Source organism: Macaca fascicularis, chromosome 9 (genome assembly GCF_037993035.2).
Source record: "Macaca fascicularis isolate 582-1 chromosome 9, T2T-MFA8v1.1".
NCBI classification, from domain to species: Eukaryota; Metazoa; Chordata; class Mammalia; order Primates; family Cercopithecidae; genus Macaca; species Macaca fascicularis.
In genome coordinates, this window is record NC_088383.1 from 119,588,702 (window position 1) to 119,710,597 (window position 121,896).

Genomic DNA, 121,896 nt, shown 5'->3' on the forward strand with positions numbered 1-121,896 from the left:
TAGGTTAAAGAAGCTGTCCAAGATCACATCAGGTAGTAAGCATGGAGCTCTGGAACTTAACCCAAGAGCTCTGCTGTCTGACGCCCAAGCCCAGGTTCTTAACCGTTGCACCACTTTGCCACCAGGAAGGCTGCTCTGTATGCATGGAAGTTTGGAGAGGTTTTGAAGAGGGGATGCAGATGGACATTTTATCTCTAGAGGAAGAGAGGAAAGCAGGGAATTTTTTCCTTCCTGTCTTTACCTGAAATACTTTCTCATATTGATCACTATTGAAATGGAGTCAGACAAGGCCTTGCATCTCATGCTACACCATCAGTTTTGGGTTTCAGCCCAGCTCTATCACTGACTAGCTCTGACTTGGACAAGTTATTAAATGCATCTGAGCCTCAAGTTGCCCATCTGTAAAATGGGAATAATGTTACCTACCTCACAGATTTTGTGAAATTGGTATGATGTAGGCACATCTAAAGGATTAAGCCCCCAGAAGCCAGCCACAGTAGATGCTGATAAAAATACCAGTTGTTATTATTACCTTATGTAAAATCCTCTGTAATTTTCTTCCAAGTGACTGAACTGGCCTTTGCTTAAACACTTGAGTTCTTAGGAAACAAAAAGCTAACGCCGGGTGCGGGGTAAATTGAGAATTGCCTGTGGCTGGCCCCTGTCCCACGCACCCTTCCCTGTTATGGATCTGGCTGAGAGTTTCCATTCCGCTCTTATTCCAGGACAGGAAATGGAAACACAGGAAGCAGATGGTTGGCATGGGAAAGGCTCCCAAAGACATAGCCACTGTCACCCAGCCCCGTGTTTCCCTCTCAGCCTCTAAGGGCTCCCATTTTTCCAATCATCACTGACTTTTCTGCAACCTTTAGAGCCCTGTAAATGCTGAGACTGCCAGAGTCTTAACCGGTGGTTCATTTTAGTTTTGCCTCAAGGTGGATGGTCTCTGGTTCCCCCTTGACTAGAAACCTGGGGTGTGGGTAGCCTCCCAAAAGGATGGCTCTGTAAGCAGGTCTCACCAGCACCCCCAACAAACCTCCGTGTGAAGAAGGTCAGAGGCGAGGAAGCCCCTCTGCTTGTGGCCTGACAGCATTTTTTATCTAAAGATTCTGAGTAGGTAGTGGTTATTTTCATTTCTAAAAAGCATACTTTTTTGTTGGGGGTGGAGGTGCATTTTAACATCTCTAAAACCTGGATGCATCTTAGGATCAACAGTGTCTTAGGTTTGATGAAATACACTATATAGGCTAGGCTTGGTAGCTCATGCCTATAATCCCAGCATTTTGGGAGGCTGAGGTAGGAAGATCGCTTGAGGCCAGGAGTTTAAGACCATTCTGGGCAACATAGCAAGAACTCAGCTCTACAAAAAACAATTATAAAATTAGCCATACGTGGTGGTGCATGCCTATAGGCCAGCTACTTGGGAGGCTGAGACGGTGGGATCTCTTGAGCCTAGGAATTCAAGATTACAGTGAGCTATGATTGTGCCACTGCACTCTAGCCTGGGTGACAGAGCAAGACTCCGTCTTTCCAAAAAGGGGGAAAAAAAAAATACGCTATATAAAATGCCAAGGCTGTAAAGGAGGACACACACCATGTTGAGTCCTGGTCCATTTTAGCTGTAAAGAAAGTGAGACTGTCCCAAGGCAAAGAGGCTTGCCCTGGTACTCTCAGGGCAGCTGTAACTTCAACACAGCCCCATAGATATTTCCCATGATACCACATGGCTTCTCATCCTTGTCAGCACAGGAAGAATGCCATCATATCCTACCTCCTTGATGTGTGCAAAAATGTGAACTCTTTGCTGTGTGGATTTTGCTGTCATTGAGTCACAAGGCAGCCACGTAAGGTAGAGTTGGCCAGGAGATACCACCCACGCTCAGTTGAACTGCCCTGGCTCTGAACTCTACTGGGAAACCAGAAAGGGAACCACCCATCTTAAGCAGCAAATAGGTCAGAGTTGTTTTTTCCTCTCTCAAATGAACAAGCTAATCCAATATTTCCTGATTGTCCTTTGTCCCTGCTTCCAGGGTGGCCCAGTTGAAATCCTTCCCTTCCTCTACCTTGGAAGTGCCTACCATGCATCCAAGTGCGAGTTCCTCGCCAACCTGCACATCACAGCCCTGCTGAATGTCTCCCGACGGACCTCCGAGGCCTGCACAACCCACCTACACTACAAATGGATCCCTGTGGAAGACAGCCACACGGCTGACATTAGCTCCCACTTTCAAGAAGCAATAGACTTCATTGGTGGGTTTAGCCATTCCCCCTCAGTTATTTTGGGAGCCCGTTTGGGGCATGTGTTCTTGACTTTTGATGCCCTGATAGAAGCTACCTTCACTGAAAGAAAAGTGTCTTGTATATGCTACTGCTAAGATTTGGAGCCAACATGGGATGCAGCTACCAAAAAGGTGGAAGGGAGGATTTAAGTTGCCATTAATAGGAGCTTTAATTTGCAAGATAAATGAATTAATATAATTTTATGGCAGTACTCACTGCCGATTTTGTTATTGTTTCTAGCTGGGCAGAAGCTGAGCGTATCCCTGCGTAATGCTCCACACAAGGAAAGCAGGGGAAAGAACCTCCCTAACTGTGCTTCTACGTAGATTGGGTTTATTTTTAAAAGCAAACAGAAGGATTCAGAGAGCACTACTTACGCACTGAGCCCCAAGGGCCCCCAGCAGCTTTCCATACTTTTGGCGAATGGCTTGGGGCAATTTGTTTTGCATTTTCAGCTAATTTTGGATTAAAGATAGCACTTGACTCAAGCTCTGTGCTGTATGCACAGAAAAGTTGGCATCTTTTGCCTTCTTTCTGCATTCTTGTTAGGCAGTTATTTATTCCATTGCATAGACCTAAAAACCAAGGCCTTGGCCTCTGGTCCTTCCGCCAGGAAAGGGCTATGGCCTTAGGGTTTCCAGGTGCTCTGTGTTGCGTGGGTTGTTCTCCCATATGGCATCTTCTCCCCCATCCATCTTGCTAGGAGGCTGCCCTGACTTTTTTCTGTTTCAGATTTGCAAGTACCACTCTCTAACCTTGTGGTCATGCCCCGCTTTCCAGCGCCCATCTTCCTCTTTAACATACGTAGTTGTTGAAACTGACGCATGAATTTTCTATATCTTGTTCCAAGGGATGTTGGAGGAGGAAAGGCAGGTGTTAGCACAGCAATAATTACTTAGCGCAGGTAGCAATTAAAGGCCCCCCTTGAGCCACATGGTGGCTCTCTGTTCACCACACAATTTCTGCTCCCCAGGAAACCTGACGAGAAACTCATCAGAGGCAAAAGGCCGAGCCTGTCCTGCTTGTCCCCTGAGCCTCCGGGCTAAGATCATTCCTTTGGAGTCTGAAAGGCAGCCAAAATGATGCGTTCAGGGTGGGAAACCCTTGACTTGTTCTCCCTGTCCCTGGGAATGCCTTGCCCTTCTCAGCCTGTTGTTTAATTACCTGGGTAGCTACTTCATGAGGTCATGAAACACGCCTCCATCCAGTTCTCAGAACCTTCCTTCCCCATCCTGTGTGTGTATTGTGTCTGTGTACACACAATCCACAAACCCACAGCGTTTCGAAAGCACAGGATGCTTTTTCTTTTGGCCCTTCCATTGCCCTGCTAATGGAAGGAGAGACTGGGCCTCCCCAGTGAGCCATGTGCTGAATATACACTGACCCCTTCCAAGGGAAGAGGGCCATGTGGAAGGCAGGCCCCGAGGTGTCGAGCGGGCTCCAGAGGCAATGCACTCTGGACCCTTTGCATTCTTGGATGTGGCACTAGGCCAGTTAAAAGCTAAACTTCGAAGGAGGCCAACAGAGGAGTGAAGGGAAATAGGAGTCCGACCCTATAATTCCAGGGACTTGGGGGTCAGACCCCTTTGAACTAATTTGAAGAGACTGTTTTGTTTGTTTTGAGTCAGACTGAATTGGAGGACACCCCTATTGAACTGCTTTGGGGTATCCTGTGGGGTTTTTGTTCAGATGGGGAAACTCTAGGATTCCTCCCTGATGCCTCAGAAATTTTACCTTTTAGATTTTGCAGATTGATTTGCATCCTTTGACCTTGGGGCAGGGAAGTGGAGGGTGGTAAGGGGAATGACTTTTTTTTTCTTTTGGCCCTTCAAAATCTTAAATGTGTTTGCTTACTGTAGCCTGCGTAGTGCCAGCTACATCTAACTTCCTGTGATGTAATTGTTTCCTCGCTAGCAAGAGAGGGAATTGGAAAGACTGTATTTTTTGTGGATTTGATGTGTATGTATCTTTAACCTTTCATCCCTTCCCATTTTTAATAGTTGTAGCTGGTTTTCTGGGGGCGGGGGCTGGGGGGTAGAGCAGGAAGGGAGGCATCCTCCCCTTTTTGTCATATTGAGCTAAAGAATGCTAACTGATGGTGGTAGCTTTATAGCAGCAACTCCCATTGTTGAGCAAGATGGAATTTGTGAAAGCCATTTATATCCTCCGTCTAGTAGGCGTCACTTAGCCAGGGCTATAATTAGTGGCCATGTGCTATTTATTGTGTGTTTGGTGGTGAGAACCCTGGGAGCTGAGCCAAGCATCCTGCCCTTGCACAGCAGGACAGGGTGCCTGGAGAGGCCGGAAGACCTCTACCAGGATTGGGGTTAGGTTATTACCCTTAGAATCAGACCTGGAGAGGCAAGAGTTGCTTCTCCAAGTCAGTCTTTGAGCCTGGGATGCTCTCCTTAGAAAAATGTGCGTGCCCAATAAAAATGTGCACAATTTCAAGGATGTTCCAGTGCCCTCTTGGAACCATCAGTGGAACCTAGGTTAAGATGGCATCCCCAGGAAGGGACTTCTCCAGGGCCATCGCCTCCAGAGGCAGAATCTGCAAGTATCCTGGGGAACTGTAAAGCCACTGTAAGGAACATAAAGATCCTACTTGGGGATAGTCTTTGCTGGGATCCCAAAAGCTCTGTCCTCACCAGTGGGGATTAAAGACTGGCAGAAGTGTAGTGTAGGGCCACGGCTCTTAACGCAGGCACAACAGTTTCATATCTAGGTTACTCCAGTGTTTGATTCTTACGTTTTGCCATTGCCCTTAGATTCTAATCCCAACTGACTCCCACCATCTTTTCTTCCTTCCAGACTGTGTCAGGGAAAAGGGAGGCAAGGTCCTGGTCCACTGTGAGGCTGGGATCTCCCGTTCACCCACCATCTGCATGGCTTACCTCATGAAGACCAAGCAGTTCCGCCTGAAGGAGGCCTTCGATTACATCAAGCAGAGGAGGAGTATGGTCTCGCCCAACTTTGGCTTCATGGGCCAGCTCCTGCAGTACGAATCTGAGATCCTGCCCTCCACGCCCAACCCCCAGCCTCCCTCCTGCCAAGGGGAGGCAGCAGGCTCTTCACTGATAGGCCATTTGCAGACACTGAGCCCTGACATGCAGGGTGCCTACTGCACATTCCCTGCCTCGGTGCTGGCACCGGTGCCTACCCACTCAACAGTCTCAGAGCTCAGCAGAAGCCCTGTGGCAACGGCCACATCCTGCTAAAACTGGGATAGAGGAATCGGCCCGGCCCCAAGAGCAACTGTGATTTTTGGTTTTAAGACTCATGGACATTTCATACCTGTGCAATACTGAAGACCTCACTCTGTCATGCTGCTCCAGTGAGATAGTGAGTGGTCACCAGGCTTGCAAATGAACTTCAGACGGACCTCGGGGTAGGTTCTCGGGACTGAAGGAAGGCCAAGCCATTACGGGAGCACAGCATGTGCTGACTACTGTACTTCCAGACCCCTGCCCTTTCGGGACTGCCCAGTCCTTGCACCTCAAAGTTCGCCTTTTCATTTCAAGCATAAGGCAATAAATACCTGCAGCAACGTGGGAGAAAGAAGTTGCTGGACCAGGAGAAAAGGCAGTTATAAAGCCAATTCATTTTGAAGGAAGCACAATTTCCACCTTATTTTTTGAACTTTGGCAGTTTCAGTGTCTGTCTCTGTTGCTTCAGGGCATAAGCTGATCACCGTCTAGTTGGGAAAGTAGCCCCTAGCCCCACAGGGTTTGTAGGGACATGATCAGCATCCTGATTTGAACCCTGAAATGTTTTGTAGATACCCTCTTGGGTCCAGTGAGGCAGTTGGTTGAAGTAGCAAGATGTTGGCTTTTCTGGATTTTTTTTTTTTTTTTTTTTTTTTTTTTGCCGTGGGTTCTTCACTGACCTTGGACTTTGGCGTGATTCTTATTCATACTTGAACTTGTCTCATTCCACCTCTTCTCAGAGCAACTATTCATTTGTGAAAAGAGTTTTTTAGATCATAGACCAAAAAAAGTCATACCTTCGAGGTGGTGGCAGTAAATTCCAGGAGGAAAAGGGTACTTGCTGGGTATCCTGGGTCAGTGGTGTTGAAAACTGGTTTCCTCAGCTTCCTGTCCTTCTGTGTGCTTATGTCTCTTGTGACAATTGTGTTCCTCCCTGCCCCTGGAGTTGTCTTCAAGCTGTGGACTTCTGGGATTTGCAGATTTTGCAATGTGGTACTACTATTTTTTCTTTTTGTCTGTTGGTTATTTCTCCAGGGGAAAAGGCAATAATTTTCTAAGACCCATGTGAATGTGAAGAAAAACAGTATGTTACTGGTTGTTGTTGTTGTTGTTTTTTATAGTGTAAAATAAAAATAGGAAAAGGAAAAAAGCACTTCTTCTTGGTGAATTGGGATAAGGTAGAAATACCCTTGGGTGGGGACCCAGCTTGCTTCACTGGGATTTATTTCTAAATGAACAACAGGGTGATGGTGGTGGAGGTGCAACTATAGGTATGATGATACAGAATGTTGCTTTCCAAGTGAGGGGTTTCCCTAAGTTAACTTGCAAGAGAATTCCTTAGTGTAGGCCTCATAGGGAGGTGGTGAGAGTATCTGCCCACTGAGGGCCCTTCACTCCTATCACACTAGGCAAAAAGCTCTACTTGAACCTCAGATTTCTCACCTGTGAAGAGTGAGCTGAGTTAGATGATCCGAAGAGTCCCTTAAAGCATAAGGCCCTTGATTCCAGTAAGCCTGAGTGCCAAGCTTGTGGCCAGCCTCCCCAGTGCTTGGCATGTGGCAGACTCAGAAAAGGCTGGGTAAGTGGCCAAGGGATGGAGAAGTGAATGAGGTGAAAATTTGCCCTGCCTGCCTACCTGACCCCTCTTTCCACTCTTGGAACTAATTCTTCTAGATAATTCCCCGGGAGTTCCAAGGTAAATCCCTCAATGAGTAGGTTTAATCGACTTGCTTTGTAACTTCCTCTACGTAGGTGGAGGAAGGAAGGGGCAGTTGTCAGCTTCTCCCCATGATTGGCTCTGCCTAGGCTCCAGCCTAACTCCTGGGGCCTGTTCCTAATCTGAGGGAACAGGGAGCTGGTTGGGGTTTATGCCATCCCAGTCACCTGATAAACACGGGGATTCCAGCCATACTTCTCAATGCTGGAGGGTTCAAAGGGCGTCTAGTTCTCCCGACATGCACTGTGTCAACAAATAGCAAGATGGTGGTGGAGCACAGGCAGCCCAGCTCTCTAAATTCCTCACCTCAAAGGCTTTGCGTGAGGTCTCCACCTGCCTTTCCTTTCCCCACCTCTCCATTCAGAGGTTCCTTGGAAAGTCCACAGATGAGAAGGTCACCCAGAGTTAGGATGCTGAATTTTTTTTTTTTTTTTTTTGAGATGGAGTCTCACTCTGTCACCCAGGCCGGAGTGCAATGGCGCCATCTCGGCTCACTGCAAGCTCCGCCTCCTGGGTTCACGCCATTCCCCTGCCTCAGCCTCCCTAGTAGCTGGGACTACAGATGCCCGCCACCACCCCCAGCTAATTTTTTTTTTTTTGTATTTTTAGTAGAGAGGGGTTTTCACCGTGTTAACCAGGATGGTCTCGATATCCTGATGTTGTGGTCCGCCTGCCTCGGCCTCCCAAAGTGCTGGGATTACAGGTGAGAGCCACCGTGCCCAGCCAGGATGCTGAATTTCTTTCAGCCCACTCCCCTCATCTGTGTAACCAACGGCTTCCACAGTGAAGAGCACTAGACCAGAGAGGGAGAAGTTCTGGGTTCTAGCCCTTGCCCTGCGCCCAGCTCTCCAGTGCTTTAGAGCTAATCTCCAACCTCTACGGACTAGATTTCTCCAGGGTTCTAGCTGGTGCCTAATGCCTCTTGGTGTCCCATCTCTGAGCCTCTGACCAGCCTTGGAGTGTGTCCCTGAAACCTGCCCATTGTGTGGGCCTGTGCAGGTGTGGAGTGGCTGAAGGAACCTTGGGTAGGGAGAGCCAGGGAGTAGGAAGCTGGATGCAGGCTGGGGTGATGTGCTAAGCTCAGCCCACTTGCTGACATTTGCTTTATTGCATTAAAGTATTTCTCTGAAGGGTGAGTAAGTCCTCTAAATCAGGCATATGAGGATTGCTCATCAGCGGGTGAGTCACTGGAGGGTAAGCCAAGTGAAGCCCCACAGCTGGGGATGGCTCTAGAACCCTCACTCCACTTAATAGTCTCTTCATTAATTACATCTCCATTCTTGCCAAGACCAACTCTACACTGGCTTCCAGTGCCAGATGGGGAATTCAAGCTGATGGCGTTATAGATCCTTCATCCCTAAGTTTTGAGAAACACCTCTGTCGGTCTCCAAGCATCATCGCACATAGAGATGTGTTCAGGAAAAGAAAGATGTTAGTTCTGTCTTTCCCAGCTGTACCTGTAGGCAAACCCCCTCAGATCCACCCTAGCTTATGAGCTAGGCCCGATGGGGCAGGAGTTGTGTGAGCAGTCTCTACTCAGGATCCAGTGTGCTGGCAGAAGCACTGTGTACTGTGGATCTTCACTGTGTGAGGCCCTCAGGAAAATGCCTCCCCGATTTCAATACTCTGAACAGCTCTATCTCTTTGAGTTACTGGTAGTTCTTCTGAACACCATACAGGTCATGACTGCCCCTGTTTCCCTTCCTTGCTAAGGCCACCAGGCAGCTCAGAACTAAACTCTTAGCCCACTTCTGGCAGTTTTGTAGGAACTTAACATGAATTTTGGGTGTTGATTCCACCGTTTCCTTTAAAATTTCCCATCTTTATTTTTCTTTTACTTCCATTTCCTCATCATCCTTAAAAAAGAACAGCAAAACTTTTACACTCTCTTTAAATAGACTCCAGTGCGTTTATGGAATGAAATAGGGTATAAATATATAGAGAGTAGCCTGTGCATCCTCAGTGTTACTATTCTCCAGCTCACTTTGAAGGGTTCATCCATAAGACTGGGTTCCTTTACCTTTTCAGTGAGTCTGCCGAGTTCTGTATTATTTCTGAAATAGATTCTGTCCAGAGCCCAAACCTCATAGCTGGGGCCCTGGATCCTTGCCTCAGAATCACTGGCACTGCCATCTACTTTCAGCCTTGTATTCTGCTGCCAGTACGATTCTATGGGGAGTGCTGGCACTGATGGACAGATGCTCAAAGCTCCAGCACTGGCCCTCCTGACCGTTAACCACTGGATGGGATGGAGGGGACTCCCATGCTTAGATAACCATCACCTATCCATTTGACAATCAACCCCTGCTAGAACCTGGGATTCGGGGGAAAACAGCCATACAGCCATATGGCCCCACCCTCATGGGTTCCATGAGTACTGATGACTGTTCACTGGCTTCCTGTCCCAGCCTGGAGCCAGACTCCTTAGTTGGACCAATGTCCTTAGCCCCACACAGTGCCCTTCTCCAGTTCCCCTCTTCTAGGCTCCAGCTTCATCTTCTGTCAGTGGTTCAGCACAACCTCATACCCAAGCTCCTCAGATTTGCCAGCCTGTGGTTATGGCTGTGTTACCTGTGCTAACAATCCACACCCTACTCAGCCCATCCATTAGTCTCTCTTGCATTCTTCATTAACTTTATTTATTTATTTATTTATTTATTTATTTATTTATTTATTTTTATTTATTTTGAGAGGCAGTCTTGCCCTGTCGCCCAGGCTAGAGTGCAGTGGCCCGATCTTGGCTCACTGCAATCTCCGCCTCCTGGGTTCAAGCAATTCTCCTGCTTCAGCCTCCCAAGTAGCTGGGATTACAGGCTTGTGCCATCACGCCTGGTTAATTTTTGTATTTTTAGTAGAGACAGGGTTTCTCCATGTTGAGCAGGCTGGTTTTTAACTCCGGACCTCAGGTAATACACCTGCCTTGGCCTCCCAAAGTGCTGGGATTACAGGTTGCCACTACCGACTGGCCGTTCATTAACTTTTTTATGAACACCCCACCTCCACCTCCCACCTCAGAGTTCAAAAAGAAATGAGCTCTTATTGAGCCCTAGCCTTTTCTGGGCTATTTGGTTAGCATCAGAAATGTTTATAAAGCACCTACTGTGTGCCACAAACCAACCTAGACACACAGGCATCATGTCTAATTCTCATCACAGCCTTGTATAATTTTTTTTTTCGTCTCACTCTGACACACAGGCTGAAGTGCAGTGGTGCGATCTCAGCTCGCTGCAACCTCTGCCTCTTGGGTCCAAGCAATTATCTGCCTCGGCCTCCTGAGTAGCTGAGATTATAGGCGTCCACCACCATGCCTGGCTAATTTCTGTAATTTTAGTAGAGACGAGGTTTTACTATGTTGGCCAGGCTGGTCTTGAACTCCTGACCTCGTGATCCACCCACCTCAACCTCCCAAAGTGCTGGGATTACAGGCATGAGCCACTGTGCCCACCCATAAATGATTTTATATCTCATTTTAACAGATGCACAAACTGAACCTCAGAAATATTAAATAACTTGCTCAAAGTCATGCAGCTAGCAAATGGTAGAGCTAGAATGAAGCTATTTCATTGATCTTGTACCCCTCTGAACACCTGGGGTATATAATAGGTACTTCTGTCCATTGGGCTTTCATTTGCAAGGAAGTCTCCTCAGTCTACATTAAGGAAAAGGGTTTGTGGATAAATGCAAATAGCACTGAATGCCCAGTTACACTCCATTCCAGCCTCATTGACTTTCTGACAATCCCTTAAACATGCCAACCTCCCTCCCGCCTCAGGACCTTTGCACATGCTGGTCCCTTTAACTGGAACCTTTCTCCTATAAATTCACCCTCCAACCGATTAACTCATACTGGTTTTTTGCCTCTCAGTTCAAAATTCATCTTCCCAGGGAAGCCCTCCCAGATGAGGTCAGGTGTCCCTGTTGGCTCTCTTATAGTCTATATCTTTTCTTCATATTTAATCAAAGTTTAAAAATTATTCATTTCTCTGTGGTTATTTTATTAATGTCATCTCCTTCAGACTAGAAGCACCAGGAGAACAGAGATTATATTGCGTTTCAAGAGTAACCAAGCACAGGGTTTGACTTATCCTAGGTGTTCAATGATTACTGGTTGAGTGAAGGAGTGAAAAAGTGGCAAACAGAATGAAACGCTGATTAGAAGCAGAAGCTGTTCTCTCCATTTCTCTCAGAGCCCCTATGACCCTCCAAATGCGAGTTCCTTTATCCTGGGCCTATTTGCTGGTTCTTCCCCAATCCTGGAGGAAGCAGATTCCTAGCCTTAGCTAATTACTGCTACCTTATTGGTCAGAGGCCATGTTACCCCTTCACCTCATTGGTCACTGGTCAGCCTACGGCTGGGCTGCCCTTGGGTCAGATGCCTACCCTGAGATCAATTGGCTTCCTCTAAGTTCAGAGACCTGCCTTGCTCAGATTCTGAGACTTGAGCGTTCCATAAGAAGTCTCCAGAAAACTGCCATAAAGAACAACCCTACAGATCACCTGAGCCCAGGAGGTTGAGGCTGCAGTGAACCATGATCACACCACTGCACTCTAACCTGGGCAATAGAGCGAGGCCTTGTCTCAAAATAAATAAAACAACCCTACCCTGCTTGCCCCAAAGTGATCAATTATGGTAACTAAATTTTTTTTCTTTTTTTCTTTTTTTTTTAATTTATTTTTGAGATGGAGTCTTGCTCTGTCACCCAGGCTGGAGTGCAGTGTCGCCATCTTGGCTCACTGCAGCCTCTGCCTCTCAGGCTCAGGTGGTTCTCATGCCTCAGCCTCCCGAATAGCTGGGATTACAGGCGTGCATCACCACGTCCAGCCTTTTTTTTTTTTTTTTTTTTGGTATTTTTAGTAGAGACAGGGTTTCACCATGTTAGCTGGACTGGTCTCGAACTCTTGACCTCAAGTGATCTGCCTGCCTTGGCCTCTCAAAGTGCTGGGATTACAGGTGTGAGCCACCGTGCCCGGCCATGGTAACTAAAATTTAAACCCTGTTTTATTTGTACTAGTAGGTCTGATTCCTTCCCACTGCCCCATCACCCATCCCTAATACACACCCATTCACTTACGAAGTTTATAAAAACCAAGAAGCCACCAAACAGGGGCTTAAAGCAGGCCCTTGAATTATCCGTGCATTTTTCATTCTGGGCTTCTTCCAGAAGTGAGGAGAAAATATATTGCTTAAAAGGAACTAACCTCCCAGATGGTGAAGCCTCAAGTATGTCACCATGGTAGAAAGATGAAAAACTTTATCGGCCGGGCGTGGTGGCTCATGCCTGTAATCCCAGCACTTTGGGAGGCCAAGGCAAGCGGATCACCTAAGGTCAGAGTTCGAGACCAGCCTGGCCAACGTGGTGAAACCCTGTCTCTACTAAAAATACAAAATTAGCCAAGCGTGGTGGCACATGCCTGTACTCCCAGCTACTCGGGAGGCTGAGGCAGGAGAATTGCTTGAACCCAGGAGGTGGAGGTTGCAGTGAGCCGAGATCACACTATTGCACTCCAACCTGGGCAACAAGAGCAAAAACTCCATCTCAAAAAAAAAAAAAAAAAAAGAAAAGAGAAAGAGAAACTTTATCCTCACAAGGAAAGAACAGTGGACTTAGAATCAGGAAGCATGGCTTCTGGTGCCAGACCCGAGGGAACCCTACTGTCTGGGACCCAAAAGGGAAGCTGCTCCCAAAGGCAACCTGTATGTACATGAGTGTAAGTGTGAAGGTTGTGGAAGGAGGAGGGGGTGCCAGGAGCAGGTCCTGTAATGCCCTAGAGTTGCCAGACTGGAAGTAATTTCAAAAGTTCACATAGTTCTATCTCCTGCTTCAGAAGAACCATCCCCAAACTAGGCCAGAATGACCTGTTTTCTATAGAAAAGCAGGGGAGAGAGAGAACATATTGAGCATTTACTATGGTCCAGGTGTGTGCTGGGTGCTTTGCATACGGTCCCTCATTTAAGAGCTGCAAGAACCCTGCAAGATGGCTATTGTTAGCCCTATTTTACAGATGAGGAAATGGAGAGATGACCTATCCTGCCCAAGGCTACACAGCTACAGTCTGTGAATTTTAGAGCCAGGCTACCCGACTTGCAATGGACTTCTAGGGCTGTACTCTTTCGCCTAGACCAGGGTTCCCCAACCCCCGGGCTGCAGACTGGGTACCAGTCAGAGGCCTGTTAGGAACTGGGGCGCACAGCAGTAGGTGAGCGGTGGACAAGTGAGAATTGTCTGAGCTCTGCCTCCTGTCAGATCAGGGGCGGCATTAGATTCTCATAGGAGTTCAAACCCTGTTGTGAATTGTGCATGCAAGGGATCTAGGTTGTGTACTCCTTATGAGATCTTATGCCTGATGATCTGAGGTGGAACAGTTTCATGCTGAAACCATTCACTAGCCCCCCCACCCTGTCTGTGGGAAAATTGTCTTCCACAAAACTGGTCCCTGGTGCCAAAAAGGTTGGAGACCACTGCTCTAGACTACGCTATGTTCCAGAAAAGGAAATTTAACAGCTTCTTAGTATGTGTCTCCATGTCTATACCCCTGAAATGTGGTTATGAAATCTGTTAGGCCAGGTGTGGTGGCTCGTCCCTGTAATCTCAGCACTTTGGGAGGCTGAGGCAGGGGGATTACTTGACACCAGGAGTTTGAGACCAGCCTGGGCAACATAGTGAACCTCATCTCTATAAAGAATTAAATTTTAATTCTACAAGGAATTTTAAAAAAATTAGTCAGGCATGGTAGCACACCCCTGTAGTCTCAACTACTTGGGAGGCTAAGGTGGGAGAATGGCTTGAGTCCAGGAGATCAAGGCTGCAGTTAGCTGTGATCACGCCACTGCACTCCAGTCTAGGCAACAGAGCAAGACTCTATTTAACACTGAGCACTGAGGATTGGACACGCAGAAGTGGGATTTCTATGGGAAAGGCTATTGTGGGAAGGATTCAAGTCTCGGAGACTTTGCACACCTCCCTCCCTCTGCCTCATCGCTTCCCCTCATCACCCTGCTCATTTACGGCTGTCCTTTGGCCCTCAGTCTTTTTTTTTTTTTTTCTTTTTTTTGAGACAGAGTCTCGCTCTGTTGCCCAGGCTAGAGTGCAGTGGCGAGATCTCGGCTCACTGCAAGTTCTGCCTCCCAGCTTCACGCCATTCTCCTGCCTCAGCCTCCCAAGTAGCTGGGACTACAGGTGCCCGCCACCACACCTGGCTAATTTTTTGTATTTTTAGTAGAGACAGGGTTTCACTGTGTTAGCCAAGGTGGTCTTGAACTCCTGACCTCGTGATCTACCCGGCTCAGGCTCCCAAAGTGCTGGGATTACAGGCATGAGCCACCGCATCCGGCCTGCCCTCGCTCTTGATTCCCTTCCTCAGCCTTCTCGGATTTAAGGATTCCATATTAGGTGTCTTTCTGGTACCTATACCTTTCCTTCATAGTACTATCATGTGGGAATTAAATAATGATGCCTGTAATTTTTAAGGTATAATTTACATACAATAAAAATTTACTAATTTTACCTATACAGTATAAAGTAAATTAAGTAAATAATATTAAGTCTTCTAAACTATGAACGTGGATGTCTTTCCATTTATTCAAGTCTTCTTTAGTTTCTCTCAACAATATTTTGTAGTTTTCAGTGTACAAGTCTTGCACTTCCATTGTCAAATTATTCTTAAATATTTTAGGATGCTACTGTAAATGGATTAATTCATTTACATGTAATTTCATAGATAAATTGATTTTTGAGTGTTGATCAAACCCTGCATTTCTGGGATAAATCCCACTTTACCATGACTTTTTTTTTTTTTTTTTTTTTTTTTGAGACAGGGTCTCTGTCACACAGGCTGGAGTGCAGTGGTGAGATCAAGGCTCACCGTAGCCTCCACCTCCCGCGTTCAAGAGATTCTCCAGCCTCAGGCTCCCTAGCTGGGTCTACAGGCGCATGCCACCAGGCCTGGCTAATTTTTTTGTATTTTTAGTAGAGATGGGTTTTCGCCATGTTGGCCAGACTGGTCTCAAACTCCAGGCATCAAGTGATCCGCCCACCTCGGCTTCCCGAAGTGCCGGGGTTACAGGCATGAGCCGCCGTGCCCAGCCTATGTTTTTTACATGTTTCTGGGTTTGATATGCTGATATTTTGTTAAAGATTTTTGTACTCATGGTTATGAGGAATATTTGTCTTTGGTCCTTTCTTTTTTTGTGATGTATTTGTCTGGTTTTGGTATCAGGATAATGCTGCCCCCATGAAATTGTTAGGGAGAGGTCTTTCCTCTTCCAAGTTTTTGTTTGTTTTTGAGACAGAGTCTCGCTCTGTCGCCCAGGCTGGAGAGCAGTGGCACGGTCTTAGCTCACTGCAAGCTCCGCCTCCCGGGTTCAGGCCATTCTCCTGCCTCAGCCTCCCGAGTAGCTGGGACTACAGGCGCCCGCCACCACATCCGGCTAATTTTTTATATTTTTAGTAGAGGGGGGGTTTCACTGTGTTAGCCAGGATGGTCTCGATCTCATGACCTGGTGATCCACTTGCCTCAGCCTGCCAAAGTGCTGGGATTACAGGCGTGAACCACCGCACCCAGCTCTTCTTGCAAGTTTTTGTAAGAGAGTGTATAGAATTGGTAGTATTTCTTCCTTAAATATTTGGGAACTTACCAAGAAGTCATTTGGGACTGAGCTTTTCTTTTTGTGAAGCTTTTTAGCTATAAATTTGATTTTTTGTAGATAGATAGAGAGCTATTCCAGTTACTTAGTTTTTCCTTGAGTGAGCTTTTTTCTTTTCTTTCTTTCTTTTTGAGTTGGAGTCTTGCTCTGTCACCCAGGTTGGAGTGCAGTGGCACTATCTCAGCTCACTGAAACCTCTGCCTCTTGGGTTCAAGCAATTCTCCTGCCTCAGACTTCCGAGTAGTTGAGATTACAGGCATGCACCATGATACCTGGCTATTTTTTGTATTTTTTTTTTTTTTAGTAGAGATGGAGTTTCGCCATGTTGGCCAGGCTGATCTCCAGCTCCTGACCTCAACTGATCCACTTGCCTTGGCCTCCCAAAGTGCTAGGATTACAGGTATGAGCAACCGCACCCACCCTCCTTAAGTAAGCTTTGGCAATTTGTGTCTTTCAAATAATTTGTTCATTTCATTGAAGTTGCTGAATTTGTTTAGCATAAAGTTGTTAACATTTCCTTGTTATCCTCGTGAGGTCTTAGGATCTGTATTGATGTTCTCTCTCTCATTCCTGATAATAGTAATTCTTGTCTTTTCTGTTTTGTTTTTTCCTGATAAGTCTGGATAGAAATTTGCCAATTAACTAGCATTTGGTTTCACTGATTCTTCTGTATTGTCTATTTTCTACTTTACTAATTTTCACTCTTTATTTTTTCCTTCTTCTTGTTTATTTTGTGTTTAATTTGCTCTCCTTTTTAATAGTTTCTTAAGGTGGAAACATCACTGATTTCCTACTTTCTTCTTTTATAATATAAGCACTCAGAGGTAAAACTTTGCCTCTAAACCTCCATAAATTTTGATACGTATATTTTTATTTTTATTCAGTTCAAAATATGTTCTAATTTCCCTTATAATCTCTTTTTGATCTACCTGATTAATTGCAAAAATTGAAGGGTTTTCCAGGTATCATTCTGTTGCTGATGTCTAATTTAATTCTGTGGTGGTTAGGGAACGTACTTTGTGTGATTTCAGTAGCTTCAAATTTACTGAGACTAATTTGATGGCTCAAAACATAGTCTGTCTTGGTGAGTATTTCATGTGCCATGGAAAACAAATGTGTAATATGCTGGCTTAGGGTAGAACGTTATGAAATGTCAATGAGGCCAAGCTGATTGATGATGTGGTTCAAGTCTTCTATATACTTACTGATTTTCTGTCTACTTTTCCATCGATTACCAAGAAAGGAGTATCTTCAACCAAAATTGGGAGTTGCCTATCTCTCCTTGCAGTTATTAGATCAGTTTTTGTTTCCTGTATTCTGAAGTTCTGTTAGGTGCAGCAATGTTTAGGGTTGGTGTGTCCTCTTGATGAATTGACCCCTTTATGATTATGAAATACCCTTCTCTTATTTAAAACAATTTTTTAAAACATTTTTTTTTCATTTTTTGAGATGGGATCTCACTATGTTGCCTGGGCTGGTCTTGAACTCCTAGGCTCAAGTGATCCCCTGCCTCGGCCTCCCAAAGTGCTGGGATTACAAGTGTGAGCCATTGTGCCTGGCCTGAAATGTTCCTCTTTGTCCCTGATAATATTCCTTGTTCTGTTGTCTATATTGCCTGATATTAATATTGCTACTCTTTTTTTTTTTTTTTTTTTTGAGACGGAGTCTTGCTCTGTCGCCCAGGCTGGAGTGCAGTGGCCGATCTCAGCTCACTGCAAGCTCCGCCTCCCGGGTTTCCGCCATTCTCCTGCCTCAGCCTCCCGAGTAGCTGGGACTACAGGCGCCCGCCACCTCGCCCGGCTAGTTTTTTGTATTTTTAGTAGAGATGGGGTTTCACTGTGTTAGCCAGGATGGTCTCGATCTCCTGACCTCGTGATCCACCCGTCTCGGCCTCCCAAAGTGCTGGGATTACAGGCTAGAGCCACCGCGCCCGGCCTACTACTCTTTTTTTCATTTTATTTTATTATTTTATTTTATGAGACAGAGTCTTGCTGTGTTGCCCAGGCTACAGTGCAATGGTGAGATCACAGCTCATTGCAGCCTCTGCCTCCTGGGCTCAAGCCGTCCTCCCACCTTAGCATCCCAGGTACCTGGGATTACAGGCACACATCACAGTGCCAGGCTAATTTTATAACATTTTGTAGTGATGAGGTCTCACTATATTACCCAGGCTGATCTCGAACTCCTGGGCTCAAGCAATCCTCCTGCCTCAGCCTGCTTACAGGCATGAGCCACCATGCCCAGCCCTTATATTAATAAATTGGTTGGAAAATGAAGAAAAATGTTTCTTCACCCTTGATTTGCATAATAAGTGGCTGGCCCAAGGAATATGGGGATGGCCTCACTGTGGCATCTTGGCGGTGACTTCCAGTGAGAGTAATGAACAGTCCTTGAGTCTCTGGCTGCTTACGGCTCCATCCTGGGCCACATGTCCTCCTTTGGATGATGATGATATCTCTTAGTTACTGCCCTTTGTTGGGCTTCCTTCTGAGTCTCCTTTCCCGATAGATGTCTGCAGCCAAGGACAGCTATCATATGACCTTAAACTCCTTTTAAAGTTTACAAGGACATTGGCCTTTATACCAGAGCATTAATAATCATGATGGCTCACATTTATTGAGCCCTTTCTATATGCCAAGCACCTTGCTAAGCCCTTTGTGTGCATTTTCTCTTAATTCTCACTGCAACCTGAGGAGGTAGATACCACTCTTTTTTTTTTTTTTAGACGGAGTCTCGCCCTGTTGCCCAGGCTGGAGTGCAATGGCACTATCTTGGCTCACTGCAACCTCCGCCTCCCGGGTTCAAGCGATTCTCCTGCTTCAGCCTCCTGAGTATCTGGGACTACAGGCGTGTGCCTCCACGCCCAGCTAATTTTTGTATTTTTAGTAGAGACGGAGTTTCACCATTTTGGCCAGGCTGATTTCGAACTACTGACCGCGTGATCCACCCGCCTTGGCCTTCCCAAGTGCTGGGATTACAGGTGTGAGCCACCACGCCTGGCGATATCACTCTTATCTCCTTTTTACAGATAAGAACATGGAGGCTAAAAAGTTTATGTAAATTGCCCAAAGGTACAGCAAGATCAATAAGAGAACCAAGGTTTGGTCCTCAGTGGTCTGACATCAGGGCCAACCACTCCTCACTACTGAACTCTGCTGTCTCGTCAGCGGTCTGCCCAGGGACACTTTGCTGCTCTCTTAACACACAACCCTTCGCCAGTGTTATACACCCAGAGAACCACTGGATCTAGGGCCACATCGCTCCCTGTTCCATTCTGCACATCAGTTCATGTAGCTGAAGTGCACATACACTGTTGATGGGCGTGGTTTGGTGGCAAGAGCACTGGACTGGGAGTCAGGGGACTTGGCTGTCATACTAGCTCTGTGGTTTACCTGTCATAGCACTTTAGGCATGTTATTCAATGTCTCTGGGTGTGTAGTTTCTCAATGCTGAAGGTAAGGGGATTGAATTAGATAACCTCAAAGGCACCTTCAAGAACCAACATCCTATGAGTCTATGAATCAGTGGCCTTGCTGATAAGGAGCTAATCATTACCTAACCTGGCAGGGCATTTAAGATTTATTTACTTTAATAGTATTTATCAAAACCACAGCACTTAGCTGCTCATTTTATGTTCATATATCTTCTCTGGCTTCCTGTTTATCCCAAAGGTTGTCTTTTCAAACTGCCCTTTGGGCTTATAAAAACTCCTTTGTGTTCATAACATGTTATTAAGTGAATAAAAAACAGGTTACAAAACTGTATGTATCTCATTTTATTAACAACAGTTGTGTGTGTATGCTAGTGTATATATATTATATATATACACACACGCAAGTATATATACACAAGTATGTACATAATATGTATATTGTAATGTATATACTATAATATATAAAATATAAGTGCCTGTACTTATTTTATATTTATGATTACTTACATAGTCTGAAAGGATACACATCAAAATATTAGAATGACATTTTCTGGATGGTGCAATAACTGGTGATTTTAATTTTATTTTTTATACTGTTTTTGTCCTTTATAATTTTTACCCAGGGGAATTGCTTTTTTTTTTTTTTTTTTTTTTTGAGACGGTGTCTCGCTCTGTATTTTTAGTAGAGACGGGGTTTCATCTTGTTAGCCAGGATGGTCTCGATCTCCTGACCTCGTGATCTTACCGCCTCAGCCTCCCAAAGTGCTGGGATTACAGATGTGAGCCACCATGCCCGGCTGCTTATATTTTTAGTGCTTATTGCTTATAAGTAATAAACTTACAAACGATAGATAATATCTCCTTTGGATCCAGAACTTCCTTGCCCCTTTAACTTTGTCTCTGGAATCTTTTCCTGGGTTGGCTACCTGTCTTTCTGTCTTATATTAGAAGACAGTGGGGCACAGAGCAATCTAATCCCTGCAGGGTTTTCCTCTCCAGACCCAGCTTTTAGTTATCCCCTCTTCCCCCACTTCCATTCACTTGTTTTCCTGTTCTTTTCTGTCCTTTTGTGTCAACATGGTCTTCCCTTTTTCAGTTTTTCCTCTACAATCACTCTTGAGTACTCCCAGCATTTATTCATTCATTCATTCATTCATCATAAATTATGCACAAATCAGGACAACAGTGGAATGAGAATAACAACAGTAAGTTGTTTAGAGTTGAAGACTGAGGTTCAAGTCCTGAATCTGCCCTAGGTAGAGCAAAATGATGTGAAAAATTCTTGGAAAATTATAAAGGCTGGATCAGTGAGAACTGTCATTGCCAAGGCCCTATGCTGAGCCCTATGGGGGAAATGTCGGTAAGGAACCTCTGTTCCCAAGGAGCTTAGAGAGTAGAATTGGACACGCAAAGCGGGAGGGCAGGGAGGGATGCAGAGATAATCTCCATAGACATAGAAATGACTAGATTCTGCAGAGGAGGAAGAAGGATGAGTCAAGTATCACCATGGGGTTGGGGCCCAGGTAACTGAGAAAAGTGGTGTCCTGAATCCATTTCTCAATCCATCATTCATTCATTCCACAAGCACACACTGAGCATCTGCCATCAGCCTGGTACTATCAGAGGTGCTAGAGATGTAACAGTGAGGAAAACAGGTAACAACCTCCCACCTACCCCGTTGTGTTTACATTCTATGAGATGACAGAGAAAAAGGAAGTCAAGAAGTACATAAACAAAATCAATTCCGAAGGTGACAAGTGCTGTGAAAAAAATAAAATTGGATAGTGTGTCAGAGAGCACCGGGGGAGGCGACATTGGTGCTGACGTGTCATTAGCTGAAATAGAAGTCAGGGGCTGGTCTGAGGAGGAAGATGATGATTTCCTGTTAGAGCTGTTGACTCAGAGATGCTAAGATTTACCTTCTGGTGAGATATTTTAACCTCCTCTCAAACTCTACATCCTATCAATCTCTGGCTGGGAAACTTCCAATGGGTTTTCACTGCCCTCTGGACAAAATCCCAGTTATTTAACTTGGCATTCAAGGACCTTCACAATCTTACCCAGTCTGCTTGCCTGCCCCTGTCCCCAGGTGAACCTTCAATTCTGGCTGTGATGGGATCCTCACTGTCTCCACCTAGGCTACATCCCTTTGTGTCTCCTTACCTGGGTCCGAGGAGAGTCTCCTGAACTCTCCAGTCCACAGCTGTCCTGCTTTTCTTAGGACCCAGGCCTTTTTTCTGCCTGCTCGCCCTCTTAGATTGTGTAAGTATCTTACAAGCAAGGGCCCAACTCTCCAATAAGAATGCAGTCTCCTCGAGTGACAGGCTGGCCCCTTCAGGATCTTCTCTTCATTGGATTTGCTCCATATACTTGCCCAGAATTGCATTGAGTGGCTTTACAGATAAGTATCTTCTTGTATGAAATGAAGAAGGAGAGACAAAATGGAAAGAACCCAGAAGACCAAAGAGCTTCCCATCCAAATTCAGGAGCCAGATGACATAATTCAGCTGTGGTTAAAAGTGTTTGGAAGCTCAAGTCTGCAATCCCAGCACTTTGGGAGGCCGAGGGGCAAGGATCACTTGAGGCCAGCAGTTCGAGACCAGCCTAAACAACACAGTAAGACTCCCATATCTACATTAGTTAAAAAATAATTTTTAGGCTGGGCGCGGTGGCTCACACCTGTAATCCCAGCACTTTGGGAGGCCGAGGCGGGCAGATCATGAGGTCAGGAGATGGAGATCATTTTGACTAACACGGTGAAACCCCGTCTCTACTAAAAAATACAAAAAAATTTGCCGGGCGAAGTGGCAGGCACCTGTAGTCCCAGCTACTCGGGAGGCTGAGGCAGGAGATTGGCATGAACCCGGGAGGCAGAGCTTGCAGTCAGCCGAGATCGTGCCACTGCACTCCAGCCTGAGTGACAGAGCGAGACTCTCAAAATAAATAAATAATAATAATAATTTTTGAAACATAAAAAATTACAAAAATGTGTTCTGAAGCAATTATCAAAGAATTGATTCATTTTGCTGGAGGAATCAACAATTGGTATGAATTCCATTTGCCTTGAGCATATAGGCATAAACCCGCCTGGCACTGGTAAGCAGAGCAATGGCCTGAGCCCAGGAGTCCTAGAATTCCTTCCAGCCCTCTATCCAAAAGAAAGACAGAGTCCTGGGCTCCAAGATGATGGCACAATCAGGAACTGGCCCAGAGTAATCCATTACCCTTCTCTCCAAGGCTTCCTTCCTCCGCTTCCTAGGCTCTGTCACGATTTCCTCCATTTAAGCTCTCGGGGGATGGAACACCTGTTTACCCATCTGAAATGCAGGATGATAGGAGATCACCTGCCCCCTGCTCTTCCCCCCTTCTCTGTCAGGACTGAGTCAATACTGATGTTCAACTTCTATGCTTTGAGGTCAGGATGTTCAGGTGGTGGGAGGTTAGGTGAGGGACACGTGATTGTCATGACAGGCATTTGGGATGAAAGTCAGAACCATAAACACATATTCATTATGACTCTCCTTCTGCCGGGTCTTTCATCTGGGGAATCTCAAAGCCCTGGACAAATGGTAATTAATTTTCACAACAGCTTCCACAGGAGGATGCAGTGGTGTCTGCCAAAGGCCAACAGGTATTTTCCCAGTATTCTTCCCTCAACCTTTCCTGCTTACTCCCAGCCCCTGCCAGCCCCAAGGTGATGGTACAAAGTGGATAGGATTCCTGGGCTGAAGACTCCTTCCTGGGACCTCTCTGTCCAGAAGGCTACAGGGGCAGATGGAGACTCCTCCCAACTAGCCTCCTGCCCCTACACCCTACCCTACTCTCCCAGAGCGTGACTAAGAGTGAACCAGGCAAGAGTGGGAGAATTTCCTGCCTCCACTGGCAGGCTGAGACCAAACAACAGGTTAGTTGACTCAGGAGAAACCACATGGCTCCAAAAATACAACTGCCTCTGCCTGGTTCCATCTCATGCTCCCTTCGCCCTTTAGATACAGTCACCTGCTCCTTCCCCCAATCCCACCCCCGGGGAATCACTTGAAGTAATTCTTGCCCTTAATTCTGATTATAGAAGAACTATATATGCATCATAGAAAACCTAGAAAATGTAGAAAAATACAAACAAGCATTTGAATAATCCTATAATTCCACTACTCCCAAAATAACCACTGCTGAAGTCTTGTTATATTTCCTTTCTATTTTTCTGTCCTTTGAGTTTCATTTAAATATTAATATATACTCACAGCAAAAACACAATTATACATACATATATGTATGCGTATATATATATTATATATATATATGCTCAAATAGAACAAAAGGTTATAAAGTGAAAAGTCAAAGTCCACCTCCAACTTTCTAATCCCATGCAGGGGGAAACCACTGTTAAGAGTTTCTTGTGTATCTTCCAGAAATTGTCTATTACATGTTCAAGCATGCATATGTTATTCATTTTACATGGCTGAGGTCATACCGTATGAACAATTTGGTCTTTTCTTCACTTTACATGAATACATGAGCATTTTCTATGCCATTAAAAATTATTGGATAAACTATTTTTACAGGCCAAATAACATTTTATCTTACTGATATGCCATAGTTTATTTAACCTTTTCCCTCTTGCTGGACATTTACTCAGGAGAGGAGGAGGAAGAAGGAATTGAATCAAGATGAAGTGTCAGGAGGAGGAAGGGGGCTGGCCTGTACTGAGGGCCTACTGTGTGCCAACCACTTTTCACATCTTCCCAATTGCTTGGTTTAGAGTTAGGCACTGTCCGCATTCTTCAGATGAGAAAGCTGAGTTCAGAGAGGTTAAGGAGGAATTTGCTTGTATGTAAGAGAGCCAGGGTTTGAAGCAAGATTTATCAACTCCAAAGCCCATGGCTGTTCTATTTTGCCGGGATGCTTCGGAAAAGTCCCAGGGTTCATGGTTGTGCACTGCTTGGCACGGGGATGGGGAGAGCCCTTCAGGCATTCCTTCTCTCATTTACTCTAATAACATTTATATGCCTGGCATCGAGAACTTGGGTGAAAAAGCTGCAGTCCTTATCCTCTAGAAGTTCACAGTCACATGGGGGTGGACATGAAAACAAGCTCTCACCACCTAGAGGGACATGCAAGGTACAAGGGGGTCCAACCAGGGTTTCCACTCCCAGACTCCAAAGGTAGAGAGGCTTCCTGGGGGAGGAGGCCCTTGACTGAGTCATTCCTCTGGCACCAGTCAGGAAGTGCCAGGGAGGCCTGAAACGCCTCTGCGTCCTCTCCTCCCCAGATCCAGTCTAGGCCCCAGTCACTGGAGCCTGGGTTGGTTCCTCCCTGACCCAGGTTTTGCCTCAGCTTCCTGCCTTTAACGAGATGGTTTTCCAGGCTCCCACGACAGTAGGGTGGGCAGTAGGCCTCCAATTTCTGAGAAAATCTTCAAGAACATTGTTTCTGGTTTGTTTTCCAGAAGTTCAGGAAATGTTTATCATACTTTTGGGGAAGAGTGGGCAGCACTGGAGGATTGGGTCAATGCTTCGGGCTCTGGATGGACAGATTGGGATTGGGGTCCTGCTCCTGCCATTTGCTCTGGGACTGCTGGAAGGTCACTGAGAGCTGTCAGGGCCCTGGGTAACAAGCCACAGAAAATGGACCCTAACTGTCTCAAACGAAGAAGGGAATCCACTGCAATATAATTGGCAGGGGTTCAGGAGGGAACAGTCTTGAGAAAGCGGTAGAAACTTAAGCAGCTCTCCAGGCCTGGAGCAGCAGGAGGCAGAAAACCATCACTTGAGCTGGAAGAGTCTAGTCATGACATTGCTGCCACTGCAGCCAGATATCACAGCAAATGGCGTGCTAATTCCCCAGCACACAGGGAGTCCAGGAGCCAGGCCTCAGGCAGGTGCATCTCATGGACTGAGCCTTGGTCATGCACTCATACCCGTTGCCAGGAAACAGGACGGGGAGGATTTGCCTTCGGACTTCAGTGGTATGAGGCACGTGCTCCTCCCTCCAAGTCAATGCCCAAGGGGAGTTCTGCCCTTTGGATGAGGGGCTTTAGATCCTGTACAGCCAAAAACTCAATGCCTATGACATGGCCTAACCTCTCAGAGCCTTTATAAAACACAGACAATAATCATACCCATTTCACAGGATTCCTACGAGGTTTTTTTTTTAAAAAAAGCAAATTAAGTGCTTAGCATGGTGTCAGACACCCCATAAATTCTCAGTAAATGTTAATTTACTACTACTACTATTAATATTGTTATTACTAGTGTTATTCACTTTCTCTCTTTTCAGATAAAATCCAGATCGTTTTCACTGTAAAAGTAATAGATGTCATACATAGAAAAGTTGAAAAATGCAGAAAAGTTGAAAGAAGAAATCACCTAACACCCACAGAAAACCACTGGCAGCATTTTGGTATTTCCTGCCAATCTATTTTCTATGTACTGGTGTTGGTTGTTTCATTCTTTCTTCCTTTTTTCCTTTCAAACAGCTGGGATCATTCTGTACGTGTACAGTTGTGTACCCTACCTTGTGGTATATGAATTTCTTTCTGGGGGGAGAAGGGGAATTTCCCTCCGTCACCTAGGCTGGAGTGTAGTGGTGCAATCTTGACTCACTGCAACCTCTGCCTCCCAGGCTCAAGCGATCCTCCCACCTTAGCCTCTCAAGTAGCTGGGACTACAGACGCGCACCACCACGTCTGGCTAATTTTTTGTAGAGACCGGGTTTCATCATGTTGGCCAGGCTGGTCTTGAACTCCTGAGCTCAAGAGATCCGCCTGCCTCGGCCTCCTAAAGTGCTGGAATTAGAGGCGTGAGCCTGTAATTATTCTTAACAGCTGCGAAATATTCTGTGGAATGGATAGTGTTGTTTCCACTGTTTGGGGAGGGGGAGTGTGTTGGGGGGCGGGGTTCATATGCATTTATACATTATGAGCGTTTTTTCAGAAACCTTTTCAGATTCTGGAATGCTTCTTTGAATACTGATGAATGCATAATTGATATCAGTTAAGCACTTTGTTCCGAAGGGCCCTTAGGAAGCCATTTCCTAAAATTCTCACAATTCCGATGCAGGTGGGGGGTGGGGCATGGCCCACCTGGATGCCTGTCACCTCATTGTGTGACAGGCACACAAAGGGGGGCATTTTCACTGCTGCTGTGAACGTGACAGTCCCATAGTCCCGTGTCGCCTTGACACCACTCGTCTGCCCACAGCTTTCTCACGTTCCCAATTTGCTCAACCACTGATTAGGCTGGGGTGGTTTATCCTGCCTGTGAAATTACCTGCCATTAGTGTAGTGGAAAGTGCCGGAGCTCTGCCTCTTGCCAGCTTGGGACTTGAGGCAATTTTCTTACATTTCTCAACCTCTTCTGTAAAGTGAAGAGTCATGTCCATCCTCCAGGATTAAAGAAAGAGGGATACATGATCCTAGATAGTAAGCTTTTTTCTTTCTTCCTCGACGGTTCTATAGTCTCTTCTTCTCCCTTACTTCCACCCCTCAGCCCCGCCCCACCCCCCACCAGCCTCCCTGCCTCTTCAGGTCCCAGGCTGGGTTCCAGGAATTGGCTCGCGCCTGATGCTGGCTCCCAGCGGCTGGGGTATCAGGTGACCCGGCTCCCCACCGAGGTGACTAAAATCCCAGTGATGCTCATTATTTGGACTTCCTGGGCAGGGCCGGGCACCCGCCGCTGGTGGGGCTTTGGATGCAATAATTAGTATTTTGACGAGTGTGATTCCGATCGCCCCACCAAGTAGGAGGTCCCACCCTGAGCAGGGAGCTCCGTGGGAACTGACCCGACCACATTCTCCGCTGCAGCGATTGTGCAATGGGCGCCCGGGCCCAGCCAGGGCGGGCTCCGAGGGAGGAGCGGGGCGGGGCATGCAGAGGATGCTCCAGGAGGGCGGGGCGCTCACCCTTACTCCCAGATCTCCTGGCCCGGGACAACGCACGTGGTCCTGAATCCACCCTGGACCTGCCTAGGATCTCAGGCTGGGCGGCCTGGCTCTGCTCTGGCCACGGATGCGGGAGTGAAGTGACCGGGGCAGAAAGGACATCTGAGGGGCACAAAGGGAAATGACTCCCGGCCCTTCCAAAGCACCATTAGAAATTGAAAGGTGCAAGGCCGGGAAAGACGCAGGGGCCAGTGCAGAGCTTCCTTTCATGGAGGCCCAAGGAGAAGTGAATTGCTCTACCCCAAGTTTCCATAAGAAATAACCAGGCTGGGCAAGGTGGCTCATCCCTGTAATCTCAGCACTTTGGCAGGTCGAGGCAGGAGGATTGCTTGAGCCCAGGAGTTCGAGACCAGCCTGAGCAACATATGAGAGACCCTGTCTCTACCAAAAAAAAAAAAAAAAAACCTTTAAAAATTAGCCAAATGTGGCAGTGCAAGCCTGTAGTCCCTGCTACTGGAGCGGCTGGGTTGGGAGGATTGCTTGAGCCTTGGGAGGTCAAGGCTGCAGTGAGCCATGATTGCACTACTACAATCCAGCCCAGGCAACAGAGCAAGACCCTGTCTCAATTTTAAAAAAAAGAAAAAGAAGGAAAGAAATAGGCAAAGAGAAGAGCTGCAGCTTTAGAAAGCACTGTCCCTAATATTGTGTGATTTCAATGACTCCAAAAGACTCTCTGACCCACAGGTTCTCCTGTATCTGAACCCCAGGTTCTCCTGTGACTCACCGGAAATTCCTCCACACATCCTTTACTTTAAGGTTTTGATGCCAAGTAAAAACTTGCCTAAGCTTCCACAGGCAAGGATCGAAGTGTGATGGAGAGAAGGGAAGACAGCATATAAAACCTCAAGGTGCCAGGAGCCCTCCTATGGCCTCCCAAGTACGGCAGTATTCTGTTTTTAAGGCACTTGCACTGCAATCTCCAGTGGCCTTTGAAACAATGCTGTAAGCTGGGGGTACTGTTACCTGTCATTCCCATTCGGCAGAGCAGGAAATGAAGGCTCAGAGAGGTTAAGTAACTTGCCTAAGGACACACAGTAAGTGCCCATGTACTGTTGGAATCATGGCACTCAACTGCTTCCCACGGCCCAGCATAATGGTGTGGTGTTCGTATTTTGGTCAACTAGTTTTTTAAAAGTATGAAACAAGTCCTTGGCTCAAGTTCTTATTTTTTCTTTCTTTTAGAAAATATTTTGTAGAGACAGGGTCTCACTATGTTACCCAGGCTGGTCTCGAACTCCTGGCCTCAAGCAATCCTCCCAGTTCAGCCTCCCAAAATGCTGGGATTAACAGGCATGAGCCACCATGCCTGACCCTTTGGCTCAGGTTTTGAGAAGACTTGGACTAATACAAGGCAGAACACTTGCTGTCTCTCATAAGCTTCACAACAGCCCTAAGCAAATAGCACCCTGTTTTACACGGGTAAAAATGCAAGGCTCTGAGATTTACTACATCCACTCAGTTGTGACTACCTCCAGGGTAAGGAATGAAGTCGTGTCCATCTTTCTATGTTTGATCCATAACTTTATCTATGAATCTTTGTTGAGTATTTGCAGAGAGAACCCTGCCAGGTCATCTAATAAGGCCTGTGCGTTTTACACATGAAAAAACTGAGGCCTGGAACAGGTAAGGGATATGACTGGATCACATAATTATGGTAGAACCTGAACCTCAGAGCTCCCGATTCTATCTGGTGTCCTTTCCGCTTCATTCATTCATTCAGTCAGTCAGTCAGTCAGTCAGTCAGTCAGCCACTCATTTATCCAACTACAGGAACTGAGCTGATGTACCTCCAAATGCTGGGCTCTAAGAATGAAAACAGTAGGGAGAGGAGAGGGCACACTTGATTTGAGGGAGGGTTCCAAAAACCTCAGTGTTCAAAATACGTGATTCTCTCTCTTTCTTTCTTTCTTTCTTTCTCTCTCTCTCTCTCTCTCTCTCTCTCTCTCTCTCTCTCTCTCTCTCTCTCTCTCTCTCTCTCTCTCTCTCTTTCTTTCTTTCTTTCTTTCTTTCTTTCTTTCTTTCTTTCTTTCTTTCTTTCTTTCTTTCTTTCTTTCTTTCTTTCGACAGAGTCTTGCTCTGTCGCCCAGGCTGGAGTGCAGTGGTGTGATCTCAGCTCACTGCAAGCTCTGCCTCCTGGGTTCACGCCATTCTCCTGCCTCAGCCTCCCGAGTAGCTAGGACTACAGGCGCCCGCCACCACGCCTGGCTAGTTTTTTGTATTTTTTTAGTAGAGACGGGGTTTCACCGTGTTAGCCAGGATGGTCTCGATCTCCTGACCTCGTGATCCACCCGCCTCGGCCTCCCAAAGTGCTGGGATTACAGGCTCGAGCCACCGTGCCTGGCCTATTTTACTTTATTTTTGAGACATGGTCTCACTTTATCACCCAGGCTGGAGTGCAGTGTCGCAATCACAACTCGTTGCAGCCCCGACCTTCTGGGCTCAAGTGATCCTCCAGCCTCTATCTCCCAGGTAGCTGGTACCATAGGCACATGCCACCATGCCCAGCTAATTTTTTAATTTTCTGTAGAGATGGAGTTTTGCCAACTTGCCCAGGCTGTTTTCCAACTCCTGAGCTCAAGCAATCCACCCGCCTTAGTCTCCCAAAGTGCTGGGATTACAGGTGTGAACCACTGCGCCTGGCCCAAAATAACATAATATTGTAATGCAATATTTTAAAAAATCAAATTAGGAAATGATATCCCACAGGCCTGCAGCCTAGCTTTTTTTTTTTTTTAATTTTAAATTTTACTTTAACATCTGCATGCACAAGGCAAGTTGCAGCCTGTTTTTGTAAATAAAGTTTTATTAAGAGTAAATCTCAGTCCCTGTTTTGAGGAGCCACAGTTTACTCTGGGGAGACAGACTCGAAGAGGGTATTTATAATCCTCTGTGATTATCCTCAGGCAGCGAGCAGGGGCTGAGGGGAAGCCTTTGAAGCAGGGAGGGAAATGTGCAGAGTCCCAGCTGTGTGGGCTCATTGCAGCAAAACTCGTTGGTGTAGGAAAAACAGGGGCAGGAGCCAAGGGAGGAAGTGGTGAGTGACCAGGTCTCAGAGATTAGGGGGAGGACATGGGGACGGTGCAGAGACCACCAGGCCGAGAATGTCCCATAAAAGTTTTGGACTTGACACCGTAGACATGCCTAACTGCGGCTGACACTGAAACTGGGGAAATCAAACACAAACTGGAGGGGCAGGTCCTTTCTCAGAAATACATTTAAAACCACAATGATAGAAAGTAATAAAAGAAGCTGAGCATGGTGGCTCAACGCCTGTAATCCCAGCACTTTGGGAGGCCGAGGTAGGTGGATCACATGAAGTCAGGAGTTCAAGACCAGCCTGGCCAGCATGGTGAAATCCAGTCTCTACTAAAAATACAAAAATTAGCCAGCCATGGTGGCATGCTCCTGTAGTCCCAGCTACTCTGGAAGCTGAGGCACAACAGTCGCTTGAGCCCGGGAGGTGGAGGTTCTAGTGAGCTGAGATGGTGCCACTGCACTCCAGCCTGGGGGACATAGCAAGACTCTGTCAAAAAAAAAAAAAAAAAAAAGGCCGGGCGCGGTGGCTCAAGCCTGTAATCCCAGCACTTTGGGAGGCCGAGATGGGCGGATCATGAGGTCAGGAGATCGAGACCATCCTGGCTAACACGGTGAAACCCCGTCTCTACTAAAAAATACAAAAAACTAGCCGGGCGAGGTGGCGGCGCCTATAGTCCCAGCTACTCGGGAGGCTGAGGCAGGAGAATGGCATGAACCTGAGAGGCGGAGCTTGCAGTGAGCTGAGATCCGGCCACTGCACTCCAGCCCGGGCGACAGAGCGATACTCCGTCTCAAAAAAAAAAAAAAAGGAAGAAAGAAAGAAAGAAAAAAGAAAGGAGGAAGGAAGGAAGGAAAGAAAAGAGAGAGAGAAAGAAAGAGAAATCAAGTTATAAAAGACTATTGAACCTTAAAAAAAATAATAGTAATAGGAAAGAAAAAAAAACCCACCATGAATGTGTTTGGCTGATTGGTCCCTCCATGTACTGGGGGCATTTGCCCACCTGTAGTCCTTTGCCCCCAGCCTTGTGCTCTGGAGGTCTCACCTGTGATTGAACCCTTCCTAAAGGTAAAAGGTACCACAAGCTGCTACTTCCTTGGTTGAACTGCTGGAAGCCAGGGAAACCCTTGGCAGGACATAAGCTGCCAAGGAATTCTCTTGACTTCCTGAGAACATTATAAGATGCATGGTTAAAGATATCCCATGTAAATCACTTAAAAGAGAGCCTGGCAGAAAATAAATACTCAAAAAACTTTCTGTTATTATGTTCTGTTTATTATTAAAGTACTTTTTATAATTTTCTAAAAAGAGTTACGGTTTGAAAGACCCTTCCTCATGTTTAAAGGACACTGTTCCCTTCTCCATATGTCTGTGGTGATTGTTGATGGTTGTAGAAGTATCTGCTAGATCAGGATGTGGGCTGATAGCTGAGAGGGTGTGATGTTTGGGAGAGATTAGAGTCCTGGGGGGAGGTTTAATCCAGGAGGCCTTCCCGGAGGTGGGGAAGAGTTGAGGACAGAGTTTTAAAAGGATACTGATGACAAGATGAATGGAAGCATTATGAATGGCATGGCATCTGGAAAATGGAGAAATTTGCCTACCTGGTATGAGAATGAACTGATATATCACAGACATAAAATGATTGGCACATAACAAGGACCCAGTGAAGGTCGATGATGAAGAAGGAGCAGGAGCGGAAGGGGCAGAGAAAAGAGAGAAAGGGGCTGAGCAGGAGACCGTGGTTCTAGGTACGGCTGTGCCTCTGATTAGCTATGTGAGACCTTGGGGACATCATGCCCCTCTTGACACCTCAGATTTCTTTTCTTTCCTTTCTTTCTTTTTTTTGAGATGGAGTTTCACTCTTGTTGCTCAGGCTGGAGTGCAATGGCATGATCTTGGCTCACTGCAACCTCCACCTCCTGGGTTCAATCGATTCTCCTGCCTCAGCCTCCTGAGTAGCTGAGATTACAGGCGCCTGCCACCATGCCCAGCTAATCTTTGTCTTTTCAGTGGAGACAGGGTTTCACCATGTTGGCCAACTGGTCTCGAACTCCTGACCTCAGGTGATCCACCCACCTCTGCTTCCCAAATTGCTGGGATCACAGGCATGAGCCACCGTGTCTGGCCTCTTTTCTTTAAAATGGACGACTTAGGCCTAAGGTTTCCACCTCTGAGAGTCTCTGAGTATAAATATAAAATAATGACAGTTTCCGGGTGCGGTGGATCATGCCTGTAATCCCAGCACTTTGGGAGGCAGGTGGATCACCTGAGATCAGGAGTTCGTGACTAGCCCGGCCAACACGGTGAAACCCTGTCTTTACTAAAAATACAAAAACTTAGCCAGGCATGGTGGTGGGCGCCTTTAATCCCAGTCACTCCACAGGCTGAGGCAGGAGAATCACTTGAACCTGGGTGGCAGAGGTTGCAGTGAGCTGAGATCATGCCATTGCACCCCAGCCTGGGCAACAAGAGCGAAACTCTGTCTCAAAAAATATAAATAAATAAATAAATAAATAAATAAAATAATGACAGTCATTGTTTATTGCCACTTACTTTATACGAGTCTCTCTTATAAGCCAGGTACCTGTAACATCTCACTTGATTTTCACAATGACCCCATTCATGGATTCCACTAGTATTCTCACTGTATTGAGAAAACAGAGACTCAGAGAAGTAAGGTAACCTGTCCAAATGGTTGATCGAGTAAGCAGGGTTCCTGACTGCAGGAAGACAGAGAGATGCCGCCTCCTGGGGCGTGTTTGTTTCTACAGAGAAGCATTTTCTTCACGACTGAGATTGGGGGTGGCCCCGGTTCCCTGGAGATACCAGTGTTGCAGAAGGCTACTCTTCTTCCTGATCTCACTGCCCAGTTCTGTGGCAGCTCCAACCCATAACTTGAATGTCCCCCCACCCACACACACACCCCCACCTCAGCACAGTGACTTTCCCCCAAGGCTGTGTCACGCTTAACGGATGACACTCAGGGAAAGGCTCTGTGGTTGAATCACAGTGACCACTTCCTGTTCCATTCAGGGTCCCCTGTTCTCCAAAGCCCTCACTCTGCCATGCCCTGTTTAGTAAATGCCACAAAGTTTGTGACTCCTGGACTGCTAGGGAAGCTTAGTCACCCCTTCCTATACCCTGATTCTACTAGACTTAAAGGCATCAACTCTCAGCTTCTGCACCATTTCACTACCTTGCAACAGGAGGCTGGTGGGACACCCTGTTTGTCCCGGGGCTGCACAAGTAGGCAAAAGGACGATCTCCATTCCTCTAGACTGGCGATGTAAGGCTGACCGGACAGGCGGGCCGATGTCCAAACCTCAGCCATGAAGTAAGGGAGGTAGTCACTGATCCTGTGGGCTCCTCAGAGGCACCTACTCACTGGATGTTGTTGTCTCCAAGCACATGGGTCAGGACACCAAGTGGAAAGAAATGCCAAGGGGGTTGTATGTCTTTGGGGGAAACCCCAATTCTCTTTCATTTGCTCAGAAATGGCTTCCTGGAGGCTGAGAGCTATTGCTAATGTTGAGTCTGAGGGCCGAGGGAGTCATCAGATACTAGGGGGCCATCCAGAGGAGGAGACTTCCTCTGGGTAAATGCACAGAGCAAAATCTAGGACCATCGGGGCAGGACTAAGATCTTTAGCAGTACTCAACCTCTAAAGATTATGCTACAAGTATTTCTTGCCCCACACAAACCCTCAATAGATAATACAAAATAAAACAATCTAAATTCTAAAAATAAGTATGTCCTTATCAACATATCAATGATGTTACTTATGAAAATGGAAAAAAGATCTGACATTCGTATGAAACCCAGAAGACTCCAAATAGCCAAAGCAATTTTGAACAAAAAGAACAAAGCTGGAGGCATCACACTACCTGACTTCAAAATTTACTATAAAGCCGTAGTATGGTACTGGCATAAAAAGAGACACATAGATCACTGGAACAGAGTAGAGAACTCAGATATAAATCCACACATTTGTAGCCAACTCATTTCGACAAAGGTGCCAGGAGCAAACAATAAGGATCATCCCTTTAATAAATGGTGCTGGGAAAACTGTATGCAGAAAAATGATTCCAGACCCCATCTCTCACCATAAACAAAAATCAAATCAAAGTGCATTAAATACTTACATCTAAGGCATGAAACTATGAAACTATTAGAAGAAAACATTGGGGAAGTGCTCCAAGACTTTGGTCTGGGCAAAGATCTTTTGTGTAATCTTTTCATGTAACCTCAAAAGCAACAGGAAACCAAAGCAAAAGTGGACAAATGGGATTACATTAAGCTAAAAAGCTTTTGTACAGTAAAGGAAATAATCAACAAAGTGAAGAGACAACCTACAGAATGGGGGAAAATACTTGCAACTAGCCACCTGACAGGACATATAAAAAGCTCAAACAACTCAACAGGAACAAAACAAATAATCCCATTTAAAAATGGGCAAAATAGCTAATAGGCCTCTCTCAAAAGAAGGCATACAAATGGCCAACAGGTATGTGCTCAACATCATTAATCTTGAGAGAAATGCAAATCAAAACAATGAAATATCATCTCACCCCAGTTAAAATGACTTTTATTTATTTTTTTAAAAAAAGCAATAACAGATGCTGGCAAGGATGTGAAGAAAGGAGAATTCTCATACACTGCTAGTGGGAATGCACATGAGAACAGCTACTATGGAAAATAGTATTGAGGTTCCTCAAAAAACTAAAAATAGAATGACCATATGATCCAGGAATTCCACTGCTAGGTGTACATCCAAAAGGAAGAAAGTCAATATATGGAAGAGATGTCTACACTCCCATGTTTACTGCAGCACTATTCACCGTAGCCAACATATGGCATCAACCTAAGTGCCCATCAACAGATAAATGGATAAAGAAAATATGGTACATACACACAATGGAATATTATTCAGCCATAAAAAGAATGAAATTCTGTCATATGCAGCAACATAGATGGAACTGGAGGATATTATGTTAAGTGAAATAAGCCAGGCACAGAAAAACAAATACTGCATGATTTCAGTCATACGTAGGAGCTACAAAAGTGGATCTCATAAAGAGAGAGAGTAGATTGGTGGTTACTAGAGGCTGGGAAGGCGAAGGGAACTGGGGATGAAGATAAATTGTTTAATGGGTACAAACATACCATTTGATAGAATACATAAGACCTAGTGTTTGATACATAAGGAGGGCAACTATAATTTATAATCATCTATTGTACATTTCAAAATAGCTAGAAGAGAATAATTTGAACATTTCCAGCGTAAGGAAAAGATTAAACATTTAAGGTGATGGACATCCCAAGTATACTGATTTGATCTTTATAAATTATATGAATGTATGAAATTATCACATGTCCCAAAACTATTTACACGTAAATATCATATATTAGTACATAATAAAAAGTTTAAAAAAGAAAAAATAAATAAAAACAAGCATAAGGAAATTCAGTAATGTTCTGATTATTTCCATAATGACCACTTCAGCCCTATTTTATCAGTGTCTTTTTTTCTCACTTTCTGTTGCCTCCACTTTGCTGGTGCCATAGCCCCGTGTGGTCTACCTGTTGGATAATCCTGCAGTGGATAGACGTCACTGGACCACATGTGTTGGCCAATATAGGGAAGCTCTTTCTAACCATTTATGTTGTGTGACCACTAAGAGGGCTTCCCTGGGAGGAAGTGCCCAGTCACTGTTGTGTTCCCAAAGAGGCCAGAAGTCCCTATGACGGGGACAAGATCTGTGAGAATCTGGAAAGAAAGTGGCTTACCCTATGAAGTCTTTTCTGGTCTGATGATGCTAGGGTGGGCATTCCAAGTACTTTGGAAGGGACTGCAAAGGCCTGCTCCAGGCTGGGGGTCACAGGCTGTGGGATGGACCTCTGGGGTCCCTTTGGGGACTTTGAGGAAAAGAGTTACCCTTTTCTCCAGGAAGGCAAGCTTACCCCTGGCTTGGAGGTCTTGCAGGAGCCCTGCAGCTACATCTGGAAAACCAGCCACACTGTCACAAGATAGCACCAGGGATGACTGGATCAGGACCAACTCGGGGGCACCAAGGGGCATTTTAGCCACCCATCAGGGCACTCTGTGTTCAGTCCTATTTACATGTATGTTCCCCTGTGCTCAGCTATGAGCTCCTTGAAAGGCACGACAGCCTTATTGGTTCTTGTATCCCTGGTGCTGGCCCTTGGTTGAATAGAATGAATAGGGTCAGGAAGAATGAAATGGCGTGTTTCTTTAAGGCAGTATATAAATGCATATTCTATAAACAATAAATAAAATGCCTTCCAGGTGTCTAGTGACTTTGCACAAGGATACTCAGGAAACTGGTTATGTGTTCACCTCTGGAGAGGGAGGCCAGAGGACAAGGGTCTTGGGTGAGAGGGACACTATTCATCCCTTAATGCCATTTTTATCATGTGTATGTGTTAGTTATAGAAACTAAAATAAAAACACTGAGGTTAAAAAGTTCCCAAAGTGCTTCCAGCAACACAGTAGGTGATTTAAGTGGTGTAACAGAGTACCGGATATTGCAAGTGCGTGATGCTTCTTACAAGAGGCTCTTGACCTTTTTCTCAGATTTATAGACTTTCAGTTTACAAACCCTTTTCATAACACTGAAATGTTTACTTTCCAGTATAGAGCTCAATAACTCATCAGTTAAAAGTAGGCTGGTGATGAAGGCAGGCAAGAACCCCATCCCCCAAGAGAGGAGTCAGAGAAATGAGTCATTTTGGGTGCAACAATTGACAGCCACAAAAGGGACTAAAGGCTATTGGCAAAAGATTATATTGTTTTCTTCTTTTCTTTTCTTTTCTTTTCCTTTCCTTTCCTTTTCCTTTCTTTCTCCTTCTTTCCTTCTTTTCTTTCTTTCTTTCTTTCTTTCTTTCTTTCTTTCTTTCTTTCTTTCTTTCTTTCTTTCTTTCTTTCTTTTCTTTCTTTCTCTTTCTTTCTCTCTCTCTCTTTCTTTCTTTCTTTCTTTCTTTCTTTCTTTCTTTCTTTCTTTCTTTCTTTCTTTCTTTCTTTCTTTTCTTTCCTTCTTTCCTTCCTCCTCTCTCTCTCTCTCTCTCTCTCTCTCTCTCTCTCTCTCTCTCTCTTTCTTTCAGACAAATACTATTTAGTTAAAAGCAGCTCTTCCAGGCTGGGCAAGGTGCCTCATGCCTGTAACCCCAGCACTTTGGGATGCCAAGGCAGGAGTTTGAGACCAGCCTGGGTGGCACAGAGACTCCATCCCTACCTACGGGAAACTGAACATTCCTCCCAATGCCCTGGGTTAACATATGCTGGGGCATCATCCAGCTACTGGTATGTACCAAAGACAGAGCTTATTTCAAATGACCCACTCCCTTCAATGGGAGCCAGAGTGAAGGAGGCTGGGCAGGAAACCAGCCAGGCTAGCCAGAGCCCACCAGCATGGCCTCGGGTCTGGCCCTATGTTAATCCACTAGTTCCTGCAGCCCTAATCAGATCCTGAGAGACCAATTTATTCTAAGTAATCAACAAGAGTGGGAATAATGAAACAGGAAATGGATGTGTTAGTTTATAAGCCAATTCCTTGAGTTCAGCAGCAACAAGATTACTGCTGCTGCACTATTGTTCTCTCCTGATGGATGAGGCAAGTTGAGACCACTGCATAAGCGAAAGGTTGCTCAGAATGTTGAAAGACTACAAAGGGACCTGGGAATTATTTAGAGGGAGGCAAGTGGTGTAGTAAAAAGCGGGTGGTCAGATGAAATTGGCTGGAAATCATGGCTCCAGCACTTACTAACTATGTGACTTTGGGCAAGTTACCTAAAAGTCTATGTCAGTTTCTCCACAAATAAAATGGGCACCATAACACCTAACTCACACAGCTGTTTTAAAGAGTAAATGAGATAACATATGGAAAAGTCCAGGCACAAACTAGATATCACCAAATGCGCACTTCCTTTTAGTTATTTTCACAGATAATTTTCAACTGCAAGGTGATACATCATGTTAATTACTGAATATGGAAAATGTTTGATAAGCCAAAAGGAAAAAACTCAAATCTCCCACAATTCCATCAGCCAGAGATAACTGTTAGTAGCATTTTCGTATGTGTCCCTCCAGGCCTTTTTATGTGTTATTGTTTTTAAAAACAAAAACAGGATCCTACTCCCATGGTGTCTTAAAACTGACTCTTTTAACTTATGACCATATATTAACATCATCTGATATCTTCACATCCTCTACTGCATGATTAAAAAGAAAAAGTCAGACATGATATGGCCATATCATATATATATATATATATATATATATTTTTTTTTTTTTTTTTTTTTTTGGACAGAGTCTCACTCCATCACCCAGGCTGGAATGCAGTGGTGCGGTCTTGGCTCACTGCAGCCTCTGACTCCCAAGTTTAAGCGATTTTCCTGCCTCGGCCTCCCAAGTAGCTGGGGATTACAGGCATGTGCCACCACACCCGGCTAACTTTTGTATTTTTAGTAGAGACTGGGTTTCACCAAGTTGGCCAGACTGCTCTCGAACTTCTGACCTCAAGCAATCTGCCCTCCTCACCCTCCCAAAGTGCGGGGATTACAGGCATGAGGCACCATGCCCAGCCTTATTATTTATTTTTTCAGACAGGGTCTCACTCTGTCACCCAGGCTGGAGGGCAGTGGCACGATCACACCTCACTGTGTGTGGTGTTGATCAACCTCCAGGGCTCAGGTGATGCTCCCACCTCAGCCTCCCAGGTAGCTGGGACTACAGGCATGCGTCATCACACTCAGTTAATTTTTAAATTTTTTTTTTTTTTTTTGTAGAGGCAGGATCTCTCCATGTTGCCCAGGTTGGTCTTGAACTCCTGGGCTCAAGGGAATCCACCTGCCTTGGCCTCCCGAAGTGCTGGGATTACAGGCATGAGCTACTGAGCCTGGTCGTCATCTTTTATTTAACCAACTTCATATTGTTGAGCAGTGTCTTCATTATAAACAATGCAAAAATGAACATCTTAGCAGCTGAGCAACTTTCTTTCTTTTCCTTTTTTTTTTTTTTTTCTTTTTTTTAGACAGAGTCTTGCTCTGAAGCCCGGGCTGGAGTGCAATGGCATGATCTCGGCTCATTGCAAACTCCGCGTCCCGGGTTCAAGTGATTCTCCTGCCTCAGGCTCCAGGTAGCTGGGACTACAGGCGAGCACCATCACACCCAGCTAATTTTTGTATTTTTAGTAGAGACAGAGTTCTACCATGTTAGCCAGCACTGTTGACCTCAGGTGATCCACCCACCTTGGCCTCCCAAAGTGCTGGGATTACAGGCATGAGCTACCTACCGCGCCTGGCCCTGAGCTGAGCAACTTTCACTACTCCCCAGTGATAAATTTCCTGAAGGAGAATCGTTGGTCCATATAGACAAACAGCCTTTCAAAAGTTCCAGCCATTTTCTGTTCCTACCTACCCAGTTTGTTATTTTTATTTTTACTTTTATTATTTGTTTTTGAGACGGAGTCTCCCTCTGTCACCCAGGCTGGAGTACAGTGGCATGATCTCAGCTCACTGCAACCTCCAGTTGCCAGGTTCAAGTGATTCTCCTGCCTCAGCCTCCAGAGTTAACTGGGATTACAGGCGCCCACCACCACACCCGGCTGATTTTTGATTTTTTTATTTTTAGTAGAGACAGGGTTTCACCATGTTGGTCAGGCTGGTCTCGAACTCCTGACCTTGTGATCAGCCCACCTTGGCCTCCCAAAGTGCAGGGATTACAGGTGGAAGCCACTGAACCCGGCCATCAGTTTGTTATCTTGATTGCAGGCCAACCCTGGGTTTTTTGTTTTCTATTCGGCAGCCAGTACCCTAGCAATCACTTTCTATTCTAGAGATATTTCTGTACAAATACATAGATTTGGTGTCTGGGCCTCGCAAGGCCTCTTCTACCCAGTCTAATTCTGGAGACATAAGCTCTGGAGAAAATGGTCTCCTGTTAATTTCCCAGCCCAGTCACCAATCTCGTGTTACGGAGGATCCGTGGTCAGTAATTCGATTACTGCTTATCTACTTTTGGCTACATTTCTCAAATGTCATTAGCCACATTCACAAATCTTGTTGAAGGTGAGTGGTTTCTGCGGATAGCGGATATCACTCATTTTCTCTTTACACTTCGTTTCTGAGGGTAAGGGTCTCCAACATTGTTTGCAAAGGTGGACTGGGGAGGACAGCATTTTATCAAAGCTGAAAGTAGGAAATTTGGTCCTTGGGACAAATAGCAGGAAATGAGAACTCAGATCAAAGGAAGGGCACCCCTGGAGGAAGGAGATGTGGTACAAGCAAAGGCGTTGGTCACACATGTGCCTTGGCTCATTGGCCTGTGTCACTTCAACCTCTGCTTCTGTCATCACCTCTGTTTTCCCAACTCCCCTGTCTTCTTCTTTCCCTTATCAGGACCCTTGTGATTACACTGGGCCACTCCAGATGTTCCAGGATAATCTCCCCATCTCAAAATCCTGAATTTAATCAGTTTTGTCATGTAAGGTTTCATATTCATAGGTTCTAGGAATTAGGATGTGGACAGTTGGGGGATTATTATTCTGCCCACCTCACCTGGGCAAGCCACTTTCTCTGGCCTGAGTTTCCTTATCTGCAAACCATGAGTCTCCGATAAAAAAACTCTTCACGATCCTTTCCAGGTTTGGCTGGTAGAAATATTTTGAGTGAAATCCAGGGGGACTGAGGTATAAAAACTGTACTCAATTTCTTACGCGTTTCTTTATTTCCTCCTCTAGAACTATACTCTCTCCTCTGAATGCTACCAATGTCATTTGTATGTAAGTTTTTATTTAATTTATTTATTTTTTGAGAAGGAGTCTCATTGTGTCGCCCAGGCTGGAGTGCAGTGGCGCGATCTCAATTCACTGCAAGCTCCACCTGTCGGGTTCACGTCATTCTCCTGCCTCAGCCTCCCAAGTAGCTGGGACTACAGGCGCCCGCCACCACGCCCAGCTAATTTTTTTGTATTTTTAGTAGAGATGGGGTTTCACCATGGTAGCCAGGATGGTCTCGATCTCCTGACCTCATGATCCACCAGTCTCAGCCTCCCAAAGTGCTGCGATTACAGGCGTGAGCCACCGTGCCCGGCCTGCATGTAAGCTTTTATTCATTGAAGGAGCCTGCATAGAGTGCTTACTATGTGCCAGGCCCTGTTCTAAGCCTTTTGCAGATATGAAACCATTCAACTTTCCATAATAGCCCTATGAACCAAGTGCTATTGCTATCCTTATTTTATGGAGGCAGAGAGAGGTTAAATACATCTTGCACAAGATCACAGAGTGGCAGGACCGAGGTCAATCTTCAGCTGTCTGGCTCCAGAATCTGTACTCTTTAACCACTGGCCAACCAGCATCTCCTTAAAACCCTTGACCACAGTCATGAGGCCATTGCTTAAGTCTTTTCTCCGAGACTATGGGCAACTCAAGAGCAGGAGTCTTGTCTAACTCGGTGAATCCCAGCTCTGATAACAGCCTAGCACACAAATAAACCAAAATATAAGCATACTACTTATCTACTCGAGAGCCTCTTGATCAGGGCCATGACTGCAGGACATAATTATAAACATTTATGGGACACTTCAAAAGAAAACATAATCCTCATGCCAGCACTGGGAAGGAGGTACTATTATGATCTTCATTTTACAGACTAGTAAACCGCCACAGAAAGAAAAAAGCTGAGTAACGTGCCCAAGGTCAGGAAATGGATTTGAGTTGAGATCTGCTTGACTTCCAAGCTTGCATCGTGAAGGTGAGCACAAACTCCTTGAGGGCTGCAATTTTAAAGTTAGAACCAAGTTTGACTCTGGACAACCACAGAGAGGAACAAAAAAAAAATGAACATTTTACTGGACAATGCAATATGCCAGGTTCTGGTACCAGGTGCTTAACATCACTCGGTTAGTCCTCAGAACAACCTGGTTGTTCCATTTCACAGATGAGAAAACGGAGGTTTAGAGAGTCTAAGTGAGTTTCCCAAAGTCTACTGGGAGAGACAAAACTAGGTATAATTCCACAATTCATCAACTTTCCACTATTATTAAGCTACTGGGCCTTAGTTCTCTCATTTGAAAAGATGGAGTCCAGCTCAGCTTTTTTTTTTTTTTTTCTTTTTAAAACAACATTAAGTGTGTGCTTATTGCATGCCAAGCACTGTGCTAAGAACTTCACATTTATTTTGTAATTTCATCCTCATAACACCCCCTGAGGTGCTATATACTATTATTATTATTTCTACTTTACAAATAGAGAAACTGAGGCTTAGACAGACATCTGTTGTTACACAGCTACTCTGAGGCCCAGCCCGAGTTTAACTGAAGCTTGTTAGAATCATAAGCCAGACTCTTGCCTATTTTCCTGTGCAGCCTCCAGCAGTCTCTGGCAGCCTTTGGAGTGAGGACATCCTGTGTTCCTCCAGAATCAGAACAAGGCTGGGATGGACGTGGGATGAGTTCCTCAGTGCGTGGGCCCCTCTTCCTTTGGATTTCAAAGACTCACTTCAGTGAAGTCCTGTCAAAGTCAAAAGGTGACATTGAATGGACAGTCAGCCCAGGCTCAGAGTCCAGTCCTGGCACCTCAAGGGCTTGGCTATTTCCTCTGATCCTGTTGTCAAGGCAACTTGGATCCCTTTGTGGTTCTGTGGTTATTCTCCCTCTTGTGTCCTTGTCTTCCTACGGTTTCAAGAGAATACTTTAGAGACAGCAGCTCCAAATGGCCTACCTGTCACTGACTGAAGGAGATGCTGACTTGAAACAAAAACAGTTCCTAGGACCCTTCAAGGCCTCAACTAGAAAGAGCAATGCTCTGTAAACACCTTAAGGGCAGACATTGTCTTATCATAGCTGTACCCCAGCGCCTCACAGGATGCCTGGAACAGAGTGGGTGCTCAGTTAACGTTGAGCAGATAAATTAATGAGTGAATGAATGAATGAGTGAATGAACTGATTATGCAAAAGGCTCCCTAAGCTTTTCAGGGGTTGAAAAACTGGGGCAGAGTGATGGGCTAAGATATGTGGCAGAACTAAGAATAAAAGTGCATTTGTATGTGAGTGTGTGTCCCTTGGCAAAGGCTCCACAACCCCTGTGATGCGTTGGCCTGTGTACCTCCACCTCTCCCCTCCACGTCTTGTGAGCTAGAGCTGTTGGTTGGGCAGAAACAGTTCGTGCCCACCCCAGGCTTCTGGCCTCAAGAAGCAATCTCTCTATTTCTCTTCCTCCCACCCCTGTAAATTGTGATAAAATACACATGACACAAAATTTACCATCTTAAGCATTTTTAAATGTATGTTGATGTTAGTATGCAACCAGTCTTCAGGACTCTTCATCATGTGAAGCTATGTCTTTAATCTTGTGTCCATCCCAATTTTACCTACTATTTTCAATTTTAGCTACAAATAGACCCTGGGTTTTGACTCCTGCATTGAGTCTTAGTGTGTTACAGGACGGTATTGGTGACCAACAAATGTTCACTGGGTAATTGATCTTACTCTGTGTGTGTGTGTGTGTTTTCCTGCGTGCTTCAATCTCTTACGGTCTAAGAGCAATTTTGGCTTTGTGATGCATCCCACAATTACAAGAACTTCTTGACCGCCCTCTAGTGGTAAAGATGAAGATATGACACTTAGAATAACCATTCGCCTGATGCTGATGTTGAAAGTGGCAACTTTTTTTCTGATAACTCACTGGACTTTATATAATCCAAAATTGTGATTGCTCCAAAGTTGGCAGTTCATCCTCACTTTACAGATAAAGTTGACGTATAGAACAGTGCTTTTCAAACTGGCGAAGGACCAGTTTTTTTAAAAAAATTAATCTGCAAGCCAATCAATTGTACAATAAAAATGAATTATTAATACCGGACATATTACATTAAAAACAAAGATATACAAAATTAAAACCAAATTTCATTATCATATCCAGCAGACAAGATTGCATTTCAATAAATAGAATCAGAATAAACATAACATAGGGAAAAATAATTGCAAAATCTGTACATGTTTATTGAATGTATTATATGATTAATATATAAATTGCTATTGCATTCATAATTTTTGTTGTTCTGCCATTATAACTAAATGAAAAATTATGAGTAAAACAGTGTTTCTCTACTTTGAATGAACACCATGCATATCAATATTGAGCATTCTTAATGGACAAATACATAAGTTATTGCTTGCCAACCTATCTAACCCACCCAGAATGGACTACAGTGCTACTTGCAAAGTAGAATGTGTGATGAGATTGCTTCCATTTTTTTTTTTGTTGTTGTAATTTAATAAAGGAAAATTATTTTATTTATTTATTTTAGAAATGGGGTCTCACTGTGCCACTGAGGCTGGAGTGCAGTGGCAAGATCATAGCTCCCTGAAGCCTCCTGGGCTCAAGCGATCCTCCAGCCTCAGGGCCGCCCCCTACCGCCGTCCCCCATCCCCCGCCAGTAGCTAGGAAGGACTCCAGGCACCTACCACAACACCTGGCTTCCATGTTTTGTTTTATTAAGAGCTTAGTGGAGAACCAGTCTCACCGAGCTTTGTTAATGGGAATGGAAAAAGAGATTTTAAGACAGTTTTAGGAAGCTCAGGATTTCCATCTTTTGCTTTTCTTCAAAATGAAGCAAATGATTCTGTGTTTTCAAAATTCATCAGTTATTCAATTGCCAGTTTATCCTGTACAGTTAAATTGTCTTTCAATGAAAGCAACAGATTATGGATCTATGAATTTCCCATCCGTGAATCTTCTTTTGATGGAAATAAAATGTAAATGTTCCATAACTCCATAACTTGTTTGACCATAACATTTTACAGATATGCAATACCAAGATTGTCACCAACATCACTGATAATTGTTGCTAAACTATGGGGCATGTTGTAACGATCTCTGGATATTCTGTTCTTCCAAGCTTCTGTCAGTTTTGCCCTTCAATCTTCCTTGCCATTGAAAATCATACTGCATTTTTTTCCCCTGCTTAGAAGTAGTAAAAGCATTTAAAATGCCAAAAATATCACACAAAGAAACATGCCTATTGTCCAAACCACATTTTTAAAAGGTTGGGACCTTATAAAAATGTTTGTTTGTTTGTTTGTTTTACTTTCTAGAAACACTAAGAGTTTGTTTCACAGTCAAACATTCCTAATAGTACTTTTCTCTTCAGTAAGCATTGTATCTCACCTATAACAGTTGTTTATGATCAGCTTCCATATCAACACATATTATAAGAGAATCATCTCAAATTTCATGCATTATCCTTTGCATAACTATTTTGTGCTATGTAACTAGACACTGTTTAGTTCAGCTAACATTTTTTCATTATAAAACTTCCTTGATTAAAAAAAAAAGCAGCGCGTTGATTTACATTCTTCTTCAAACTTAGTATGTTTTTCTGTCAATGAGGCTGCACATTAGATCATTTCCTACAGCAGTCTTAAACCACATTCCTTGTCAGTGTAATCCTTTATAGTTTTATACATTTAGGACTTGTTGTGCTTGTCATCAATGAAACTGAAAAAAATTCTTCCACTATGTTCAAATTACATATATACTATGTTAATTGTCATGTTAGCAGTATGTGGGCATTCAGTAACTCGCAGTGAAAACTACTTTGCTAGCCGTGTTATTCTGTGAGTTAATCTGTCATGTCATTAGCTAGTTATTGAATTCATCCAGCCATGAAAAATGATATTTGAGTTACTTTCTTTGCCACGTATTCACTCATAATTTCAAAGATCTTTGATACAGCCTTGTGCTAAAGTCTTCCTTTTAAAATTTTAGCATCCTAAAGTGCTACTTTATAAGATGCTCATACATTACTAATGTTTATTTGTGAAATATTGAGCATCTGTTCTTATGAGTTTTTTAAATTCAACATTCTTTCAAGGTATTACTTAGGTTTTGAATTTACTTCTTTTATTTTCTATGTAAATGCTACATAAGGTTGATGGTCTTATGAGCTTTATTAGCTAGTATATCTCTAAATAATACATGATAGTTTTAGAATATTAGTATCAATTATGGCTACAAAACTGAACTCAATATGTGAGGAATTATACTTCTGAGTAAAACTAGTACAAACTCTTTGTAGTAGTTGAATTTCTTTGAAATCACTTCCATAGTCAGCATCTGTTTTACTACTGCTGCTGCTGCGCATTCGCAAAGGTGTGTCTTTTCTTGATTAAAATAAGTCTGGTGAAGTTTGTTTTGACATTTGTAAATTACAGTAAAAAATGATTATGAAAATCTGCTTCCTAATATAGCTAATATTTTTATTTTATGTATATTTTTCAATTTGAAAACAGTACTGTTTATTAACTGACCAGATTACAAAAATAATCATGGCAGACACCTTAGTTCATCCTTCTAAGGAGCCTTTTGATCTGGTTGTCCCTGTTGCCAGCATCTCCACTTTCTACAAAATGCGTAGTCTTTTCCTTCATTCCTCCTCATGGAGAGGATAATTTGAAAGGCCTGAGGAAGTTATTTGCTTCTTTGAAGCATTTTCCAACAGCATAGACCTCATGAATCAGATCCACTGTGCAGATGATGTCATATTTACCAAGACATCAAGCCATCAAAGTGTTATCTGTCAAGATAATTTGCTTCGTATTGATTTTGCTGTAACCACACTTGGAGACTAGTTCATTTACTGAATTCAAGTTCGGAGACTGTCATGCAATATATGGTTCTACGATCCTCAGCATGTTAATTGAAGCATTGTTGAACTTAACAAAGGTTCTTGTGAAGATCTGACAAGGCAAAGAAGCTGCAACAGCTTTTGGACCCTTGGGCTGCCACCACTGAGACCTCTGATCCTGATGATCAATGCCAATTTGGGTTCTGCAGGAACACAGAAGTTGCCAGCTTTTCTTGCCATTCTAGCTATTCATATCTCAGTTCTATACATCTGTCTATATTCCTAGTGATAGTGTTTGGCTTCTTCATAGATAAGCTTCCTTCCTTCCTTGCGAAGCATCCTTATCTTCAGCTCTGCAAAATGCCTTCACTTTTTCTTAAAGGTTTCTGGCACAGCAGGAACCTTCTTTTTCTTTTCTTCAACACTTTCTCTGGTTCCACCCAGGAAACTGAAGATTTTAAAACTATAAACTAGGCCAGGCATGGTGGCTTACACCTGTAATCCCAGCACTTTGGGAGGCCGAGGCGGGTGGATTACGAGGTCACAGCTCAAGACCACCCTGGCTAACACAGTGTGAAACCCCGTCTGTACTAAAAAAATACAAAAAAATTAGCTGTGCATGGTGGCGGGCGCCTGTAGTCCCAGACACTCAGGAAGCTGAGGCAGAGGCAGGAGAATGGTGTGAACCCAGGAGGTGGAGTTTGCAGTGAGCCAAGATGGCGCCACTGCATTCCAGCCTAGGCAACAGAGAGAGACTCCATCTCAAAAAAAAAAAAAAAAAAAAAAATATATATATATATATAAATGAAAAAAAAATTAGTCTTTACAAAAACATTATAGATTATAAGTAAAAACAAGAAAATATCAAAAGAAATAAATGTTCTTGTTTTCTCAGATTTTTACATGCCTTTGGCTGTCAGTTGACTGACTAACTTTAAAATACCACACACTGGCCGGGCGCGGTGGCTCAAGCCTGTAATCCCAGCACTTTGGGAGGCCGAGACGGGCGGATCACGAGGTCAGGAGATCGAGACCATCCTGGCTAACACGGTGAAACCCCGTCTCTACTAAAAAATACAAAAAACTAGCCGGGCGAGATGGCGGGCGCCTGTAGTCCCAGCTACTCGGGAGGATGAGGCAGGAGAATGGCGTAAACCCCGGAGGCGGAGCTTGCAGTGAGCTGAGATCCGGCCACTGCACTCCAGCCCGGGCGACACAGCGAGACTCCGTCTCAAAAAAAAAAAAAAAAAAAAAAAAACCACACACTGTAGCACGGTCCTACTGCCACACAGCTCATGGTCAGCACCTGAACTGGTCTATCCCTTTGCTCAGTGAGACAGGTTCCCTAAAGCACTTGAATGTAAAACTGCTATAAAAGTTTCTAAATGCCTGCTTGCAATTAGGTACTGCTGTCCTCGTGAACCGGTAACCGTTTGTGGACTGCAGGGGTCTACGGAGCATGCTTCGAATAGTGCTGACAAGAAGAACTAAGTGGCTTGCTGAGGCCCACTGGTGTGTAAGTGCTGGACCACCTTTCTCTTAGTCTAATGCCCCCTTCATTTCCTACTTTAATTCAGTTTTTTTCATCTATCAAGTGGGTTTTTGAAAAGATTAAATGAGATTACTCATGTGAAGTGTTCAGCAGAGCGCCTGGTACAGAGTAGATGCTATGACTATCATCACTAACTCACTGGTGTAAGGGAGGCTGATGTCTTCCCGGCCATGGATTCCCAGCCTTCACTGTCTTCCTCAGGACCAAGCCACGGGGAGAGGGACCAGTTCCTCATCCACATTCAATGAGCACAGACACCCCCTAGTGCTCGCCTTTCTCAATCCTTTCCCCTTGGAGGAGCTTGCATCTGAGATCCTTATCTATGGGTCCCCATATCACACCACTCTGAGAATTGTGCACCTGGGAGCTATGCAGTGCAGTCTACACAGTCATACACAGCAGCACTGTCTTGATTAGCTAGAGTCAAGCCTTGGCACTGAAACACGGTCTTTCCTTCCAAATAGTAGAACCACTAGCTTTCTTCCCAAGGAAGTTATTATGGTGACCACAAAGCTAGCTTAGATGATATAATCAGGACCCTCACTGACTATCCTTTATCCCCTTAACGAAGCAGTTCAGAAGGTAACTGTGACCTTGGACATTATCTGCAGATAGCAGAGATTTTATTTCATGACTTCCAACTCTTCAGCTCAATGCATTTCTATAGCTAATGTTCACCTGGATATCTGGCTCAGGGCTGATAAGTTCTTTGTAGCTTCCTTTTCAGGGACGTACAAATGAGAGGATGAAGGCAAATTCAGTGCCCTGGGCAACAAAAGGCAAGGTCAGCTAGGTACAAATTTCAAAGCACTTAAGCATGTCTTTCTTCCTTTTCTGTAGAACCATAATTACCACATGTTGTCAAGAATGAAAAATAACCAACAAATGTATAAGTCACTATGTAATTCCAAGGGACTGTATGATACACCTTAGACTAGCCAACAGTCTGTCCTTCAAGTTGTGTGAAATCCAGGTGAGGAGACAAGACAAAAGTATGAGGAAGCATTCAAAGGCACTGGTAGACTAAAGAATAACAAAGGAAGGGCTACACATGAGCCCTCAGCACAACAGGCTGTGGATACTTTCATGCATGTTAACAGACTCCCTGCCCAAGTGCTATGCCAGCTACCTGGTTTTCTGCCTCCATTCCTTCTCTGAGACCAAGGAAGTCTGCACAGCCAAGCAGAGGTGCAATGACCTCTGAGGGCAACCTTCAGTCAGTGAGAGATGAGAATTGGTGGACGAGAGTCTCCATGTCCCTGCACTTTGGTGGGACAATTCTGAGGTATTGATATGGTTTGGCTGTGTCCCCACTGAAATCTCATCTTGAATTGTAGCTCCCATAATTCCCATGTGTTATGGGAGGGACCTGGTGGGAGATAATTGAATCATGGGAGTGGCTTCCCCATACTGTTCACGTGGTAGTGAGTAAGTCTTACGAGATCTGATGATTTTTCAAGGGATTTCCCCTTTTGCTTGGCTCTCATTCTCTCTTATCTGCCGCCATATAAGACATGCCTTTTGGACCGGGCGCAATGGCTCACACCTGTAATCCCAGCACCTTGGGAGGCCGAGGTGGGTGGATCATGAGGTCAGGAATTTAAGACCAGCCTGGTCAAGATGGTGAAACCCTGTCTCTACTAAAAATACAAAAATTAGCCAGGCATGGTAGCAGGCATCTGTAATCCCAGCTACTCAGGAGGCTGAGGCAGAGAATTGCTTGAACCTGGGAGGCGGAGGTTGCAGTGAGCCGAGATTGCACCACTGCACTCCAGCCTGGGCAACAGAGTGAGACTCCCTCTAAAAAAAAAAAAAAAAAAAAAAAAAGACATGCCTTTTGCCTTCCGCCATGATTGTGAGGACTTCGCAACCACGTGGAACTGTGAGTCTATTAAACGTCTTTTTCTTTATAAATTACCCAGTCTCAGGTATATCTTTATCAGCAGCATGAAAACGGATGAATACAGGTATGCTATATACATTTCCTCAGAAGTTTCCCAGTGGGCTTGTTTTCCAGTGTTCATGCAAGTAACCGGTTCAACAGAGCATAAGTTATTGGCTTTTCTGTCTTCCCTGTCTCACTCTTCCTACTCCATCACTTCTGCTCCCTGGGATCGCCTCCCATTTAAACCACCTGCACCCAAATCCTGACTTCAGGCTTCACTTGCGGAGGAAACTAAAATAAAGTCCATGGGCAGATGCCGAGTAACCTGCATGTTTCAGATCCCCTTCAATTATTATTATTATTATTGAGACAGAGATTCATTCTTGTTGCTCAGGCTGGAGTGCAACAGCACGATCTTGGCTCACTGCAACCTCTGCCTCCTGGGTTCAGTGATTCTCCTGCCTCAGCCTTCTGAGTAGCTGGGATTACAGGCACCCACCACCACACCTGGCTAATTTTTTCTATTTTTAGTAGAGACGGGGTTTCACCATGTCGACCAGGCAGGTCTCAAACTCCTGACCTCAGGTGATATGCCCACCTTGGCCTCCCAAAGTGCTGGGATACATGGGTGTGAGCCACCATGCCCGGTGGATCCCCTTCAATTATGAAGACTCCTTCTAAACATCAAGAACTTTCACGGAGCCTGCCTTCAGCAACTAGTTGTTGTGCTTTTGGTATTCAGGCTTCATTCATTCAACAGGCACTTTTTTAAACTCTGATAAAGTACGGAACGACCAAACACTACTGTGACATCTATTATTCTTGTGAAAAGGTGTATATATATTTCTTGTGACAGCATCTATTGAAAACAATGGTGTTTCTAGAGATAGAAGTAAAAATGATTTTCAAATGTATGAAAAGGTGCTAAACCTCGCTCACAGGAATAAGAATGCAAATTAAAAGACATTAAAATGCCATTTTCCATGTTTCAGATTGGCAAAGACCAAAAAGTTTGATAACATTGTGTTGGTTAGGATGTGGGGAATCATTAACTTAATAAATGATTATTGATCACCTATCACGAGTCTGTGCTGGGCACTGAGTAACCGGCAGTTAACAAAGTAAACCAAAATTCCTTCTCTCCAGGAGCACACATTCCAATGGGGAGCTGGTAATGCAGTCAGTGAAAATGACTCCCTGTGTCACTTCGTGAGTGCTCTGAAGAAAGACAAAGTCATATAAAATATGCTGAGTGACCAGGAGGTGGTGTTACTTTAGATAGGGTGGTCAGAGGAGACCTTCCTTATATGGTGACAATTGAGCAAAGGCCTGAATGAAATCTTGTGGATATTTCTCCTAGAAGTATTTTCCAGGCAGTGTGAAATAGTCAGATGAAGACTTTCACAGATACCAGTAATAAAAACTGGACCAAATGTTAAGCAATGGCTTCTTAGATAGGAAAACCACAAGCAACCAAAGGAAAAAAACCCAGATAGACTATATTAAAAGAAAAAATGTATGTGTTTCAAAGGACATTATTAACAAAGTAAAAAGATAATCCACAGAAATGGGAGAATATATTTGCAAATCATGTACCTGATAAGGGTCTAGGATCAGAACATACAAAGAATTCTTACAACTTAACAATAAAAAGAAAGAACCTAAATAAAAAACAGGCAAAGTCTGGGCACGGTGGCTCACATGTGTAATCCCAGCACTTGGGAGGCTGAGACAGTTGGATCATTTGAGCTCAGGAGTTCGAAATCAGGCTGGGCAATGTGGTGAAACCCCGTCTCTACAAAAAATTCGAAATTATCTGGGCATGGTGGCATGTGCCTGTAATCCCCGCTACTCAGAAGCTGAAGTGGAAGAATTGCATGAGCCCAGGCGGTTGAGGCTGCTGTGAGCTGTGACCATACCACTGCACTCCAGCCTGGGTAACAGAGCAAGACCCTATCAAAAGAAAAAAAGAAAAAGAAAAAGAGAGAGGAGAAGTAACTGATACATGCTACAACATGTATGAGTCCTGAAAACATTATGCTACGTGAAAGAAGTCAAACACAAAAGGCCACGTATTTTGTGATTGCATTTATATGGAATATGAAGGCTGTGAGGATTTGGTACAAGTATAAGAGCAATATATGGAGGATTACCCATTTATTCAGTCAATTATTTTTCCAATGATCGGTTTTTCGTAATAGTTGCGATTTTCCTACTGTGATTAGCTCAGTGGAGAGAGAATGCTTGTAACCCTCTCTAAGGGTAAAAGGGTTTGGTCTTTAGCTTTTAGAGAATGTTTAAGGTCACCAAGAATTTTCTCTCTAACTTTTCTTTTATTCTCAAGGTCCTTATTCAGAAAAGTAATGCAAAACCTGGAACTACAACAACAAAAATTTGCAAGTCCTTTCAATATAATTAATGACTTAGTATTCACAATTGTTTAAGGCCCAGATGGTTTACAATGCTGTAGAAAATGGAAGAAAACTGATACGATATGATGAATTTCTTTTGACCTTTAGAAAAAGATAACCTTAAAGGTTATAGTTTATCACCCTGTAGAATATTTACTAGTTTTGTGTCTAACCTAGGAATAATATTTCAGCACTCTTTTTTTCTAACACCTGTGTAAATTTGAGTTTCTTACATTCTCTTCTAAACGAGCTTTGTCATTTTAGTGATTCCCTCATTAATAAGTTAAATCAAACTATGACACATGCTCATATGAGAATTGAGTTTTTAAAAATAAAAATTTGAAGATTATGGTGGCACAAAGTTAATTTTAAGTAGAGAAGCAAAATGAAGGTTATTGAGAGTTTCTTGGGCACTTCTTTTTAAAATCACCAGGTTTTTCCAATAATGACAATTTTCCTGGCATCATTCAGTGGAGGGCTGAGGACCTGTATTTCCTGTGAGGTATAAGAGTCCAGTCTTTAGTTCTGGGGGCTTGTTACAAGTATCTGAAAAGGCTCCTCTGTAAGGTTTTTCTCTAACGTCCCAAAAGAGGTCTTGCAACATCTCCTAGTTATCTCTCTTCTGTGGCAGAAGCAATGAAAGAGTGTGTCTCTCTTTTCTAAATCGCACCTTCTCACAAATGTTCTTCTTCCATCTTCCAAGATGGGAGTGTCCTAGGTTTTCTCTTGGGTGATTTGACAGTCCCAGGCATCACCAAGACAGAACTATAATTTGGGAACATCTCTGGGGTGCCAGCTCTATCTCTTGGGTACCATGAGAACTGAATAGGAACTGGGCAATAGTGAGGTATCTCTTTCTTATTCATGAGACTGGAATCTCTCAGCAGTATAGGGGAGATAAGGAGGGCAATGAGAAACTATGACATCAAGGTACATCATATGTGCACTTTGCCCTTGCCCTGTACCTCACCTTTGTTGTCTTTGGAGTCTTTATTGCACCAGATATTTTACTGCACCAACTACATTGTTGTTGTGTGAAACAGTCTACAGCCTCAGAAATTTTTTGAAATATGGCCAGAAGTCTGGGCACAGGTAACAGCCCTCTGCTCAGGTAGCATCAGACTGAAATCAAGGTGTTAGCCAGGCTGCAGTTTCATCTGAGCCTTAGAACCTTTTCCAAGCTCCCTGGATTTGGCAGAATCCATTACTTGCAGCTGTAGAACTGTAGAACTTCTGCGATGCTAAGGTCCCCAAAGAGGTCTTGCAATGTCTCCCAGGTATCTGTGAGAGAAGCAATGAAAGAATTTGTCTCTCTTTTCTAAATCTTTCCTTGAAGCTACCTGGCCACTGCACCTGGCCAAAATTTTTTTTTTTTTACTTTAAAAAAGTATTTTATTACTATTTGTAGACACAAGCTCTTGCTCTGTGCCCAGGCTGGAGTGCAGTGGTGCGATCTCAGCTCACTGCAAGCTCCACCTCCCGGGCTCACGCCATTCTCCTGCCTCAGCCTCCCGAGTAGCTGGGATTACAGGGGCCTGCCACCACGCCTGGAGAATTTTTTGTATTTTCAGTGGAGACAGGGTTTCACCGTGTTAGCCAGGATGGTATCGATCTCCTGACCTCGTGATCCGCCCGCCTCGGCCTCCCAAAGTGCTGGGATTACAGCCGTGAGCCACCGTGCCCGCCTTCCTTTTCATTCTTCAGCAACAACCTATATTGCTAGTTCCTTCAAACTTTTCAGTTTCCAAGCTTCTCTGCATCACCACCACATTTTCTCACTCAGACTGGGCTGTGCACTAGTAACATCTTAAATTTGTATAACCATGGAGTTTAGGGAATTTTCCTACTTTTTAATTTGCTGATAAATGAATTAAGGAAATAAAGGGATATGATTTCCATGTGGCCAACAGGGAAACTGAAGCACAGACAGAGCCATTACACCCATGGGTCTGCAGCACAGTTGGTGACAGATCTGGGACCAGTTGCTGATTTCCAGGCTGGGGCTTTTTCACTAGGTGAGTGGCTTATCTGGTTTGCTTTTCCTGCCATTCCTCCTTCACCAAAAAGCAAGACTCCTGCTTTCATCTCCTATGGAAGAAAAAAGAAGGAAGGGAGAATTCTGCAGCTAGTCACCCTGCACTCTTCTTTCCATCAGCAATTCCGCTGAATTAGCTGTCAGGGATTTCCTTAGATAGGAATTTTTTTTTTTTTTTTTTAAATGGAGTCTCTCTGTCACTCAGGCTGGAGTGCAGAGGCGTGATTTTAGCTCATTGCAACCTCTGCCTCCCCGGTTCAAAGTGATTTTCCTGACTCAGCCTCCTGAGTAGCCGGGATTACAGGTGCGCACCACCACTCCCACCTACTTGTTGTATTTTTAGTAGAGACGGGGTTTCTTCATGTTGGTCAGGCTGGTCTCGAACTCCTGACCTCCTGATCCACCTGCCTTAGCCTCCCAAAGTGCTGGGATTACAGGCGTGAGCCACAGCACCTGGCCTTAGATAGGATTTTTAACACACACCACAGGCTCCTACTCACTTCAGTGCCTTCAGGTGAGTGGTTCTCCTCTGCTGAAATGCCTTCATCCTTCCTCTTCGTGAACCCAAATCCACCCCAGTCTGCAGACATTTTCCATGTCACTTTCCTGCCTGACCCCACTTCACACCACCAGGACTGTGACTCAACCATGCTGACCAAGAGTCTACGATGGGGCCATTGTTTCTAGGGTCTTGCACCTTCCTCATCTCATTTCAACTCACAGAAAACATGTGAGGCAGATATTTTTATTCCTATTTTAGAGCTGATACAACCCAGGCTCAGGAAAGTTGAGAACTCCAGCTTCTTGACTCTCCAGGCCTTGTGCTCTTTTCTTTCCCCCACAGGACTCAAGGTGTTTTTTCCCTCGTCAATGTCCTTTCCTTTATGAACATTCTAGTATTTCTGTGTACCATTCAGAAGAACTGCAAGAATTTTAGTTCCAGGGTTAGGTGAGTCTCATGTAATAGTCTGTGGGAGGTTGAAAACTGAATAATTTCCACTTCAGTTTTGCTGGATATTAAAATAAAGGTTGCCAAAAACATATTTCATTGCAAGCATCCAAGTTACTGGATGTCCAGAAATGAGAGGTATAGGGGTCAAGGCCCTGGCTCCCCTGGAGGTTCGAAAATCACTGACATGAGGCAGATTAATAAGAGAAAAGGCATACAAATTTATTTAACATGTACACGCTCAGGGAGAATCACAGGGTAACTGCCTATTCCCTAAAAGTCTTCAGAAGCTCCTCCAAAATTCTTAACTGAGTTTTGACAAATGCATAAACCGTGGAATCCAAATCTCATAAAGATACAGAACATTATCATCATCTCCCAGAAAATTCCCTATGTTCCTTCCTGGTTCTTTCCAACTCTCCCTGAAGCAATCACTTTTCTGATTTTTTTCTGAACCTATATGCCCTCATTTGTCAGAGTTGATTTTTTTTCCACCATAGATGTGTTTCATCTGTTCAAGAACTTCATATACATAGAATTATACAGTATGTATGCATCAGGGGAAAGCTATTTTCACTCAGTATAATACATACATTTTTTCCTTTTTGTGGAGAATGGGGTCTTGCTATGCTGCCCGGGCTGGTGTCAAACTTTTGGGCTCAAGCCTTCCTCCTGCCTCTGCATCCCTAAGTGTTGGGATTACAGGCATGAGTTACTGCCCCCGGCCACACTCAATATAATATTTTGGAGATTCAGCTATGTCCCTGTATCATGTGTCTGTAATTCACTTCTCTCTCGCTCTCTCTTTTTTTTTTTTTTTTTCCTGTTTTGAGACGGAGTCTTGCTCTATTGCCCAGGCTGGAGTGCAGTGGCACGATCTCGGCTCACTGCAACCTCTGCCTCCTGGGCTCAAGTGATTCTCCTGCCTTAGCCTCCTGAGTAGCTGGGACTATAGGTGCACACCACCATGCCCAGTTAATTTTTATATTTTTAGTAGAGATGGATTTTCACCATGTTGACCAAGATGGTCTCGATCTCTTGACCTCATGATCCGCCCACCTCGGCCTCCCAAAGTGCTGGGATTACAGGCATGAGCCACTATGCCTGGCCAGACCTCCCTCTTCTTCGTAACTTGTTTTTTGCATTTCATTGCTTTCTTCCAAAAATACCAGATTTAGGGATTTTGTATTAAATGCCTTTTAAATTATACAAGATAATTTAAACCAGAAAATGTATCAGCTTACACTATGTTAAATAATGTAGTTTTGTGTTGAACTTTCTAGTGATACAGTTACTACTGAATAAAAAATTGGGAATCTGGAACATGGCATATTTGATTCTATGCCAGAATTTGGATTTCTGCATTAATCTAAATAGCTCAAGCTTTGTATAAAGATGATCTAAACCTGAGATTTCAATAGCACATTTGAAATTATAATGTATTTCAATTAGATACAGCACTGTTATATTTTATGAAATGGTTCAAGAATGACTTAGATAATCTATACATTGTCATCTGTACAGGGTCTAAATATTGGTATGGTTAAAATATTCACTGTTGAAATCTTTTCCTAGGTTTTTCCAGCTTTATTAAGATGTATTTCACATACAATAAAATTTACCCATTTAAAGTATGCAGTTGAGTTGTCTTCACTATATTCAAGAAGTCGTGCAACCATCATTACAATATAATTTTAGGATATTTTCAACACTTTCCTTCCTCCCCTAAAAAACAAATCTATACTCCATTTTCAAACCTTCCCTTCCAATCCCCAGCCCCAGGCAGCCACTGACCTGTTTCTGTCTCTGTGGATTTTCCTATTCTGGAAAGTGCCTAAATGTTTTCCAAAGTGGCTGCGTCATCTTACAATCCCACCAGCAACATACGAGGCTTTTAATTTCTCCATATCCCAGCGAACACCTGTTATTGTCTGTCTTTTTATTTTAGCCATCCTAGTGGGTATGAAGTGGTATCTGATTGTGGTTTTGATTGACATTCCTTTGATGACTAATGATATGGAGCATCTTTTCACACGTTTATTGGCCATTTGTTTATTTTCTTTGGAGAAATGTGTATTCAAATATTTTGCCCATTTTTAAAATGGGTTGTTTGTCTTTTATTGTTGAGTTGTAAGAGTTCTTTATATAGTTTGGATACACACACACACATACACACACACGTAAATTGTCAGGTATATAATTTGCAAATATTTTCTCCCAGTCTATAGCTTGTCTTTTCACTTCTCTTAGTGAACAACAGTTTTGAGGAAGTACAATTAATCTTCTTTGTGTGTGTTACTTGTGCTTTGGCAAAATGTTACAGAAACCACTGCCAACACAAAGTCACAACAATTTACTCTTATGTTTTCATCTAGGAGTTTTGCAGTTTTAGCTCTTAGGTTAAATAAAATTTATAGAAGGTCATTGGTTTTCATGAAGCTCCTGCACTAGACCCAACAGACCAAATCAAAACTGATTTACTCATATTGAAGTTCCACATCACCACGCCAAAACTAAGCTGTTTATCTGACCTTTCAAGAAATCAAGAGAGAGAGAAAATAGCCAAATTCCTAAATAGGCCTGTTTTAGCCAGCATGATGAGGAAGCTTCCTCTGCTTCAACCTTTACAAGGAGAGCAACTTTGAAACAACTGTATTTTGTTTTCTGTCTGCTTTCCTCAGCCCTTTTCTACCTAGAAAGCCATGATGCCATGATCCTCTGCTCAACTCACCCGAATATGCATTCTTTTTCATAGAAGGAGGTGTTGCTGATTCTAGAATCACAAGTAAAGCCAATTAAGATCTTTAAACTAAATTCGTTATAATTTTGTCTTAGGACGCGTTTAAGTCTACGATCCATAGGGGTTTGTGGCTATGGCTCATAGACCACGTTGTCCTAGGAGTGAGATAAGTCGGCAGCCAGTGACAGTGTGTACAGCTTCACTTACATACCAAATTAGATTAGGCTTGAGCGAGCACAGGCCGATATCAGTCACTGCAACGGGAAGTGTCAACCCCTTATCCAGTTTATGTACGGGAGGCAGATCTCACAACACAGCCTATCAGCTGAAGTGGGAAGCTGAGTCCTAAGGAAGGTGTATTTTCTCCTTGGGTATATTCAGTATCATTTCCTTCAATCTGACCCTAAAACTTAACAGAGTACTGAACCCTAGGAAAAGGGGAACACCCGGATCTTTTGAATGCTGTTGGACATAGGATCTGAGCTGACAGTGAGCTCAAACATGTTTATGGCTCCCCTGATCCAGTGGAGGCTTACAAAGGCCAGGTGATAAATGAAGTCCTGGGTCAAGTCTGTTTCACATTGGTTGCACTGGGTCCGTAAACCCATCCTGTGGCTATTTCCCTGACCAATGAGCACACAGTCAAAATGGATTTTTTTTTCTCTCTTTTTTGAGATGGAGTCCAGGCTGAAGTGCAGTGGCGTGATCTTAGCTCACTGCAACCTCCGTCTCCTGGGTTCAAGCAATTCTCCTGCCTCAGCCTCCCTAGTAGCTGGGATTACAGTGCAGGCCACCATGCCCAGGTAATTTTTGTATTTTTAGCAGAGATGGGGTTTCTCCATGTTGGCTAGGCTGGTCTCAAACTCCATTTGGGGTATATAAGCCCCAAATTGTAACTGCCTTTTTGAGTCACATTTAAAAACGTAAGTGATTAAAATCTGTTTCTTTCTTTTTTTTAATGTGTCATCCAGGCTGGAGGGCAGTGGCACATTAATGATTCACTGCAGCCTTGAACTCCTGGGTTCAAGTCGTCCTCCCGCCTCAGCCTCCGGAGTAGCTAGGACTCACCACCAAGCCTTCAGCTCCTGCCCTCTTATGTTCATGGATACCCCCCTACTCCACACCTCATCCATAAACATGAAAAGGGCAGAGGAAAAGTTTCTTCCTCCTCAACACTATTAAGAGACATTCATGCCGGGCGCGGTGGCTCACGCCTGTAATCCCAGCACTTTGGGAGGCTGAGGCGGGCGGATCACAAGGTCAGGAGATCCAGACCATCCTGGCTAACACATTGAAACCCTGTCTCTACTAAAAATACAAAAAAATTAGCTGGGCGTGGTGGCGGGCGCCTGTAATCCCAGCTACTGGGAAGGCTGAGGCAGGAGAATGGCGTGAACTGGGGAGGCGAAGCTTGCAGTGAACCGAGATTGAGCCACTGCACTCCAGCCTGGGCGACAGAGCGAGATTCGTCTTAAAAAAAAAGACACATTCACGCTAGAGGTAATCAGTAACTATCTGTTCAATGAATGAATACATGAATAATGAGGGGTTGGGTGGTCCCAGAGTCTTTGGTCAGTTTTCTCCTGGCATTTTGACCTTTCTAAACTGAAAGCTCTTTGCTGTCTTTTCCCAGGGATTTGCTGAATACAAGTTTGGCTATGAACTAATAACAAAAATAGCTAACATTATGTCTTGTGCCAGTTATTTTAAATAAATCATCCTAATTGATCTGCAAGGAAATTTCCATAGATGTCATTAAAATCTTTACTTATAGATGAGGAAACAGGCTTCAGGAGGTTAATCTTCCCCAGGTCATACGTCAGCAAGTGGTAGAGCCGGGATGTGGGCCAGCACTCCCAAAGTCTGATCACTGCCTGTTGGGGCAAATCTCTATCTGCATCTTTGCTGCCTGGAAAGGCAGAGAATATTCCCATTTTATTTACAGGAAAACTAAAGTCACATGGTAAAATGACATGTCCCAAGCCATGGAATTTGTCAAATGGAGTCAGCATAAGACCCTTGGGTTTCCAACCCAATGCAAAATAAGTACTCTTGCTCCTCACAGCATCAGTGAAAAAACCTAAGACAGACCATACACATGATAGCACTTTGAAGTGGGTGAGGAGCTACACAAATATACGGGATTATGATTGCTATGTGTCTGTGCTTTGAGCATTAAAGACTCCATTCTTAAAGACTTATGATTAATACCTCTTTTTCCTCCCTCCCACTCCAGTGTGTCTAAGTGATCATGCCGAATCAATCCGAGGTGGGGTTGGGACAGAGAAAGAAAAGCACTGAGGTGATGCCATGTGTTGTTAATGAGATGTTTAGATGTAAAATGATGTTACCAAGCAAAAAGGGCTCAGTGCTTGATGTGCTAGAAGCCAATAGTATGATACCAGGTTTTTGAGAAAAGCTTTTTATTGCAAGTTGACTAAAAAGACAGGAATCCAGCTCGAATGTGTCTCTCTGTACTAGGTTTAAGGTAGCAATTTTATTAGAAAAATATTCATCGGTGGATTCTGGGATTAGTAGGTGATTGGCAGAAGGAAAGGGGAGGTCTAGAAAGTGCTGAGGCATGCACAGTTACCTCTTCATGCCACCACATGGATCATATGTCGACTTCAAGGGGAGTTCGTATGAACCATGCACTGGAAATTCAGGCTGTGATGTCAGCAAATCATTTGCGCAAACACCACTTGGTCATATTGGTTCCAAGCAATTTCAGCCAGTTTTTTAATATTACAAGTGGAGGGAGTTTCAGCAAGTTGTTTCTTTTCTCATCTGCTATCCTGCAAACTCAAGAATTTGTTAGTCACAGGCTTCTTTAATTCTTTGGGGCACTGTTTCAAAGGCTGCAGTTTTCCGTTGTTTAGCTATGAGCTAGTAGGCACTGTGCAGCTGGCATTCTGCTTTATGGTGGCAATTTCTTTCAGGAATGTCCCTTTGCTTCCAGATAGTTCATAGGTTTGAAGAACTATTCATCCTGGCTAAAGGAGATCAATATGTTCTACGCCTACGTACTTACCAGAAGATAATGATGCTCCTAAGGGGGATGAAAGGTGGGTGAAATGGGGACATAGGGAGCTTTTAAACACCAACAGCTGGCATATGTGAGCCCTGCACAGTGGTAAGTACTTTGCTTCTGTGCATTTTTCACTCATAAGTATTTACTGAGTACTTTCTGTGAATTAGTTACTAAATAACAGCAGGAACAAAATGAAGCCCCTTCTCTCTTGGATTTATATTCTTGCAGAGACAGACAAAAAAATACGTAAATATAAACAAAAGCATTACATTCTCAAAATCACCTTTCGATTTTTTTTTTTTTTTTTTTTTTTTGAGACAGAGTCTCGGTCTATTGCCCAGGCTGGAGTGCAGTGGCCGGATCTCAGCTCACTGCAAGCTCTGCCTCCCGGGTTTATGCCATTCTCTTGCCTCAGCCTCCCGAGTAGCTGGGACTACAGGCGCCCGCCACCTCGCCCGGCTAGTTTTTTGTATTTTTTAGTAGAGACGGGGTTTCACCATGTTAGCCAGGATGGTCTCGATCTCCTGATCTCGTGATCCGACCGTCTCGGCCTCGCAAGGTGCTGGGATTACAGGCTTGAGCCTCCACGCCCGGCTCACCTTTTGATTATTTTAGGTTTTTCACTGATCTTTTTTTCTGCCTATATAAATAATATAAGCTAATTGTATAAGATTCATTTAATATGGAAAAGCCTAAGGAAGAAAGTAAAACTCCCATCACTGTGAAAGCCATTTAAATGTTTTAGTCACCATCTTTTCATATTTTACCTACATAGGTAAAAACAATTTTAGGTAAATAGGATTATCTTATACACCCTGTTTGTAATTCTGAATATGATGAAGTTTTATCATCTTCATTTTGTAGACTAGGAATTAGAGGCTTAAAACTTTTTTTTTTTTTTTTTTTTGAGATAGAGTCTCTCTCCATCACCCAGGCTGGAATGCAGTGTCACAATCTCAGCTCACTGCAACCTCTGCCTCCTGGGTTCAAGTGATTCTCCTGCCTCAGCCTCCCAGGTAACTGGGATCACAGGTACCCGCCACCGTGTCCAGCTAATTTCTGTATTTTTAGTAGAGATGGAGCTCTGCCATGTTGGCCAGACTGTTCTCAAACTTCTGACATCAAGTTATCCACCCACCTGGGCCTCCCAAAGTGCTGGGATTACAGGCGTGAGCCACCACATCTGGCCTAAGCTTTAAATAATACAACTAAAATCTAGAAGTAAAATGTTTAGATTGGGTGCAGTAGTTCATGCCTGTAATTCCAGCATTTAGGGAGGCAGAGGTGGGAGGATCCCTTGAGGCCAGAAGTTAGAGACCACCCTGGGCAATATAAGGAGACCCGGTCTCTAAAAAAAAAAAAAAGTTAGCTGGGCTTGGTGGCCACAGCCCTAGGCTGAGGTGAGAGGATGGCTTGAACACAGGAGTTCGAGGCTGCGGTGAACCATGACCGAGCCACTACGCTCCACCCTGGGTGACAGAGCGGTGACAGAGCGAGATCCTGTCAGAAAAAAAAAAATAGAAGAAAAGAAAATGGTTAAATATTTATTTATTTATTTTGAGACAGAGTCTCCCTCTGTTGCCCAGGCAGGAGTGCAGTGGTGCAATCTTGGTTCACCGCAACCTCTGCCTCCTGGATTCAAGCAATTCTCCTGCCCCAGCCTCCTGAGTAGCTGAGATTACAGGCTCCCGCCACGACGCCTGGCTAATTTTTATATTTTGAGTAGAGACGGGGGTTTCGCCGTGTTGGCCAGGCTGGTCTTGAACTCCTGACCTCAGATGATCCTCCCCCCTCGGCCTCCCAAAGTGCTGGGATTACACGAGTGAGCCACTCAACCTGGCCTATTTATTTATTTATTTTAAAGCAAGGGCTGGATAGGATTTTATCCGGGCTCCACATAAAGGACTCCTAGGGAGATACCCTGGTTAACAGAGGCAGTTAGGAGGCTATTAAAAATAGTTCAATCTAGAAATAATCAAGGCCGGAATTGCCTCCAGCAGCGGGCCGGAGGGCTGGGGATGATCTGGGTATTTTGTTCTCTTCCCAGCAAGTAATTTCAGAGCTCAGAGATCCATTTTTTAAACAAATGATGTTTTTCTCCCAAGACTGATAGGGATCAGAGAGACCTAGGGTTGCCACTAGCACCTAAGCCAGGATGTTTTTTTTTGTTTTTAAAGTAGATTAAAACCTTTCAGCCTTACCTAAATCTTTGTTGCAATTATACAGATCTGCCTAGATTTATAGCAGATGGCAGAGTAGAAACAGTTACGGAGGGAATTAATTAACATATTAAAACAAATTTTCGAGCATTGACAAATCCCTTCGGGGTTGTCCTGCGAGTGGGCAGTTCGGAACCAGCTTGGGGCGTGCTAAGATTGTAAACGTTCCTAGGGAGAGCTATAACAAAGGGGCAGCAGGGACTCTGTGCACAGAATTCCAACAGTCACCAGCATTCCATGTGTTCCAGAACTGGCACAGCGCGCGCGGTCCCCTTTTTTAAACAGTGCGGAATCACGTGGCCGACGGCCCGCAGCGCTACTGGCCCTCGGAGTCTCCCACCCGGCTTTGGCGCGGAACCTTACCCCCTCGTGGACGCGACCATTGGCCCTGCGCTCGGAGGGGGTACGGACCAACCTTACGGTCATGGCTTCTCCGAGTGAAGCTTTTGACTAAGTCTCAGGAAACCGTTAGCTACAGAATTCTATATTCAAATGAAATCCATCAAACAACGCTGTGGAAGACTGGTTTTGCCTAAAAGAAAGAGCAGACCTGAACTTGACTCCTCCTACGCCCTGTGAGGGCTGCAAGGTGGTTCCTTCCAAGGCGCGGACTCCGCCTCCACGAGCGCCGCCATTTTGTTTGGCTGGAGGGGAGCGAGCGGCGCTTTGGGGGAGGGGTCGCGTAGGCGCCTCACCTGACCGTGCAGCCGGGCGGTCGCTGCTCCGGGGCAAGTCTCCTTCCAGGCCAGGGGCCCGGAATCATGTACATAAAGCAGGTAAGGCCTTCGCGTCCTTCCACCCCGTCATAGGCCGGTAGGGACTGCTCCTTGAGGCGGGAGTGTTGCGGCGCCACCCGCAGCCTTTCCCTCTCTCCACAGGCTGGACCAGGGCTGGGCGGGGACTGTGGGGGAGGAGGGGACCCCAGGCCCCGCGAGTGTCCCGGCTGCGGGGTCGCGGAGAATTGGGGTGCCCCTCTGCAGCCTGGGCCTCCCCGCTGGCGCTGGTCTAGGAGAGGCAGGATCTCCGAGAGGTGTGGAAGGGCGGGCGGGCGGGCGGGCCGCTGGGTGGAACTGGGCCTTCCCGGGCGGCCCGAGAGCTGGCGGGGGCACCGCGCCGGGGCGGCCGCGGGCGTAAGGGCTCTGTGGTCCTGCACGGGTGGCCTCGCACGGGTCATGTGCGTGGGATGTGTGGAAACGTGGCCTCCCCGGCTCGGGGGCGGCCTTGGGGGCACAGGCTGGGGGTGTCAGGTGTCACTGCGGGGGGCCGTTCCTCTCCCGGATTAACCCGCGAAGTGAGCGGGACCCTCCTGCTTGCAGGATGCGGAGCGCCGCCTCCCCCGGTTGTTTACTTCTGTCAAAAGGGTCTTCCCGCGCGGGAGTCCACCACAAAGATGAGCCCAGGCACACGGCCTTGGAGACGGTTTTCTGTTGGATCTGTCGGGCTCTGAGCACTCCTTTGGAACGTGGGCTCTTTCTGGCTGGCGCTGGCCGGTGTGAGTGACTGAAAGCAGCGCTCGGTGGTCTTGGAGTCAGGAGAGCTGGGGCCGGTCGGCCTGCTGGATAGACTTGCTATTGTACTGCAGTGTCTAGTGTTCCAGTTAGGCTCACACAGGGTTCTTGATTTTGAAAGATCCTTAACAGGTTGACAACTATAACGCCTAAAAAAAATAAAACCCAGCAGCATTGCACTGGCAAAGATTACCGATGAATGGACTTTTTTTTTTTTTCTTTTAAAGCAGATTTTTAATCACCACTTTCCAAAATGAATTTTTCTTATATGAAATTGCAGGTTTTCTATATTGCATTAAATGAGAAACAAGAAAGAAATTCAAGAGAAAAATGTTAATGTATTGTTTTTGGGGGGGGGGTGAGTTCTCAAAAGTGTTTTTTATTTACTAGGTGATTATCCAGGGTTTTCGAAGTTACAGAGATCAAACAATTGTAGATCCCTTCAGTTCAAAACATAATGTGATTGGTAAGTGTTCTTGGTTTACTCGGTCATATTTATAGTCTATACAGATAACGTAAATTCTGTCGATTTGTATATTGGCTTAAGGAGACAGGAATTGTCTTTGAATGTTAAGTAAAGTTATGTATATTTTTCTGCTTGAAATAACTTTTCTGTCTTATTGCGCTGATGAATTGCTTATTTCTATGAACTTAAAATGTTTGGATAAGACACTCATAAGTTACCCATTTTTTTTTTTGAGACGGAGTCTCGCTCTGTCACCCAGGCTGGAGTGCAGTGGCCGGATCTCAGCTCACTGCAAGCTCCGCCTCCCGGGTTCACGCCATTCTCCTGCCTCAGCCTCCCGAGTAGCTGGGACTACAGGCGCCCGCCACCTCGCCCGGCTAAGTTTTTGTATTTTTAGTAGAGACGGGGTTTCACTGTGTTACCCAGGATGGTCTCGATCTCCTGACCTCGTGATCCGCCCGTCTTGGCCTCCCAAAGTGCTGGGATTACAGGCTTGAGCCACCGCGCCCGGCCAAGTTACCCATTTTTTACCTGGGTAGCCTTGTGTGTATGTGTAAGAGAGTTTTAAAGCATTTGCGCCCTTCTGTTCTTGTTATATATCTTAAAATGCTGACTGTTGCCTTATTTCAGAGACAAGACAGTTTTTATTCACAAAGTAGATCCCAGAATTCCTGCCCTCCCCCCAACCCTCTAGTTCAGTGTCTCTAAGGACAGACCATGTAGCTAGATTGGAAGAGCATAAATTTTAGAGCATAACAGAATGGGGTTCCAATCCCAGTTGTAGGGGGTTGGGGGGCTGGGGGAGGGATGGCATTAGGAGAAATACCTAATGTAAATGTCGAGTTGATGGGTGCAGCACACCAACATGGCACATGTGTACACCTATGTAACCTGCATGTTGTGCACATGTACCCTAGTATCATAATTTAAAAAAAAAAATCCCAGTCACGCGTTCTTTTTGAGACTTTGAGAAGCTTCAGTTTTCTCATTTGTAAACCTGTCTCATAGGGCTGTTGGGAAGATTAAATGAGAACCCTTATGTAAGTGTGAGAATAAAGGGCTAATGGTGATTGCCATTAACAATATGTAGTCATTATAGATGGCTCAGGTTGTAGTGTGCATTTTGCTGATACAGCTAACAAAGATGTTTTCTGACATTCTGCTGAGTATTTTACAGGATAGATGAAAGGAGTGCTTCTGGACACCAGAAAAACAGACTGCTATTGACGCAGTTTTGCTGTACAGAGTCCAGACTAAGCGGTATATTAGTTTGCTAAGGCAGCCATAACAAAATACCGTAGACTGGTAGCTTAAACAAGATATTTTTTTTTCTCACAGTCTGGAGGTCAGACATCCATCATCAGGATACCTGCATGGTTAGGTTCTGGTGAGGTGCTCTTCCTGGCTTACAGACAGCTGCTCTCTTGCTGTGTGCTCACATGGCCCCATCCTAATGTCCTCATTTAACCATAATTATCTTCCAGGGGCCCCCATGTCCAAATACTGTCACATTCAGGTTTAAGGTGTCAGTTGTTTCAAGGGAGCACAATTCAGTCTGTGACACGCAGGTGAGATTCATATTACTGTTTCCAGAAGACCCTCAGAGAATCATACTTTATTTTGTATAAAATTATAAAATTGAAGGCAGGTTTTTTTTGCCCTTGATTTATCAATAGCAGCCTTGTAGTTGGGAATAAAGAAGACATACTTTTTTTCCCGCTTGTGCTCTGTCTACTGAAGTCATTTAATTGAATTGACATGCCATAGGGTGGCTTAATTGTACTGGAGTTTTGCTTACATACAAGTACTTTCTGATTTTTTTCATCAATCGGAAAATCTTTAGAAATGTAGAAAAATAAGAATTACTAGATTTATATTTTCTTTAACTTGCACCTTAAAATAAGTATCTTAATATTTCATTTGTGTGATTTTATAAATCATCTGTAAAATAACTTATTAGCTAGAATGATTACATTTTATCTATAAGGTCCATCAAATACCATTGTTTTAGTTATTATCAGTTAGCTGTTTTACTACTGTGATTGCAGCATTGGATTTGTTAACAGTCACTATTACAAAGGAAAATGGTTTTTAAAACAAATGAACCCAAGATAACTCCTGATTAAACATGTTTTAAAACCAGGCACATTAGTAATGTAAGAAAGACCAAAAGTAGTTATGTACTGAGATTTGCCTTAAAAATATCTGGTGAAAGCATACCACTTTGATTGATGAATGATGTTGACTATTAAAAAATATCTCTTGGGTATATGCATCAAACATGTATCTTTTTTTTTTTTTTTTTTTTTTTTTTTTTGAGACGGAGTCTCACGCTGTTGCCCAGGCTGGAGTGCAGTGGCGTGATCTCGGCTCACTGCAAGCTCCGCCTCCTGGGTTCACGCCATTCTCCTGCCTCAGCCTCCTGAGTAGCTAGGACTACAGGCGCCCGCCACCGCGCCTGGCTAATTTTTTGTATTTTTAGTAGAGACGGGGTTTCACTGTGGTCTCGATCTCCTGACCTTGTGATCCGCCCGCCTCGGCCTCCCAAAGTGCTGGGATTACAGGCTTGAGCCACCGCGCCCGGCCAAACATGTATCTTTTTAGGGATTTTTTCCCCCTAACCTTTTAACAAAAGAAATACATGTTAGTTATAGAACATTATGGAAAAGCTAAAAGGAAGAAAATTAAGATAAACTATACTCCTTTTACCCAGAGGTAACCATTCTTTGTTTTTTGCTGCACACCATGATTCTTCAGAGATAACCATTCTTAATAATAACAGTCTATACTTGTGGTTAGTCCTGGTTTCCTAGAAAACAGCACAGACAGGCTTAGCTGCTAAGGCTTTAATGGGAGGTGCAGTTTGAGGGCAAGAATGAAGAGAGAAGCTGGTCACAGATTTCTAAAGAAGACACAGGTGGTTTGCAATCATGTTGAATAACTTACAGACTTTGTGGACCCACCATGCCTTAGAAAGGTCAGATGATAGAGGAATGGATTTGGATTCGGACAAGGATTTGTTTGCTGGCACCTGTCTTTCATTGGTCAAAGTTTTCTACATCCGGCATTAATGCCTCCAAACTTTTGGATTGTGGTTCCCTGGGAACTAACACCCGGAAGTAGTCAGGGAGTTATAGCCTCCTTTCCATCTTCACAATTCAGGAGTACCTGAATGTACTCCCAAGGTAGCTTGAATCTACCAGAGGTGTTAGTAGACTGAGCCTCTCCATTGATTGGCAGCCAAGGCCTGGGTTGAGAAAGATGAATCTGGGGCCATATATAAACTGTATTTGCCTCAATTTGTTTTTAGTCTTTGTATACATCTGTAATTAAGCCTTTTTAAATAAAAATGGGTTCATCATATAATTTATTGATAATTGTTATTCTCCTTCAGGATCTTGAAATATCTTTCTTTATTAAATATTCAGCATCCTTTAAAATTGCTATGTAGTGTTCCACTCTATAGGTAAGAGTAATTCTTACAAAGAAATTCTTAAAATTTCAGTTATTTATAGATGGATTATGGTTTGAAATATTTATTCATTTAATGATAAATTGTCATCTTAAACTTTTATTTAGAAATAGTTTTGCCGGGCGCGGTGGCTCACGCCTGTAATCCCAGCACTTTGGGAGGCCGAGGCGGGCGGATCACAAGGTCAGGAGATCGAGACCACGGTGAAACCCCGTCTCTACTAAAAATACAAAAAACTAGCCGGGCGCGGTTGTGGGCGCCTGTAGTCCCAGCTACTCGGGAGGCTGAGGCAGGAGAATGGCGTGAACCCGGGAGGCGGAGCTTGCAGTGAGCCGAGATCGCGCCACTGCACTCCAGCCTGGGTGACAGAGCGAGACTCCGTCTCAAAAAAAAAGAAAGAAAAAAAAAAAAAGTTTCAAATTTACAGAAAAATTGCCCCAATAAAAACTGTACAGAGACTACTCATAAACCCTTTACCTAGATTCACCTATTGTTAACATTTTCCCCACTTGCTATATCATTTCCACTCTCTACACACTTTTTTCCTTAGAGTAAGTTATTTATGCCACAGTCCTTTATCTCTGACTTTAATGTGTACTTTCTAAGAGGAGGGATAGTCTCTTTCATAATCAAAGTATAATTTACAACTTAAGTAAATTTAATACATAGTAAAAATCTGTCCATTTTACAGTTATGTTGACTGACCCAGAAATGTTCTTGATAGCATTTTCCCCCCTCTAGTGCAGGATCTAATTTAGGAGCAGGCGTTGCATAGTTGTCATGCTTCTTTAGTCTCCTTTAATCTGGATCATTTCCACAGCTTTTGTCTTTTATAACATTGTTGTTTTTGAGAATTAAGACATAAGTGATGTTGTATCCCTTTCAGGATATCACATCTGGAGGCACATGAGGTCTGACTCTTACTGATATTACTTTTGATCACCCAGTCAAGGTCTAATGTTTCCACTGTGTAGGTATTATTTTTTCCCTTGCAACTAATAAGTAATATAGGCAGATGCTTTTGGACCATGTAAATCTTGTGCTCCTTTTCAAACTTTGTGCCTACATTTAGCATCTGTTGATGACCCTTGCCTTTATTCTGATGGTCACAAAATGATTTTTCATTTCCAGATCTCCTTTCACATTTACAACTTGGCATTTGGTAATTCTCCTCCTTCCTTACCTACTTATTTATCTTTTTATTATTGGTATGGATGCATGGATTATTCCCCCCACCAATAATTTATAATTTATTTAGTCATTTTGGTGCTCAGATTACCCCTAGATTTAGCTACTGAAAGCCCCTTTCAAGCTGGCTCCTACGTCTGTCATACGTGTTTTTTTAAAAAGTGTGTCCTTTCTGGCATGACATGATCTTTTTGGGATTTACTTTGCATTAAAGGTGGTAACTGTGTGGTTAATTTGCTCAGAATATTTCTGGCTCAAGATTGAGAAGACTGACATAGTTATTTATGAGTCTTAACACTGAAAAGTTCGCTAAACAAATACACTTACTTAAAATCAAAAGGATTTGATATCCTTTTAAGTATTGAATTGCTTATATTTGAATTTTGTTAGTCAAAAAGTACCTTAAAATTATTTATACTTTTGTGGTTCTGTGAGACTACACATGATAATATAGGGTTGATTGTAAACATGAGAACACTGTAAGGATTTAAAATGATTGTTTTAGAATGTTAGCAATATATGAATCTTTCAATTGTTAAATATATATATATAGTTAAATAGAATTATATATCCGTTGTAATATGATAAATTATAAGAGCCAGGTAGTATATTTAGCTACTCCTATTCATTGTAAACTATTGGGTAAGAGGAAAAGGATCAACTGTGAAATATCTTTAAAGAAAAAAACTATTAGAAGTCTGTACAAAATTGAATTCATTTGGTGATTATAATTGTTTTATTGGTTTCTTTTGTTCACCGTTGTTTAATTTCAGATGTTAAGATGTATTAGAAAATGGGATTTTAAAAATTTTGAGTATTTTTAAAAAGGTAAACAGTTTTACATTTATTGGTTTTTATGTAAAATAACTTGTACTTTTTGAAATTTTCCAGTGGGCAGAAATGGATCTGGAAAAAGTAACTTTTTTTATGGTAGGTATTGTTTTTTGAATTGTAAATATATTAAGACCTGGGTATCTTAGGGTAGTTTATTGAAATCATTAATTTTCTGAGGTTATATGTGCATGAAACCCAAGAAATACTTTATATGGGATTGCAGCTTAGTGTAGAGGGTTTAGAGTGTACAGATCTGAATTCTGCCTTATACCTAGTGGCTGATTAGCTATGTGAGACTGGGCAAAGCACGTAGCCTCTCAAATTGTTCTTTTCACTTTAAAAATGGAGATGTTTGGATGTTTGTCCTGTCTACCTTAGATGGTTTGTAAGAATGGAATGCAATAGTATGTAAGAAATTGCTTTTTAAACTTGAATGTAATATATAAGTGTTATAAATGCATATTTTAAATGTATGTAAATGCAGTAGAATAGTTCATAGTATTGTTTTGGAAAATGGTTCATCTTTCTTATTTCACCTTTTTAAAAACGTTTTCTAAACTAGTCATCTTTGTAAAGGATGAAGAGATATAAAAAACTTGAAACTGAACAGACTGTTGTCAGTTTGAAGATAGTAAATAGAGCTTCGAAAATTCTCTCTGAAGATAAATTGCATTTAAGTATAAATAGCAATGCTTCTGTTAACAAATCCTTTGAGGAGAAAAACATTTTAACAAAATTAGACTGTTAAGGAGTAGGTTGAAAAATATGAACTTTTTAGTTGGGGTAATGCTTGAGGGAAAGGAGCATTTAGTGGACTGGCTTAATAAGAGTAAAGGTTCTGTCCCTTCTGTGCACACAAATCTGAAAGGCACTCTCTAGCCTGTATATCCTGTTGTGGTTGTAATTTGGCAATGATGAGAGAGTGGACTGAAGTGGAAGTATTTCAGAATCTCCGGGGTTGAGGGCAGTGTGAAGTCTCCTCACCCCAACCTGTGTCCACAGCACACACATTAATGCTTATGCACGTACTTGCTGATGCGAGCAACCCCCTCCCCCCCGCCCCGCACATACACACAATGCCGAGGTCTCTTGGGTGGACTGGGACAAGAACAGCTGAGTAAAGAGTTCCACTTCCTAGGCAGGGTGGTCCAGTTAGGTACTCTATATGGAAGTAGGAATGGCCCCTTCTTACAGAGCTCAGTGTAATATAAGAAGTGTAGTAGAAGTTGGGCATCTCAAACATTTCCTTGTATTTCCTTAGTTTTATTTCTTTTGGTAAAGTATCCACTTAAGCATATTCTCATACATCCTATTTTGTTAAAAAAGATTTTAACTCATATCATTTATGTCTAGTGGGGAATAAAGCAAATACAGTGTTAACCTAATCTGGTCAGTGTACACTTTGAGCCGGAAATATACCTTAGTTTTGTTTGTCTGTTTTTGTGTATCTCGGTGCTTTCTCTTTATTTTCTTACTTTAAATGTTTCAATGAAAACTCAGTATTTTTCTTATATCACTTCCTACCTGATTAGTCTTATGTGCAGGCACGTTTTCTGCATTTCCTTTTGTCTATATGAAACAGATAATTTATTTGCATTGTCTGTTACCAGACACACTATGTTCTATTGAGGTGTGGGAAGTTATAAATAAGTTATAAACACTTTTTTAGGGTATACTAATAGTTCTTTTTGTATTTCCAGCAATTCAGTTTGTTCTCAGTGATGAGTTTAGTCATCTTCGTCCAGAACAGCGGTTGGCTTTATTGCATGTGAGTGAGACTGCTTTAAGGCATTATTGATATTAAATGTATTTTAAAAATAAATTTTCCATGCTGGTTAAAAAAGCATTTGTTCAAATTTCAGATTCTTTGTGAACCAGACACAGTCTATCTCAGAAGTATGTTACTCTGCTGTGAAATTTATCTTAACATGTTAATGCCAGATAAAAGCCCAATTTTTTTTTTTTTTTGAGGCGGAGTCTCGCTCTGTCGCCCAGGCTGGAGTGCAGTGGCCGGATCTCAGCTCACTGCAAGCTCCGCCTCCCGGGTTTACGCCATTCTCCTGCCTCAGCCTCCCCAGTAGCTGGGAATACAGGCGCCCGCCACCTCGCCTGGCTAGTTTTTTTGTATTTTTTAGTAGAGATGGGGTTTCACCGTATTAGCCAGGATAGTCTCGATCTCCTGACCTCGTGATCCGTCCGTCTCAGCCTCCCAAAGTGCTGGGATTACAGGCTTGAGCCACCGCGCCCGGCCAAAAGCCCAATTTTTATGCACTGGTTAGGAGAAAATTACAGGATTTGCCTATAGATATGTCCTCCATATAAATTTCTTAAAGGAGACGTGATATATTTCATAAGTGTTTTATTCTGCTATGAAATTTAGCCTAACATGTTAATGCCAGATAAAGGCCTAATTTTTATACGATGTTTAGGAGAAAATTATAGGATTTACCTATAGGTGGGTATGTCTTCCATATAAATTTCTTTAAGGATGTGATCTGCAAAGGCTTAAAAGCACGTTTGCTGAGGAGAAAGAAGAGGAGTTTGAGATTGGAGATTAGGAACTTTAAGATGCAGAACCAAAAATTGGGAGCATAGAGAAACAACCATTGCAAACTAAACAACATACAAGTTGTTTGTTGTTTTAGCCATATTTGTACTTAGATAGTAAACATCATTTTCCAGTATGAAAAACAGTAGAGATGTTCTGCAACTTACAGTGGGGTTATGTCCTGATAAACCCATCATAAACTGAAAATACCGTAAGTCAGAAATGGATATTAACCTATGGTTGAGCAAAATGATCTAACACAAAGTCTGTTTTATAATAAAGTGTTGAATCTCTCATATAATTTATTGAATACTGTGCTGAAAGTAAAAAAAAAAAAAAAAAAAAAAAGTGATTTTATGGGTACTCAAATTATGGTTTCTACTGATGGTAAATTGCTTTCACACCCTTGTTAAGTTGAACCTTCATAAGTCGGGGACCACCTGTTTGTTTACAGTAATGTGAGTTAGAATATTTTATTAAATGGGTCCTTTTGTAATTCATAAGCACGATGATTGGGTTTTCGTGTTCATGTGAGTCATGCCTCCCTCAAACCTTGTTAGGATGTTGGCACATTACCAATGTTATGTGGAAAAAAATATGAGTAATAGACTAAAGTAATTTTAGGATAGGAAATCGTGAAAGACTACAAAAAATGATGTAATTAATCCTTCTGGTTTAAATATTGCTTATTAAAGACTAGAAAATGAAATTCCTCAATATATCTTAACAGTGTTTCTCACACATAGGAAGTTGTTTCGTTTATCTCTTGTCTGTCTTTTCCCCTTGTTTAGTTTGAATTTGTAGCCCAGTAATCAGAATTGATTTCCCATAGAAAACTTTTTAGGTTTTTCAGATTGGCATTAAAATAATAACCTCTTTGGTACAGTTCTTCATTGTATTTACTACATAGTAACAGTTTCTATAATCTGGAAGGTATCTGGACTTGGTACCATAGTTTTTGTGTCACAGATTGGTTTAAATGTGACACATGTTAAATGTGTGTATTTCTATAATAGATTTAAAACTGTAGAATGTCTCAAATTTTTTTAAAAAACAGACTTTTGGTAATTATCCCATGATTTATTAGGATTTCTTTGCAGCATTAAAATGAGACTGTAAGAGAAGTCTTATGGTATGTTAGGTATTAGCAAATAGGTAGAATTAAATGGCCCCGGTCTTCCAGTCTAATAAAGTGGTCTGTAGAATCAAATTTAAGGATATCTAACTTTGACATGTCTTGCATAGTTCTTATTTTTTATTTAGAATCAGAAACTATTTGGTTGAGAATTTTTGTTATCCTAATCTAACGTCTCTGCTGTTTTGGCAAGAGGAATATATACTGTCTCTCTGGGGATATCCCCAAAGTTTGTATCCCTCTTGCCAAAACAGCAGAGACATTAGTGTGTGTGTATATATATGAGTCTAATAGAAATATTTCTCCATTGAATCAGACTTGTTATTATGCCCTAGACTTTAAGAATCCTTTTAAAGGATATGAATATACTATTAAGTGAAAAATTTCTCACTTTTTTCATTTTTAGGAAGGTACTGGTCCTCGTGTTATTTCTGCTTTTGTGGAGATTATTTTTGATAATTCAGACAACCGGTTACCAGTAAGTAACCTTTTTTTTTTTTTTAAATAATGCTGAGAATTTAATTGGAGTAGCTAATCTTCATACTTTGAAACTTTTTAAGCTTTTATAATTTGTTATAATTACAGTTTTTATAGATTTTATCTTAAAATTACAGTGAATACTCTGTTAACAAATGGGAATGTACAAGTTGTTGTGAAAAGTGTCTTGGTTAAGAGTATTAAGTATTCATAGTATTATCTTTAGTGAGATAATTGAAATTTTAAAATCAATAGTTATGGTCAAGGACTTTAAAATGACCTTATTTAAAAAGTTTTCTCCTTCACTATTAAACTTTGGGCTTTTACATTTTCTCTTAGATCGATAAAGAGGAAGTTTCACTTCGAAGAGTTATTGGTGCCAAAAAGGATCAGTATTTCTTAGACAAGAAGATGGTCACGTAAGCATTTTTCTTTTTAAAGAAATGAATGTGTACTTAAATAGAGATGGGGTGTTGCTATGTTGGCCAGGTTGGTATTGAACTCTTGGCCTCAAGTGATCCACCTTGGCCTCCTAAAGTGCTGGGATTACAGACATGAGCCATCACGCCCAGCCAGCATTTTTCTTTCTTTTTCCTAATATGGAGTCTCACTCTGTTGCCCAGGCTGGAGTGCAATAGTGCAGTCTCAGCTCTCAGCAACCTCCCCCTCCCCGGTTCAAGCTATTCTCCTGCCTCAGCCTCCTGAGTAGCTAGGATTGCAGGCACGCGCCACCACACCTGGCTAATTTTTGTATTCTTAGTAGAGATGGGGTTTCACCATGTTGGCAGGCTGGTCTTGAACTCTTGACCTTGTGATCTGCCTGCCTTGGCCTCCCAAAGTGCTGGAATTATAGGCATGAGCCACTGCCCAGTCGCATTTTTCTTTATGATTTCCTTACAAAAAAGTATTATTTTACCTGCTTCATATATGAGGAGTATTTGCTTCATCTTCGACAAATCAATATAGAGGATAAACGTAAGAATCAGAAAGTTTTGAGGATGATACAGATGGTATAATTACTGATCTGCCCTCCCTAATGCTATCAACCCAGGGGTTAGTCTACTCATTGCTTAATGGTGCTTTAAAATTACCTGAATATAATTTCATTGTTTGTCAACAGGAAAAATGATGTGATGAACCTCCTTGAAAGCGCTGGTTTTTCTCGAAGCAATCCTTATTATATTGTTAAACAAGGAAAGGTAAAACAATTGTATGTCCTTTTTTAATAGAATTTGTTTTCTGAGTAATTCTTGAGTGATGAATTTGGTTGATTCGAGTGGTTAAGCTGAAGCAAAAATGGCCATATCTTTTACATGGCCATAAAGTACCAAATAGGTCTGTCCATTGCATGTTGAGATGGAAGTATTTCAGCATATTAAGTGGATCTTGTTTTCCTAGCGACTGGTATTACTGAGGTGAAAGTATGGGAAGACATTATTGGCTTATGAAAGTTGCAATAATTAAGAATATTGTAGGAATTCTATAAAAATCACATTTGAAAAACTTCCTAAAATTAATATTTTGTGTTACCCAGTTATTTATCACAATTAAAATACTGAAAAGCTAACATTACCAGAAATCTGCTATTTTGCTACGTTATTTTCCCTAATAGGGATTGTGTTTTTTTACATTTTTTCAGCAGCCAAACTACATACTTTTTTAGCTGATTGTTCTGCTCTCTTCTCATGTACTTTCACTTTTTTTGGACTAGGGAAAATTCTCAGAATATTCACTTATTTTATACTGTAGGTTTTTTTTTTTTTGGTATGTATTGAAAGTTAGCATTCGGAAGAAGTGATTAGGAAGAATATGGAGTTTCAGTTTTAGAAAATGTGGTACTGGAAGAACAAGTTTTTTTCCCGATTTTACTATTTGTGGGAGAGGCATTTTTTTAAAGGGAGGCTGATTTGAAAGAGCACTTTTCTGAGATCCCTCTGCTCTCAATGTAGGCCCTTTTACTTCATCTCAGTTTCTGCCCCTGTGCCATCCTTGATTGCCTCATCTAAAAGCATTGCCTTCCCCTCAACCCTATGTGCTTTATTTCCTTAATCTGTTTTATTTTTCTTCGTAACACTTATACTGTTAATACTTATTTTCTGTCTTTTTCCACTAGAATGTAAGCTCCATGAGGGCGGGACCTTTTCTGCTTTGTTTGCTCTTTTCCAGTGCCCCAGCAGTGGCACATATTTTGTAGTCATTTGATAAATAATTTTTAAGTGAGTAAATTGCTTGAACAAATATGTATAATTGGAGCACGCAATAATGAGGATCTGAAGGATGATTCTTTGATGTAGATACTTTTGATAGACCATATTTTCTTAGAGATAATTTCAACTTTTTAATGCAGTGGTATCATTTTTGATGTTTAGGGATACTTGTTATATATTAAGTTGCATGGCACTTAAGTTGTACCATTCTCTCTATATTTAAAGCATACCATTTTGTCATATCATTAGCCTTCTGTATCTGTGGGTTCTACATCTGCAAATTCAACCAACCATGGATCAAAAATATTTAAAATAAACGAAATTTTAAAACAGTTCAAGAAATAATACAAATTTAAAACTACAGTATAACTGTTTACATAGCATTTATATTGTGTTACAATTAATCTAGAGATTAAAGTGTACGGAAGGATGTGCATAGGTTTTATGCAAATACTGTGCCATTTTATATAAGGGACTTGAGCATTCTTGGATTTTGGTATCTGCAGGGGGTCCTAGAACCAATTCCCCATGGAAAGTGGGGGAGAATTGTACTGTTAGTATATTATTATAGCTTTAAAAAAAAGTGTAGTCAGTGATGGTTTCCCCTTATAAAAATACTTTGTTTTTTGAGAATGGAGCTCATCTTTTGTACCTTATCATATTGACTAAGAAAAAGATGGTGGTGTGAGATAACTCCTTCACTTGTTAGCCCTATTTCATAAAGGAGAATTATGAACGTAACAGTTGTATTTGGATTTTATTTGGTAAATTTAAGTAAAGGAGACATAGATATGTAGGCATATGTGCTATACAAATGACATTAGGCAAATCATAATCTATTTAAAACTTGGCATGTCACAAATTCAAAAGTCTGAAATACAAAATGCTCCACAGTCGGAAACCTTTTGAGTGTGGTTGTGACATTCAAAGGAAATGCTTGTTGGAACATTTTGGATTTCAAATTTTTGGATTTGGGTTGCTCAGCTGGTAAGTATAAATGCAAATATTCCAAAACCTGAAAAAATTTAAAATCTGTAACACTTGTGGTTTCTAACGCTTTTGCATAAGGGATACCCAAACTTCATGTGTATTAAAAACCTTTCAACGTGGAGTTCTTGTTCTTAAACGGAGGCTACAGCTATATAATGATTATTTTTCTAAAAATTTTAGATCAACCAGATGGCAACAGCACCAGATTCTCAGAGATTAAAGCTATTAAGAGAAGTAGCTGGTACTAGAGTGTATGATGAACGAAAGGAAGAAAGCATCTCCTTAATGAAAGAAACAGGTAAAATAAATGTGTTTCTGCCTTATTTTTTTTGTTACAAATTACTGTTTTTGTGACAGAGTAGCTCCATAATAGGAATATAGTAGGTGTTTAGTATACGGCAGCAGTAGATAATGCTGTTATTAATAAAAATTGAGAATCTATAACACCAATGATGTTAGTAGCTTTTAAAAATATTGTTGAAAGGCACACTGAGTTTTTTTTTTTTTTTTGAGATGGAGCCTTGCTCTGTCACCCAGCCTGGAGTGCAGTGGTATGATCTCCGCTTATTGCAACCTGTCTCCCAGGTTCAAGTGATTCTTCTGCCTTAGCCTCCCCAAGTAGCTGGGATTACAGGTGCCCACCACCACACCCAGTTAATATTTGTATTTTTAGTAGAGACAGGGTTTCACCGTGTTGTCCAGGCTGATCTCGAACTCCTGACTTCAGGTGATCGCCTGCCTTGGCCTCTCAAAGTGCTGGGATTACTCGTATGAGCCTCCATGCCCAGCCAGCACACTGACTTTTTAAAAGGAAGCTTAAACTGAGGCCCTTACTACATGTTATAAAAGAACCAGTGTCACCATGTGTAAATTTGTTCTGTGTTGCTTTTCATAATAAAGGATCTTAACCCATTTATGCCTAGCATTCCGTTATTGGAATCCTAAGCTTGTGAGTATTACCTATATCTACTGCCTGAGGTCATCGCCAAGGTCTGATTTTTCACAGAAAAAAATTTACAACCTCCAGCATAAACGGGTTATTTGCTATTTTAGTATTTTAAATTTGGTTACCACATTACATCAGAGAAATAATGCTACAGTTCTTAAGAATTTAATTCAAGGTATGTTGAAGAAGTGATACTACATAAAAATTTTATTCAATTCTTCCATCTCTCTCCTTATTTCATTTAAGAGGGCAAACGGGAAAAAATCAATGAGTTGTTAAAATACATTGAAGAGAGATTACATACTTTAGAGGAAGAAAAGGAAGAACTAGCTCAGTATCAGAAGTGGGATAAAATGAGACGAGCCCTGGAATATACCATTTACAATCAGGAACTTAACGAGACTCGTGCTAAACTTGATGAGGTAAAATATTTACCTTTGACACTTAAAATCAGATTAATTTTGTTTTTGTGAATTTGTTAAACTCAGGCTGTAATTACACTTTTCAGTGATTTTAAATAGAAACTTAACCTCTCAATGAATTTATTAGTCAGCAAGTTTTTTCTTTTAAAGAAAATAGCCACGTGGTTGTTGCTGTATAGTATTATCTGAAATATAATCAGATGGTGTTATTAGGCAGATGAGAGGAAAATCATTTTGAAGGTTTCTTGTGGTTTTAGAATGTATTTTGTAATTAGTATTGCTGACATTTTGTACAAAAATTTTAGGTAGTGCTTCAGTTTTCTAGTTAAAAATCACTTTTAAAATTTTTGTAAAAAATTTGGTTATTTCTGGTTTATTTTCATATAAAAATTGTTATTAGATGTTATGAAATATTTAGTAAATACAAAATGAGTTAGATATAACTTTTTTTTTCTTCTTAGCTTTCTGCTAAGCGAGAGACTAGTGGAGAAAAATCCAGACAGTTAAGAGATGCTCAACAGGATGCAAGAGATAAAATGGAGGTAAGATTCTAAACAAGGTTCATGTAAACTTACTTTTTTCTTTTGAGACAGGGTCTTGTTCTGTCATCCAAGCTGGAGTGCATGGTGCCATTATGGCTCATTGTAGCCTTGACTTACCAGACTTAGGTGATCCTCTTGCCTCAGCTTCTCAAATAGCTGGAAGCACAGGTGTGTACCACCACACCTGTCTAGTTTTTAAATGTATTGTAGAGACAAGGTCTTGCCATGTTGCCCAGGCTGGTCACGAACTCCTGGGCTCAAGTGATCCTTCTGCCTCAGCCTCCTGAAGTTTTCTGTTTTTTTTTTTTTTAAAGACAGGGTCTCACTCCATTGCACAGGCGGGAGTGCAGTGGCGAGATCACAGCTCACTGCAGCCTGGATCTCTCAAGCTCAAGTGATCCTCCCACCTCAGCCTCTTAATTTTTTTATTTTTTGAAGAGATGGAATCTCACTATGTTGCCCAGACTGGTTTTGAACTCCTGGGCTCACGGATTCCTCCCATCTGGGCCTCCCAAAGTGCTGAGATTACGGGCATGAGCAACCATGTCCAGCCATCGTATAGTTTTTGACCATAGTAAACCCTTTTGTACCAGAATTATGGAATGATTGCCACAAGGGAGAGTTAGAGGAATTGAATATTGAAGAGTAGTACTAAATGTTAAGTGAAAGAGAATTAATGGTGTCACAATTCTGCTGTTGTACTTCTAATTGCCTGACTTATTTTCTGTTTAATACTTTTGAATAGGATATTGAACGCCAAGTTAGAGAATTGAAAACAAAAATTTCAGCTATGAAAGAAGAAAAAGAACAGCTTAGTGCTGAAAGACAAGAACAAATTAAGCAGAGGACTAAGTTGGAGCTTAAAGCCAAGGATTTACAAGATGAACTAGCAGGCAACAGTGAACAAAGGGTAAGTTAAAATGCTAAAAATGAAAGACATGAATGTTCAGGTGAGTAGGAACTGCAGAAGACAGTCCTTTCTGTGACTGGTATGTCCTGGAATTTTTTTTAAGCTTTGCTATGTTAACATAATTTGTACTCAAGTAACAACTTAGTACTGTCCCTTTGTTACATTTAAAAAGTTTCATGTTACAGGTGGGTTTTCTTATGAAGTTTTTTTCATGAGAAAACGTGCTAGACCTAAATTATGCAAAAATTTTAAAGCAGTTTGCATTTTTACTTATCTTTATTTACAGAAACGTTTATTAAAAGAGAGGCAGAAGCTGCTTGAAAAAATAGAAGAAAAGCAGAAAGAACTGGCAGAAACAGAACCTAAATTCAACAGTGTAAAAGAGAAAGAAGAACGAGGAATTGCTAGGTCTGAGAACTTTCACCAACACTTTAACTTTCTTCATCATATTATATAAAACTAGATAGTCCAAGGAGCTCAATTATATAGTAGCTGCTTTTTACACTTAATTCTTTTTGTATCGTTTCGAAAAATGGCTTTATGTTTCTGTGTACAGTTGACATTATTGGTTACAATTAAACTTGGTTATTATTCTCCTTTCATCTCATTCTCTTCTATTTTGTGTAGATTGGCTCAAGCTACCCAGGAAAGAACGGATCTTTATGCAAAGCAGGGTCGAGGAAGCCAGTTTACATCAAAAGAAGAAAGGGATAAGTGGATTAAAAAGGAACTCAAGTCTTTAGATCAGGCTATTAATGACAAAAAAAGACAGATTGCTGCTATACATAAGGATTTGGAAGACACTGAAGCAAATAAGGAGAAAAATCTGGAGCAGTATAATGTAAGAACATTTATAGCCACTTTGTAAAAATCTTTTAGAAGAGATAAACATGTTTAGTTTTATCTACTTCAAGTTTTGTTTATAAATAAGTCTACATGTGACCTTAAAATATATGACAGATACTTATTTAGAAAAGGCCTGCACAATATACATATAGTTCTCTTTTTTAAGAATGTTCATGTCATTGAGCCTTTATGTAGATTAAGTATATTAAAATGTATGTATGTATTTTTAATTTTTTTGAGATAGGGTCTTGCTCCGTCACCCAATCTGGAGTGCAGTGGTACAAACACAACTCACTGCAGCCTCCACCTTCCAGGCTTAGCGATCCTCTATCCTTAGCCTCCTAACTGGGACCACAAGCATGTATCACCATGCCCAGCAAAATTTTTTTTTTGTAGAGACGAGGTGTTGCCATGTAGCCTACGCTGGTCTCGAAATCTTGGGCTTAAGCAATCCTCCCACCTTGGCCTCCCAAACTGCTGGGATTACAGGCGTGAGCCACCATGCCCAGCTTAAAATATGTTTTTATGAATTGGTAGCATGTGTCTTACATACCCTTAATTTTGACAAGATGTCACATATGTCTAAAACAACTTGTTAGTAACTTTTTTTTTTTTTTTTGAGATGGAGTTCCGCTGTTGTTGCCCAGGCTGGAGTGCAATGGCACGATCTCGGCTCACTGTAACCTCTGCCTCCAGAGTAGCTGGGATTACAGGCATGCACCACCAAGCCCACTAAGTTTGTATTTTTAGTAGAGATGGGGTTTCTACATGTTGGTCATGCTGGTCTCAAACTCCCAACATCAGGTGATCCACCCGCCTTGGCTTCCCAAAGTGCTGGGGTTACAGGCATGAGCCACTGCGCCTGGCTGCTTGCTAGTAACTTTTTTTTTTTTTGGAGACAAGGCTCATTGCAACCTCCACCTCCCAGGTTCAGGCAGTTCTCTGCCTCAGCCTCCCAAGTGGCTGGGATTACAGGTGGCCACCACCACGCCTGGCTAATTTTTTGTATTTTTGGCAGAGGCGGGGTTTCACCATCTTGGTCAGGCTGGTCTTGAACTCCTGATCTCGTGATCCACCCGCCTTGGCCTCCCAAAGTGCTGGGATTGCAGGCGTGAGCCACCATGCCTGGTGTAACTTTTTTTTTTTAAACTTCATTTTTTGGTATTCCAGCATCATATGTTACATTTAGTTGTTAGGTTTCTTTTATCTCCTTTAATCTGGACCAGTTCTTTAGTTTTTTCTTGACTTTGGGACTTGACATTTTAAATTATTTGTTATAAAGTACATATATTAATATTTATGTACTCATTAATTGTATATTATATGTAATTATTTGTCCCTAATCTCTTCTTTTGGAGACGGAGTCTTGCTCTGTTGCCCAGGCTGGAGTGCAGTGACGTGATCTCGGCTCACTGCAACTTCCACCTCCCGGGTTCAAGCAGTTCTGCTGCTGCAACCTCCCAAGTAGCTGGGACCACAGGCACGTACCACCACGCCTGGCTAATTTTTTGTATTTTTAGTAGAATGGGGTTTCACTGTGTTAGCCAGGGTGGTCTCGATCTCCTGACCTTGTGACCCGCCCGCCTCGGCCTTCCAAAGTGCTAGGATTATAGGTGTGAGCCACCATGCCCAGCCACTAATCTTTTGTAGTGATTTGCCCACTTTAAGTTTTTGGTGACTTACCATATATCCAAAACCTCAGTGAAGTTTTAAAGAGCTGTTTTCTTTGTACTCATATTCTCACTTTACATAAACAAAAAAAAAATATAGTGGGGAGCAAACGCAACAGCCTCTGTAAGCATAAAAAACAGGTAGGTAAAATTGCCAGGAGTGTAGCCTGCTGTTTTTGGAAGTCCAGTCGTGCTGTGGGCTTTAGTTATGGTACTTTGTGGAGGGAGTGGAAAACTTGGGTTAATCTAGGTAGTTCTTTATATGGTTAGTGTAGTCTGAACTGTAATAGTTACACCTCCTTTCTTGAAATAAAATGTATTTTCTCTTGAGTTTATGAAACTAACCTCAGCAGATGCCCTTTTTGAAGGAGCCTCCAGTGAGAGTATTCATTTTTTGTCATGCTTGAAGTTCATTTATTTTCCAATATTCCAGTCACACTTTTGGTTATCAAAATGACCACTTGTGAAGATGAAGCCTTTCCTTTGGACAGAGATGATTTTATAGTGCTGATTGTATTATGTAAATAGCCTTTTGCCTCTTGGTATAATTCTAAATTAATTTTTCCACAGTATATTTTTAAAACCTGCAGCATGAAAAATAAAATGTAGTTTTGGTGGTTTTATTATGCTTTATTATGGTTCGTTTATGTGATATATATCATACATACTTACCAAACTAAGTTTTTAGACTTTTTTAACTTATGTCAGTGGTATCTTGGCCCTAGCAACTGCTGTGGAGAAGGGGAAGCTTTTGGATAGTTTCAGTGCAAACTAAATACTAAATGTTTTTTCTTTTCCAGGTGGTGTAATGCATTTCAAGTCTACAAAACGTATTTTGAATTTAATATAGGTAGCTTACTTTATTACTGGTTCTGAGTAGCATCATGGTTTCAGAAAGGGAACCATTAGTGTTCAGATACACCTGGAAAAAAAACAAAGTACGTAGGACTTTAGAAATACTGTAAGCTGTAATGCTGGTTAGTAACACAACAGTCTTTGAATTGTTTAGGACTGTGAAAGCTGAAACATTAATTTAGGAAATCTTCAAGATTTACATTCTTCCTTTAGCATGTGTTCAGATAACCTGGGGATGAATTAAGTAATTGCTGTAGAAAAGTTAAATTTTACATAGGGAATTTGTTTACTCTTATGGTTTCAGATACCACTGAGTCCCAAGTTCCTCATGTGTAGAATTAAAGGGTTTAATTATCCAAGATGTTGAAAGTCATTCTGATTATCCAAGATTTTTTTTTGAGACAGAGTCTTGCTCTGTCACCAGGGTAGAGTACAGTGGCACAATCTTGGCTCACTGCAACCTCTACCTCCCGGGTTCAGGTGATTCTCCTACCTTAGCCTTACCGAGTAGCTGGGACTGCAGGCACGCGCCACCACGCCTGGCTGATGTTTGTATTTTTAGTAGAGATGGGGTTTCACGATGTCCAGGATGGTCTTGATCTCTTGACCTCATGATCTGCCCACCTCAGCCTCCCAAAGTGCTGGGATTACAGGTGTGAGCCACCGCGCCTGGCTGGCCGATTATCTAAGATTTTATGACTCAGTAGTAACATTGACTTTTTGTCAGTGGAATTAGTAGTAACATTGACTTTTTGTCCATTAAAATTTTGGACAAAAAGTCAGTGTTACTACTGAGGACTAATAATTGTTAGTACTCTGTGGGACTATTTACAATTACTTTGATATCTGACAATAATTAGTTATAATACAGACAGATGAATATAATCAACTCACGAAGCAGTTTGAAGCCCTTCCCCTAAAGGATGATCTTCAGATTTATTTTGCTTGTTTTATTGCTTCCCAAAAAGGCAAGGATTTTTGTTTGCTTTGGTCTTTGATGATTCCCCAGCTCTTATAAGAATGCCTGGTACATACTAGGCTTTTGGTAACTTCACTAAGTGGATGAAGTGTCAGCTTCCTTAAACTCTAGCCAATTAGGATATTGGATTTTTTTTTTTTCAGCTCAGTATAATTTACTAAATTAATACAGTTCATTAACTCTCCTTAAGGAAATAGCATCTTACGTTAGATTCTTCTAGATTTGTTATAGGTTCTGCCAAGATTTTAAACTCATTTTTCTTGAATGTAAAATAGTTGAAAATAGTTTTTGTGTTCTGTTGTGTGTGTGTGTGTAGAAGGGGCAGTATGAAAGTGTATAATGGGGCCGAGACGGGCGGATCACGAGGTCAGGAGATCGAGACCATCCTGGCGAACACGGTGAAACCCCGTCTCTACTAAAAAAATACAAAAAACTAGCCGGGCGAGGTGGCGGGCGCCTGTAGTCCCAGCTACACAGGAGGCTGAGGCAGGAGAATGGCGTAAACCCGGGAGGCGGAGCTTGCAGTGAGCTGAGATCCGGCCACTGCGCTCCAGCCCCGGCGACAGAGCGAGACTCCGTCTCAAAAAAAAAAAAAAAAAAAAAAAAAAAAAAAAAAAAAAAGAAAGTGTATAATGCACTATTATGAGAACTTAGAATTTTTTTTCTACAATTCTGGAGTGTATATTATAGAAATAGGAAGATTTAGATCACTAATGAACAAACTAACTTTTATTTTAGCAACATGTTTTAGAGTATTTAATGGTTTTTGTTTTCTGGTGGTATTCTCATTTGCCTAAAGACAACTTTTAAAAACTGAAGGCCGGGCGCAGTGGCTCAAGCCTGTAATCCCAGCACTTTGGGAGGTCGAGACGGGTGAATCACGAGGTCAGGAGATCGAGACCATCCTGGCTAACACGGTGAAACCCCGTCTCTACTGAAAAAATACAAAAAACTAGCTGGGCGAGGTGGTGGGCGCCTGTAGTCCCAGCTACTCGGGAGGGTGAGGCAGGAGAATGGCGTAAACCCGGGAGGCGGAGCTTGCGGTGAGCTGAGATCCGGCCACTGCACTCCAGCCTGGGCGACAGAGTGAGACTGTCTCAAAAAAAAAATAAATAAATAAAAAAAAACTGAAATTGGATTTTTCAACAGCATCATTGAGGTATAATTCACATACAGTAAATTGTACATATTTAGTGTACATAATTTTTCCTAGTCAGGAAAGTGGCAAAAATATAATTTGATGAGTTTTGACACATATACATCTGTAAAACCATCACCACAGTTAAGACAGTAAACATGTTTATTACCCAAGTGTTTTCCATACCCCTTTGTAATTCCTCCCTCACCTTTTGTCTCCCTCCCCCATCCGTCTGAAACCACTGATCTGCTTTCTATCAGGGTAGATTTGTTTGATGAAACTGAATTTTAAATTTATTTTTATTTCCATAGAAACTGGACCAGGATCTTAATGAAGTCAAAGCTCGAGTAGAAGAACTGGACAGAAAATATTACGAAGTAAAAAATAAGAAAGATGAATTACAAAGTGAAAGAAAGTTAGTATTTAGACTAAAATATGCATTAATTTTTTGAATAATATTTGTTACTAAGTGTTATGTGGTCTTTAAGTTACAAATTAACCGGTCAGGCTTGTTTTCTATATTTTGATTCTAAACTGTATACTATTAATGCATCCTCATATGTGTTTAAAATTAAAGACAGTCTAATTTTTATTTATTAGCTACTTGTGGAGAGAAGAGAATGCAGAACAGCAAGCACTTGCTGCTAAAAGAGAAGATCTTGAAAAGAAGCAACAACTTCTTAGAGCGGCAACGGGAAAGGTAGGCAGGTTCTTTTCATCACTTCTGTTTACACTGAGTCATTGAGTTCATCGTTATGTAAGAATTTATTACCTTTCAAGTGTAGGTCATGGGTTGCAAGTGATAAATAGGAGTCCAAATTATCTTCTAAATATTAAATGATAGAGATTTAAATAGTTTTATTACTACACATACTATAAATAGTAGCACTTTTGATTTTCAGATAAAGAGCCCATTTTTAACACTACTGTTATAGAACAGAACCTATCATATAAGGTGTTACATGTAGTTGGCATATAGTGAGGAGGTAATGTGTTTGTTGGAGAGGATGTTTAGTTTAATCACTGGTATTTTTAAAAATGTATGTTGTGGTCTCATTCCTTACCAGGAGTCTCACTGATGATAAAATTTTAATATTTTTCATTTCTGACAATTTACAGGCCATTTTAAATGGAATAGACAGCATAAACAAAGTGCTAGACCACTTTCGTCGAAAAGGAATAAACCAGCATGTTCAAAATGGCTATCATGGCATTGTGATGAATAACTTTGAATGTGAACCAGCTTTCTACACATGCGTGGAAGTCACTGCTGGAAACAGGTTAAAGCTTTTGCTTGATATTTAGCATTTTTAGAAGAGGGAATAAGAATAGTCTAAGAAACAACTTTTGTAGTTTTTGTGCATCATACCTTCCATTATCTTTTTATACCTCGGTTCCTTATTTGACTTTCTAATTAAAGAAGTAGATGCTAAGTATTTGTTCCTAATTATAGAAGCTAGAACTTTCCCCTTTTGGGAGTTTCTCCTCCGCCATTGGAATTTTTAAAGTAGTCTTATTTTTTTCCAAAATTATTTGGATTATATAGCAAAAAAGTTAATTGTTTGATGCTTAAGTGTTTATAACACTTTAAAAGTGCACACCTTCAGTCCCAGCTATGCAGGAGGCTGAGGTGGGAGGATTGCTTGAGTCTAGGAGTTCAAGATCAGTTTGGGCAACATGGGAAGACCCTGTCTCAAAAAAAAAAAAAAAAAAAAAAAAAGTACCAATAAAGATTTGTCTTACTCTCTTTATATTCAGGTTATTTTATCACATTGTTGATTCAGATGAAGTCAGCACGAAGATTTTAATGGAGTTTAATAAAATGAATCTTCCTGGAGAGGTTACTTTTCTGCCTCTTAACAAGTTAGATGTCAGGGATACTGCCTATCCTGAAACCAATGTGAGTCAATGTGTGATAAGGTCTATTTCTCTTTTATAATGTTATTTTTTTGTCACATAAAATAACAAGTTAGATGTCAGGGATACTGCCTATCCTGAAACCAATGTGAGTCAATGTGTGATAAGGTCTATTTCTCCTTTTTTTTGTCACATAGTCTAACACATGCTAGTGCCCAGTCACTACACACTGGGATTCAATGGTCTATGAGGTAAAAATACCTGTCTTCCCATGGACCTTAGTGCTGAGTGGGTTTTGGGGAGGGAGACAGAAGTCACAGCCATGATCCGTGGTGTAGTGATGTGCGCCTGTAATCCCAGCTACTTGGGAGGCTGAGGTGGGAGGATCATTTAAAAAAGAGAAAAAAGCCAAGATACGAAACAAATCATTGCAAATGTACAGTGTTAAAAGCGTAAGTACAGGATACTTTGAGAGTATATCTGGGAGTGACATAATTAAGGTTAGGGAGTTGGAGAAAAATTCCCAAGGAACTGTCTAAAAGTGTCTTGATATATTTTAAAAACAAATTAAATGAAAAAAATGGCTAGTAAGGTGATAGACTTCAGAAACATAATATTGCTGTTACTAGCTAGTGAACTTTAGGTGGATTAAAAATATTCTTCAGACACCATTCTTAGAACAGTGTAATTGCTTTGAGGTACTTGACTTCAGAATGTTGATGGTAGTATCAACTGTTTTACCATCCCCTGAAGTTAAAGCTGAAATGATCAGTAATTTAAGTGGAACATTAAGAATCCTGTAAGCTATCAAAGGGTCTGACTTTTTCTGCTATCACATCTATAAATTGTTTTTTGAAGTTTGGGTAAGAAAAATTGGGTCTCAAAAACATGATGTATGAATGGAACGAGACACAAAGGAATACATGGGGTGTGGTTCTGTTTACGCTACATAAACAAAACCAAACTTAGATGAGGACAGGGCTTGGTGGCTCATGCCTGTAATCCCCTCACTTTGGGAGGGGGAGGTGGGCGGATCACCTGAGGTCAGGAGTTCAAGACCAGCCTGGCCAACATGGCAAAACCCTGTCTCTACTAAAAATACAAAAAATTAGCTGGACATGGTAGTGGGCAGCTGTAATCCCAGGTACTTGGGAGGCTGAAGCGGGAAAATCGCTTGAACTGGGGAGGCAGAGGTTGCAGTGAGCCAAGATCGTGCCACTGTACTTCATCCTGGCAACAGAGCAAGACTCTGTCTCAAAAAAAAAAAATTGAAGTAGGAAGTACAGGGAAGTGATTAGCACAGTCATGGCAGTGGTCATTTCTGGCAGGTAACCACCGTAGTTAAATGCTGTGTGATTAGGAAAGGAGCACACCCATGGCTTCTGGGGTGTCAGCAGTGCTCTGTTTCTTGTGCTGTGTGGTGGTTATGTTGGTGTTCTCTTTATTAATTTACACTGAACACTTAACTACATTTTTCTGTATATGAGATATATTTTCATAATTTAAAAAATTCCAAAAATCCTGTTCTAACAGTTTAGGAGAGAGAAAATGAAATTCTATCTGACAAAATATTTTCCTGAATATCTAATTTAGATATATAAAATATGTAAAATTAAAACATTGAGGAAATGCTGTTTATATTTAGCCCTTTTATGTGAGAGATACTATCCTAAGTTTTGCATATATTAACTCATTTAGGCTTCACAACTTTATAAGGAAGGTATGTATTGTCTACAATTTTGTAGATGAAGTAACTATTATTTGAGGAAGTTAAGCAACTTGTCCACAGCACACATCTGATAAATGGTGAAACCAGTGTTTGAATTTGGGCAGTCTAGCTACAGAACCACTAAACTCTTTATGCTATTAGGCTCTACTGTTGAAAACCTTGATTACATGAGCAAAATTACCAGGATATTCTAGTGGAATGAGTCTTCTAACTACTTCAGGAAAAACCCCAATAGTTTTGAAATATAATGGTGTTTGGTTTATTTGTATTTCATAAAGATGTACTTTTGTAATTCTAAGTTTTTAGTTAACTGTGATCTCTCTGTTCACAAAATTTCATTTTTAGGATGCTATTCCTATGATCAGCAAACTGAGGTACAATTCCAGATTCGACAAAGCTTTCAAACATGTTTTTGGAAAGACTCTTATTTGTCGTAGCATGGAAGTTTCAACCCAGCTGGCCCGTGCTTTCACTATGGACTGTATTACTTTGGAAGGTTTGTAATACTAATTCTTAGCTTTAAACAGATAAATTCTAACAAATCATTTAAAACATAATCTGGCTGGGCACAGTGGCTCACGCCTGTAACCCCAGCACTTGGGGAGGCTGAGACGGGTGGATCACCTGAAGTCAGGAGTTCAAGACCAGCCTGGCTAACGAGGCGAAACCCTGTCTCCACTAAAAATACGAAGATTTGCTGGGTGTGGTGGTGTGCACCTGTAGTCCCAGCTACTCAGGAGGCTGGGGCAGGAGAATCGCTTGAACGCGGGAGGCAGTGGTTGCAGTGAGCCGAGATCACGCCACTGCACTCCAGCCTGGGTGACAGAGTGAGACTGTCTCAAAAAACAGAGAGACATATAATCTGTGTAATATGTCACTTGAGCTATATGCATGTCTGATGAATATATCTTAACAGTATTTTGGATGGATTCTGGTTTTGAGAGTATTCGAAAAATTCATCCTTTGCCTTTGGCCGGGTGTGATGGCTCACATCTGTAACCCCAGCACTTTGGGAAGCCGAGGCAAGTGGATCACTTGATGCCGGGAATTCAAGACTAGCCTAGCCAGCATGGCGAAACCCCATCTCTACTAAAAATACAAAAAATTAGCTGGGTGTGGTGGTGTGCGCCTGTAATCCCAACTACTCAGGAGGCTGAGGCATGAGAGTGGCTTAAACGTGGGAGGCAGAGGGTGCAGTGAGCCAAGATCACACCCTTGCACTCCAGCCTGGGTGATAGAGCAAGACCCTGTCTCAAAAAAAAGAAAAGAAAAGAAACATTTATTTTCAATTATTTTATCGTTTTTTAAATAATTGGTTTGTTCAATTAAAGAGTCCAGACAGGGTTTGTACTTGATACTTAGTTGATGTCTCTGAAATGTAATCATTTGGTATGTAGCAGGGGTTCTTAACCTTTTTTGCAGTGTGGACTGCTTTGGCTATTTGAAGCCTATGGATACTTCCTCACAATTTTTTTTTTTTTACTTTTTTTCTTTTCTACAGCAAAAGCCACATTCAACACAATTTTTAATGCTTAGAATAAAATACTTTGGATCACAAAGATGTATTGGCAAGATTATTTTAAAAAATATAATTCTTTGGCTGGGCGTGGTGGCTCACGCCTGTAATCCCAGCACTTTGGGAGGCCGAGGTGGGTGGATCACGAGGTCAGGAGATCGAGACCATCCTGGCTAACACGGTGAAACTCCGTCTCTACTAAAAATACAAAATATTAGCCGGGCGTAGGGGCGGGCGCCTGTAGTCCCAGCTACTCGGGAGGCTGAGGCAGGAGAATGGTGTGAACCTGGGAGGTGGAGCTTGCAGTGAGCCGAGATTGTGCCACTGCACTCCAGTCTGGGAGACACAGTGAGACTCTGTCTCAAAAAAAAAAAAAATAATTCTTTAATGTATTCAAAAAACAAGATTTAGTAGTGGGTCTAATAACTACCATAATTTTGAAGTACTGATACATGTAAACTATTTTGAGATCTGATAAGTGTAATCTAATATGAAAATAGCTCTTCTTTTGGTAAAGTCACAGGTACTAATACTACTACTGTGGTTCTTGTCCTGTTCATTATAGAAGGAAATGTTAAATCTCATTTTGAGGTTAATAAAAATAAAGATGTAAATTTTTTTCCTATTCGAATCAGAGATCTTCTGAATTTTATCTTTGGAATTCAGGTTAAGAATCCTCCAGTATATAAGTTTACCTGCCCTCAATTTTTTTTTTTTTTTCTCTTTATTTGTTAAAGAAAGCAGGTAAACCCGTCTCCCTCCAAGCTTTGTTTCTGTATATGTACATTTTGTTGTGGTTTTGAACCATCTGAGAATAAGTAAAACATGACACTTGATCTCTAAAATTTAAGCATGCATCTCCTAACAATAAGAACATTCTTTTGTATTCCACAGTATCATTGTTACACCTAAGAAATTTAACATTAACCTAATATCTTCTAAAAGTATCCATATTCAAGCTTTGTTTTTCTAAAATATTTTTCTATCTAGGATTCAATCAAGTATGCATGTAGTGTCTTCTCTTTAGATTCTTTAAATATAAGACAGTTACTCCTCCCTTCTCCCCACCTAGAAAAATCCAGAAAAGTTCCATTTTCTGGATTTGTCTTCTTGCTTCCTCATCGTTTATTGTTGACATGAATGTATATACTTATGGTGTCATATAATGTGTCTCATTGTTAGCGATACTAGGTTTGATCACCTGTAGATCTCTCCATTGTAAAGGTACCCCTTTTGCCCCTTTGTAGTTTAATAATATGTGAGATTATTCTTCAAGACTACATGAAGGTCAGGTTCTCCCAACAACTTTACCAGTTGCTTTAGCACCTTTGTTGACTCTTGCCTGAATCAGTTATTACACTGGGAGTTTAAAAATGGTGATTCTTGAATTCTGTTATTGCTACTGCATTTATTAGCTGTCACTCTTCTGTAGAGAAGAGTCTCCACTTTTCATTTTTTTAAAAGTATCACTGTGATTCATGGATTATTTTTTAAAAAATAAAATGTGTTATTATACTGGTATTATTATTTTGATGCTCAAATTTTCCTAAATAGGGCCAGTGGAAATTTCAGGCTAGGTCCTGTGTCCTACTAATATGTCCTTATTAGTCTTCAATACTTCCTTGCTCTCTGGTAGATGTTCAGGTTCAACTGCGAGTTTTTGTCAGAAAAAAAAAACCAAAAACTGCGAGTTTTGTCTGGGCACAGTGGCTTGACCCTGTAATCCCAGATGCTTGAGAGGCTGAAGCAGGAGGGTCACTTGAGGCCGGAAGTTTGAGAATCACCTGGGCACATAGCAAGACCTGGCCTCTACAAAAAAGGTGTGGTGGTACACACCTGTCCTAGCCACTCAGGAGGCTGAAGCAGGAGGATCACTTGAATCCAGGAGTTTGAGGCTGCAGTGAGCTGTGGCCACAGCACTACACTCCAGCCTGAGCAAGAGAGTAAGACTCTGTCTCAAAAAAAAGGAAATTTTAGCATTGAAATGCAATTTTTTCAGGGAGGTTTAAATTCTTTTCAATTCTCATTATGTACTTAAAGCCTGCAGGTTAGTTTTTTTCATTATAAGTCAATTTATCATTGAATAAAAGTTATACAGACCTATCACATATGTTTTGTTTATAGGTGACCAGGTCAGTCATCGAGGTGCTCTAACTGGGGGTTATTATGACACAAGGAAGTCTCGACTTGAATTGCAGAAAGATGTTAGAAAAGCAGAAGAAGAACTAGGCGAACTTGAAGCAAAGCTCAATGAAAACCTGCGCAGAAATATTGAAAATATCTTTTTGTTTTGTGCATAATGATATTGTGGGGAAAGAACTGTGTTTTGGTTGCCATATATAATCTTTTGTTTTTTCACATATATATTAAAACTTTGTGTTTTAAGTTCAGGGCTTATGTTTGTTTAGCTTTTGAAGACTAAAAGCTATTTTAATGATTGTTTGTTTAAGTGTTAAGTAGCTAATACCATCAAGTCACTTGGAAGAAAAGAACCCATAGAACACCAAAATACAGGTTGTATCAGGCAAAGAAAGAGGAAACTGAGAAGGATCAGTTAGTGAATTGTATAAGGAAAACCTTGGTAGTGTTTTTTGATTTTTTTCTTGTTAAATTTATGTAAGCAAGAGATAATGTTTTAAGGAAGAGAGTGAGAGGCATCAGTAATGTTACATACTGCTTAGAAGTCAAATATGTAAGGACCGGCAGTTCATTGTACTTGTGTGGTGGCACAGGCCTGTAGTCCCAGCTACCTGGGAGGCTGAGGCAGGAAGATCACTTGAGCCTGGGAGGTGGAGGTTGCAGTGAGCTGAGATCGCACCACTGCACTCCAGTCTGGGTGACAAAGTGAGACCCTGTCTCAAAAAAAAAAAAAGGGGGGGGGTGGCAGGGGAGGGTGAAAAATGTTAGATTTTACTGTCTTGAAGTTATTTGGTGCAAATTTAATGTCAGTGGAGGAAATGACTGTCAGATAACCAAGTCTGAGTAACCATAGTCGTTAGTTCAGTTCACAAATGAAACAATTGTGTATGTGGATTTTCTTAAAATCACCATGGTGCTTTGGTATAAGACAAAAGTGCTTTATGTGTGCTTTCCATTTCGCCAAACAAGTTGAAAAATATAGGTACTTGAGCATCAAGAATAGATATAAAGTTAGTGGTTTTTACTGCTTCAAGTGAAACTGGCATTTTTTTTATTTATTTTTTTATTTTTTTTATTTTTTATTTATTTATTTATTTATTTTTTGAGACGGAGTCTCGCTCTGTCGCCCAGGCTGGAGTGCAGTGGCCAGATCTCAGCTCACTGCAAGCTCCGCCTCCCGGGTTCATGCCATTCTCCTGCCTCAGCCTCCCGTGTAGCTGGGACTATAGGCGCCTGCCACCTCGCCCGGCTAGTTTTTTGTATTTTTTAGTACAGACGGGGTTTCACCGTGTTAGCCAGGATGGTCTCGATCTCCTGACCTCGTGATCCGCCCGTCTCGGCCTCCCAAAGTGCTGGGATTACAGGCATGAGCCACCGCGCCCGGCTGTCAAGAATAGATATAAAGTTAGTGGTTTTTACTGCTTCAAGTGAAACTGGCATTTTTTAAAAACTGCAGATACATACCTTCTGTGCCATCAGTGCAAGCACAGAAAAATAAAAATAAGCACCTGAGCTTTGACCTTGTAGGGGTCTGCATATTCACACTTTAAAGAACTGCCTGAATTTGGCAAGATGTTGACACAGAGTATGGGGAAATACTGAGGAAAAGGAGGATGTTGACAGTGTGTACCAGCTGTCTTCCTGTGTTTGATAATCCAGCTAGATTGAATTATTTCTTCCACATATGGCAAGAACTACTCTTCATACATAAACCCTTAACATAGTGCCTTAAGCATAGTAACAGTAAACATTTGTTGAATGAAAAGATACTTAAAAGTATGTAATATTGTTAGATTTACCTAGCCTCCTTTATGGTTTTCCAAGAATTTGTTTTGTATAGCTTTTAGTAAAACAGTATACATGTTATTCTGAGAGTGAAATGGTGGGGTGTGAAATGTTTCAAGCTTCTTTATGATTGAACGCATTTTGGGTAATACAGTTCAGCATTGTTTTGGTCCATAAATTTGAGGACATGAATGTTATTTGGGGGTAAAGAAAAGGAAGGGATATATGGTGTTGTGTCTAAAAAGAATTCAGAACATGATACATTTACCACCTGGAGATAATTTTCCTTAGCCTTGTATATGGATTAATAATGAAATTGATCAGTTGATGAACCAAATGCAACAGATTGAGACCCAGCAAAGGAAATTTAAAGCATCTAGAGATAGCATATTATCAGAAATGAAGATGCTAAAAGAGAAGAGGCAGCAGTCAGAGAAAACCTTCATGCCTAAGGTTCGTAAGTATATCTTTGGTTATAGACCAACTGTTACAGATTAATGTGGATCATACATTATATGGGTTATCCTTGAATTTTATGCTTCATTTTTGTTTGGACCCATACTTTTTTTTTTTTGAAGACAGAGTCTCACTCTGTCTCGCCCTCGCCCAGGCTGCAGTGCAATGTGTGTTCTCAGCTCACTGCAGCCTCCACCTCCTGGGTTCAAGCGATTTTCCTGCCTCAGCCTCCTGAGGAGCTGGGACTACAGACTTGCACCACCACATCCGGCTAATTTTGTGTTTTTAGTAGAGATGAGGTTTCACCATGTTGGCCAGGCTGGTCTCAAACTCCTGACCTCAGGTGATCCGCCTGCCTTGCCCTCTCAAAGTACTGGAATTACAGGTGTGAACCACTGTGCCCAGGCTGGACCCATACTTTTGGATGTCTGCATCTGTTTTACCATTCTTAAACCCATGAATACCCAGAGTCTCCTGTTGTTGGCACGTTCAAACTTTCCACCTGCATTGAACAAATAGGCATTTGAAACTATGACATAACTGTCTGATGGTCAGTTTTTGTCAGTAACCATTTTTATCTGAAGCACAGTGGAATTAGCTGAATATTTGATTCCATTTTGTCCAGACTGTATTAAAATTAGAAAGCAAACTTATGTGATAGTATGTTGTTGGTCTCATAAACTTGACAGTTTTGACCAATCTTTTACGTAGTATAATACTGAAACTACAAAGAGCTTAAAAAAGAAAAAAAAAACAAGATGTGCCTGCAATTGTACCATCCCAACACATTCTGACAACTTTTGGGTTTTTTTGGGATGGAGTCTCGCCCTGTCACCTAGGCTGGAGTGCAATGGCATGATCTCGGCTCACTGCAACCTCTGCCTTCCGGATTCAAGTGATTCTCCTGCCTCGGTCTCCCGAGTAGCTGGGATTACAGGCACACGCCTCCATACCCAGCTAATTTTTGTATTTTTAGTAGAGACGGGTTTCACCATGTTGGCCAGGCTCATCTCGAACTCTGGACCTCGTGATCCACCCGCCTTGGCCTCCCAAAGTGCTGGGATTACAGGTGTGAGCCACCGTGCCCGGCAGCTTTTTGTTATAGTATGCCTGAAGATTTTTGTATAGTTTAATCATGGAATATGATCTGGCCCATCCTGCCCCACCTATACTATTACATCGTATGTTTTTTGTTGCTAGAGTCCTAATTACCACATTAATAAGCACCTAATATTTGAGTTATGTCTTTGTATTTAGCTCAGATCAAATATAGATTGTTTTAAAATTTTCACTAAGTAATCCAGAGGCTAATACCTTACTAATAAACGGATAACGTCATATAGCAACGTAGCTTACAGAGTTTGGAGGCAAGCTTGCATGCTATGGAGTCTACCAGAGAATCATTGAAAGCAGAACTGGGAACTGATTTGCTTTCTCAACTGAGTTTGGAAGATCAGAAGAGAGTAGATGCACTGAATGATGAGATTCGTCAACTTCAGCAGGTAAGTACATGGCTGACTGGAAAAAAAATTCATTAGTAATTGGCTATTGTGAAAAGTGCCTTTCTTGCTAACTAGGGGAATATGAAAGAAAAGAACTGAGAAAATATTAAAATGAGGCTTGGACTTTTAATACCCATAGGAGTAAATAAGATTTTGTTTTTCTAAACCATTCTAGCTAGGTTAGGATTATACAAGAAATTTTCATTTCCTTACAGTTTAGTTAATTAGCATTGCTATTAGTAAGTTTGAGCTTGTTAAGACTTACCATATTTATCTTACTACCTTTACATATTTAATATTTTAATTAAACATTTGAATTGATTTTTTTTTTTTTTTTTTTTTTGAGACGATTCTTGCTCTGTTGCCCAGGCTGGAGTGCAGTGGCACGATCTCAGCTCACTGCAAGCTCCACCTCCCGAGTTCACACCATTCTCCTGCCTCAGCCTCCGAGTAGCTGGGACTACAGGCGCCAGCCACCACGCCTAATTTTTTTTTTTTTTTTTTTTTTTTTAGTAGAGACGGAGTTTCACCGTGTTAGCCAGGATGGTCTCGATCTCCTGACCTTGTGATCCGCCCGCCTCGGCCTCCCAAAGTGCTGGATTACAGGCTTGAGCCACCGTGCCCAGCCTTTAGTAGATTTTTAAAACTGCATAGATGTAAACCACCAACACTGATTCTAAAAAATGAAAAGCAGTTAAAGAAACCGTTTTTGACAGCAAGCATTACAAAAAGAGCCAGCCACAAACATTTAACATTATGAATTGATAAGAGAAAAATGAAGAAAGTATAGGGCTTTTTTGAAGAATATAATGTATTAAACTTCATTTCAGCTCAATGTGATCACAAGTACTAGAGAGGACAGCAGATGAGCACTCTTCCTGTGTGTGAAATGTACATGCTTATGTAGACTTTTTTTTAATTCTAGGAAAACAGACAGTTGCTAAATGAAAGAATTAAATTAGAAGGTATTATTACTCGAGTAGAGACTTATCTCAATGAGAATCTGAGAAAACGCTTGGACCAAGTAGAACAGGTGTGTATGTGTTTTTTTTTTTTAAGGGCTCCTTGGTGGCCATGACCTACTGCAAGTGGTTATATGAGAGGCTCTGATTGAAAGCAAGGGCTTTGGGGACAGAAAGCTTAGTGTCTGTGGGCCTTGGGTTGGAATTCTGCCACCTAGTGTGTGATTTTGGACAAGTCACTTACTATTTCTAAGCCTCAGTTTCTTGTGTAAATTAAATATTATCATAGTTGTTTTATATAATTGCCATCGTGGCACATTCTAAGTACTTAGTAAATGTTATAGTTTTTCAGTGGTGTTTAGATGCTTAGAAATTTTCTAGTAATTATGTCTTTTTCTTCCCTTTAATGGATACTTTAAGTATATTTCTAATTATATGAAGTATTTATATTTTTTGGTTTTCTTGAATGTTCAGACAATAGCTGTAGAAAATGTTGGCAGTCATAACATTTGAAACTAATGGAATTTACATTTTTTTATTATAGGAACTTAATGAGCTGAGAGAGACAGAAGGGGGTACTGTTCTCACTGCCACAACATCAGAACTTGAAGCCATCAATAAAAGAGTAAAAGACACTATGGCACGATCAGAAGGTGAATTTTTATGTAGTAAAATTTTGTTTACATACATGTTTTATAAAATTGTTTACTGCAGAATAAAATGTCCAAATAGGCAGAAGCATATACTAATGATTTTGTTTTCTATTATAAACAATGTATAGTGAATGGAATTTAGTAAGTTGACTATAAATAGGAAGTTTTTACTGAAATGTTTGTGACAATTGAGACCATAAATGATTCATTTTGTTGATAAAATATGAAATACTTGACTCAAGTTTCTCTTATCACTTAGTTGCTAAGAAAATAACTTTAGTTTATAAGCATTAACATTGAATAATGAAAATTATATATTTGAGTGACATATATATACTTCTAATTTTGTACTGATTTAAGTGGTTCATAAATGTTCACAGAAAATTTTAAACACTGACAAAAACCTAAAACCTATTTTGGTAGGTTTGATCATAAAAATCTTTACTCAAATAACGCTGTAACACTGGCTTTAAACTAGATATTATAGCCTAATTTTGTTTTTCCCCCCATCTTAGATTTGGACAATTCCATTGATAAAACAGAAGCTGGAATTAAGGAGCTTCAGAAGAGTATGGAGCGCTGGAAAAATATGGAAAAAGAACATATGGATGCTATAAATCATGATACTAAAGAACTGGAAAAGATGACAAATCGGCAAGGCATGCTATTGAAGAAGAAAGAGGAGTGTATGAAGAAAATTCGAGAACTTGGATCACTTCCCCAGGAAGCATTTGAAAAGTACCAGACACTGAGCCTCAAACAGGTTGGTTTTAAAATTTGAAGTCTTGTTAACAAATTGCTTGGTATGTAAATTTATTTATATGAATACATATTTTCTCTTTTTAGTTGTTTCGAAAACTTGAGCAGTGCAACACAGAATTAAAGAAGTACAGCCATGTTAACAAAAAGGCTTTGGATCAGTTTGTAAATTTCTCAGAGCAGAAAGAAAAGTTAATAAAGCGACAAGAAGAGTTAGATAGGGGTTACAAATCGATCATGGAGCTGATGAATGTACTTGAACTTCGGAAATACGAAGCTATTCAGTTAACTTTCAAACAGGTATGTTTTGCTTTGTAGTAAAAATATACACAGGACAAAAGCTTCAGCTCTTACTCAGTTTGTAAAGATTTTAAAGCTTTTTTCCTCATTAACAGGTGAATCTAATACATGTGAACAAATCTAGCATATAGGTTTACAGTAACTTGAATGTTTTACACAGCCTTTAGAAGGATCCAGTCTGTTATCCTTGTTAAGATTAAAAAATAATTGGTAGCTTTTAAACATTTTACTTGTTAATATATAATTCTACCTAAGCAAAATTTATATTTCAGTCTTTTTTTTTTTTTAAGGTATCCAAGAACTTCAGTGAAGTATTCCAGAAGTTAGTACCTGGTGGCAAAGCTACTTTGGTGATGAAGAAAGGAGATGTGGAGGGCAGTCAGTCTCAAGATGAAGGAGAAGGGAGCGGTGAGAGTGAGAGGGGTTCTGGCTCACAAAGCAGTGTCCCATCAGTTGACCAGTTTACTGGAGTTGGAATTAGGGTAAAATACCTTTATATTCCATTTTCCTCAGAGCATTACCATAATAGAATTTATAGTATCTTTTGCATATCTGATTGGTGCATTATATGCAAGTTACTTTTGGAAGATGGTGGTGGTTCTACCCTTTAGGATATTAACTCATGTGTTTATTCTTAGGTGTCATTTACAGGAAAACAAGGTGAAATGAGAGAAATGCAACAGCTTTCAGGTGGACAGAAATCCTTGGTAGCTCTTGCTCTGATTTTTGCCATTCAGAAATGTGACCCAGCTCCATTTTACTTGTTTGATGAGATTGACCAGGCTCTGGATGCTCAGCACAGAAAGGCTGTGTCAGGTACAGTTCAGTACAGTTTTGGTTTTGTATTTAACAATAAGCTGGTAATATTTGCTGATACATGTATGAAAAAATCAAACTCAGGCAGTTTTGAATTTTAGTAAGAGTAAAGATAGTTGCTTTTTAAATTTTCAGCTCTGCTGAAAAGAGAAATTTGTTAAAGCACTATTTCCTTTTTACAGATATGATTATGGAACTTGCTGTACATGCTCAGTTTATTACAACTACTTTTAGGCCTGAACTGCTTGAGTCAGCTGACAAATTCTATGGTGTAAAGTTCAGAAATAAGGTAATTTTTTAAGTTTGTAATTAATTTGTTGAATTCTGATTTTATGTTAAATAGTGAAAGAAAGCTTAGAAAGTCTTTGCTTATCTGATGTCTTTTTAAAGAAAAAACTTTTCCTTCAAATAACTATGAAGTTTAGCAATAGTTTATGGCATTGCATTCGTTTTATTTTCATTGGCATTAGCAAACCATATCTTTCTATCCAGTCTATTCAGTGCTTCTGTAATGCACAATCTTTAACAATTACATATGTTCATTTGTATGGACTGCATAGCTCTTCCTGGGTGTCTTCCCAACCTTAACATTATTGATGAAATAGCAAAGTAATAGAAAGTGAACAAAAGGTAGTTTAGATGTTTAGGCATGGTATTTCTTCAGAGCATTAAAATACATATTTTTTAAATCCATGCATTGAACAAACACCACTGTAAATAAAGGTTTTATAAGTCAGTGCTTCAGAATTATTTTACTTCATATGTAAAATATAGGTGATAGGCTGTGCGCAGTGGCTGACGCCTGTAATCCCAGCACTTTGGGAGGCCAAGGCAGGTGGATCACCAGGTCAGGAGTTTGAGACCAGCCTGGCCAGTATGGAGAAACCCTGTCTCTACTAAAAATACGAAATTAGCTGGGCATGGTGGTGTGAGCCTGTAGTCCCAGCTACTTGGGAGGCTGAGGCAGAAGAATTGCTTGAATTTGGGAGGCGGAGGTTGCAGTGAGCCAAGATCGTGCCACTGCACTCCAGCCTAGGCGACAAGAGCAAGACTCCATCTCAAAAAAAAAAAAAAGAAAAATTTAAAAATGTAGGTGATGGGCTGTATATATTACCCTATACAATGCAAACAGATGTATTTAACAGATTTTGTTTTTAACATTTATTCTTCAGGTTAGTCATATTGATGTGATCACAGCAGAGATGGCCAAAGACTTTGTAGAAGATGATACCACACATGGTTAATTGGAAAATACTACCTACTGGTTTGGGAGATGTGTATAGTAATGATTCTCATACCCAGGAACTGTGAATTTAAACCTAAATATTTGGCCATTATTAATAGTTTTCAGACTTAAAGCATCATAGTCCTTTTATATTTGTCTTTGTATTTTATAAGATACTCTGTAATGTCATGTTTGTACTTATAGTTTAAGAATTTTATTTCCTGTACAACTTTTTGTAAAATGTCCTGCTATTTTAAATCTTTTGAAACATGCTAAATATTCTTTCCTAATTGTTTTATCACTTATACTGCCTTTTTTATAGCTTCAATTAAATAATTGGTTTATGACTAATTTAGTGTTTTATGTGGCTTTTCATTTGTCATAGTCTTTTCCAGTGAGAACACTAATCAGATTGGATGTAAGGCCTCATTTTAACTTAATCACCTCTTTAAAAGGCCTGTCTCCAAATACAGTTACATTTGAGGTTTTGAGGGTTAGGACTTCAACATGTGAATTTGGGAAGGGAAGCACAAAATCAGCCCCTACCAACCATAGTATATTTATCATTGATATATTGCTATCAACTAAACTCAAGATTTCATTCAGATTTGACTAGTTTTTCTACTAAGGCCCTTTTCCTTTTGTAGGATCCCACAGAGGATACTACATTACATTTACTTACATCTCTTCTAGTCTGTGAGAGTTTCTGTCATTGTTTATTATATCTTGACAATTTTGAGGAATATTCAGATGTTTTGTAGAATGTCCCTCAAATTGGGTTTGATATTTTTCTCATGGTTAGATTGGGGCTAATACCACAGAAGTGAAGTATTCTCATTACCTCATATAATAGTACATATTAACATGCTTTATCACTGATGATATTTACCTCGATCACCTACCCAACCTTGTATTTGCCAGTTTTCTTCATTGTGAGGTTACATTTTTTCCCCTTTCCGTACTCTTTTCTTTGAAAGTAGGTCTTGAAGTGCAGCCCTCACTGTGGGTCTCCTGTGACCCTGGAAGACTACCTTAATAGTCCTTGTAGCTTTTTGTAGATTGACATTTTCCACATAGACAGTCATGTCATTTGCAAGAAAGAGGCAGTTTTATTTCTTCCTTTTGAAATATTTACCTTTAATTTCTTTTTCTTGTTGATTTCCCCTGGCCTCAGTTTATACTTTTTATCTGTAGGAGAATTTGTTAGGAGCTACTCTTCCATCATTGGAAACCAGAAATACCTAGAGAGATACTTTTAAAATAAAGAAATAGTAATGGGACTTTAAATCGAATTTTAAAATGTGTGTTTACTTTGGGTTTTCATTTTGACTGAATCTTTAGAGTTTAAATGTTCGGTGTATTATTTATGCTTTATAGCTTTGCTGTAATATAACTGATCTATAATAGATAATTTGGTATATGTTCTATCTACGATTCCATTCAAAGGGTTATGTAACTAGAATATCTTTCTAGTATTTCTACCATTTTTTCTTACACATTTCCCCAAGAATTTTTCTTAAACATCTACCTAAGAATATTCATCATGAATGCTTGGTGTATAGTTTATAATTTGTAGATTTCCTCTGATATGACCAACCCCTTATAATACAGAATTTGGTGTAAGGTAAGTTCCAAGATTCAATTCAAAGGATGTTACAGACATAGCATCATTCTAAAACTTAATATTATTCTTAAGTGTTTCCCAAAAGATATTAGTATGATGAAATGCCAGTAAATTTATAATAATAAAGCACCTAATAATGAAACAATAAATTTTTGTAAAAGCCTATATTCTTTGCGATATCTTAGTCATGAGTTGTTAATTCTAATGAAACTGAATAGAAAAATGTGACAATCCTGAGCATACTTAACCCAGAAACTTAGAAGGACAGACATTTACCCAAGGAGTTAGCCAATGATGCATAAAATCTAAGTGCTTCTCTTTGGCTGGAGAGTCCTTTCCTCAGAGTAGTACTGATTCTTCCACTTGCAGATTTTGTTAATACTGTTACAAATGCATTACATTCACCATAGTGGAATTGAAGAACATATATTTTAAGAGATGAGGGGTCTCATCCCATCACCCAGGCTGGAGTGCAGTGGCAGGATCACAGCTCACTGCAATCTTGAACTCCTGGGCTCAGGTGATCTTCCACTTTGGCCTGCCAATATTAATATTTTGGGGCATTTCCTTCAAATCTTCATAAAAAGTTTTGTGGTTTATTTTTATGTTTATTCTAGGTGCATAATTTTATATCTTAGATTTTTAATTTAGTAATACAGTATAAAATATTGCTGTTTTAATGCTTTGGAAACAAAATTTTAATAGCCATATGCTATTCTGTCAAGTAGAAGTAGCATAATTTACTTAACTATCCCACTGGATTGTTTTCTTTTGGCTAAAGTACCAAAAATGAATTTAAAAAATCAACACTTTTATACATAAAACTCCCAAAATTTAGGATTATTTTCCCAGCTTAGAGTCCTAGAAGTCAGTGTGAATATTTGTAAGGATTTTTATTTACTTTTTATGCTGTTTTTGAAAAAGATGTAAAACATGAAATGGTTAATATGTAGGTTAAGGATTTGTCTACTCAAAATTAGTGAAAAAGTAATTTTATAAAATGATGCAATTTATAGAAATAATTTTACTGTGAATAATATAGTCAGTAGAAAATGGAGAAATAGAAAGGGAGGATTCCTTTTTTAAAAGTAAGCAATAGCAAACTTGTCTTTGGAAATATTTAGTTAATTCTTAAAAAGTGTTTCTCTTTTAATAACTCTCGAGGCCAGGTGCGGTGGCTCACGCCTGTAATCCCAGCACTTTGGGAGGCCGAGGCGAGCAGATCACTTGAGGTCAAGAGCTCAAGACCAGCCTGACCAACATGGTGAAACCCCATTTCTACTAAAAATACAAAAATCAGCTGGGCGAAGTGACACGGGCCTATAGTCCCAGCTACTCGGGAGACTGAGGCAGGAGAATTGCTTGAACCTGGGCAGTGGAGGTTGCAGTGAGCTAAGATTGCGCTACAGCACTCCAGCCTAGGAGACAGCGAGACTCCATCCAAAACCAAAACAAACTCTAAATAAAAGGACTAGTACTTTGATTCAGCTTCCCACAAAGGGAGAATACTAGTGTTTAAGTGAACAGTATTCAGATTTCACTATCACCCAGTAAATGGTCTTACACAGGATACAGCTTCCAGTTGTTGGGTGCTTGCTACAGAGGTACAGAGATTATGTTCTGTCAAAGATTTAAGAACTTTTCATAAAAATTCTGCTAGGTATAGTGGCTCATACCTGTAATACCAACATTTTTAGAAGCTGGAGCAGGAGGATCATTTGAGCCAGGAGTTTGAGACCAGCCTGGGCAACATAGTGAGATCCCATTTCTACAAAAAATTTAAAAATTACCTGGGTGTGGTGGTCACACCTGTAGTCCCAGCTACTTGGGAGGCTGAGGTGGAAGGGGTCACTTGAGCCTGGGAGGAGGAAAAAGTGTTACATTTACGAAATACTATTCATTCTGTATCTTTTTACTCAGGCATATCTCCTTATCCTGGAATGCTAATAATCCAGGTTTGTGTATTTATGCCTAGTCCACTATCTTAAATGGAGGGAAGTGTAAATGGAACCAGTTGCACATTAACGCAGTTTAAATGGTAACAGCAAAGTGTTAGCCTGCTACTTAGGAGGATCTTTCCTTCCCTACTTGGTATTTTCCTTTTTTTTTTTTTCTTTTTTTAAAGAGAAGACAGGGCCTCACTCTTGTTCAGGCTGGAGTGCAATGGCTCAATCATAGCTCGATGTCATCTCCAACTTCTGGGCTCAAGGGTTCCTCCCACCACACCCTCCCAAGTAGGTAGCTAGAATTACAGGTATGTGCTTTTAAGTAGATAGGGGTCTCACTTTACCCAGGCTGGTGTTGAACTCCTGGCCTCAAGTGATCATTGGCTTCCCAAAGTGTTAGAATTACAGGTGTGAGCCACTGCACCTGGCCCTTGTTTTGAAGTTATATGTAATTAGGTGGAAATTATCTTCTCCTTTTTTGTGAATATTGAGCAACAGTGATATCCTTGTTTCCTTAGTTTTATCTTTTGGAAGAAACAATTATTCTTTTCATCCGAGAAAAGTAAGAACAGAATATTTCAATTGCCTATTGCCTAGAAGTATTAACAGCTTTTATTTTGGTCACAGTAAGTAATTCTTGATGAAGTGGGTTAACATTTCTAGAAGGAATATTATTTTGGCAAGAGATCAGATTTCACAAAACATGTCTTCTTAGAAATGGCTTTCGGCCAGGCATGGTGGCTCATGCCTGTAATCCCAACACTTCAAGAGGCCGAGGTGGGTGGATCATGAGGTCAGGAGATCGAGAGCATTCTGGCTAACACGGTGAAACCCATCTCTACTAAAAATACAAAAAATTAGCCAGACCTGGTGGCATGCACCTGTAGTCCCAGCTACTCAGGAGGCTGAGGCAGGAGAATGGCATGAACCCAGGAGGCGGAGCTTGCAGTGAGCTGAGATTGTGTCACTGCACTTCAGCCTGGGCGACTGAGCGAGACTCCGTCTCAAAAAAATAAAAAAATGGCTTTCATATCTACACTTTGTCTAAGTTAGTACTTCACAGGATATATTTAGATCCAGAGATACATTTTTTAGTTTAATACTTTAATTTTATAGATGAGGAAATTTGAAGTCCAGATTAGGTAAGTGACCCAAATGAATAAGTGAGCACACACAGCTTAATAACCCACAGAGCCAGAACCAAGTCCTGGCTTTCCTGCTTCAGAAGTAGGACACTCTTTAATACATTAGCTCTTTCTTTCTCCCAAGTTAACTATGTAAATGGGAGAGAGAGAGCACAGTGTTGACTGATCCTCCACATGACACAGAGAAATAGATTTTAAGGGCACAATTCACCATCTCTGGTTTTCTTTGCCCTTTGCCTCCCCACTCCTGTTTTCTTTAGACCGCACCTATTTAGGTATACTCTGATCACTTGTGTCAGTGTCCTAGGGGGACTGGATTACTCCTGGCTGCCAGTCTTCTGCATGAAAGATGCCAGCGTTGCTCCATAAATCTGCCACCATGTGGCACTCACTCTCCCCTTCCTAGAGACAGAGAGTCTCCTGGGTGTAAGAGCCCTTGTGGCAGCCAGTAATTGCACAGGGACATGAGGCAGCCTAGCGATTAGGTTTGCAAGAAGCACATGGATATATTTCCTCTCTGAAGTCCTCACATTGGTTGGTATAAATCTATTATTGGAAAGAGACATTAAGATTTGAATGTTATCTCATGGATACTGTGTGTTCAGATCAGTGCCTGGAAAGTTGATTATCAAACATCAAAGTGTGCAGTGATCACAAGTCCTGCTTTGGCTTTATAAATATACACCTAAAATTATTCAGCAATTAACAATGACGGCGATAAAGGCTGGAAACATGGAAGTACATATGGGTGAAAAAAACCCACCACCACAGAAAATCGAAGGACATGGGTTTAAGGCCAAATCATTTGGGACTAACAGAGGCAGTTAAGGTGTAATGTACTGGAAGTCCCTAACACTTCTGAGGCAGAGGTCTTTGCTAGGAGAGGTCTTCAAACACAGGAATCTATCGTACCACCTCAGAATTAGAAATGAGGGCTGCAAAGGCAGATAAGGCTGAGGCTTTCTTCAGCACTGTCTGGGCTGCTATTTTTTCTCCCAGTATCCTCAATCCCAAATTACTTCACTTTTTTTTCCAGAGTCACTAGAGGGGGCCCTTGACACATGCCAACCCCTCCATTTTTTCAGTCTAGTTTTACAAACTAGTTTCTTACAGTAGAGTTCCAGGAGCAATGAGATGGTCAAGGTGTGATATTCTTCAGATTTCTCTGTTGCAAGAGTTTTTGAACTATGTGTTAACTGCAGCTCAGTAACTGGATGCTTTTAGCCAAGGTACCTAGTGCTTGCAACAGGTTGGATTGTTGCTTAGAAAGGTATGCAGCAGCTATTTAATGGGATCTTGTTAACAAAATGGCAGTCTGTATTAGGGTTCTCTAGAGAGACGGAATAGGATAGATGTATATATGAAGGGTAGTTTACTAAGGAGTATTGACTCACATGATTACAAGGTGAAGTCTCACAATAGGCTGTCTGCAAGCTGAGGAGCAAGGAAACCAGTCAGAGTCTCAAAACCTCAAAAGCAGGGAAGCCAACAGTGCAGCCTTCAGTCTGTGGCTGAAGGCCTGAGAGCCCCTGGCAAACCGCTGGTGTAAGTCCAAGAGTCCAAAACCTGAAGAGCTTGGAGTCCGATGTTAGAGGACAGGAAGCATCCAGCACGGGAAAGATGAAGGCTGGAAGACTCAGCAAGTCTGCTCTTTCCATCTGCCTGTTTTAGTCTAGCTGCACTGGCAGCTGATTAGATGGTGCCCACCCAGATTGAAGGTGGGTCTGCCTCTCCCAGCCCACTGACTCAAATGTTCATCTCCTTTGGCAGCACCCTCACAAACACACCCAGCAACAATTCTTTGCATTATTCAATTCAATCGAGTTGACACTCAGTATCAACCATCACACAGTAGCCCTTTCTTGCAGTAGCCCTACTTGTTTCTCCTCAAAGCAGTTTTCTTCCTCTATACTTTCTGAATCCTCATATAAACCCAGAAGAGGTTGTTCTATTGTAATTTTCCTCATTCGCTGTCTCTAACCTGGCATCCCTTAATTGAAATGGCTTCACCTATTATGTTGCTTTTCGGTTTACCATTTTTAAGTCATCTCCCCAACAAGACAGTCTAAATTGGGGGCTCTTATGTTCTTTCACAGAGTGAAGGGAATACTTGCTGACTTTTCTTATTAGAAATCTTATTAGAATCCCTGTAGTCTTGGGATTATGTGGCTGTTATGTGCCTTAGGATTGTTCCAGAAGTCCCGTTTCTCTACTGTTTAAAGAGTTCATCCCCATGGTGAGCAGGCGTGTGGGAGCCCACACACAGCCCTGCCCCTCTACCTCAGCACAGGGGTCACACAGCAGGCTAAATCTCATCTTCTGAGATGCAACATTCTGCCTTGACACTGATGGGAATGCTGGCAAGACCGTTGAGCATGGCCTTGTGATGGACAGAGCTCATCTCATTTGTGAGATTCTGAGAAACTTCAAAAAAGAGAAACCACTGAAGCTGGTGCCAAAGAGGTCTTCCCAGTGACCCTTGCCTTTTGGTTTTTCTTTTTCTTATGGACATGCTTCTAGGCAGGGGGTCTGTCCATCTCACTTCTGCCCTTGGCTGAGTAGATGAAGAGGGGTTCGTTGATTTCAAGTAATTTCTTGATTCCTTGGGGCAGAAGGATTACAGTCTTTCAGAGAGTTTCTTTTTGTATATCAATGTATGCACTTTGTGCATAATAATTACCTACTAGGTACCAGATGGGCCCTTTTATCATCTCTCTTAAGGGCAGCGACTTTGAAGTGGGTGCTGTTAACCCCAGTTTGCAGAAGAGGAACTAAGTTTCACGAGGGCAAAGTAACTTGTCTAACAATTTCTGTCGGAAAGCAGTGAAACTGAGAGTAGAGTCCTGGCTTATCCTATTCCACCAACCTCTCTAGCTGCCATTTTAAATTTAAAATGAAACCAGTGTCAACACTTGTAGATAGACCAGCCACAAGGAAGGGCAAAAAGCACCTTTGTTGGTTTCAAAGCTGTCTATAAATCTGTGGTGTATTGTTTCCTGCTGTCTCCGTCCTCACACCCTTGGGACGCCATGCCACAAAAGCAGAAGGCTTTGTTTTAACAAGATCCTGGGTGATGGAGGCTCTTTCAGATGGTACCTGAGGAGGAGCCGCAAATTCAGAACCAGGAGCCCCTTTTCTCGCGCTGTATGCCCCACGTGCATCTCAGCAGAGTAGGTTGCCGGCTGAGTGCCTTTGATTCTGCTATTCTCTAGTAGTTAACTTTCAACTCCTCTCACCTGGCCCAACCCTAGTCTCTACTCCCAGTTTTGAAAAGGAAAAGGCTAGTGGAGGATTGGTAGTGGCAGGACTGGGCAAGGTTGCACGCCGAGCACTAGCACTACCCTGTGCCTGTTCGTGACCCTGCCGCTTAGCACTCTGCTTTCTCGCAGGAACCTGGCCCAGCCCTGCTTCACCTCCCGGCTCTGAAAAGCAGGATTGTGGTTCTGCCCCCAAGCATTTCATTTCTCTTTTGGTTCTCACATCTAATTAATTATGTTTCACTTCGTAGTTTGCAGGTATAAGAGGGTTTTTTTGTTTGAGAGGGAGTCTTGCTCTGTAGCCCAGGTTGGAGTGCAATGGCACGATCTCAGCTCACTGCAACCTCTACCTCCTGGGTTCAAGGAATTCTCCTGCCTCAGCCTCCCGAGTGGCTGGGATTACAGGCGCCCACCATCATGCCCGGCTAATTTTTGTATTTTAGTAGAGATATAATTTCACTATGTAGGTCAAACTGGTCTCGAACTCCTAACCTCAAATGATCTGCCCCCCTCAGCCTCCCAAAATGCTGGGATTACAGGTGTGAGCCACTGCACCCGGCCATAAGAGGATTTTTAAGGAGAAATTTGGGACACTTGATATAGGGAGGTGTATTAGTCTGTTCTCACGCTGCCATGAAGGGAATATCTGAGACTCGGAAATTTAGAAAGAAAAGAGGTTTAATTGACTCACAGTTCCACATGGCTGGGGAAGCCCTCAGGAAACTCACAATCACGGTGGGAAAACACGTCCTCACAGGGTAGCAGAAGAGAGCCTGAGCACCCAGCGAAGCGGGGGGAACCCCTTATAAAACCATCAGATCTCGTGAGCACTAACTCACTATCACGAGAGCAGGATGGGGGAAAAACCTCCCCCATGAATCAATTATCTCCACCTGGTGCCTCCCACAAGCTGTGGAGATTATGGGAACTACAAGATGAGATTTTGATGGAAACACAGAGCCAACCATATCAGGAGGGATATGGAAGCTGACAACTCGAAACAGTTCCAGGTAGCCAAGCTGTCAGACACATTACGGCAGGTGCGGGGGTAACAATTTGTCCCAAGGCTAAATGCTCTGCAATGTGTAAGACACACCCCTTTTCTGTGCCGCTATACTCTATTTTAGCTCCAACAAACTTAAGTCTAAAGAAGGGGCAAGGTCAGGACTCTCATCCTCTTTTTTTTTTTTTTTCCCTGCTTCTAGGGGTCAGAAAAAAATTCATTTCTGACCCACAGTTATTTTCCTGTCACTTTAAAAACAAATACCCATTGTCTTCTATTATTTTAGAGGTAAATGTCCCTTTAAGATCCTGTACCCTGTAAGTTCTGTGCTGGGGCCAGGCCTATCTGTTTTTGTTTTGTTTTTGTTATTTTTACCCAGTGTTTGTTGAATACATAGTAGCTGGCACTCACTGAGCACTGACTATGGGTCAGGTTCTATGCTGAGTAATTTCTGTTCTTCGTGGTAGACAAAGCTCACAGCAACCCTGAAAGGATTACTGTTCTGTTCATGCTCTGAAGGAGTGGACTATGCCTTAAAGAGGTTATTATCCTTCATGGCCACGCAGCTGTAAGTGGTGGAAGTCAGCTTCACCGCAGGCCTCGTCCACCTCGGAGGTCCACAGTGACGTCCAGCCTCTCTGGCAATGAGTGAGTGTTCCATGTGTGGTAGGCTAGCTCCTTCAATACCCTGGCTACTTCGCCCCTCGGAGACTGCCGCACAGACTACTTCTGTCTTTGCCATGGTTCTCTTTAACTAGATTCTACCCATAGAGAAATGAGGAATGGGTGTTAGAGAGAAGCTGCATGCTGTGAGGCCTAGTTCATCTGCCCCCCATGCCCCCACCCCGAGGGGAACCTAGCGGTGAGGTAAGATTCTGGAATAGCTTTGCCAGAACTTTGTCTAGAAATGTGTGTGGAACCCAGCGTACTATCTTGTTAGCAAACTGGAGAGGTTCTAATCTAAACCTACCCAGTCTTTGCCTCATTATCAAATTCACTTGAAAGTGATTTTTCTAGTCTCTCCCCTTGGAGATTCTACACTGGGTCTCGGGCAGGGCCCAGGAGGGCCACCGGTGAGACCTGCTAACCAGGGAAATATATTGACCTCAAAGGGTGGAGTTAGGTCAGCTAAAACTTTGACCTTTGGAAAGGATGGTTTGTGAACCTGGGAGACGTCCTTTTTGAGGCATCTATACCAAAGAAAGCAGCAGAGATTTTTTGTTTTGTTTGTTTTTATCCAATGAGGAAAGTGAAATTTATCTTTACTATGGTAAATAAACAGTGGCACAGCAACTGGATATAGAGGGGAGTCCCTGAAACTGGCAGAATTTTAGAGAGAGAGGCCCCCAAGCTGGAGAGCTGGGGTTACAGAGATGAGCGAGCCAATGTCTCCATCCTGACCAGCCACGGTAATGTGCTACTGCCCCATTTTACTCGGGGCTATTAAGCTCATTCCTTTCTTGAGCGGAGAGTAATTGTAAACTAGCCAGTTTGATTCATCGGCCTCCTCATTAGGAGAAACCTGAAGTTCACAGCTGATAAGTCTATGCTGGCAGCAGCTCTGAGGGTGGGACTTGGGGGTAATCACAGCCCTGGTGGTGCAGATATGCTGCTGGGGGCCTTATGGCTGCTCCTTGCCACCTGTCCTTGTACCAGTGGTTTCTGGGGAACTTCTGTTAAAAGCTGCTGTGGTCATGCATGAAGTGTGACCAACTCCATAGTTGTCTCCTCTAGCCTAGCCCACCAAGAAAAACCCCAATGGTCCCTGCCCATCATTCAGAACTCAGACCTGAAGCATCCCTGATCTCTGAGTCCACACCAGGCCCTGTTCCAGTAGGAAGCCCCAGACCTGGTCAGTCTGTCACAGGCCTCATTATGATTCAGCTTCCTTCCAGAAGGCTTCCCACCCTGCTGCCTTCATTCCTGGACCTCAGGAGCCGCTCCTTGCATCCTGCCATCTTCCATATTCACCCCCACCTCCTCCAAAAAACTCGTATCACCAAGCCTTCTGGAACCTTCCTTTTACTCCATGAGAATGTTTTTTGAGGTTTCTTTTCTTTGAAACACTCTCCCATAGAGACCAGATTTCCTCATCCACCTTCTCTCCCAGGTTTAGGAAGAGAGACCAATGAGTTCCTGGTTTGGTGGCCACTTTGCTTGACCACTGTTTTTTAGCAATCACCTCTTCCAGTTCTGCCTGCTCCTCTTCTCCTGCCTCCCCCAAACACTCCCACCCCACATATTCCCACAGCATCCTCAGCACCATTTACTCAGGACACAGGGGCACTTCCTGCCTGAAGCTCAGCCTTCTCTACCCTATGGCTTGTCATCCTTCACAGAGACTTCAACCTTCTTCCTCCCAATTTTCACCCTCAGAGGTTCTCTCACCCCAGTTCTGACCTCCTCTGGAAACCTGAGATCAGTGTTGAAGCATAATTTTTGCAAAGTTGAAATCATGATTCTCTTACAGGCTATAGTGAGAATTTGTCAGGGACTTATTAATGAGGGAACCAGCAGGATGACAAAAGTTCTCTAGGACATTAACCTTTGGGCTTATCTTTATTTTATTTTATTATTTTGAGATGGAGTCTCATTGTGTCGCCCAGGCTGGAGTCAGTGGTGCGATCTTGGCTCACTGCAACCTCCGCCTCCCAGGTTCAAGCATTTCTCCTACCTCAGCCTTCCGAGTAGCTGGGACTACAGGTGCCCGCCACCATACCCGGCTAATTTTTGTATTTTTAGTAGAGAGGGGGTTTCACCATATTGGTCAGGCTGATTTCGAACTCTTGACCTCGTGATCCACCCACCTCAGCCTCCCAAAGGCTGGGATTATAGGCATGAACCACTGCGCCCGGCCCTAGGCTTATCTTTTCTAGCAGACAAGAGTCACTTCCAGTTTACCAGCCCCCTATTTCCCTGCAAGTTAACATCTCATTTACAGAGCCTGGGTCTAATCAGTAGAAAATAGCGGGTCAATTAAAGCTACTTTCCCCTGGAGAGTCAGATGACCCTTAGAGGGTCTGTTGGACCATGCTGTAGTGTGGCTTTGAAAGAACATCCAGTGAGCTTGTCACGTCTTTCCAAGTATTAGATACATTTCCAAAACATAGGAAGCTCCTCTGACCACCCACTTCAGGCCTCAGAGGGTGGCCATGAGGAAGGCAGGCCTGATAAGGAGCAGCTCAGGTCAAGGTCCGTGTGTGTGGGATGGTGGGAAGGAAGGGAAAGTGTACAGGGAGTGGGGTTAGGGACCTGCACCATAGGGTTGAATGATAGATTCGGGGAGTGACTCTTTGGTTTTATTCAATCATTTGGTGAGGACCTGAAATATAAAAAGCTGTAAGTTTGATGCTTTGATTAACCAATTTTTCTGATGAGAAAACTGAAACTTAGATTAGTAACAGGGTCAAGCATGGTGGCTTATGCTTGTAATCTCAGCTACTCAGAAGGCTGAGGCAGGAAGGTCACGGGAGTCCAGGAGTTCAAGACCAGCCTGGCCAAAGTGAAAAAAGTCTTGACAAAAAGTTAAAAAAAAAAAAATTTATCCAGCAGTGCTGGTACACACCTTTAGTCCCAGCTACTTGGGAGTCTAAGGCAGGAGGATCCCTTGAGCTCAGGAGTTGGAGGCTGCAGCGAGCCGTGATTGCAACACTGCACTCCAGTCTGGGCAACAGAGTGAGGCCCTGAGACCCCATCTCTGAAAATAAAAATAGATTAGGAAAGAGTCACCAACTAAGTGGGGAAGACCAGAATTATCAGGCCTGTGTGGGAGCTTCCACATCACTTCCGCACACTGAGCCAACTGTGTGGGAGGCCGCTGAATGGGTGGTAGAGGTGACACTGGATGTGTGTGTGTGTCAGCACACACTGAACACTGATGTCAGAGGTAGAAGGGACACTGTGTGTGTGTGTATTGTGTATAAACATACCCTGAGTGGGAGGTTGAGGTGACACTATGTCAGCATACGTATGTGTATGTGTGTGGGCACACACTGAAGCGGGAGGTAGAGGAGACACTCTGTGTGTGTGTGTGAGAGAGCGAGCGAGCATGTCCTGAGCGGGAGGTAGAGGTGGCACTGTGTGTGTGTACATGTTCATGCACTGGGTGGGAAGTAGGAGGTGACTTCCTCCAGCAGCAGGTGCAGAGCCCAGGCCTGGTGTGGTCTGACACATCTAAACAAAGGCAACTGCAGGATTCCACACATCCTCACTGCAGGGCCCTCATTCCTGTCCCTCTTCAGCACCAGCTGCCTTGGACCCCAGGGAATGAGCTCAGCAAGCGGGGGCCACAGCGATGACAGCAGCTGGCACGGCCTTTGATAGATTTGTGCTCCAGCTTTAGCACTGTTCCCAGGAAGGATGGGTCTCTGCCCTCCTGCGGACTGGAAGGAGGAGGAGGAGGCAGGGAGGGGGGTGGTCTGGGGCTTGTAATTGGATAGGAGGCTGTGATGGTGGCAGCTGTGACAGGGGCCTGAGGAGGGGGCTTGGGTGGATGGAATGAGGTTGGGCCTGGGGTTTGGACTCATTCATCACCCTGGAGGCAGCTCTCCTGGGCTTTGGAACCCTCACTCCCACATCTACTCCAGAGTCCCTCGTGTCACCAACACAGCCTGTGGGGGCATGATGTCTCCTAAGTGGGGAGAGCCCCAGGAAGCGCCCGCTCGTCGAGGCAGACAATACATGTAGACTCTGGAAAAAGGCGTGGGTTTTGAGTCTCAGCTGTGCAACTTGTTAGTTGCGTGGTCTTGGGCAAGTCTGTTAACCTTTGTCTCCGTTTCCTCTCTGGTAAAATGGAGACACCACATGAAACTATCTAAAAAGGTGGCTTGAGAACTATGTGTGAACAGAGTGCCTTGCGCACAGTGCTTGCTACGTGAGACTTAGGTTTAGCTTTTTGTGCCAGTTGGCAGCCAGGTTACATTTGCAATATTTGGGGCTGGGTAAGTTTGCGTGTACTCACTCTGGAACGGGCTCAACAGCAGCTCCTGAAGAGGGAAAGTTTTCCTACAGTTATTTACTATTGTATAACAGACGGCACCAAAACTCAGGTAGATTGAAACAAGCACGATTTAATTGCGTCTTATGAATTTGAAGATCGGAAATCCACGCAGGACTCACTAGGTGATTCTTTGTCTCACATGGCATTAGTGGTGGTTGCCTAAGTGGGATGGAGAGAGCAGATGGACTGGAGGGCCCAAGACGGCATCACTCCCATGTCTGGTGTGTGTTTAGGGGAAGTGAGAAGGCTGGGCTCAGAGACGCTGTCAGCCAGGGGCCTGCAAGTGAGTTCTCTGGCCTGGTGGTCTCAGTGTGGCTGGACTTCTTACACGGAAGCTCAGGTTTACAAGAGGGAGTGCTAACTAATGGCTAAAGGGGAAGCTGCTAAATTGCTTTTGACCTAGCCTCGGAAGTCCTAGAACATCACTTCCACATCATTCAATTTGTCAGGCAGGTACTAAGCCCAGCCTAGTTTCACACAGAGGAGAATTGGGTTCCACCTCCCCATGGAGGAATAGCCATGATTTTGCAGTCATCTTTAATCTACCACAGTTACCCTCAACAAGTATTTTACAAAGTATTTGCATAGAATATTTCCAGTGCCATCTTGGGAGAGAACTGGATCAGTACTGGATCAGCCATCAGGAAACCTGGTATTTGAATTCAGCCAACCATCACTCTGAGCTTCCATTACACTAAAGACCCTGTGTCTGATGCTGGGAACACGAAGGAGGAAAGAGTGCGCTCCTGGTTTCTAGATCTCTGCTTGGACTTGCTTCTAATGTAGTGACCTCAGGCAAATCATATCCCTTCTTGGTGCCCACTTCCCTAGTGAGTAGAACAAGAAGGAGCATGGATGTGCTGGCCGTGAGCCTTTTCCTAGCACCAGAGCCCTGTGAGGCTGACTGGCACTACTGGGGAAACAGAGAGACCTGCCTGGCCTCATGCCACCTTTCCAGCTAGTTCCAGAGGTGTCTATGCACCTCTCATCTTTAGCAAAGTCAGAGAAAAACAGCTTCACAAAGCTCCACAGGGAAGAGGTACCTGGTCTGCCTAGAAGATTCTCAGCAGGACTCCTTTAAACTGCCAGCTCTCCCGAAGCTCTGGAAGAATGGATACACAAAAAGGGAATTCCTGGCCCTTTCTCAGAAACACTGAGACATAAAGCCCCACTTGCTCTGTGAACTCCAGTGTGTTGAGGAATGAGATTTGCAAGTCTGGCTGAGCCAAGGTGTTAAGGGGGAGAGTCCCAGGCCATGTAGAGCCCCTCTACTCACTGACTCTACACTGATCTCCTTGCCTGGAGAGGTCCCCAGAGCAGGCAAGCAGTCCAGATGGGGATCTCCAGAAGGCTTAGCAGACCACCAAGGCCCCAGTCTCTCCCCTTCAAGACCACCCTGGAGTCTCAAATCCTCTGGGTATCTGTGGGCCAGGCCATCACAGGGAGTAGGGGAGCCAGGTTCTGACCACCAGTGGAGGAGGTGGGGGAGGGGAGGGTAGGCAGAGTGCTCTGGCCTGGAGCCAGGCTGTGGGATTTGCAATTATCCGGGGGCCTGTAAATACTTGGAGCCGCTTTTTAATCTTGAGGCCATGAGTAATTGAGCCAACTGTGTGTTGTATCCTACAGCTGGGCCCTGCTTCCTCCTACTCACAGACACACATACATTTACTTACACCTGTTATACACACACACACACACACACATACACCATTTAGAGAGAGAGAAGTACCTTGTATGGAATGTTTATACTCTGTGCCAGCTGTGTGTTAGGTGCTTTTCATATAATATCTCATTTAATTGTTACATCAACTCTGTAAGGTGGGCCCCAATATCCCCATTTTGCAGAAAAAGAAACTGCGCCAAGGGGAGGTAAAGGGACTTGCCTAAAGATCCACAGCTCGGCCCGGCGCGGTGGCTCAAGCCTGTAATCCCAGCACTTTGGGAGGCCGAGACGGGCGGATCAGGAGGTCAGGAGATCGAGACCATCCTGGCTAACACGGTGAAACCCCATCTCTACTAAAAAATACAAAAAACTAGCCGGGCGAGGTGGCGGGCGCCTGTAGTCCCAGCTACTCGGGAGGCTGAGGCAGGAGAATGGCGGGAACCCGGGAGGCGGAGCTTGCAGTGAGCTGAGATCCGGCCACAGCACTCCAGCCTGGGCGACAGAGCGAGACTCTGTCTCAAAAAAAAAAAAATAAAAAAGATCCACAGCTCATAAGTAGCAGAAAGAGGACTTGAGACCCTGTTCCCCTCCCCACTAGCTCAGGCCCTTCCATAGGCTCAGTTCAAGGTGGCTAGACATTGCCTGAATCACCTCTTTTTGGTATCTAATGGGGACATTGGACTTAAAAATGACCACACATCTAAAAGAAAAGGTTAATAAATTCTTTTAAAAAAAGAATTTTTTGCATGTCCAAAAAATACACCACAAGTGAAGCCAAAAGACAAGTGTCAAGCTAAGAAAAAAAAAATGCAATTGACATTAAGGCAAAAGGCTAATCTTATCTTCATAACATATAATATAAAGAGTTCCTATCATTTATATGAAATAATGCCAAAACAATTTTTAAAATGGGCGAAGGATAAAGACTCTTCAGAAAAAGAAATACAAGTAGTTCTTAATCAATGAAAAGATGTTTGTCCTCACTTATAAAAAGAATAATACAAATTTAAGCTATACTGACATTTATATTTGGCAAATAACTCAATTCCACATTATACAAAGAAATTCTACAATATAATCAGAAAAATACAGATAACTCAATTTTAATTTTTAAAATGGGCAAAAGCATTTCCCAAAGCCAATACACATTGGAAAGTCTTCAGAGAATGTGAATTAAAATCACAAATTACTACTACATATCCACCAGTGTGGCTAAAATTAAAAAGACTCACAGTATCAAGTGTTGAGGACAGAGAGCAACTGAGACTCTTGTATACTGCTGGTGGGAGTGTAAACCACCACCATTGGTACAACCACTTTGGGAAAAGGTCTGATGGTTCATAAAACCAGAACATACAACCACCTATGATTAGTAATTCTACTCATAGTTACATACTTCAGATAAATTAGCACATTTTTACCACCCCCAAAAAGGTTTCTTATGCCCCTTTGTAGTCAGTCCCCTTGGTCCCAGGAAACCATTGATCTGCTTTTTGTCAATATGAATTAATTTTTCATTTCTAGAAATTCAAATATATGGAATAATACATTATACTCTTCTGTATCTTGCTGCTTTTCCTCCACACATTTTTGAAATTCATATGTTGCTATTGTACTCCTTTTTATTGCTATGTAATATTCCATCATATAAACATATCGCAATTTTTAAATCCGCATACTACTGATGAATATTTAGATTGTTTCTAGTTTTTGGCTATTATGAATAAAGCTGCTGAGAGCATTTGTATAGTGGTCTTTGTGTAGACGTATCATATTTTAAATTCTTCTGGAGGAATTTAATTTCAGTAGGTGAGCAATTTCTGGGTTGTAGAGGTTGTATAGTAAGTATATTTGAACTCTATTAGGAACTGCCAAACTGCTCTCCAAGTAGTTGTATCATATTATTTTCCCACGCAGTATATGAGAGTTCCAGTTCCTCTGTACCCTCACCAACATTTTATATCACCAGTCTTTTAAATGTGAGCCATTTTACTGGGTGTACGATGCTCTTATTATGGTTTTACTTTGCATTTTCCTGGTAACTAATAATGTTGAGCTTTTTAAAATTACTTCTTGGCCATTTGCTTATCTTCTTTTATGTTTTAAATCTTTGTTCATCATAAAAAATCTCCTGATTTGCATTTTTAATATAGAGTTGTAAAGTTCCTCCTATATTCTGGATTCAAGCTATTTGTTAGATATATGTGCTGTGAACATTTTCTTCGTTTGTGCCTTACCTTTTCATTTTCTTAATGGTGGCTTTTGAAGAGCAGAAGTTCTACTTTTAATGAAATCTAATTTATTAATCTTTAAAGTTTGTGCAAAGATTTTTTTTCTATTTTTATTTGAAATTTTATAATCAGCATTTACATTTAGGTCTATGATTCATTTTGAGTTAATTGTTGTATATGGTGTGAAGTGAGAGTCAAAATTTATTTTATTTTATTGAGATGGAGTCTCACTCTGTCTGGAGTGCAATGTCACAATTTCCGCCTCCCAGGTTCAAGTGATTCTCCTGCCTCAGCCTCCTGAGTAGCTGGAATTACAGGCATGCGCCACCACACCTGGCTAAGTTTTGTATTTTTAGTAGAGACGGGGTTTTACCACATTGGCCAGGTGGGTCTTGACCTCCTGGCTGCACGTAATCTGCCCACCTTGGCCTCCCAAATTGCTAGGATTACAGGCATGAGCCACTGTGCCCAGCCCAAGGTTTAAGTATTTTTCATGAAGCTGTCCATTGGATCCAATACCATTTGTTAAAAAGATTGTATTTCTCCCATTGAATTATCCTGGCACCACTGAAAATCAATTGACTATATATGTATAGGCCTATTTCTCACTCTATTCTCATCTATTGATCTCTATATCTGTCATTCCATACAGTCTTGATGACTGTAACTTAATGGTAATTCTCAAATTTAGTAGTGTAGGTCCTCTGGATTTCTTCCTTTATCAAAACTGTTTTTAGCTATTTTAAGTTTTTTTTTTTTTTTACTCTCCATTTATATTTTACAATCAGAATATCATTTTTTAATTTTTTTAACTTTTAGGTTCAGGGGTATATGTGCAGGTTTGTTATAGGTAAACTTGTGTAGTGGGGATTTGTTGTACAGATTATTTTATTACCCAGGTACTAAACCTAGTACCCAACAGTTATTTTTTTTCTGATCCTCTCCCTCCTCCTACACTCTGTCCTTAAATAGACTTCCTTAAATAGTCTGTTGTTTTCCTCTTTGTGTCCACATGTTCTCATCATTTAGCTCCCACTTATAAGTGAGAACATGTGGTATTTGGTTTTCTGTCCTGCATTAGTTTGCAGAGGATGATAGCCTCCAGCTCTATCCATGTTCCTGTGAAGGACATGAGCTCGTTCTTTTTTATGGCTGCATAGTATTCCATGGTGTATATATACCACGTTTTCTTTATCCAGTCTATCATTGATGGGCATTTAGGTCTATTCCATGTCTTTGCTATTGTGAATAGTGCTGCAATGAACATACATGTGAATGTGTCTTTATGGTGGAATGATTTCTATTTCTTTGGGTATACCCAATAATGGGATTGCTGGATTGAATAGTAGTTCTGTTTTTAGCTTTTTAAGGAATCACCACACCACTTTCCACAACGGTTGAACCAATTTACACACCTACCAAGTGCATTTGCAGCACCCAGCAACTCAGATGGGAACTCTATTAGCATCGTTGTTAGT

The 121,896-nt window shown here is 42.1% G+C and overlaps 2 protein-coding genes, 1 long non-coding RNA gene and 1 other non-coding gene across 7 annotated transcripts in view; 3 read left to right on the plus strand and 1 right to left on the minus strand.

Moving 5' to 3' along the window:
• The window catches only part of DUSP5 (dual specificity phosphatase 5), a 13,975-nt gene extending 7,339 nt beyond the window's left edge, over positions 1-6,636 (plus strand). For both annotated transcript variants that reach the window (XR_012418201.1, XM_005566410.4), the window contains exons 3-4: positions 2,031-2,250; positions 5,092-6,636. Coding sequence is in view for 1 of the 2 variants with exons in the window: in XM_005566410.4 (XP_005566467.2) it covers positions 2,031-2,250; positions 5,092-5,498 (627 nt within the window). In the remaining variant the exon portion in view is untranslated. The remainder of the gene's footprint in view (positions 1-2,030; positions 2,251-5,091) is intronic.
• LOC141407739 (uncharacterized) lies at positions 4,625-5,025 on the minus strand. Its single transcript, XR_012418202.1, has 2 exons — positions 4,886-5,025; positions 4,625-4,842 (listed from the first exon to the last, which is right to left on the minus strand). It is a non-coding gene; the product is annotated as an uncharacterized lncRNA (long non-coding RNA).
• Positions 6,637-64,356: 57,720 nt separating the features above from the next.
• Positions 64,357-102,901, plus strand: SMC3 (structural maintenance of chromosomes 3). Of its 3 annotated transcripts, XM_045361512.2 has the most exons (29): positions 64,357-64,494; positions 65,617-65,692; positions 71,244-71,282; positions 72,887-72,954; positions 75,276-75,347; positions 75,686-75,765; positions 76,467-76,545; positions 78,724-78,841; positions 79,736-79,911; positions 80,373-80,453; positions 81,199-81,363; positions 81,650-81,771; positions 81,991-82,204; positions 87,163-87,266; positions 87,452-87,551; positions 87,971-88,131; positions 88,610-88,751; positions 90,783-90,933; positions 94,078-94,230; positions 96,179-96,330; positions 97,677-97,835; positions 98,761-98,868; positions 99,342-99,450; positions 99,966-100,213; positions 100,297-100,509; positions 100,800-100,991; positions 101,148-101,325; positions 101,508-101,614; positions 102,498-102,901. In XM_045361512.2, the coding sequence occupies exons 1-29, from the start codon at positions 64,480-64,482 to the stop codon at positions 102,567-102,569; spliced, it is 3,654 nt and encodes a 1,217-aa protein (XP_045217447.1). In that variant the 5' UTR covers positions 64,357-64,479; the 3' UTR covers positions 102,570-102,901. The 3 variants fall into 3 exon arrangements, with proteins under 3 accessions (XP_045217447.1, XP_065377478.1, XP_073858791.1); XM_065521406.2 differs by lacking the exons at positions 64,357-64,494; positions 65,617-65,692 and adding an exon at positions 70,055-70,134; XM_074002690.1 differs by lacking the exons at positions 64,357-64,494; positions 65,617-65,692; positions 71,244-71,282; ... (12 more) ...; positions 87,971-88,131; positions 88,610-88,751 and adding an exon at positions 88,820-88,856.
• On the plus strand, positions 74,219-74,320 carry LOC123567024 (small nucleolar RNA U13). The gene has a single exon (XR_006689732.2). It is a non-coding gene; the product is annotated as a small nucleolar RNA U13 (small nucleolar RNA).
• Positions 102,902-121,896: the final 18,995 nt, after the last annotated feature.

Excerpts from the sequence above, each read along its gene's own strand:
- SMC3 (XM_045361512.2), top strand. Across the intron at positions 71,283-72,886 it reads AAAAAGTAACTTTTTTTATG|CAATTCAGTTTGTTCTCAGT; the intron begins GTAGGTATTGTT and ends TTGTATTTCCAG. Across the intron at positions 100,510-100,799 it reads TTCAGTTAACTTTCAAACAG|GTATCCAAGAACTTCAGTGA; the intron begins GTATGTTTTGCT and ends TTTTTTTTTAAG.